This window comes from Neophocaena asiaeorientalis, unplaced genomic scaffold (genome assembly GCF_003031525.2).
Source record: "Neophocaena asiaeorientalis asiaeorientalis breed wild unplaced genomic scaffold, Neophocaena_asiaeorientalis_V1.1 scaffold424, whole genome shotgun sequence".
Lineage (NCBI taxonomy): Eukaryota > Metazoa > Chordata > Mammalia > Artiodactyla > Phocoenidae > Neophocaena > Neophocaena asiaeorientalis.
The window spans coordinates 880,489-1,024,667 of NW_020174430.1; positions in this window are offsets into that span (position 1 = coordinate 880,489).

The window sequence follows — 144,179 nt, forward strand, 5'->3', positions numbered from 1 at the left end:
GTGGTGAAGGACATAGGATAAAATGAATTAAAATATGGAAGGGGAGATGAAGAAAATGACAACCATTTGTGTAAGGGTATATGTTTAAAAAACATTGAAAAGTGAGAGAAAATTCTAAAAGAGAGTTGATTTGAGGTAGCAAACCAGAAGGATATCTCACACACACACACACACACAGACACACACACACCCTCCAGGAGAGGAGTTTGAACCATCATGCAAACAGAACGACTTAGGTGATTTTTGTGTCACAATTGCCAAGAGTGCCTTTCCTGATGGAACTGATGCATTGCATGTGGGGTTGCCTTGTGTCCCCATGGGTCAGTGCCTTTTCATTACTTCCTCTCCACCTCACAGACCACAGTCTATTCCACATCTACTGCCCTTCCAGCTTCCTGGAGAACGGTGCCAGCGAGAAGTGACAGAGGCGTGATAGCTGGATGGGAGGCAGTGGACATGCCCGACAGCTACCTTCAAAGCCTGGGCTGCTAATTCTCAAGAGATCAGTGGATTTATTCATTCAATAGATACTTTTTGAGTCCCAAATCCCAACTATAAGTTGGGTGTGAGGTGCTGGAGAGTGGGACAAATATGGTTTGTGACTACAGTGAAGTTGAAGTTGTGTCTATAATGGAGAGTGAAATTTAGGGAGTTGGGCAGGGAAGGGACCTCATTGTGTCTAAAGTCTATTCATAAGCTCTGTTGGGAATCAGAGGGGCCGCACGGTGGTGGCTACCCTGGAGCAGGAGGAGGGAAGAGAAGCTGAGGAGGGAGAGTAGTGAGCATGTTCCCTGGTAGAAAAATGTTTCAGGTGTCTGCCATTCAGAAGGTTAACATTCCCAGCGATCAAAGACCTCTGCTTCTTCCACCTTGGATGTGTAACACGTGGATTCCTTTTGCTGCTGATCTGAGCTCACCTTATCCCTCTTGAGCAGGGAGGATCATGGTTCCCTCAGTGGACTTGACAGCCGTGTCTTCGAGAAGAATGAGGCTGGTGAAGTGTGGCTGTTTCTGTTTTCAGTTAGAAACATTAGCAAACTCAACTACAAAAGGCCACCTCGCAGAACAAAAAACTTGTAACTGCAAAGTACAATAGAAATCTCCTGGCTGCAAACAGAAGTGTCTTTGGCTGCAAACAGAAGATAGAGCATGAAAGGAATTCTGCGCAAAACAAAAGTCAGAACACAATGGTATACATTTCAGGCCCATGAAAGGATGTGTGGCAGCAATACTAAAGAGACATGATTTTCCTACAGAATGAGGGCAGGGGGAGAGCAGAGACCCAATCCGCCAATGCAACTAACGGTGCAGAGAAACAGATTGGGTCCTGTAAAGGGAGAGAGGAAAAAAGGCTTATTTTTTATGAATTAATCTCTAGTTGGTTTTCATAAGTTGTTCAGAAACCAGCAAGCATATGAATAATACATACTGCACACAGCCCCCGAAACACAGAGCTATATCCAGTGGAGATTGTGAAAATGAAGGCGTTTGGAGAAATATAATTGGGTAAAGGGAACAGAGAGAAGGCATCTGGAGGTGCAGTTGTGAGCAGCAACGGGGAGCAGATACCCTGGGGAGGGGGGAATGTCTGTTTCTTACTTCCCCAGTTAGGTTGCAGATTCTTGGAGAGCTGGGAGAATCTTTTCATCTCTTCCAAATGTGTTTTTCCCCAGGTTGTATAACACAATACTTTGCACATAGCAGATGCTCAAAATATTAAGAGCTAAATTAATTCATTGTTGATGTGGTGATGAATTTGGCTGATTACAAGGCTGGTAATCATTGTATCATTGGGATGGAAACAGAAAGAAGAAATTTACATTCTTGGGACCAACATTAATACAGGTGAGGCACTCTTTAGTTGCCTACATGGATAAATAAACCCGGGGATGGTGTGCCTCGGTGACGTTTTATATGGTGGTGCGATTTATTGATTGGCGAGTCAATCCCGGAGCGGCGTACTTACCTTATCTAAAGCCTGCAGTAGTGAGCTGGAGTTTGAGGTCTTGATCGGTGCTTCTGCAGAGCAATAGCCCCACAAGAAACTCTGCGGAAAAAGGACGCCACGGCCAATTAGGGTTAGGAAGTGCTGCTTTCCATATTCCCCTCATTATCGTTTAAAAGGCTCAGGGAAATCGTACAGTAAATTGTCCCATTGAACCTTGTTTAATCCAATGCTTTCCAGACTAAGTTGACCATGGAAGGTTTTCTTTATTTCCTTCACTTAAAAAAAAAAAAAATACTCATTAGCATCTTTCAGAACTCGTTTTACATGAAGTGAACTTTGAGGAATTCTGGTTTGGGTGAGCATTAAGAAACAGGGCATTTACCAAGTGTCTTCCCTGTTCTGTGAATGGAGGTGAGGCTGGAAAGGGTAACCTACACAGGGATCCTTCTCCTAGGGGGCTTGGGATGTAGTAGGGGAGACAAACGATCAACCATACACACCATGCCCATATAGTTCTTTGACGGGAACCATAGGCTGTGCTCCTTGTAAAGCCGACCGTGGATGTCATCTCATCATCCAGCAGGATCTTCTTACTCCTTCCTTCCCTGAGCCCCCAACATTCCATCCACTGTGCCTCCTTTGCCTGGGTCATGGTCTCCATCCCCAACCCAAGCATCCTGGACCCCCAACCAAAGCCACTATGATGTGTACTGCAGCGACCAGCTGCTATAAGGCATTGCCACTCAGCAGTCTCAAAACAGCTGCTGCAGTCACTCATGGACTTTTCTGATTGGCCCACACCACCGCTGCTCAGAAGAGTGGTACCAAGCATCCTTCACTCTTCAGAGGATGTGAGGGGCTGCTCCAGGCGACTCTGGCTGCTGAAGCTCTCTGTAAACAGGTCATATGGACCCTATTGTACAGCCGTTTCCATAGCAACACCTCACAGGGCATGAGACCCACACTTCCAAGTCTCTACCGGCAACCTGGGTTCTGTTAGACCTTCTGTCATTGTCCTAATGTCACCGCGTTCCTCTCGAGCCCCAGTGACAGAGGGCTGAGCCCAGGGACCCCCTGGAGGACCCCTGTGATGATGAATTTTCAGCCAGTGATGTTATCTGATCCCCATCTTGCACTTTTCCACAGTCCTCAGCCATGTAGTCTTGAGGGACTCGAGTCCTTCCTCCTGTGTGAAACAAGGCTGACCATTCCGTGGAGATGGCAGCTTCTGCTCTTCCCTCGGAGGTGCCTGGTGAGGAAAGGGGGCTGCTGCTTCTACTAAAGTTAGCTATTTGCATTTCTGGCCCAATCCTTCACCATCTGCCCCCTCTGCATCCATATACACCTGCTCTATCTTATCCTTTTGGTCCCATCATAAGACTGTAGCTGAGTTTCAAGGCTAGTCCTAGATTTACCAGCTTTGCCACTAACTAGGGGGACTCCGGGCAGATTAACCTTCTTGAGCCTCCAATTCTTCATCTGGAAAGTGAGGATGACATCGTTTGCTGTAGATTATCTCATAATTTAACAAACTACTGCAGTACAGAGATCCCAGTGTACGGCAGGCACTTAACTATGACTACTTTCCTCACAATGTTCCTCCCAGTCAGTGCTGTCCGGTAGAGTGTTCTTTGATGATGGGCATGTTTTATACCTGTGCTGTCCGGCGTGGAAGCTATGGGCTGCATGGGTAGCAGTTGAAATGTTGCCAGCGCAACTGAGGAACTGAAATTTTAATTTTACTTAGTTTTATTAATTTAAATAGCCCCAGAAGGCTAGCAGCTACCATATTGAATGACAGAGCTCTCTATAAATTAACTAACCAACAGTTTTTAATACCCAGGGTGTCCAGAAGATGAACCAGAATTCAGTCTGGGGATCAGAGGCCAAAGCTCTGGGCTATACACCCTCACTATATTTCCCCGAGGGATTCGATACCATTATGAACACAGAGAGCGTCTAGAAATATGGCCAAGATAGGGGCAGCTGCCATGCCTCTCTGCCCTGAGGCCTGGGGGGAATTCACACGCCCATTTGCCTGGACATGCTCCTCAGAGAAGGAGGCTGGGTCTTGGTGGGATTTCAAATATGCCTGAGTCTGAAGAAGATGTTATACATAGTGGAGAGGCTTTGAAAATCTTGCCACAGAAATGTAGGAGGCCCATCAGATTTCATTCTACTCGATTCCATGCAATTATATCCATCACTGGTCCAGAGATGAAATAATGATACTTGCCAAAGAGATTTTAGAACCTTGCCAGTTAACTCACTGCACCATCTAACCTAATGTGAAGTCACTTCTCCCTTAGACCCACGTGAAACGTATAAATTGTCAAGGTCTTGGAAACCTTAAAACCATCAGAGATAGAGGGTTAGAGAATTTGGTGGTGGGGAATGTAAATTTGGTGAAGAATTAGAATAACATATTTATTTTTGTAGTATAATTTACATATCTAAAATCATTTTGCTAAGAAGAAACATAAAATGTATTATGTATAACTTGATTTGCTCATAAAATTATCATTTAGGTAAAATTAGAGATGTGAAGAACTGGAAAAACAAAATGGAAAAAGTAGGAGAGAACAGATTTTTTTACTGATTCATTTTCTTTGTATATTTATTTAACAAAAAGCATCCTCGGTGGGGGGGTGGAAAGTTCTTTCTGAGATGTTCCTTTCTTTCCCTTCCTCCCTCCCTCCCTCCCTCCCTCCCTCCCTCCCTTCCTTCCTTCCTCCCTTTTTTTTCCCTCTTCTGTCATCACATCTTCATCTAAAACACTCCTTTTTCAGTTTCAGCCTATTTTCTTGTTACAGTTGCAGCAGTGGAAAAGAGTTGCCCATCGTCTCCCTTAAACCATCCTCCCAAGTGACAGTTACTTAGAGACGTCTCAGGTGTCTCCCTGTTACAGTTGAGCATCCCTATTTTTTCCCATCCTTCCCCTCCTCCCACCCTTCTGCTCTCAAGCCCAGGGCCCCAAGGGGAGCAGGTGTTGCCCAGCTGTCTGTTTCCTTGTGGCTTCCGTGTGGATCCATGGGTCTCTCCCATCTGGTCCGTGGGTAGGCTGGTGCTGGCTGGTAGAGGAGGGAGAACGGGGACCCTAATCACAACGACTCCTCTCTCTGAACTGTTCATCATGGGCCAGGTTCTCTCCTAAGCACACTGCATTCATTACTCCCTTCAACCCTCCCCCAACTCTGAAAGTACAAAGCTGTGGTCATTCCATTTCAGAGATGGAGAAAGCACGGCTTAAGGAAGGTTAGGTAGCTTGCTTGAGGTCATGCAGCTGGTAAGCTAGTGAGCCAGCCTGTAAGCCTGGATTCAAACCCAGTTTGTGTGACTCCCACCTATGGCCTATTACCCACTACCCAGCAGTGCCTTAAAACAAGAATCCTATTTACAGAGGCCTTGATGGTTAAAAAAATTTCTACACACGCTAGCTTATGTGATTTTCACTGCAACAACTTTCCTGGGGGAGATACAGGGGAAACTAGAATCCCCATTGTAGAGATATGCAGATAGGGTCAGAGAGGTTAGATGCCCTACCCAAGATCACACAGTAAATGGTGCTGGCATTCAAACAGCATGTTTCCTACCGGAATTTCTCTTCTCTCTGCACAACAGTTGGCCTGAACGGAGGGACATGTCTTTGGAACTAATGTACGCACATACACAGACTTTTCAGACCTGATGCCAATGAATCAAGTGTTGGATAGAGGGGTTCAAAGGCTGGCATAGCTCGGGGGGTTTCTACCACTGTCCTGATACTGAGTTTACAACAAGGATTGAGAGACAACAGGAGGGCAGGCTTCTGGCCTTTCTTGCTGTTTTTGTTTATTTGTTTCTTCTTTCAAAATTCTTTTTATGAGGCTGCCATAAAAACACTCATTAGGCAGTGTTGATTTTCATTAGTGTTGATTCTCCAAGAGCTTAATCAATCTTCTGTGACCAATGACCTCCTTCCCATGGGAGAAGAAAGCTGTTTAACAAATTAGCTTTACAGATTGTAGGTAAGGCGTACAGACGTGAGGTAGCCTGTGTTGCCAAAACAGGACGTGGATTAGTGGTTTAATTTGCACAAAACCAATAGGGCTCACGTGTGTCCTTGCTGTTCCCAAAATGCATCACTGGAAAGCAGCCCTCCCCCTCTCCCCTCCCCGCTCCAGCCCTTCTTGCTCTCCTTCCTGGAGCTCACTTTTGCCTTCTGTGAAATCTCTGCTTTGAATGCACCCAGAGGCAACAGCACGTGTGTGGTCAGTGGGAAGGAAACGCAAGCCCCAGATGCACAGAGGAAAGCAGGCAGAGGGAAATCGCATGGTTGCCTGCGTCGACTTGGAGCCTGGAGGCTTCACTAGGGACTGTGATTGTTCAAGGTCGACAGGTAGAACCTTCCCTCTTGAACGGAACCCCCATCTGGGAGTCCCTTGGCTGAACTTCCACTGGTACAGAGACTAGTGCTGTGGGTGAACTAGGTATCGTGTCCTTTCCAGGTGGCCTTTGCAAAGGCAGGTGTCTCCTGGACGGGTGGCCCCAACCGTCACTGGGAGAAGCCCTGGAGCCTTGGATAGAAGGGGTCATGGGCCTTGGGCTAAAGCCGGGGCAAAGACACCCTTTCCCCACACTGCAGCTCTGCTCATGCTGGGTCTGGTGGCGCTGACCTCCACTCAAGTCTCCAGTTCCTGCCGTCGGTGCTGGTCCAACTGCTGCTCATCTGGACAGGAGCCTCCTCCGAGGACCCCAGAGGAGCTGGGGTCGGAGCAGCACACACACCAGCTTGTGCGTATGCTTCCAGGGTCCCTGCAGGTACCCCCTTGTTTTATCTTCCTGGGATTCCTGTGGGGGTTGAGGAGGGCCAGGGTTACTGTACTCCTGTGATGGAGAAGCCATGGCCCAGAGACGAGGCTCCACCCTACAGACCAGGATCTTCCAGGACCTTCTCGCTGTTTTTTTTGATTTTTTTTTGGTATGTGGGATCTTAGTTACCCAACCAAGGATCGAACCCGCGCCCCCTGCATTGGAAGCACAGGGTCTTAACCACTGGACCGCAAGAGAAGTCCCTTTTTTTTTTTTTTTTAAATCAGGACCGTCTCTTCTGATGGGAGAAGGGAAGCGGGGCAACTCTTCCTCTTCTGAGTCCAGCTGGTGGGGTGAGAAGTTCCCTTCGTTCCATTGGCAAGTGTCCCTGCCCACCTCCCGGTTTCCCTGTCCGCCCCCTTGGGCTCAGGTGCTGAGCTGGCCGCCCTCCTGGAGCAGGAGAGTGAGAACTCTCTGTGCTTCGTTTATAGGTCTCTCAGAATATGACAAACTCTTATTCGGGTTGTCACCTGGGGCCTGCAGGTGCAGTGAGGCCAGGACAGGTTGGGGTGCTAGGGTTGCTCGCAGCCCCCGTCCAGCCCTCTCCTGGCCCGGCCGTGTGCCCAGATGGCCCGGCTTATACAGCAGGGAGACACCTCCCTCAGCCCACCTGCCTCCTGTTCCTGCAGCCTGTAGTGCAGTCACATGTCCAAAATCTGGCCACCGTTGTCAGCTCTGCAGCCACATGCCATAGTGAGTCAGGCCCAGCCTGGCTGAGGATCCTGCAGGACAGGCTACAGGGTCGGGGTGGGGAATTTGCCATGGATCCCCAGAGAACTAGCTCTGGTGGTGCAGGAAGGAGTTTGTAAGACCGCAGACTTTCCTTCTGCCTGCATCCCTTTCGCTCTTCTTTAAATTGGTCAAATATATGTTGAATACCTACTGCACGCGGCAGCCCTGTAACAGGCGGGGAGGGCCAGGCAGAGATGAGTGAACAAGACTTAACTCTCTGCCCTCGGGGACCTTTCCTGTTCGCAAGTGGAGTGCCCTTTGCCTGTGGGTTTTTTTTTTTTTAAAAACATCTTTATTGGAATATAATTGTTTTACAATGGTGTGTTAGTTTCTGTTGAATAACAAAGTGAATCAGCTATACATATACGTATATCCCCATATCCCTCGCCTCTTGTGTCTCCCTCCCACCCTTCATTGTGGCTCTGTTTACAATAGCCAGGACATGGAAGCAACCTAAATGTCCATCGCCTGCGGTTTTTGTGGAGATGTGATTATTTCCTGACTTCTGTAAGAGTGTCCTGAAACAGCGGCCCTTTGGGGCTGAGCCCCCATGGTTTACTCTAGGTGAGCCAGCTGTTTAGTTAGCACCCAGCACTGTGCCCTTTGCTTAGTTGGTCCTCAGTCAGCCGTTGATAAATGATACATCAATGGACCTTTTGGACACATCTTTTTCCTCCTCTTGGGAGGAGGGTCTCTATTGATTAGTTGCTACAATTTCTTGAGCACCTACTGTGCGTGAGACAGTCTGCTGAATGAATTAGATGCAGCAGTTCTAACCTTCACGACAGTGCTGCAAGGCATGTGTTTTTATCTCAGTTTATGGATGAGAAAAGGGAAATGCAAAGAAGTGAACTCATTGGTCCGGGATTACATAACCAGGGAAGTGCAATCCAGGCTGCAAAACCACGTTTTCAGTCTTCAGAGCCCTGGTCTTCCCCCTGCTCTTTATGACCAGGTGGAACAATCCGGCCATTAGGCCAGAGTTTCTACCCATTGGTTGTTCCATGGGAAAAGTCAAAAAGAAAAGGTAAAGTCGTAGCCCGAGTGCCCGCTGGCCCGTGACACCTCCGTGCTTCGGGGGCGCTTCTGAGGAAGAGTCGGGGCTCCTGGGCCTGGCCAGGCCTCCTGTATTCCTCTGTGGCCCTGGGTAGGACTTCCGCCAAGGCCTCACGTTACCCTCTAGGGGATCACGGGTGCAGGACAGTGTGGAAATAGATGCGCAAGCTCTCTCCTTGAAACTGGGCACAGTCTTCAATGGAAACTCAGATTCCGACGTTTCCTGGTGATCTTGGAACTCTTCCCCAAGAGCAGTGACTTTCAGTCACAGCCGTCCCTTGGGCTGGAAGCGAGGCAATGACCTCAAGGTGAAAGTCTCTGTATCCCATTACCAATCCAATTACCCCGGCACTCACAGGTTAGATGGGAACTGCCAGACCGGAACCCAACAATGGATCATTTAGTTCTGTGTCTTGTCTCTGACAGTAGTCAGGCCCGAGAGTTTCACTCAGACACTTCTTATTGTCAGCCTGCAGACGCACCAGCTTGCTCTCCTTTAAATGAAGGAACGGAGCTGGTCGTGGAGATGGTGGGCAGCACAGAAACCCACTGTATGACTGTAGCTACCACCCAGTCCCAGCCCTGATACCCATATTCGTTAAGTCGTTGAACAAATGTTTATTGAGCAGCTACTGTATGCTGGGCTGTGCTTGGCACTGGGCACACAATGGTGGACAAAGTCTGTGCTCGCACGGGCTTGCATTGGGTTGGGAGAATCCAGGCAATAATGATTAAACAGATGGACATATGTTATGACAGTTGTTAGAAGTACTACGGAAGAAACACAGCATGATAAAGACGATGCACAGTGGTGGGGAGTTGGTTCTCTGGCCCGTGGGTGGCCAGGGAAGGCGTCTCTGATAAGGTAACATTTCAAAGGCTTGAAGGCATTGTAAGGGCATGAAAAGGCTGTCTGAAGGCAGACACGGGAGATAGCTGTCCTTGGCCTTGTATATTGGGGGTTGGGGGAGGTCTTCAGGCTAGAAGCAAAAAGCTAAGCGCAATAGAAATATATTTGGGTGCTTGAGGAATAGGAGAATAGCAAGGTGGCCGGTGTAGCCGGAAGGAAGGAGTGAAGAGAGCAGAGATGCTTTCAGGGAGGTTGTATGGCCCAGATCACAGAAGCTTCAGGGACCACGATGTGGACTTCGGCTTTCATTCCGCGTAACATGGAAGACATTTGTAGGGTTTGAGTAGTAAAGATCACATCGCACCTAAGCATTCATTAAACATATCTGCAGGTAAATATTTGTTGAATGAATACATGAAATCCTTGTTGGGTGATTGAAAGAGCAAATATCACTGAATCACACAAGTAACTACACAGAGATGAAGAGTTCCTAGAATAACATCCTGTGTCCATATTTGCTCAGAAGAGAGGGATGTCTTCCCCCTGAAAAAGCAATTAGCTGTCAGGCTATTTTGCTTTTTGTCCTCCAAACGGAGGGTGGATCTTGGTACTAGGAGCAGAAAAGTAAAAGGATACAGGGCAAACGATAGGAAGCATGCAATCCCGTATTCTTTGGGGGAAGGCAGTGATTCTCCTGCCTGGACAGGCAAGGACAGCGCCCCTCTGAATGAGGCTGTTTGTCTGGAGACGCAGAATAGGCACTTCTCACAGGGCTTGGTTTGAGGCAAGGTCCCTGCCCAGGTACCTCTCTGCCTTCCGTTTCAGGGCCTAGAATTCCACATCCGCAGGTCCATCCCCTTCTTGAGCTTTGAAAACAACTTTACTCTTTAGCAGTCTTCTCTGCAACAGGATGGGGGTAAACCCCTTACACTGTCTCCTCTCTTAGTACCAAGTCTCCTGTTCAAACACCACCTTTTTGAAGATGCCTTTTTTACTCCTCTCCCCGACTCCCTTTCTTGCAGGACTTACAGCTTCTCTTTTCCCTTGCTCACGGTTTGGCCGGCGCCCTGGGCCCCATCTCCACTTGTTTTCCTTTCAGACCTGGCTTCCTTGATTCCAGGAACATCGACCTTCATCTCCGCCCTCCGCACCCAACACGGTGTCTGCACACAGTGCTCACGGCATCTTGCATTCTTTTCCTTCTTTCCTTTTCATCTTTCCTCCCTTCCTTCCCCCCTGTTTTCTTGCTTTTGTTTTTAATTAAGCAGGGTGACAGTCGGTAAGAGAGCACACATGCAGTTCGACAAGTCTTTGGGCATATCCCGTGTGTGCCGGATTTCTACCGAGTCATGAGCCAACCAGGTCATTGGATTTTTTTTTTTAAGCTTTTGCTTTTATCATCAAGGCAGCACGAGATCACTATAAAAAATTAGAAAATATAGGTAAGCCTTCTTACCTATAAACATCAGCTCTATGCTACCACCCCAAGAAAATACCTGTTAATACTTTAATGGTTATCCTCCTGAACTCTTCTACAACGCGGGCCTTTGAGAGGCCCCGCTTGCTGGGTTACATGCAAAAACCAGGGAAGGGGTGGAGGTGGGGTTAAGGGCCCCATGCTGGGTAGGGACTGAGGTGGTGAGGTGACGTCGGAGAGGCTGCCGACTGCCTGGCCCTGATCCCACCCTCGGCATTTCTTGCCCTTGTCAGACCGAAGAGCCCAGGCCGACCATCGATCTTGCGGGCTCGAGCTGTCAGAGCCACCAGCAGCGTGACATTCTAATGTCAGACAGTCTGGCGCTTCGGAGCTTGAGCATCACCTCCTTTCCCAGACTCTCCGGGGCCTTCTTTCCTGCCCTGGGAGGTCCCAGGCATCTTGCGCACCTGACAGCCCTCAGTCCTGGAATCCACAGGCATCCCCCTTTACTGAGGACTTCACAGCCTTGACTCCATAACCCGCCTGAACATTACTACTTAATGGACTGAACCTACGAAAAACAAACCCGTGCTGATCGATAGAGAAATAATTTTGCAAATTGTGGGCATACGTCTTTAGAGATCTGTGTGCACTGCCATTTGCTAAAATGCTGAAAAGGTAAACCAATTTTCTTTATTAAAACACAACTGCTTCATCTATTGCTAGTTTAGGCAGAGGCCAGGGAGGCAGTGTGTGGGGAGGGAAGGGGAGGAGTCTTTGAACTGCTTTCTTGCCCTTCATTCAGGGGTCACTTGTTAGTCTAAAGGGGTCAAGTGTTGGGGAGGAGAAGAGAGCTTTCAGGTTGGCAAATGCTTTAACGTTAGAAGAAAAAGCAGTCCTGGGCTAGTATGATGTGTAGGAAAGATCCGCTTGAAACTGTAGAAAAGGGGTGCAAAGGATAAAAAAAAAAACACAAGACATCTCTTATCCTCATAATTCCAGAGTGTGTCAGCCAGGATAAGTTAGATTAAAGCCATGGTAACAAACTCATAACCTCAGTGGCTTGAGATAGCCAAGTTTTATTTCTTATTTACAAAGCCTCTGTAGAGGCATTGTTTGCCATTGGGGACCAGGCTGATGGAAGAGCCATCAACTCACACTTGGTGGCTCACCTTGACCGAGATAAAGAGAGGAGCAATGGATCACACGCTGTGGGAGTCAGTCCCTGCTGCTCTCATGTCTTTGGCTGGGAAATGGGGAGGGGAAGTGGCATCCTGTCACGTGTCCTGATGGAGGAGAGGCAGGGCTCTTGGGGGCAGTTCTGGTGACCACCACACACGGCAACCTGGAGCCTCTCCTTTAGGGCATCTCAATGAATTGGTCAGCAACAGAGAAAGGAAGCTCAGAAGGTAGGGGAATGGTACAGAGTGTGGCTGTGAGAGAACGTCTGTGGAAGCATCTTCTCTTGGGCCTGGCACAGGTGACCTTGTTTTTCCTGCATTTTAACGTGCCCAGCACTGGGCTAAGTTGTTCAAATACACTAGCTCATTCAGTCCTCACGACAGCTCTCGTTATCATCATCGTGAAGATTTGGAGGCTCTTTTCCTTCCACAAGAAAGATCATCATGGCTTTTGATCCATCATGGATCATCCGGTCCCTCCCAGCTCCCATCACCCATCACATCATGAAAAGGTTAAAGGACCAGACACTGCTGGTGGCCTTGGTAGAGTCACTTGCCTTTTCTGGGCCTTGGTTTCCTTATGAGCTAAAAACTGAGATAGATTGGCCCAAACCAGACTCTAAGATCCTCTACCAGTCTCTTGTTCCATGGGATTTTAATGGCTTACACAATTTTAGTGGTTTTGCACCGGGGTTAACTGGACAGTGAAGAACTGTGATTTCTGGTATCAGTGTGTACAGAATGTTCCCTTTAAATCACACCTGAGGAAACTACAACCCAAAGAAGCCGTTTTTTAAAAAATTTATTTTATTGAAGTATAGTTGAGTTACAATTTGTTAATTTCTGCTGTACACCAAAGTCATTCAGCTATACATACATATACATTAGTTTTCATATTCTTTTCCATTATGGTTTATCACAGGATATTGAATATTGTTCCCTGTGCTATACAGTAGACCTTGTTGTTTATCCATTGTATATATAACAGTTTGCATCTGCTAATCCCAAGCTCCCAATCCAACACTCCCCTGCCCCCCTCCCCCTTGGCAACCACAAGTCTGTTCTCTGTGTCTGTGAGTCTGTTTCTGTTTCGTAGATAAGTTCATTTATGTCATATTTTAGATTCCACATATAAGTGGTATCATATGGTATTTGTCTTTCTCTTTCTGACTTATTTCACTTAGTATGATCATCTCTAGGTCCATCCATGTAGCTGCAAATGGCATTATTTCATCCTTTCTTTATGGCTGAGTAGCATTCCATTGTATATATGTGCCACATCTTCTTTATCCATTCCTCTGTTGACGGACACTTAGGTTGCTTCCATGTCTTGGCTCTTGTGAATACTGCGGCTATGAACATTGGGGTGCATGTATCTTTTCAAATTATAGTTTCCTCTGGATATATGCCCAGGAGTGGGATTGCTGGATCATACGGCAACTCTATTTTTAGTTTTTTGAGGAAACTCCATACTGTTCTCCATAATGGCTGTACCAATTTACATTCCCGCCAACAGTGTAGGAGGGTTCCCTTTCAAAGAAGCCAAGTTTTGAATCCACAATGTCATAATAACATTGTTCAGCCAAAGGCTTTCCAATGTTAACAAACTATTATTAATGTTGAATTTCAAGAAGCATTTTGTGTCTCCCATGCAAGAAAATGTGCTCAGGAATCATCTGAGGAGGGAGGCTTCAGGAGCAGAGTGTCAGGATGTGTCTTATGCAGCCTCACTGCCAGGGGCCATATGTGGACGTTTACACTCCCCATCCCACGACAGATCTCAGAACCACCCAGAAGTAGGGCCCTGACGACCACTCTGCTTCTAACCGCTTTGCTTAAAACAGACACTGACTCAAAAATCAAGTGCCCTTGGCCAGACCCGGGGAGGCTGGGGTTGTAGGCAGTGTCCTCTCTGGATTGGGTATGAATGACAGAGGGACGGAGCCGAGAGTGTGGTGGACTGAGGGGCACCAAGCGGTCTGATGCACTGTGGTGGGACAGGGCCAGGGAACGTGTGCAACTCCCCCAGGACGAAGCCCCAGCCCTCCTGGGGGTGCCCGAGACAAGTGGGGACACAGGCTCACCATTCTGGATACTCTGTGTAGAAACTGTTCTCAGCCCTTTGCCAGCTTATTTCCTTTAGTCCTCTTACCATCAACACTTTGCAGAGGGGAAAACTGAGGAACAGAGCATTTAAGGAACTCGTCTAAACACACACAGGCCTGAGTGATGGAGCCAGACTCTGCAGCAAGGCTGTGACTTCATACGCTCAATGGTTCTCTGCAATCTGGGTGGGGCTGGGTCATTTAAAAGTCACAGGAGATCTAGACACCAGATGGAAACCACCAGGAAGGGACTGCCCAACCCCCAGGCCCCAGGAGCCCTGTGGCAGCTACGTCTCCAGCTTCTATGATTGCGGGGCTCACTCCCTGAGGTCCTGGCAGGCAGGAACTGTCTCCATGGTTTCTATTTCCTAGCACTTCACAGCATCCATACACAGGAGGTGCTCATTAACTATTCGCTGAAAGAATAAACATGGTTAGACTGGGCTCTGTACTTTATAAAAGAATTGAAAAATCTGGGGATAGGTCATTGGGTAATTTAAAGATGGTTAGTGGAAACCCAAATATTTGAAGGGTTGGGAAGAAAACGTAGTCTGATTTTTGTTTTTTTTTTTTTTAACCCAGAGAAAAGAAGACTGGGAGGTATAAGGATGGTTTGTCCCCGAGAGGTTTTTATACAGTGTTTTGGACCATTTATCAAAGTGTTTTGAGCACTCACTATGCGTTGGGTGCTGTCCTTTGCCCTGGGACAGCAGTGGCCACAAGACAAAGACCTGCCCTGCCTAGAACTCGGTCCCCAGCACTCTTGCCCTGTACAGGGGTGGATGGAGGCTGCACAGACCCGGGATTTTCCTGCCTTCGCCCTAGAAGGTAATGAATAGTGGAAGACTCACAGGTCCTCAAGATTTTTCAACAGAGGAGAATTCTTGCTGTAGGAACTTCGTTCAGACAGAAAAGAAATCATCTCATGTCTGCATCAGAGGGAAATAGCTGATGGAGTCAAGTTAGCTATTTTAAAATTCTGTGCTAATATTTCAGCAATTTTCATGGAATCCCAGGGTTCAGTGGGGCTGCAGGAGCCAGGCGGAGGGGAGGGGGAGCTTAGCAATGGTCCAAGGTCTCCTGCTGCTCTCTGATTGGAATGGCTGTTTGGTTCTGTGTATTCACGGGTCATAGGTGAGACCTGCACATCTGACTCTGTTGCTTATTGCCTGTGTGTCCTTGGACAACTTCTTTAAGCTCTCCGTTCCTCAGTTTTCTCTTGTAAAAAATAAAAGGATCGTGCTCCTTCAGACAGATGAACACAAATGGCTCCAAAAGTCCCTGTTTAGGATTTGGCCTGGTTTGTCCTTCCGTCATAAGCACTTGTGGGAACCGTGAGGGGAAGGGAGGCTGTAATGAGAAATCAGCTGCTGTATTGACTTCTGAAAACAAAACACTCCCTTATGCCGATGTGCAGAGAACAGCCTCTAGCTGAGCTGAAGGGGGGATGTCGGACTCCCTGGGCAAAGACCTAGAAGCACAAGACACACAGGCTTAGAGAAGGGGGGCAGTCGGGGTTTCCTTGCAGACAGTGGATGGAGCAAAGGGGAAGTGAGTAGGGGAGACACTGTCCACACAGATGGCTGCTCAGGGATGGATGAGGGAGCTCACAGATACGGGCCCACCGGCCTCTTTAGTCTCTGTGTCCTGGGCTGATGATTAGACAGAGAAAGGAGATGGAAACCCTAGGCTCTGAGGCCGAGAAGCTGGGCTCAGATCCTAGTTACACTACTTAATGGCCATGCAGTAGGGGGCATCTTAAAACTTCCCTGTTTATAAACTGGGAAGGCCACGTGGATCTTAGCCGATAGGATCAGTAACGTGTCTATCACAGGCTCAGCACATTTTAGTTGAAATCGTTTCAAAGCCCAACAAACCAACCTGTTGTAGAGAAAGTCACTGTGGGAGGGATGAGTTCCTGCCTTCGGGACTGTCCTCTCTTGGGGGACGACAAAGGACAGATGTGCAAACCCGGCGCGCAGAGAAGGTCGTGCAGTGTGTGGGGAAGGCGGGCAGAAGACATCCTGGAAGAGCTGGCGTGGATGAGGGAACTTTCTTGGATGCGCAGAAGAGGCATGTGTGAGTGATTAAGGTGAGGCGGCAGGAAGGAGAGGCCCGAGTTAGTGGAGTCCAGCGCCTGGTACAGGCCTCACCGATCACCGTCTGTCCACCTGTCAGCCACAGCAGGAGGGTGGCTGGATCTAGAGGATGGGACCAAGTTCTGCAGGGACTTTCTGGAGATGGAGAAGTGGTGGAGGGTTCTGGGGGAGCTGGTGGTTCCAGCTGACAAGGTGATGGAGTTGTGACTAAAAAAATAGAGAGGAAGATGGAAACCCACCATCAATCCACTTTCTCAGGCAGTGGAGACAGATAAACTCTCTTCCTCAATGTCAGAGATTACTTTTCCCCCCTTCACCTTTTCAGGTTCATTGAAGGTGACACCAGGTTACCATTTTTCTTCCCGCCTGGCCCCCTTGACCCTGGACTTCCTGAGTTTTCCTACAGGGGCTCTTCCTCCAGCTCATTTTTGCATCCGTGTTCAGGGATGTGGGGTGTTATGGTGAAGAACAGCTTGTGCTGGTTAGAATCTGAAGATACCAAAGCGGGCTGGTCTCTCCAGGGCCCCGCTCAGCCCTTAACCTGATGCACTCACCCCAGAATGCCATCCCGATGTCCACACAAATCACTAGTCTATCTTTCTTATCCCCTCCCTTGTACTTTCCTTCTTTTCATTTTCTCCGTAAGTACTGATAATTCAACTTCTACTGTAGCAAAGAGTTTACATTTTTAATATTTCCTTTATGTGTCATGTGAATGTGAGTTTTTATCTGCATTGTAGTGATGAGTAACCTAGGATTCAGAGCATTTAGTGAGGATTAGAGTCAGGCTGCAAGTAACACCAAACCTCAAATAATAGCCGTTATACAAAAAACATTTAAGATGAAGTTTGGGAGTAGGCAGCCTGGGGGTGGTATTGTTAGAGATCCAGGCTTCTCCATTCCTGCGTGTGGCCCTTTTCCAAATGGGTCCACGATGGCAGCTAGAAATAGCGCCAGCCATTGTGCATATATTCCAGGCAGCAGAAGGGAGAAATAGGTCAAGAAAGGACAAAATCTCACACACCTGCCCCTTTGGTCTCATTAGCTAGAACTTGGTCACCGGGCCACACTTAGCTTCAAGGGGACTAGACAATATTGTCTTTATTCCAAGTGGCCATGTATAAACTAAAAGCAGGAGTTTTATTATTTAGTGATGAAGTAGATAACAGATATTGTGGGGTGGGTGACTATCAGCGTCATGCACATGTGATGCCCATGTGTCTTGCCCAGGGTCCTAGACCAGCAAGGGAGAGTACTTAAACCTTGGTCTTTGATTTAAGGTCCAGTGCTCTTTTCAGTACATGGGGGTAGCCCAAGGGAGACCCAGCAGGCACTGGCAGGACCCTAACCAAAAGATGAGCTATACTTTCTGCTCTGAAGTATTGTCCGGTCTTTGAGATAGCTAACTTATGAAATATACAGTAAATGTTAAATAGTGTGTATCAAGAGAATATGCATTTACATACTGTAACTGCAACCAGAGAACAAAAGAAAGGACCATTTCCCCATGGGCTGGGGCTGCCAACCATGGTTCCAGGTCTGAGCTTTGGAGGTCTTCTTTGAGGACTGGCTTGTTTTGTATGTAGAGGAAACGGGGGCTCTTTGATGGGGAACTTGTCAGGGAGGTGGCCTTCTTATCTTTGGAGGACAGGGTGCTCCTGATAGAAGAATTGCCGCCCAACTGATGTCTGAGCTAAAATGTAAAATAAAATAAGCCTATCCTTCCGCACACATATACTCTGAAAACTCTTTACTGCGATAACAATATCGATCCACACCTCTCCGCTATAGTAATAGTAATGGCTAACGTTCACTGAGGGCTTATGTGTCCTGAGCCCTCAGTGCTCACTTGTTCTTCTCGCAGTCTTCAGGAGTAGGAATTATTTTGCTTTTATTTTATAGTCAAGTAACTGAAGCACAGAGCGTTTTAGTAACTTGCCCAAGTGAGAGCTAATGTTCAGATTTAGGCACTGATCCCGGCATCTTCGTTCTGCACGTGAGGGTCTACGACTTTTCCTGCAGCAGCCCTGTCTTTGGGAGCAGAAGTAAAGCTGCAGACGGAGAAATGTCCTTGCTGTAAGAGAGGGTGTTCCAGGGAACACAGGGTCACGTTTACAGGGCTGAGGGCAAAGCCCATGTCCCGAGAGCCTGATCGTGGGAGCTCCTTTGCTGCTGGGTTGTTTTTTATTATTATGGGTGAAATTATTGTACCCAGGCCTTCTGGACATGATAAGTCTTCCAGTTCTAAAAACAGAAATGAGAAGGGTGAAGCCCAGAGATTTGGGTAAGTCTTTGGGTTTCCTTGGCCGTAGTCCCCGCACCCGGGTGCTGTCTGCAGTTTCCAGTTCAGTTCTACGAACCTCTGTGGCACTGTGCAGCGTTCATGACCTTCCTCATCCTGTCTTCCCGGTTATGAAACTAAAACATAGACCGAGGCCCAGCTCAGGGTGGCAGCAACAACTCCCCCTTCACAGTTCCAGGTATCACTTCCTATCTCTTTGATCAGTAATGGCTGAGGCCTGCAGCTCCCAGTGGAGCCTACACACCCACCTTCATGAGCCCCGTGCAGACAGTCTGCACCCATTCACCAAGCATTTGTTAAGCTCCTACTGTGTCCCACACGTTGCGTTGTGCCTGGAGACACAAAGGTGAATAAGATACTGGCCTCGGCTCCATCAGAGTAGAGATTCTTTTTTTTTTTTTCGGTGGGGGTAGGAGTTTATTAATTAATTAATTTATTTTTACTGTGTTGGGTCTTCATTTCTGTGTGAGGGCTTTCTCTAGTTGTGGCAAGCGGGGGCCACTCTTCATCGCGGTGCACGGGCCTCTCACTATCGCGGCCCCTCTTGTGGCGGAACACAGGCTCCAGACACGCAGGCTCAGTAGTTGTGGCGCACGGGACTAGCTGCTCCGTGGCATGTGGGATCCTCCCAGACCAGGGCTCGAACCCATGTCCCCTGCGTTAGCAGGCAGATTCTCAACCACTGCGCCAGCAGGGAAGCCCCAGAGTAGAGCTTCTTAACCTGAGTCCCAGGAATGGTTTTGGGGGGATCGGTAGACACCCTAAAACTGTGTGCAACATTTTGTGTATCTGCTAAGGTGCTCACATTCTTCCCTAGGGAGGCATTTCATAGTTTTCATCCAATTCTGTAAGTTTGTAATCCAGAAAAGAGTGTGAATCATTGACCAGGTGGTCAAGACAGACTTCTAAACAAATATTCAGAACATAGTATCATAGCTCTATGTAGAGACATGAGTGAATTGCCGTAGAATTTGGTGGCGGAACAACTCACACTTTCACCTGGGGATGGAGGTGGATCGGGCTCCCTCAGCAGGTGCTGTCATCTGGGGCTTAGGGAATAAGTGGGCACCGGGTTCGTGGGGAGGCACGGGGAGGGCCCTACATGGTGTGAACTCAGCGGCCCAGTAGATCTGAACTGTCCTGTGTGAAGAGAATGCACAACTGGATTTCGATGTTGGGTATACAGGCTGGGAAGGCTTGTGAAGTGGGGATGGAGGAGGAATGTTGATTTTTGAAAGTCAATGCCTTGGGTTTTCTGTTTGGGTAGGGAGGGTGGCAGCTGGGAGCAGGCAGAGGAGAGAGCCCCTGATATGTCGCTGATCTGAGTAGCAGGAATCTGACCTCTGCAGACAGGCGGCCTGAATCTCGGAGAAGGTCAACTTCCCATCTCAGCTTCCCGTTCCTGCAAACCGGGCTTGATTTTTGATAAATAAATCATGCCATCTTCCCTTCACATCCTGCCCTAAAGAAAAATATTCACGTTACCACCACTTCACAACTGGCCACTGTGGGCCCCTGACAATCAATTACCCACCGGAGATGAAATTATTGTTTAATGGCTCCTGGAATGGGCTCCCACTCTGACATTCATCACAATCAATAATGCATCAGCAGGGACAAAAGAAATTACCTGCCTCCTGCTAAGTGAAAGAGTCCATTTCTATGCAGCACAGCCCCTTCACGCTTCCTGAGCAGCCCAGCATAGGTGGGTTTCCACATCACAGAGCTGCTCCCTTGGAGAGGTGAGCAAGTATGTTCTTGGGTGGGAGTATGTCCATTGCTACCCACTCGGGCTGGGCAGAGTCGGTCAGGGCTTGTGGGTGGGCCAGAGATGGGATGGCGAGCGAGTGGTGATGGCTGATCAGATTCACAGTGAGCCAGTCGCCACTCTCCCTTCCCATCCTTTTCAGTGGACATTGCGTCTCCATGATTTTCTATAGAGATGGACAGGAAATAATTTCCTTATAGATATTTTGTAGGCCACTGGGTTTGGCTTCTGGTGAACCCTGGCCCTGCCACTTCCTGCAGGATGACCATAGATGAATTTTTCACCTCTTAGATCTGAGTAATTTTACCCATATAATGTACTTAATAACACTGACTGTACACACTTGTTGTGAGGATTAAATGGAAGATCATATATAATGTGCCCAACAGGCAATCCTTTCCCTTCCCACTCGTATTTGGAAAAATATTCTGTAGATGGTGTGATTCATCCTGGTATTGCCAGTGGGTGAAGTTAATTTGTAAACAAGGACAGATTAAGAGAGAAATCATATTTAGATTTCAAGTCCCCACATCTTAGAGAACTTCCATGTTGTTTCATCAGCAAATAGACTGGAGACAACAATTCTATCATTAGATCAGCTCAGAGTCACTTTAACCAAACCAGAGCCCAAGATACAAAGATTTCCCTCCTTCCTTCCCTCCCTCCCTCATTGATCCACCCATTTACTTGTTCGCCTATTTTTATTGGGTGCCAACTCTGGACCAGGTGTTATATTAGGCCCTGGGGATACACAGATACAGATTCACTGCGTTTCCCTCTGAACCCTCTTGCAAAGAACTTGCAGTAGAGTGTAGATAAAGAGTCCCAGGTAGTTAAGCATAGAGTGTACAGTGGGTACCAAGTCTCCTAGGGTAGGCATGGAAGGCTTCCACGAGGAGGCAATGCCTGAGCTCACTCTCACCAGCGAGGCAGGCGTTTGCTGTTGCACAGGTAGGGGGGACCCGAGGGAGAGGGCGTGTGTCTTACTGCTACTTGGTCATGATTTCCCCCATCAGTTCCTTACTGTTCTTCCCAGTCTCAAGATTTCATGCTGTGCTCATGGGTAGATTAATCCAAGGGGAGCCAAGGGATTTGTCTGACATCATTGAGAGGTTAGAGATAGAACCAGAACTGGGATTCCCTTGTCCAGATTCTCAGCCCAGGCTCTTTAACCTTTGCTGTGCCTGTGAAGAGCCTTGTATGGAAGGAGCAAGTTCATTCAACACACATCAGCCTTCATCAAGGTCCACAGCCTGCTAAGCCATGGTGTGGAAGGAGGTGACATAAAGATGGAAATGATCTCAAAGTGAGACATGCAGATAACTAATAGTGCCATTTAGCAGGTGTTGAGAAGGGGTAAAGCGAGGTACCAGGGATGCACAGAGGAAGAACAATGCACTTTGCTGGTGAGGAAATGGTGTCCTAGACAAGTTGGCATTTAAGGAGTTTGTAACCACCTAGAGGGGTGGGATAGGGAGGGTGGGAGGGAGACGCAAGAGGGAGGAGATATGGGGGTGTATGTATAGCTGATTCACTTTGTTATAAAGCAGAAACTAACACACCATTGTAAAGCAATTATACTCCATAAAGATGTTAAAAAAAAAAAAAAAAGAACAACTATCTTTGCTGGACTGCACATAGCTCGCTGTTGCCTTGAAGTAGCCAGGCATTCTAAGATCCCGTGATTCAGCGTTGCTCCGTTTGTTAGCCAGCTGCCCACCTTCTTGACATGTGGGCTTCCTGACTGATTAAAACTGGAATCTGCTCCTTCAGCTGCACACTGAGTCCTTCTCTGTCTGTGTTTCCTTCTGAGCCCGAGTCCGGATGCTTGGCAATAGTGAAGCAACAAGGCGTGCATGAGACCAGCACTGTCTGTCTGTGGAGGAGTGTTTTATTTTGATTACAAAACGCAATTCCTTACGACAGCAGCCCATATTGGTCATTACGTGCTGAGAGCCATCAACTCTGTGCTCTGAAGGGTGCAACTTTATTGTCAAGAACACTTGATTGCTTGCCTCTGCTTTTATAACCTTGGCTTGCACCTTAGGCTCCATCCTACAGATTAGTGGAGAACCCAAGAATGAGACCTTGGCAAATCCAAAACCTTGGATGAACTTCCTCCCACAGATTCCTATTCCCTGCGGAGATGGACATTGGGATGACTTACCTAAGCGGCTGCAGACACCTGGGCTGGCGAGTGAGGACTGTGAACCCTGGGGCTTCCCAATGGAGAAGTCAGTGCCTGGAGAGGTGGCCGCATGCCCAAGCAGGGACTCCTGCTGTTCATCGTATTTGATGTTTCCCTGACTTCGTTTTTAATTTATTTTCCCATTGGCTAAACATCCTGAAATTCTACCACTGGGCAGCCATTGCTCTGGGTTCATGAGACCTCACTCTTATTATTCACTTTCTTTTCTCCTCTTTCTCTGTCCCACCCTCCTTCCCTCCCTCCCTCCCTTGTTCTTTCTTTCTTTTTTTTCTTTTTTTTGTGGTACGCGGGCCTCTCACTGCTGTGGCCTCTCCCGCTGCAGAGCACAGGCTCCGGACGCGCAGGCTCAGTGGCCATGGCTCACGGGCCCAGCCGCTCCGTGGCATGTGGGATCTTCCCGGCCCGGGGCACGAACCCGTGTCCCCTGCATCGGCAGGCGGACTCTCAACCACTGCACCACGAGGGAAGCCCTCTTGCTGTTTCTTAACACAAATGTAGGGGATTATTTTAGTCCTAGTCTTACAAAACTGAAATCACTTAAGGACATTTCTCTGCAACTTGTTTTTCTCTGAACTATATATCACAGAAATCCCCCCAGGTCAATCGATACAGATTGAACAAGACCACAGTCTTTTCATTAGTTGAAGAAGATTTTATGGTGTGAGTGTTCTTGGGGTGTTAACCGTTTCCTGTATTGAGTGAGTTTCCACTTGTAGTCACTACGGACTCTGGTGCAGTGACCATCCTGTACGCATACTCTGACACTCTACTTTTGTTTCTAGGGGTAGGAGCTCTTACGTGTGATTTAGGGGGCAAAGTAGGTGTATATTTTGAATTTTAATAGATCTTGCCAGGTCATTGTAGCCGTTCACGTTCTCGCCAGCAATGTTTGAGAGGGCCTTACCTCCAGGATTCTTACCAGGTGAAAGTCTCTTTTAAAATGCAAATTCTTCTGGAAAAGTGTCTAACCAGCGGTAGAAAATAACAATGTCTACAATGTGTATAATTTTTTTGCAGTTTACAGAGTGCGTTTATCACATGTATTATCTCATTCACCCCTACAGAAGTCCTTCTGGGTGGTTTCCGTATAGAAGCAGAGACTTAGACTCAGAAAGCAGAGCGATTTGCCCAAGGCCAGGCTCAGAGAGACATCAGATCCAGAACCGATGATCGATGATGCATTCCCTTACACCAGCCCCGTCTTTATATTTAAGTGTCAGTTATTTGGTCCCCAGATCCAGTGAACACAGTGCCTGTCAGTGCTCATGGCCGGGCTCTGCTACTAAGGGCCTGGCTGGCATTGGGCAAGTTTGCTTCACTTCCTGTGACACCAATTCCTTGTCAGTAACATTGTAGCCAAAATTCCGCCTCTGTACCCTGGTACCAAATTGAATCTTGGAGACAGTTTTGGGTGAAGTAGAAAAGAATAACCTTATCGCCTTGCCAGGCAGAGGGGGCCACAGCGGGCTAATGCCCTCAAAACTGTGTGTCGCGCCCTGGAGTGGGTAGTGAGGAGTTTTACAGTAATTGTTCAAAGAGGGCGTGATCAGCTGGTGGACATTCTTCTGACTGGTCGGTGGGGAGGTAAGCGGGAGTCGGCATTATAAACTTTCTGGTTCCAACTGGTCTGGGGTCTACGTGCTCGTGGGTGGCAGACAATTAACTTCTCCCACCTGGTGCGAGTTTCAGTATGTGCAAAACAGCTCAAAGATATTGTGATGTGCATCCCCCTGAGGGGGCGCCGGGACCTGCCTCATGGCTGCACTGTGGTTTCTCCTCTGCTCCTCCCTTGTCTCTGCAGCCCCTCCATTCCCTGATTAGCAACTGTTAGAACCTGCCCTTTGGAACTTAGGGAAGATCAAGGAGGCTGAGTGAAGCCTATTTCCTACAAATAAGAAACAACGGACACAGAAAGGCTTTTGTGCCCAGGAGCCCCACAGGGTCCTGCTGGGTTTCAACATGAGAGGCTGAGCTGGGTGCTCTCCAGTATCCTTCCAGCTCTAACAACAGTGGCTCAGAGGAGGGGGATGATGCTAACAGGGATGTAGAAGCCTAAGGAAAAGGGAATTCTAACGGGGGTGGGGAACACAGTGGGGAAAAGGAGGAAGGGCTTCTTTAAAATCATAGAACACTGTACAAACCACACATTTTGTGTATTGAGGATTGAAGCCATACAGTTCGAATTATGTCCAGCATAACACCCGGCCTGCTGCCCCTGACACTGGTTGTCCGCCACTGGGATGATCGATGTGCAGTGTTGGCAGCAAGAGCGGGTAAGGCCAGGCAGGAACTGGGGAAACTGGGATTCTTCTTTCTGCACCTTGAGGCAAATACCCAAATGATCTTGGAGCATGTGTTCCTGAAGTATTGGGTTGGCTAAAAAGTTCGTATGGAAAAACCCAAACGAACTTTTTGGCCAATTCAATACTTAGAAATTCTGGAGTTTAAAGACTTACTGTGTGCCGGCAGACTGTTAGTAGCTTAATGTCCTTTGAGCTATCTTCCCTGGAGGATGGTCGTATTCTGTACGAGGGTTTTTCTGGCAGATTCTTTAGGTCAGATACAGGCTTGATGTGCTCAACTTACCACTGAGGCGACTTCGGAAGCCTCATGTTGAGGTGGGTCTGCTGCACCCTTGGGTCTTTTTTCATACAATCCGTTGTCAATCCGGTCTTACCTGTCCTATCGATTAATTTTTTTCTGATTATACAAATAACGCACAATCATTATAAAGGTATTAGTAAGCATTAACATGAGTGTAGATAGCCTTCTAGTCCTTAAAAAAGCTTTTAAAACACACACAATGAGGTCCGGCTGTGTGTGTGTGTGTGTGTGTGTGTGTGTCTATAATTTTTATCCACTCCATGTTAGGACATCAGCATTTTCTCTGTCCCTCACCTGGACGAGATGTCCACTCCAGCCTCGTCCAGCAGGGCAGGTGGAGAACTGGGAGAGAGTTTTTCACAGATGCACGTTACTCTTCAAAGCAATGGCTTCACCCACGGTAGAAATGAGTTCCCCTAGGAACTTAGTCTCTCAGCGATCAAATGAGATGTTCCTCCCCCCCTGAGGGAAAGCTGGGAAGAGAACTGAGAGAAGGCGGTGGGGTTTCCTCTCCCTGAGCTGGGGCTGCAGCCTGGAGAGGAGGCCCCAAGAATTCCCTCCCCTGACACGTGTTTCCCTTACCAGCTTCAAGACGGCAATATGAGAAAATAGAGACTGTTGGGTAGAGATGCCTTGACTTGGTGTATTTCCCTATGAAAGACGTCAGGATCTGGGATGGCTGGGTTAAAGATACACGTTTTAGCATTTCTGCAGATTTGTTCAATTTACCTTTAAAACTAACTGTATGTGAGAATACTTTGAAACTGAAAAGTGACATCTAAATAACACTAGGATCATTATTGCTGTTAAATTGAATTTTGTTGTTTGGGGACCCGGTTTTCAGTGTGTATTGAAATATTCAGACACATGTGAATATAGATGAGTTTCATCTGTTTTTTCATCCGTAAAGTATGATAATAATGCCTACTTTGTGTGTTTTTTTTTTTCTTGAGGATCGGATGAAATAATGTGGACAAAAGTGCTTTGTAAACTGTAAAGTACTAATCAGATGTTAATAATAATAATATTTATTATTAAATTAGCCACATCCTTCCTACCTTTCCCGTACCTGAAGCATTTTAAGCAAGTGTTCAGTCCATTTCTGCTGAGGAATGTTGGATATGCCCCGGGGAGAGAAAGCTTGAGGCTGGTCACCTGGTCCACAGTGAGTCCTCCTACTGATGCTGGATGGACAGAGTGGACGTGATGATTCCCCAGCCTGACAGTTCATGACTCCATGGCTGTGATGCTTGGGATAAGTGCCTACAGCTTCCTGAGCCAGATAAAACATATAACCCGGAATCTATATGGCATGTGTGTACATAAGGACCAAATAGCATAATGCTTGGCATATCATCGTGGCTTACTAATAATTACTCTTAGTTGAAGGTTACCCTTAGCTCCATGATGAAAGGACAATTATCACATATTTTGGTTGAGCAAGGAGAGCAGGTTCAGACTGGCCAGTCGGCGGACCTGAGGCTGCTAAAGAACGTTAAAAAACCTCTAAAAAACCCTGATACTGAGTTCTTTTTTTTTTTAAAACACTAATGGATATTATTACCATTATCCATCATGATTCAATGGAGCAATTGCTGATTCTGGGAATTATATTAGGAGAATCTGAGCTTTTTAAAAGTTCAAAGTGGCAGGCAAAGCATCATCGGACACTGAATAGTTTGGGGGAAAACTCAGTCAGGGAACAGGTGTCTGACTCTGGTTTTGTCTTAGCCTCACGTGGGGTGGAGCGGAGTCTTGCCTCTTGACTTGCATGAACCTGGCTCTGAACTTGGAATTCCCCTCACAGCGCGCCCTCCTGGTTTGTTATCGTACTGGGTCTGACTCAGACTTGGGCGGGGTGGGGTTGGGCGGTGGCTGCTGCCCCAGGACTGCAGGGGGCTCCCAGGCGGAGGATTCTGTTAAGTTCAGGGGAGGGGAGTTTCGTCCAAGGTCAGCTTTCTCAGGGACAGAATGTGGAGCTCTGCGAACTGAAGCAGCATTTCTGAGCATCGAGGGCCAGTGAAGCTGGGGTGTAGGGGTGGAGCAGGTCAAACCCGCAAAATGAGGAGAGAGAAAAGGAGGCAGATGGGAATCACGCGGCGCCCGTGTTTAGCTGTAATCTAACATGACCTTCCCCTCTGTCGGCAAAGGGGGCACGTGACGTTAACATTCATTATCATGTCGTATTCGATTGACTGCCAGGATTTATTATACTTTCTGCTGTTACACCCGGAATACTGACGAAACCTATTCTCTCGCCCAAGGAAGGCCTCTGCTTTCTAATCTTCACAGAATAACAGGGAGGTTGAAGGCCATCAATACCAGAGTAATGAATGTCAGAGTGAGGCCAGACCAGCGGCACCTTAATTCCAGCAGCGGCAGGAAAAGGAGGGAAGAGGGGCTAGAGGGATGTGAGCCTGCCTCTGGAGCATGAAGCACAGAGCTGGGCTGGCGGCTCACTGTCCGGGGCCAGCGAGGGGTGGCTCCCCGTGGGCGTGTCGGTGTAGACAGCTAGCGCGTGGCTTCGTACAGTCGTCCAGGAAGAGCTGCGGACCACAGTGCAGGGAGCAGAGAAGCCCTTCCCACCATCAGGACAATCCAGCATTTTGCCTAAGTTACTTAATGACCCCCAGAACTGTTTATTGAGGATCCCAGGCACTGTAGTAAGCTTCTAGGGATCCAGGAACAGACAGATGACCTAAGAGCTGCTGGACAAGGTTGTAAGTTCGTTCATGGAGTGTCACTGGGCCACTCCAATATTTATTAAAGCTATTTGTTTAAGACACTGAGCTAGATGCTAGAAATATGAAGATAAATAAAACAGGATCTGTGTGGTCTGGGACTCCACGGAGAGTGCTAGGGGATTCCAGGGCAGGGAGACCTAGCACCTAGGTCTGTGCTAGACCCTGTCTGAGGGGGGAGGAGAGGCACGGCGCTAGCCAGAGGGCAGCTGGTAGCCAGTAGCCAAGCAGATGTGGGGCAGCAAGGGTTCCTGGAGAGGGACCGTTGTGTGAAAAGGCTCAGAGCCAGGAAGAGACCATCTGGTTGAGGAACTTCCGCAAGCATGGGGTGCGCTGGAGCACAGGGGCTGTGAGGGGAGGTGGCAGGGAAGCCACCAGCCATACCCCGCTAAGTGCCATCAGAGGAGGCTTATGTCCTCGGGGAGGTCACTCTTCCAGGCTGCATTTGCCTCCCAGCAGTCCATTTCCCCCTGTTTAGGGCTCCTTTTCCCATTTCTCCCTCACCTCCTCTCCATCTCGTCATCTGTCTACCTCACTTCTACCTTCTCCACCCTATTCCCTCCCCACCTTATCCTAACTTACATCTCCAGCAGCATTTTTGTCTCAGGTATTAGGTGACAATGGCTGATGAGCCCAAGGGACTTACTTTTCAATGGAGGTTCCTAAACTTTGGACAACTTCACCTTCAGACCCCTGAGGCCTGGGTGGGATGTGTATGGGGGGCTGGGCAGAGGCAGTCAGTTTTCCCTGCACCTCTCAAATGATGCTACCTGTTCCTAACACTCATCGGCTTAGGGGAGGGGAGGATGGGGAAAGTGATTTCGGGGTGCCCTGAATTCAGGTAAAGTTGTGCTTTCTTTAGTCAGACTGTTCAAGGCCAGGGCTATGTCCAGGCCTGAATCCTGAAGGATGGAACTCAAGCATGGGTTCTGTTTTTTTTATTTGGATAGAGAAAATTCCAGAGAGGTTTTGTTTCTCACATTTATCTTAGCCCTGAAGTACATATAAATTCTGAAGAAAGAGCTCTCATGTGGAAAGCTGGGGTTTTATTTATGTTAGAATGATTCTGATTTGCTGGAGCCCTCGGGTGGGTCAACTGAGGTAACGTTATCTTACCAGTTTTCTGTAAACCAGAGGATACATTTGCATCTTTGTTTGCACAGATTAAAATAATCATTTACATACACATTTACATAATGTAAGAACTCTGTGTACATAAGATTAAATTAATTAGTAGGTCTGATAGGGACTTTGTATCTAAAAGCACCAACAGCATGATCTGGCGGAAAAAGCCCAGGTTCTGAAGCCTCTGAGGCAGAATCGGGTCCAAATCCTTCATCTACCACTTACTGGCCATGTGGCTTCTCTTTGAGTCTCAGTTTCTTCGTGTATAAACATAGGTAACATAATGTCACCCTCACCTACCTATTGTTTAAGGCCCGGATAATTGAATGATGGATACAGTAAGTCCCCAGCGCAATGCCTGGTACAAGGAGGGTGTGGGACGTAAGTCTGTTCTTTTGACAGCTCAGGATTGTGGCCCAAACTGAGAAGCTCCTGAGGAGCAGTCTGGCAGGTGCCTCTCTCTGTTTTCTCTAAAGAAAGAGGGGGTGAGCCACTGGACGGTTGTGAGATGAAAACAAGGATGAGCTGAGCTGGGCGCACGGCCGACTGTCCCAGGGTTTAGGGACCATCGTTTCCCGGGTCTCACTGGTCTTCTTAGCCAGCGTGATTCCACGCTCAGAGATGAGTCTGCACGTGTTCGGAACGCCATTCCCCGGCCCCCTGTCCCTCCTTTATGCTCACCCGGAGAAGTCCAGCCCTCTGCTTACTCGTGTGTGGACCGTGATGGGAGCAGGGGCAGGTGGCTGGAGGAAAAGACCCCTCACCACGTCGTGTGAGCTGGAGTCAGTCGCCGAGAAGTAGATGCCAAGCTGGAGCTTGAGGTGGGTGGGCAGGGCTGACCCCTCTGAAGGATGCAGCTGGGGAGGGAGGGGTTGGCAAGGAAAACTTGTAGAACGTGAGGGGGTCTGCCACCTGTGACAGAGTCAGGAGAGCCCGAGATCGTGCTGCAATTCTGAGAAAGTCTTGGCCAACGCAGTGACGAGCCGTGGGGCAAAGGCAGCCAGGGGAGCCGTCCTACGCGGGGAACCCCTCCCTCAGCCACGGGCTGGGCACTGCCAGGAAGAGCATGGCTTTGGCTCAGATGTCCTGTCCGATCCTGAAGGCACTGCCCTGGGGAGCCTGTCGGGTAACTGCCCTCCTCCAGCCACTGCAGGTTCTCTCTTGAAACGGAGTCTGAGTGACACACCTCCCTGGCTGCTGCACAGACCGCTCCAGATGTTCCTTTAAATGAAGACCAAAAACATCAAATGGGTCTTCAGCGCCACCGGCCAGCACTACCACATGGCCTTTGTCAATTCACTCCCCCCAACGGAGCACTTCACATCTTCATTGCTTGCCTCAAAGTTCTGAAGGTCTCCTGCTCTCAGAAAAAGTCTGTCCTTTATTTCCCTGAGGGGCCATCAGGGATAACCCAGCTGTGAGCCCATCACGATTTCTGCGCCTATACCCACACGCTCTGCCTTCTCGCCCGTTAGAGGCTGTGCCCTCCAGTCTACAGCCCACCCCTTGACCTGTGTGCCACGTCCCCTCCACTCGGATGCTCAGGACCCTCAGTCCTCACCTCTTACCCCTCAGCAGAGAGCTGTTCATTTAGCATCTCACCCCTGCACTCCTCTGGGTGACACTCCCAGAGTTGCTTGTCTGTGTCCTTCATTTCCATTTTTCGCTTCCAAATTTTTTGGGATCTCAATCCAATGAAGATTCTGTTCTCTCCACACGCTAGTGAGGTGGTTCTGTCCAGGGTGTCTCACTTCTCACCCACATCTTCTGGTTCTCCCACTCTGCCTTCCTGGAAAGCCATCTTCACCTGGTTTCAGAGACGCTGTGCTCTTGCTTTCCTCGTCCTCACGGTCACCCCTTAGTGTCCATTCCTTGCTTCTCCTAACCTCTACTGTCTCTTAAACCGGAAAGCTGCAGGACTCAGTTTTTACACCTCTGTCCGGTCTAAACAGCCGTCTCGTCTCCTTCATGGCTTTGAACAACAGCTGTTCACAGGCATCTTCCATCTCCGGCCCTGTCCTCCTTGCTTACCTCCAGACTGGTGTGTCCAACCATCTCCACTTGGATATCAAATAGATATTTGAGAGTCAACAAGTACAAAACAGAATTCTTGGTTCCTGCCCCTCCTCCAGACCTCCTCCTCTCCTCTTTATCCAGAAATTCAGGCCAAAATTCTTGCTGTCATCCTCGAGCCCTCTTTCACACCCTACATCCAAGCTATCAACAAACTATCCATGCTGGACCTTTGAAACACATCCTGGATGCAGTTACTTTTCAGTTCCTCCAGCTCCAGCCGCTCCTCCCAGCCCTTAGTGCCTCTCACTGCACAGCTAGGGTGACCACCAACTGACCGCTTGCTGCCACTCACTGCCCTGGGCTCTGGTCTCCACAGAGCTAGCGGTCAGACCATCCCCCAGCTAACAAGCTTCCCGGGGCTTCGGTCCCACTAAGCCCTCAAGCTTCCAACTGCCCTTAAACCTAGTGGCTTAAAGCCGTGTTATGGACTGAACGTGTCTCCCAAAATTCACATGTTGAAACCCTACCCCCCAATGTAATGCATTAGGAGGTGGGGCCTTTGGGAGCTAATTAGGATTAGATGATGTCGTGAGGGTGGAGCCTTATGATGGGATTAGTGCCCTTATAAGAGTCACCAGAGGGCTTCCCTGGTGGCACATGGTTAAGAATCCGCCTGCCAGTGCAGGGGACACAGGATCGATCCCTGGTCCGGGAAGGTTCCACATGCCACGGAGCAACTAAGCCCGTGCGCCACAACTACTGAGCCTGCACTCTAGAGCCTGTGTGCCACAACTACTGAAGCCTGTGTGCCTAGAGCCTGTGCTCCACAACAAGAGAAGCACCGCAGTGAGAAGCCCACACACTGCCATGAAGACTCAATGCAGCCAAAAATAAATAAATAAAATAAATAAATTTAAAAAAAAAGAGAGAGAGTCACCAGAGAGCTTGCTTCCTCTCTCTGCCCTCCACCGTGGGAAGGTCCCAGGGGAAGTCGTCAGCCTGCACTCCAGAAGAGGCTCTCACCAGAGCCAGAGCGTGCTGGCACTCTGATCTTGGACTTGCAGCCTCCAGAACTGTGAGAAATACATTTCTGTTGTTTGTAAACCGCCCAGTTGAGTGGATGAGACAAGCAGCAACGACTTTTATTGTGTCTCATGATCCTGTGGGTCAGGAATCCAGGCAGGCCTGCGTCAGGCGATGCTTCCCTTCTACATGGCATCAACTGGGGCCACTCAGTAGGATTCAGCCTGTGGCTGGTCTGGTGTAGAGAGTCCAAGAGGACTTTTCTCTCATGCCCGGCACTTCGGCAGCAGGGTTGAAAGGCTGAGCTCCACTGGACCCAGTTGGGCCCCGTGTCCTCACCATGTAGCCCAGGGCTTCTCCACATTATCTCTCCAGCAGCACCTCTACATGGTAGCTAAGGGCTCCCGGAGACCAGAATAGGAGATGGAAATTCTCCTACGCCCAGGTCCAGAGCGGACCCAGCATCACTTGTCTGTGGGGCAGAGCCGTCACTGGCCAGCCCAGATCCACGGGGAGGAGAAGCACACCCTCCTCTCAGTGGGAGTGGGAGCAAAGCATTTGCGGCCACTTTGAAAGCAGCACACTAGAAGTACCATTATACAGAGCACAATGCCCTACGTGATCTGTCTCTGGCTACCGTTCCCACTTCATTTTCTCTGCTCATTTTATCACAGTCATCCAGCGTCCTTGCTGTTCCTGGAATATTTTTCTGATTGAACGTTTGCACTTACTGGGATCCCCCAAACATTCATGCCCATCTCCCGTTCTCCATTCAGGCATCTGCTCAAAGGCTACAGCTCAGAGCGACGTTCTCTCAGCTGGCCCAGCCTCTCTCTTCCTGTGACCCACACAGTTACCCTTCATCCCCTGGACCTCTCTCTGTTCCTTGTGGTTTGCTTACTCTTTGTTTTTCCCCCGGAATGGGATATTTCCTGTTTGGCTACCACTGAAGCTCCAGCCCCTAGAAGAGTGAAGTACACTTAGAAGGCCCTCAGAAAACCTTTGTTAAATGTTGGAGAAACCAAGTAACTCCTGTGTCTTCAAGAAGCTTAGCAGTGATGTGGGGAGACCAGGTAGCAGCCCAGTTGTCCTCCCAAGCGCCTCGTTAGAAATCACTGGACTTGACTTGCATTTATTTCCTATAATTGTGTGTGGGAATCGAAGGAAAGGAAAGTCCCAAATGTAGTGATAAGAGAGATTCCCGACCTTCCTTGCAATCACTGAAGCTGGCAGCCTCTGGTGTTTTCTGTTTGGTTCCGGTACATCAGTGTAATCGAAGCCTGTGTGTGATGGGCGGGTGGTCCTGCGTTTGCAGATGCTCTCGTCTTGCAGTGGTGGCGTGTGGGCGGGGGTGGAATGTTCACTAAGAGTGAACGCTTCTTCCTGAGACTTCTAGGATGAAAATGAGTGTAAGGCACCGTGGCTTTGCCATTAGATTGTTTTCTTCGTCCTTAAATTCCCAGTACAGAGCCGAGTACCAGTCACATAATAGGCACTCAGTAAATATTAGTAAAATAATGAATTCTATCGGGGATTATGTAAGTGGCTCCTGTTGGATTAGAATGTGACTTGGTGCTACTGACCAGAACCCTGGCCAACTCTGCGTAGCACTTACAGGGCCGAGGCTGGCGGCAAAAGTGTAACGGGGTGCTGTGGACAAGTCTCCTGGCCTGGCCTACCTGTGCCTCTGTTAGACTCAAGACCACCGTGGCAGAAAGCGACAGAGACCCACCATGAGCTACCTAAGCAAAGTGGCCTCCACGATGGAGGAACCCTGGGGTATCTTGCGGAATCCATGGAGTCTGAGTACCAAGGCAGGGCTGGGAAGGCCAAGGTGGCAGCTGGGTCTCAGGAGGGAACAGAGCTGGTGCTTGAAATGCTGGCAGGACACTCCTTATCCTGCACTCAGTTTTTCCTGCTGTGTGTTGGCAACTTTCTTTCACGCTGGGTACCAGGTTTCCACTTAAGGCAAAAAAAACATGCCCACCTACAACATTCCAGGTGTATGGTTTTGGTGAAAAGAGGGAAGGTCGTAGGAGTCGATCATAGACTGAACCTCAGTAAATGAGTAGGAGGGACCTGTTGGTCCAGCTGTTGTAGGTGTTGTACCCTGAGAAAATCAACTGTGGTCAGAAGGTGGAGTCAGGTAAGAACACAATAGGTCACGTGACCTGTAAGACTTGGGGGGATAAGAAGATTGCTCTCAAAGAAGGGCCAAACCCTGCTGAGCGGACAGTCATGTCGCTGCCACATCCACCTCTGGGCGATGCTGACCCACGTATCACCACTCTGAGGGATGGATGTAGCTGTGGTTTTTTTCCACGTGGTCACATCTTCCATCTACAGGTGATTGTGCCTTGGCCCTGAGGGCAACCCGTCCATATGCTCCATGAGTTATGCACTAGCCCGAATGGAAACACTGGGCTTGAGTAGATTATTTTCTAGGAAATGTGGAGTTGGGAAATGTGGAGATCGAAGGAGTTAGCACAGGAGCAGAAGTCGAAAGGCTGTATTGGGAGATGACGCAGCATAGATTTGGACTCAACAGCCAAAGCCACACGGTGCTCCAAGTTATCAGGAGGAAAAGCCAGTTGTAAGCAAAGGAAGATGCTCAGAGGCACAAGTCTGGAGCTGAGACACAGGCAGAAGCTGATGGCCGTGAGAGAGGTGGAGGTGGGGTGGGGAGAGATGTGACCCCCCAGAGAAGGACTAATAGCTGATTCTTAGTGATTGCTGGACTCCTGTTACCATTCTAGTTTCAGTCTCAGGCTACCTGTAAGGTTGGTGTAAACTCTTTTATATAAGGGAGCTCGAGAAGGTCTCTGTTCCTTGACCGCGAGAGAAGTTTGAAGGAAAACTTTGTCGTTATGGTTTCCTGTCCCCCTGTCCTCGGTTGTGTGCTCTGCCCCCCTGCTCAGGCCAGTTCTGGAGGACAGATTAGTGAATTAAAGGACTGGGTATTCATGGTGAAAGTAAGGAAGTGGAAGAGGACTCTCCCAGGTGAAAGATGAGGAAACTGGGGTCATGTAGTTAGACATCTGGCTGGAGGTTAGACAGTGGGTGACAGATTCCAAACCAGGTCTAACACCTTTCATTCCATCACAGTGACCTCACCTTCCTTTACTTACACCAAAGCTGACATGGTCCCAGGACTATCCAACAGAACAACATTTACAAGAAAAACTCTACAGAGAAAGTGAATTTTACTTTGGCACCGCTAAACAGCATCCTGCGTTATGTTTAAGTTCACCTGTTGTGTCTCTCTCTCTCTCCCTCTCTCTTTCTCTCTCTCTCTCTCACACACACACACACAGCCGAAGAAGAGAAAAAAGCACACAGTTCTACATTAAATCATTGCTGTCCTCTGAAAAACTGTTTTTATGAAGATAGATACTTTTCCACTGTGATTGATTGACTAACTGTAATTAATACTACTGGGAATGTGATTTTTTTAAGTTACCTTAACTAAGTTTTAACATTTAATTTAACTTGAACAATCATTGCTTCATTAATACCTGTAGTGGTTTGAATGGTGGTCCCCCTCAGAGGATATGTCCACATTCTAACCCTTAGAACATGTGAGTGTGAACTTACTGGGAAAAAGGATTTTTGCAATTAATGTAATTAATTTGAGGATTTTGAGACGAGGTCATCTGGATTAGCTGGGAGGAACCTAAATCCGAAGACAAGTTTCTTTATGGGAGACAGAAAAGGACACACAGACACAGAGAGGAGGAGGTCATGTGAACACAGAGGCAGAACTTGCAGTGATGTGACCACAAGCCAAGGAACACCTGGCACCTCCTGGAAGAGGCTGGGAAGTGTTCTCCCTGAGAGCCCTCTTGGGGACCTTGGCCCTGTTGCATCTGAATTTTGGACTTCTGAGCTTCAGAGCTGTGAGAGAATAAATTTCTGGTTTTTAAGCCATTTTGTGCTAATTTGTTACTGCAGCCACAGCGTACTAAAACCATATGCTTCCTTTTTCTTTTAAGAAAATCTTTACTTTCTTTTGCTTCTATTTCCTCAAGCTAATTCATAACACTTGCTTTGTGATCTGGTCATGGTCTTATGAGCATTTATTGAGTATTTACTACATTTCAGGCACAACATCAAGAGTTTTAGAGGAATATCCTCTTTCTTTTTTTTTGGCCGAGCCACGCAGCATCTTAGTTCCCTGACCAGGGGTCGAACCTGTGCCCCCTGCAGTGGAAGCACAGAGTCCTAACCACTGAATCATCAGGGAATTCCTCAGAATATCCTCTTTTCACTTTACTACAAACATATGAGCATATAACATTATTCTCCTCCTTTTATGTGCAGGAAACCTTAGTTGGAGAAGTTAAATTATTTATTAATGAAAAAAAACTGGAAAATGAAAAGATCAGATGTGAACCCAGGCCATCAGAGTCAAGAGCCCACGGGTTGTACCCTGTAGGGTTCAGTTTTGAATCTAAAGACCTGCTCTAGCTGCTTTAAGGCTTTAAAGACTAGACATTTCAGAAAATCAAAGTCTGCCTCTTTGGCTGGTCAACTGCCTGGACAAATCTATATGGTGTTATCTCTTACCTGTCCATTGCATCCAGGTGCCTCCCTTGCTAAAAACGAGCTACCTTCCTCCATGCACCTTCTCTCTGCCACTCAGCTCATTTTCAGCTCACGTCTTTATCTCGTGCCTTCCCTCCAGTCTGAAGTGACATGAGAGGTAAACAGTTCCAATGTGACACGCCCTGATGTCTCTTGCCAGTGAAATTAAGGTTATCCTATAGGGAGCAGTTTTCTAATCTCTCTACAATGTCCCTCCTCGCAACAGACATTCAATTATTATTACTTTTTTGCATATGATCCTAGAAATCATCCTTTAAATTCTTCAGTGAAAGACCACTGGCGATTGTATCAGAGGGTTAGGGCTAAGCTCGTTCTTTCTCTCTGAAACATGTAAACATTAAATCTACTGCACATTTAAAATGGAAATCCATAAAAGAGGGGATATATGTATACGTATAGCTGATTCACTTTGCCGCACCGTATAAACTAACACAATACTGTAAAGCAACTATACTCCAATAAAAATTTTTTTAAAAATGGAATTTGAGTAAAGGGTAACATTTTTCGAGCACACTTACACCGTGGTTTTCATCCTTCAAACTTGGCTGGTTAGGAGGAATCCTTAACTGATTGTTTTCTTGGCATAAGCCAATATTTCTCTGAGTTGATAGGAAACTGAACAGAGCAATGAAATGTTACCAGCCCTTGCCCTTCCCTGGAACTCTACAAGGTTTGTTCATATGCATGTGCTCTCTAGGGGGCCCCTGACTGTCCTTGTCACCAACAGTCCCATTTCTGCCAACGCCCTCACAAGTGATATGAAGGATATTTCAAGACAACCTAACAATCTCCTGAAACACTGAGGAAGCAGGAGAGAAAAGTATGCATCGTGGGTACCATTAGCTTTAAATTAAAACACTACTCCCTCTCCCATCACACACACACACACACACACACACGTGTGCGCATACACATACACACACACCCAGCCACCAGAATCTTTTTAAAAAGTACATGCCTAGTCAGGATTATTTATGTAAACGCTTTAAAGAATGGGCCTAAAGATACTCTTCTCCTTAGCAGCCTTTTGAGCAGTTTCTATCTTTTTCATCTGTTTTCATCTAAGCTGTACTTCAATGCCTTTTAACTGTATAGTTTTATGTGTCACCACTGATGCTAGTCACCAGATAAGTACAGCAGGGAGCTGGCATAGATCTTCTTTATGGGGGATATATATACAAAGTGGCTTTCACATTTGTACACGTGCTCCATATTTTTGGAACCTGAAGCTGTCAGGAGAAATAATAAACCAACTTTGTAAAGTAATATATTCCCAATAGTTTAAGGCGTTGAAGAAATCTTAACAGCCCTCTTGATTATGATGTATTGACAGCATTCATTCAGCAGCAAACATTTATTTTGTGACTCCCAAGTTCTAGGCACTCTGCTAGGCATTGTGGATGCCTCCATGACTAAAATATGGGCCGTGCATGAGACTTTTAAAGTCTTGAAAGGCAGGCCTGGGTATACGTGAACTGAAACAAAACAATGCGATAATTTAGAGTGTCTTGGGAGCGCAGAGGAGAGAGCAAGCGACATTTTCCAGGAGGTCAGCAGAAGCTTCAGAGCACGACCAAATTCAGTGGCTTCCTGGGACCAAAGAGTTAATGGAGGCATATTCAGTGCAGAAAATAGCCTTTACTCTACCTGAAAAAATAGGACAGTAAGTGGGTGACGAATTGCTGCTGTGTTTATTTTTTCCTTAAGAAATAGAAATATTACAGCCACTGTGAACCCTTTTTCCTGCTCGCCGAGGTCTGCCCTTAGCTCATGTGGGAGAAGAAAATAATGAGAAGTAGAGATGATAACTGCCTTCAGATATTTAAGGTGCTGTCTGGTGGAGAAAGAATAACACTTGCTCAGAGTTACTCCAGAGGGTCATGGCTGGGGCCCCAAGACAACAGTTAGAAGGAGGGAGATTTTAGCTTCCTGTGAAAAAGAGCTGCCTCGTGGAACTTGGTTGCCTTGTGGGGCAGTGAGTTCCCCATCACCAGTAGGATGCAAGCAGAGGTAGAGGATCATGTCTGGAGGAATAAGGAGTCTCAGCTTTCTTCTACTCCAGCGGGTTCTTCACTGGGTACATTCATTTGTGTTGAATTAGGGAGCAGAAGGAGGTTTGGGGTAAACAGTGGGGTTTAGGACAAGATCTCTAAGCAGAATAATTCTGCCTGTGATCTAGTCAACCTTCTTCACATCTCTGGAGGGAAAGAGGCCTGGATATTATCATTCCAATTCCATAGAGGAGGAAGCATCCAAAACTCAGCGAGGATAGCATCTACCTTCCGTTAAGGGAGGTGTGGGAGGCTTATTTCATTATGGGATGGTGGGGCTTACAGATGCTCAGAAGAAAGCGGACGGGCAACGTGGTGTTTATTTATAAAGACAGATTTTACATACAGTGCCTGCAGAGGATTTAGTGCCGCGCTGTGAGTGAATAAATCCCTCCAGTGTCAGAGACATAAGACGTTGTCAAGCTGCCTCTGAGACAATGTGATCATAAAGTCTTAGAACCGAAATACCTCCAGTCACCTTGGTAAGAAAGTAATCCTCTCTCAAGTGATGCTTTGAAATTTAATGGAGTCACTCCCTATCCAGTAAGTGAACTGCAGAGGTGTGCCGAGGCCGACATGTGCCCTGGGAACGGGGCTGCTGAGCAGAGCAAGGATGCTTCTTTCCCTCGCACTCCGAGGCCTCCCCAGGCTGACCCCAATCTGCTTTTATAGTCCCATTTCCCATAACCGTCCTCCCCGAAGCATATGCCTCATCTAAGTGGTCTCCTCCACCTGCCCAGCAAGGCCATGGTGAAGAGTTCCAGCCAGTGGAACAGCCAGGGCTGGGGAGGGAGCACCCCATCTCTTGAACGTGGGTTTGGATGAACAGGAGGGATAAAATGAAGGCCAGGCTGCGTTTATTTTGATAGCTAGAGTTGGAGCCGATGATCATAAATGCATCTGGCCAGGTGACCAGGGGGTAGGAGCCTTGTAGGAATGTCCCATCCCTACAGCCCGCTCCCGGCCATGTCACAGTTGAGTCCATGTGGGTATGGAGAATGGGACAGGGGGACCGTGGTGCAGTCTGAAGTCAGGAAAGGAGTCTCGGAGGCAAGAGATGGGGTATCAGCCAGCCTGGGGTCCACAGCAGTCATGCAACTTACCCCAGAGAGAGGAGTTTCCCTGAAAGAGCCTTGCAACCAAATGCCATTTCAACGTGGGATCGACCTAGAGAGAACTCAGTCTCATTAAGACAGCATTCTGTGCGGAAGTGAAGGGCGCATCTGTTCCTGCCGCGGCTGTGGGCCTGGATCTTGACGCCAATCATCAGGAAGGATCTGACCTCACAGACCTGGCAGTTCTATATAACAATAGCCAGAGAGATTCTTTAACGAGGAGCCTTGTGAAGGTGACAAAAGGATTTAAGTGTGACAGAACTCACAACATGTAATGAGAACTACCTACAGTTCATTTTACACTGCAGTAGAGAGCAAGGGAAGAGCAGAGTTTCAGCTTCTGTTCTCTAAGGGATTGATGATAATCCTTACGGTGGTTTAACTCATTTGGTTTTGATATAATCTGGATCCCTCTTGACTATTTCCCATATTGACCTTAACTCACAATATCTATGCTAGTGTAAATACTCCTCGCTAAAGGAGTTTGCCAATGCACTTGTTCCAAAGGGCAGTTTTTAAGGCCTGAGTCATTATTAGCTGAGTTCTATGGAAAGCTAAACTTCCCCCAGTATGTTCCTCAAATAGCTGGTTGTGCTGACGTGTCTCTGAGGTCCTCTAACCTGAGCACCCTTTGGCCGCTACCTGAGATGGATGAGGCTGGGTCGATAGACAAGAACCAGACCAGAAAGAGCCTCTGCCAGACCATGTTGAAGACCTAGCCTTGAGCTTTATACTGTGGGCCGTGGGAGTCATGGAAGGCTATTAAGCAGGGCAGTAGATGAATCTGGAAGCAGAACACTGAGAGTGGATGCAGAGAAATGAAATCCTAGTAACCTGTGGGCTTGTTATCTGATTTATTTCTCTTGAGTCTGGACCCATTTTGTATATGCTCCAATAGGCAGAGCAGGGTGCTGGTAGTGAAATGCCAATTGCTCCCACAGTACATGGACATAAGGAAAAGATTTTCAAGTACTTGAATTTGGAAGTTCAGAGTAGAAATGAATGAGAAAAAGATTTTGAGGATAGAGGGGTACTTGGTGATGGGAATGGAATTAACTTTACCTTTGGAAGGTTGGATTAGAAGGAACCATTACACAGAGAATCAAACTGTTCTCTGTTTGCCTGGGAACTTACGTTTTTTGACTTGAATCCCGTGCAGTTCTTTGGCCTTCTGAAGTTTGTGAGACTTCACATTTCTAGGAAGAGTCTGTCTGTGGCTGGCCCAGTGGTGGAGCCATGGAGGAAATGACTTGAATACCAAACTTGTTCTCCTGTTGTGTGAAGGCCCGATGACCGTAGGAGAGATAAACGTGGTGGTTGGTAGAATGACACTGGAGAGCCCTTCAAGGCCATTAGTCCTTCCTGTCTGTCAGCCTAGGGTGAGGAAGATAGGATGGGTGACTGAAGTTACAAAGTGAAGACAGAAACACATTTCTGTCAAAACTGGAAATCAAACGGAGGCCCTCAGACAAAGGTGATTGGGTGGGGTAGCTAGGAAGGTGGACTCTTTCTTGGATGAACAAGCAGAGTCCCTTACTTAGAAGAAAGAGAGACATTTCATGAGTGTGCCAATGACTATGACACTGACGTTGTTACCTCATATAGGTGGTGTCAGTGATAAACCAAACCAACCAGGGTCAAGTAGAGCTTGGCAATGATCAGTGGAGATTTACAGACTTCTCAATCCTCTTTTGGCACGAACAGGTCCTTCACAGGTATTTGGAAACTTTGGTATCTTCTTGGTAAATGATCACTACATTTCTGGCACTGAAATCCAAAGGATGAGTTGGATCTAATGAGGCGAAGAGTGGGGGGGGGTGATAATGAGTTAATTCTCAAATATTCCTGCAAAGAAAATGCTGTGTCCAAAAGCCTGAGAGCAAGAAATGTGGTATTGCTTTCAGCATGTCGAGCTTATGACGTGGTCAAGGAATCACAAGAAATAGGTTCATGAACATCCTTGTAGGTCCTACTAAAGAAGTTAGGCAACGAAGGTCTTTAATAAATTTTGAAATGGAGAATAAAGTGACAAACTTGGAGTCCAGGCAGCTGAGGTGATGGAAGGTTTGAGATGGGGGGACCTGTGAAGAGATCCTGGGGTGAAGCCTTTAGAGGTGATGAATATCTGAACTCAAGCCTCGGCTGCAGGCATGGAGGAGATGAGAAGGATCCAGAAAATAGAAAGTACAATTGGTCTGACTTGGGGATTGTATTAGTCAGGGTTCTCCAGAGAAACAGAACCAATGGGATACATATGGAGATAATGAGGAGAAGGTTTATGATGGACATTAGGTCACATGATTATGGAGGCCACGAAGTTCTGTGATCTGCTGTCTGTAGGCTGGAGCCCCAGTAAAGCCAGTGGGGTAATTCAGCCTGAATTTGAAGGCCTGATAATCTAGGGCCAATGGTGTGAGCCCTGGTCTGCATCTGAAAGCCCTATTACCCAGTGTCTGAGGGCAGGAGAAGATGATGTCTCAGCTCAAGTGAATTAGCTCTTCCTCTGCATTTTCTGTTCTATTCAGGCCATCAGTGGGTTGGATGATGCAGCCCACATGGGTGAGGATGATCTTCTTTACTCGGTCTGCTGATTCAAATGCTTCTCTTCCAAAGACACCCTCACAGAAATAGTGTGTACCAGCTTTCTGGGCATCTTTTACTCCAATCAAGTTGACACATAAAATTAACCATCACCGTGATGAATTAATATGAAAAGTTAGAGGGAGGAGACAAAGGTGATGGCCAGTTTTGTAATTTGGATGGTGGGCCCCTCAAATAGTAGATGACAATCAATGACAATCAAATTAGGCAGAGGAGAAGGTTTTGGGGAAAGAGGGTCACCGATTTTTAGATATGCTGAGTGTGACGTATTGCGAGACAAGCTAGAAAAAATATCCATCTGCAGCTCTGGTAAGAAGTCCAGACCGGAAACTTGGGTTTAGGAGACATTAACTTATGGGTGGTGATTAAGATAATGAAAGAGGATGTGCTCGCTTGGGGAAAGCCTTAAGCACGTATGGGACAGAACACATTGGGCCTCTGGTAATCAGGTGGTCTGGGCCTTGGAGATTCATTCCCTCCCTGTTTTGACAGCACAGCAAGACGCCAGTGAGACAGGCCTGAGTTAGCTCGAACTCCAGAGCCTTTTCCTCTTTCCAGTAACGTCATTTCTTGGAAAAGGAAGTTTCCACTTACACTGTTGACTCAATGTTCTCTGCCCCCTTCTCAACTCTCCCATAAATGTGGAATGTAATACAAACGTGTACAACATGATAGGGTCTCTTAGACCACGGTGTACCCAACCATGTCTAACCTAAACAGAGGACCGAGGCTGCCTGTGCTCTGCCACTGCTTTCTCGTAGGTTTTTCCTCAATAAGTCTTTTTTATGTTTTCAATGCATGGTACTGGTGGTGGTGGTGGTGGTGTGTGTGTCTGTGCCCCCTTTGCATGGCATCTGTCCTTACCTGACTTGGGGGAAGTGGACTTGGGTCAATGAAATGACCTCAAAACCAAGGTTCTGGCTAATACACCCAGGACTCACCAGGAATTAGCTGGAGAGATTAGGAGCATGTAATTTATTCCATTCAGAGGTCAGTGTAGGATTTTATGCAAGAGAGTGTGATGGTTTTCAATTTTCTTTTGGAGGATTGGCGTGAAATTCCATAATAAAAATAAAACCCAAACCCTTGAAGACTGTCTTTGAAAGGAGAAGGTCATGGTAGGAAGGGTTCCTGGAACTCAGGACTCTGATTTTTCTTCTAGAAACTCCTTTTGTAAATTTCTTTCTGACATCCATCATCTTAGCCAGTTCAGCATGATGGGGACATTTTCACTCTAAGACCCTTCCCTTCACACCCCTTCCTTACAACCCTGCAGCAAGGCCCAATGCTCTCATTCATTGTTTCAAACATTGATAAACAATAATTCAAATGAGACTTTACTAAAATTAAGGAGATTTTAAAATGACAAATATAGCAAGTTGTTATTGAGTGTTTACTTTATGGAGGGGATTATCTGGAGTGCAATAGCTTATTTGCTCTTCACAACAACCCCATGAGGTAAATCCTGTGATTATTCCCATTTTAAAGATAATGAAGGAGGCAGAGGGAGACTAAATAACATTTCCAAGAGGACTCAGCTAATTAGTGGTGGAGTCAGGATGTGAAAGGAAGCACTTTGCCTCCAGGCTCTGGCTCTTAACTATGCTGATGTGTTGTCTCCAAGAAGTAAACAGAAAATAACACACATCTCAGGAATCTTGCCATGGATGGCTTGTCCTCGATTTATGGGTTCATAGAGTCCTCTTCATAAATAGTCAAGGGCAGGTAGGAAGTAAGTCCTCCCTTTTGCCCTAAACTAGTCCCTTGTTCTAGACATCAGCTCAGCACCCATTGCCCAGGGGTACATACCTCCCTCTCTACCACTAGAAGCCCAGGCCCTAGAGATTGAAGACCAGAGAGGGACGTAAAAGGAGTCCTGTCCTCCCTAGAGCCTGCTTTCCATAGTCTGGAGTTCAGCCTGAGGCATCTGCTGTGTCTGGGAGATTGTCAACAGCAATTATTTCCCTTTTTGGTGCTGGCCCTCCCTCCGCAAAAGAGCAGGTCTCAGCTCTGTATTTCCATCGACAGAGCAAACCCCCAGTGCAAATGGGAATTGCCCACTTGTTCCACCATTGTGTAGGTTGCTATCTGGGGTGGTTGGGAATTTCTTGATCCCTCTAGGTAGAACCCCTGTCTCTCTCCCTCTCTCTCTCTTTATTTCTCTTTCTCTCCCTCCCCCTCTCTGACCCCGACTATAACCTGCTTCTGATTCAATCATGGTGCCTGCTGTATTCTCCTCTGGCGTAGTCTGTAGGCACCTTAGGGACAGTGATTTGCCCTCTGCTTCTGTAGCACCTCTTGTTTTACCAGGTGGGTTCATACAAAATATGCGTTCAATGGACGAATGAGTGAACGAGTCACCTTAATGCAGTGCAGTCCTATTTTGAAACATCCAGCCTCCTGCCCTGAGGCCCCTCTCTCAGAAGGTCTCCCAAACGTTTTAATCTGTTGAATATTCTAGAAAACAGATCACACAATTCAGTGGTAACTTAATGTATTCCTGTAGATTCTTCCATTAATCAACTTAGTGATTTAGCCACACTGGACTTCATTGTCATTTTATAGTGCTTTGCTTAATCTGTCATTTTTATTCTCATCCTGTTTCCCTACCCCCTAATCTGTAATAATTTTTACTGTCTTCCGTGTAGCAGTTTTTATCTCTCGTAATCAACATTAATTTCATTCTAAGATCACATTTGGAGATGGAGCTGTTTGCTTGGTTCAGGTTTGGAGCTCAAGAGGTAGTTTGTGGAATCTGTGTTTTCAAAGGAAATTTGTTAAGGTAATTATCTGCCGGGCTAGGAGGACAGTTTCCATTTCATGGTTGCGCAGCTCCTATACTACTAGGTTTCTGCTTCAAGGTGACGGGGTCACTCTTGGAGAGAGGTTGCCACAGCCTGGGTGAAGGGAGCGTGTGGGGTAGGAGGGAACGGAATCCAACTGGCAGGTGGCATTGGCCCCGTTGCCTTGGATCTGTGTACAGCTGGCGCCGGGGGGGCTTGGCGTTGGGAGACCGAAGCGCCGCTCCAAACTCTCAGAAGCATTTGATACTCTGCGTGGAGTGACAGTTCTAGGATCAAAGCCATCAACAAGAAGGGGCCAACGGGAAAAAAGGTGGGGATGCTGATGAACAGATATCAAAGCCAATATTCAGGAGAATTGCAGGCGTCTCAGAACACAATTTAGAAATTAATGGCAAAGTTTTGCCCCATATTCCAAGTACTTTATTAATTCAAGACATCCAGTTTGTCATGAAACCGAAAAGGGTTTTGGTGGAATTATGTTTATTAAGATGAATAATAGGAATGACTTATTCATCATTTAAAAAGCCAGCGTGTTGCTATACAACTGCAGAAGAGGAGCTAAATAAGAAATCACTTCTGTTCTTCTGGAATCGGCATTCTGAAAATTCAGAATGAGCCTTTCTTGGCTTGGCTTGTTTTTTTTTTTGTCAGGAGAACGTTATCAATTGAGTAATTATGTAGAGGTTCCCATGGGCTAAATGCCGAAACTGGACATGGCTCTTTAAAAAGGGAACATAAATAACATCATGGCTTATTCACAAAGGAGTCCCTCTGGTTCATAAATAGATCCAGGAGATGACGGAGCTAGAGGCAAAACTCACATCCTGAGGATGGGAATGTACATCCGTCTCTTTTCTCCATGCTCACACATTAGTCTGTTTCTTTCTCCCATTCTCTGTCTGAACAGCTAAATGAAAGCTGCTCTAGCATCCTGCCTCTTTCTCCCTCCTTCCTTTTCCCATTTTCTCCTCCTCCCTCTCTCCCCTCATCTTCCTCTCTCTCTCTTCTCTCCTGTTCAACATTCTCTCCAAACTTTCCTCTCAGATTCCCCCCAGAGTATATGCTAATTTAAAAAATTACATTATTTTCTTCAGACTTTTTTTGGCGGGGGGTGGGCTCACACACTTCAATGCTCATACCTAGAGCGGGAAGTGCCCACTAATAGCATCTTTTAACTGCGTTTTTGCTGTGAACGTCCAATTGGGGTATATTTTGTCTTCTCATTTTCATTTTTTAATTTGATCTTCAGAAGCACCTTGGAAAGCGGTAGGGAAATGTCTTCCCTAGTTTGGTGGATGAGGAAACCCAAACAAGGCATGTCCCCTGTGCAGGCGGCCTTGTCTGGAAAGCGGCGACCTCAGAAGCAGAGCCGGGTTTCATTCACGGCCTCTTGCCTCTGTGCCCATCCAGCTCCCGGGGCATCACCGCCCGTGTCTCCTGCTGTGTCCACATCACTCTTGCCATTCTGTGATTTAATCTCTAAACAGAAGCTCAAGTGGCCTTTTGAAATTCACATCTGATCGTGCCGCGTCGTGGCGTAAATGGCTTCACTTTGCTGGTGGGATGAAGCCCAATCTATTTCATGCGCCCACAGGCCTGCAGTTCCACCCCATGGCTCCACCTTGGCGGTGCCTGCACGGTTCCCACCCCAAGCATGATACTGTCCTTTCAGCCCCTGGTCTTGCTCTGCTCCCTCCCGTCACAGCTGCTCTGTTCCCTCTGAATGGAGTGATCTCTCCTCATTTCCTGACTCCAGGCATTGGCTCAAGTATTGATTCCATGAGCGATCTTCCCTGACCACCTGCCCCACAGTGGTACCTGGTCAGGTCCTTCTCTCCCTTCTTCTCAGGTACAGTAGAAATTTCACACTCACGTGTATGAAATGTTGCATATACTTTACAAATATTTGATTCATGGGTATCTCCTCCAATAGCCTTTAGGCTCCACGAGGCCAGAGGCTGTCTTTATTTGCTCACTATTGTATCTTACTAGATGCTCAAAGTATATTTATGGAACCATGTCAGTGATGATAGAACTGAACTGTGTAGGGGCTGAGGACATACGATTCCCCTACGTGACTTGTCATGGGACGGTGTGACTTTGGGGCCTGGCCAATTTAACCACTTCCTTGGGGACTGGGTCAAACACAATGGCGCAGTATGGAAATTGAAGGCAGTTCCAGAGAACCTCGAAAGCTAAGAGGAACTATTAACAAAGGTAGTGGAAGATGGCTCTCCAAGAGTAGTATGAGATGCTGGGTCATCGATGAAGACTTTCCTGATCAACTCAGGTCCAGATGGACATTACCTACCCTTTTTCCCCTCCCACCTTTTGCAGTCCTGATCATTAAATGCCTGCATCTCCAACTCCACTCAGCTCTCTCAGGGCAGGGTCGTGTTGTATTTCTGTTTGCCCGTCTACCTTCCCACATGGTTTCTAACATGGAGGAATTTAACTAATATTTGCAGAATGAATGAATTGCACTTATTATTAAGCAAAGCCAGGCCACACCTCCATATAATCGGGAAGAACCCACTGAGCTAGTGTTCCGTGAAGGGTAACAGTGGGTCTCAAGCCAAGGGAGGGTCCTTTGCAGTGTCTTTGGTTCTCTCTCCCAGGCCTACATCTGCTTCACTGAGGGGTGATAAGAAGTTTCATCTCGTCGTTATCATGCCAGATTCATTTCATCTCTTCCACGGGACACTTGGGGTTTGGTGGAAAAGTGGTGGCTTTGGTGCCACACGTACCTGATTTTGTCACTTGTCAGGTCTGTGGCCTTCCACAACTCACCTGGGCTTCGGCTCTCCCACCTTGGAGAAGAGAGGACAATTTCTTCTTCTCAAGGTGGTCATATGACTCCTGAGACGGGGACAGATCTCACCAGCGTGTGAGTGTCCCCAGCCCCCCAGCCCTGGCCACCAAAGAACACGTCATCTTTGTCCACAGCTGCATGACTCTCCTTTCTCTTCCTCCTAATGAGAATTCAGTCTCTGACAGCAAGTTCTGCGGGGTTTTTTGATACAGAATCAAGTGAAAGAACAAAGAGAGATGTGATTAGAGACACGGGTGGTAACAAGAAAGGAACAAAAGACCAGGACCTGTGGCTGGAGCTCGGGTGTTCTCAGGGAGAACGTGGGGTGTCAGAGAGGCTCCCTGATTCCAGGGCAGCTGTAGGGCAGTAGAGAGCTGGAGCTGACAGTCAAGGTGTTTTGTTTGTCTGTTTTTAGGCAATATCGCTCTGTCTTATGAACTGGATTCTCTTTACGTCGTTTAAGAGGGTTGAAATTGCAGTCCCTTTAAACACTTATATTTATAACTTTCAGACTGTGATCCTTTGAATAAATCACTCTTCCAAGATTGGACCACATGGAGGCCCGGACCTTAGTGGACATTTTCTTAGATGACACGGTACATGTGAGGCCCCCCAAGGACAGCCTGGAACATAATAGGCACTTAATAAATTACTCCCATTCTCCCCACATCCTCTGGCCATACTGACACTGTTCTGGATCAGGTAGACAGGGTAATGAGGCAGATGAAAACAGTTATTGAGGTAGGTCACCCCGAAGCCCCCTTTGCTTCAATTATTTGAGTGTTTCTAGGGGAACTGTGTTTGGGGCTTGAATTATTTAGATAATTGATCTGAGTCTCTGGTACACTTGCCCTTGAGTCAGAAAGCACTGCACGGCTTGTTGCAAAGTTGGCTTCTGGGGTTTACTTCTCTTTCCTAGGTTGTTTATTGAAACAACTGATGTTCTCCAGCCAGCTGCCAATTATGGGTGTGATCCTGGGTCCGAATGGCTAGACGTGAGTTGACGTATAGGTCAGCCTCAGGGCCGCAGCGACGTGGTGATGCTCCAGCTGCCAGAGCTGGGCCGACCTTTCCAGTTGACGTTGGCAGGTTCAGGGCTCTGTGGAGAAGACGGCTGCTCTGAATGGCAGTTAAGACAAAAAAAAGGAAAGAAGAAAAAAATCAAAAAACAAATAAATAAAACACAAGTAGAGAAAGAAGATTTTGACATCAAAGGAAATAAATGCTGTGAAAGACGACGGAGAGAAGTTTCTGATGGTTCAGATCTCATCGGTGGCTGGCCGCCCCTGCCTCTCGACTCTCTTGTCTGTGTTTTTGGGAAAAACGGAGGGAAACATTCTCTCTGATTTTTGCCAAGTGAAAGATGCTTCATATGGTAATCAGCTCCCTCTGAGGAGGAGAACAACATTGGTGGAAGTATAGCTCCAGCAGCAATGATTATCCAGTCCCTTCTTGTCTCTGGTGTTGGCTCAGACCAAAAAAGATGAAGGAGAGAGGCAATTTTAATCGTGTACCACGGGGCATTCTGGACTTCTCAAACCGAGGGGAGCAGAGCTGGTGCTGGGGAGCTGGACGGATCCTGGATTTTTACCTTGACACTCACTGAAACTGACTTTGGGTCATTACTTCTGTTTTTAATTTCCATAGCTTGACCCCCCCTGAAGGATGTGGGCACTTGCTTAGGAACTTGTGTTGAATCCTAATCTGCCTGTCTCCTCCCAGGCCCGGTGAAGGTGGCGTTAAACGGTGGGAGGGGCAGCCCTGGAACGGGAGCCCTGCCGCCCCATCCCGCCACGGCTCAGGCGGCCTGCCCATGGCCTGCTGCTGTCCCTCTCATGACTGGTTTAGGGTTTTCTCCAGGCTCATAAAGATAAGCCTTTACTCTCCGAGGCGCGTGGAGGGAAGTCCCTTCAAAAGCAAGCCTCGCTCAGGAGCCCTTCAGTGGCCTCTTGCCATCCGCACCTGCCCATTCAGCCCTGTCCATGGAGGGGACACGACACGGCGAAAGCAACACGTGCTTCCGAGCCATTGGCCTGCTCTCTTACCTGCCAGCTGTGCCACCTTGGGAAAGGGGAGACAGTTCCTACCCATTCAGTGGGACTGTTAAGCGGAATGCATACCTTTGGGGAGGGTAATTAGACCCAGAAATACAGCAAGAGAAAGAGAGAGTGAGGGTGAGTGTGCCTAACGTACTGCCAGGCATACAGTAGGCATCATTACCAGGGAGGAGCGTCCAGCTTCCGCGGACACTGAGAGCCGGCTCCCTCCGGCACACCCATCTGGGTACTGGGGTCACAGGAGGAAAAGCGTGCATCCCATAGGGAACTGCTGGGGAATCTCGGATTATTTTCAGTCTCTTACACATGGAAACCACAGGCTACACTCCTCTTCGGGCAGGCGGTGGCCAGGCCTGGAGATCGGTATGCAGCCCGAGAAGCAGGCAGGCATCTTTGACGTGTTAATGATATTCTACCACCACGGAGCTGCTTCCTCTGGGCTGGTGTACATCTCTGGTGATCAAGGAAACAAACACACGGGCTTATACTAAACGTTGTACGTGAGGGCTGCTGCTGCAGAGCATTCAGAAAGCGCCGTGGGTGAGAGACAGAAGGTCTAAGGGAAGAACCTGACATTATTCTTTGAAGGTCTGCAAAAGTTTGAAGCCTGCAGAAGCGGGACCCTGTTATAATACTCTATATTGCAACCTTTCTCAAAAATCATTCCCAGCCTTAATTGAGAAGTGATTAATGTATAAATTGCAAGCATATCTAGCATAACTTAATGGAAGGAGATATTTGGGGGTAGGAAAGGGGGTGGGGTCTTTATATGTGTCTCACAAATCAGTGCTTCTGAAACTGCATGGTATGGGGTCTCTCGGGACTTCTGTTAAAATGCAGGGTCCGATGCAGTTGGTCTGGGGTAGGGCCCGAGAGTCTGCGTTTCTAAAGCTCCCGGGTACTGCTGGTCTGCGGACCACACTCTGAGTAACAAGGCACAACATTTCCCTGGCGATCTCTGCCCCCGATGCTGAGAGCGTAGAGGCAGGAGGGGCCTGATTCATTCAACTTCCTTCTTGGACCACCTTTTACATTTCACTGGTTCTGCTTCAGCTTGGAATCCCATCAGGGGCGTCCTCCCCAGCGTCCTGGAGACACTTGTAGAAAGACTAACAAACGCCAAATCTGGGGGCTTCTATCCAGAGCTCAGTGGGTGAGAGATGGCACAGCTCCCCGGGATCTCCCCAGCAAGAATTCCGTCTCCAGGCAGCTGCTCTTCCCATGTTTGGACAGTAATGATTAAAGGCCCACACGTTTCCAGCTAAGTGTTGGAGACTGGCTGGCAGACTTGAAAATACCAGCTTTTCCAGAGGTTGACAAGCACCTGGGAAATGTTCATGCTGAGCAGGGCTACGCAAATTACCCGGCATCTGGAACCAGTTGCTGGGCAGGTACCTGGGCTGCGGAGGAGCAGGTGAGAAAAGGCTGCCAGCAGACAAAGGAAGAGCCTCCTGACTGCAGGCAGAGGGGACGCAGCTGCAGCCCTGGGACGCTGCGTGGCCTCCGTCTTCAGTGGTGAGAGCAGCATCTCCCTGGTGGAGCCGAGAGGAGCAGAGGAGTCAGTCCTGCCCGCTGGCAACCCAGAGAGGAGGGTTTTGCAGAGAGTGTGGAAAAATGTAGATTCTCATCACTATAGATTAGAGTGCATGGATCACGCTGAGCTCCAAGTACCAGACACAAGTGATAGCACTAGTCGCGATGGCTAAGCTAACATCCTTCAAGGGCTTCTGTGCGCCAGGGCTGTCCCCTTGTGCCTACATGCGCTACTCTGTGAATCCTCAGAATGGCTCTTTGAAGTAGGTAGGTTCTTTGTTATTCCCATTTTATTGATGAAAAAACTGAGGCCTAGAGTGGTGAAGGGAGTCGCCCAGGAACATGCCCCTGGTGGGTGGAGCTGAGGAAACTCAGAGTATCCAGTGAACATAACAGATGGTGGAGAAACAGGGGAGGGGCCACCAACAGTCTCTTCCCCTCAGCACAGTCCTCCTGCTGGCAATGCCAGTTTCCCTCCCACCCTGCCTTAGGGCTCTCAGGTATCCACTCCCGACCCTCGCCCACCCCTGCCATCCTAGGTCCACACAGGACACATCCTGCCCTCAGTTCTTCTTCCTTGGCGATGCCCAGGGTCCCCTGATCGCTACTGGAAACCTGCACATCCTACTGTCCTTGCCTCTTTGCGGCGTCCTCTGAAATGACCACGATAACTAGCACAGCTAATGGTGCGGGTCCCCTGCTGGGAGCGGGCTGGCTCAGGTTACCCTGACTGTGTGTCCTCGTCCCCTGCAAGGGGGCACTCACAGAATATGATGCTAGTAGAACCCTAGTCCTGAGTTAAGGATACACATGGCTACTCCCACCCTGGGTCAACGGGTGGAGATGACGCGCGTAACCCAGCAACAGCAAAGATTCCTTCTCTCAGAACTTAGCGCTGGTAGCCTAGCCTTTTACTTGCCTTTTTTTTTTTTTTAATAGATCTTGGAATATAATTGCTTCACAATACCGTGTTAGTTTCTGCTGCACAGCAAAGAGAGAATCAGCCATATGCAGACACAGGTCCCCGTATCCCCTCCCTCTTGAGCCTCCCTCCCACCCTCCCTATCCCACCCTCTCCTGAGGCTCCCCACCTCTTAGAATTTCTCTTCAATATTTTAGCCCTTCCCATTTCTAACTATTTCCTTTGATTTCTTCTCCTCTGCCTGGTGGGGAACGGCTCCCCATGTGGTAGGCTAAAAAAATGGCATCGCAAAGATATATTCGCCTCCTAATCCCTGGAGCCTGTGAATATCACCTTATATGGTAAAGAGTGAATCTCACCTTATAGGGCAAAAAATGGAATTAAGTTAAATATTTTGAAAGGGGGATTACTCTGGATTATCAAGTTAGGCCCTAAATCCAATCATAAATGACCTTATAAGACTGTGACAGGGAAAGTTTTGAGACAGATACACAGAGAAAGCAAAAATAGACATCAGTCAGGATTCTCCTGAGAAACATAACTGATAGAAGATGATAGATAGACAGATAGATAAGTTGATAGATAGGCAGATAGATGATAGGTTTATTACGATTACGGAGGCTTAGAAGTCCCATACAGTCTGCTCTCCATAAGCTGGAGACCCAGAGGAGCTGGTGGCGTGGTTCCCATCCAAGTCTGAAGACCTGAAAACCAGGAGAGTCTCAGGGCAGGAGAAGGTTGATGTCCAGCTCAGGTAGTCAGGCAGAGAGAGCCAATCTCCCTTTCCTCTGCCTTTTTGGCCCATTTAAGCCCTCAAGGAGTTGGAAGATGCCCTCCCACACTGTGGGGAGGGGTGATCTGCTTTACTCAATCAATCGATTCAACGCAGACACACCCGGTTTAGGCAAATACCTGGGCACTCTGTGACTCAGTCAAGGTGACACATAAAATTAGCCATCAAGACATAGGAGCAATGCAGCCACAAGGTAAGGAAAGCCAAATGCCCCCAGAGGCCGGAAGAGGCAAGGGTCAGGTTTTCCCTCAGTGCCTTGTCAGAGGGAGGGTAGCCCTGCTGACACCTTGATGTTGGAGTTCCCCAGATTCGTGAGAGAATACACTTGTACTGTTTTAAGCCACCCTCATTGTATAAAATCATTTTCCCCACACGCTGCCTCTCCCCAGAAGCTGCTGCATCTCTCCCATTCTCACTACTGTTTAATCCTCCACAACCTTCTGTCTCTGCACCTCCTGTGCTCCTCCTTGCTGCCCGGCACGGGCTTCCCGGCCCTCACGTAAGGACAGCAGCGTCCTCTTGGTCGCCAGCCTGCATGCCTTCCTCCTCCTCCGGTCACCTCCGCTTCTGTCCATCCTTTCTGTGAGGCTGCTCCTTCCTTCGGGCTTCCCTTCCTCTGCCTGCCTTCGAAACATGGGTTCCCCTCTGGGTTCCGTCCTTAACCCACCTCTCCTCTCAATCCGACGCCCCTCTCCCAGGGTTTGAGCTACAAGGCCCATGGTCATTTGGGAGGGCTCTAACCACGTCCTATTCCAAACCTCGATCACTTCTCCCCTTCTGCTCTCGACTCCCACAAACCAAGCAGACTTTACCTCTTCTGGTTTTGTTAAAAAGGAGCAATCACACATGGCCACTAAAGCAAAGTCTGTTCAGTTGGTCAGAAGAGGCCATTGACACAGCAGGATCTGTATACACAAGCTTTAATTGCAGTCCTGTTGTCCGCTCTCTGTGCTTTCCAAACATTCTTTGTCCTGCGCTGTGATGGCACAGCCAGAGGGGGGACCAGAAATAGCTTCCCTGTAGCTGGGGGTCATGCCGGCCTCCACCCTTTCGCTAGGTAATTCCATCAGTGTCTCAAGCTAATTCACTTGTTCCCGAAAAACAGGAGGATGTCATTGGGCATGAGCCCAGCTCGCTGGCCATTGGCTCATCGGACCATGCGACCCATTCAGTCCTGCAGTTGCTGTCAAACAAGAAAGGCTCAGCAAGGGGACTTTGAGAACCATGAGTAAGGGGGTCAGTCAGCCGCTGTCCAGCTCAGCTGCAGAGGTGGCCCAAGACCCTGGGGAGAACAGTGATGTGTAACAGGCTAGGCTGGTGACTCTTAAAGGTGGGAGTCAGAATCACTTCCCTGATTATAGTTACTTAGGTGGGGTTATTTTCTGCAGTTAAACAGGCTTCTCTGACCATGAGGGGCTACCAGCTCTGCGTGAGTGACTCCCAAGTCCTTTCCTCTACCTGGGGCCGCTCCCCTAAGCTTGTCTTGCCCTCATCTGCCTGGATGTTGTTACTGACCCGTTGCCCCACATACACCTCATGCTCCAGGTTCCAGACTGAATTCATTGTCGTTCTCCTCCTGTATTTTAAATTTCGCCCCTAATTTACTTACATTTGTTAATATCCCTATCCCCTAGTGACTACGCAGGACAGCGGGGAATCACTCTGGATTCCTCCCTGCCTTCCCACCCCTTAGCCTCCCTTCCGGTATTTTGCCTCAGCTGGCCTTCTAAATCTTCCTTGACTCTTCCCCCTCTCCTTTATCCTACACCTTTTTTGATTATATGGGCTTGGACCAGCTCTTGGCCTCCCTGTACTCTGTTTTCTCTTCTGTAAAACAGAAGTATCAATAGTGCTTTCCTAATAGAGTTATTGCAAAAATTAACTACGTAATACTTTGAATTTGAATGATGTCCGGCACATAACAAGCACTTGGTTCAGATCTTCATCATCTTCTCTCTGTAAAACTGTGATACTGACTACCGGGCTTTCTTCCTTATTTTGTCTTGCTCAAAGCTACTCTTTCCAGAACTACCAGCATGACTGGGGGGTCTAACCCACAGACCTAAGCACATTACTCGTCTTTTAAAACTCTTCAGTGGTTCCCCATCACCTACAGGAGAAGACAAGAATTTCTTAAGAAGGTAACGTCTTTTAAAACTCTTCAGTGGTTCCCCATCACCTACAGGAGAAGACAAGAATTTCTTAAGAAGGTAAATGAGCGCCTCCATGTACGGTCTAGCTTTCAGCCCTCAGCATCTTCTGACTCACATTTCACCTTCTGTCTCTACTAATCTGTGTGCACGTCACCGAGTCACTGAAGGTGGGAGAGCAGGTGCTTCTGACCTTCCTTTTCTCGGAGGTGTCCCACCGCCACTTAAACCCACACCTTTGGCCACATGGCTTCCCCTGGTCAATTTAAGACTTAGTTCACGTGTACCCCTGTACCTTTATAGACTTGGCTAGGTGCCCCTAACTCCAGGCGCCTCCGTACACACCTGGATGATCAAACCCCACAGACTGTACATGCGATTCTGCGTTTACCTCGCTACAGCCTTTTCCTCTTTGTATTCACGGCACGAGCCTCCACAGCACACAGTGAGTGTCCAAAGATACTTGCCGTGCCAGACTATTTCCTAGGTTGAGGTGCTCTCCAGATGGGTCCGCGGAAGCCACTGCTTTGCACTTTGAGCTGGGGAAGCGAGAGGAGGGGATGGCATGATTCCAAGGCTGTCTGTTCTGGCAGGATGCAGCGTGGACGGCAGCTCCTGGAGCTGGGCAGGGGGGCGCCGCAGTGGAATGAACTAATCGTTAGGAAGCAGTTGCTCTGACACGATTAACACGTAACATTGAGGCCAGTTAAGGCCACAGGGGCCGGGTGCTGAAATGCAGAAGGCTGGCACCCCTGGCCGACACAGGTCTAGAGGGTGAGACAGCTGTTGGGCGGACATGGGGCACAGCTGGAAGGAACAAGCACGGTTCCTGAGTGACCCCGACTACAGGTAGATGGTGGGGTTTGGAGGGGTTTTCATCACATTGCCTCGCTTCCTGTCCCGGGAAGGCGTATGCTAGCAGTCTCCCAGCCCAGGAAGGCACGTGAACTTGAGTGGAGCAGGGTGGCAGTGCTGCTCAGTTGCTAGGTGAGGTGTGGAGGGCTGAGCTCAGTCATGCCAGGAGGGATAATCGGCCAGAACCAGAGAGAGGTGACCCAGGCAGGCTCTGAGGCATCTGAGCACAGCATGGCAGGGAGAGCGGTCAGGATAGACTGGGGTGGTGGTGCTGAGGATGCCAGGGCCATCCTTGGGCGCTGTCTCCCCGAGGGAGTGGCAGCTGGAAGCCGTCTGGAGCGACAGGGTCATCAGGCAGCTGGGCCCGGGTGCGGGGTCCTCGGTTGAAGAAGGCGGCTAATTCCGAGGTTCACCAGGTGTTGGGGCACTGCTGACCGCCCACAGTTTCTGGTTCTTAGATGCAGTGTCCGTCCTCTCAGTGACGGTGCAGCATCATTTTAAAAGTAGCTTTCAGGGAAAACAAGACACACTTCCACATGGAACGAGCGCATGGATTGTGAGGGGCGTCCTGATCTCAGAAATATTCAAAAGTCTTCCACCGGGAGGAACGCGGCTTTCATTAGCTCTGTGATTGGCGCCTCGGGAAGTGGGGCAAGATGGGTCCCACGGTGGGCACCCCCACGGGAGGCAAAGGCAGGCAGCCCCGGGACGTTCCGCGTGTGCGGGCTCAGGGGTCCTCCGGTTCCCGTGGGGGACAGCGAGGAAGGCAAGCAGCCCCCCTCCCCCGCCTTCGAGACCGCCTCCATCCTGCTTTGCTCACATCTGAAGGCTGCCAGGCCCCAGAATGGTCCTGCTCTCTCTCTTCCCTCCAAGCAGGGCTGGGTTGGGATTCTCCTTGTCCTGTGATGCTTCCAAGATCCCCTGGGAGATGCCGTCGTCCTCATCGCCTGTCCAAGGGCTGTGCGTCCTTCTCTGTCAGGGACGGGCATCCCTGTCACCATGGGCTGCTGTATACGATTGGCTGTCTTTCATGAGGAGCCCCAGAGCAGCTGTCTGTTCCTCTTTTGGGGTGTTTTTATGCTGGTTCTTCATCTTTTCCTGGGTTCGCTGTCCCAGATGATGGATATTCCATAAGAGCCCTCCTCACCTCCTGTACACTGTCAGGGAAGCAATTTATCACTGCATTTAAAAAAGTCCTCATTAAGACAAATTAAGGCAGCCAAGCTGGCAACAGAAGGTTTTTTGAAAAAAATAGTGTTCATGAAATATTTATTAAAACAGCCATTGTAATAAATATTTGAAAACCAGTTATTAACTTTAAATCATATCAGTGTCAAGCATACGTTATATGCCGTCTGTTTCGCTAATTGAGTGTCAGGGTCAGACCCTCCGTCTCCCGGCAGGTCAGCTGGAGCCACGCGTCCACGCGCTCTGGTGGCTTCCCCAAAGTCTCTGCCAAAGAAGCCTCCAGAACCAAGATCGTCTGGAAACAGAGCAGCTCCTGGGATGCATGGGTGTCTAATGGCTCCCTGTCCAGCCGTAGACAGGAGCTTGGAGCGGCAGCAGTGTGGCAACATCAGAATGGGCAGGAGGGGACTTATGGGATCCCCCAAGACGGAGGACTGTGTCTGCCAGCATTTACGATTTGTTTGGAGATGGGATTAGTAGCCTCACAGAAATATTTAATTCTAGGAAATACTAGAGATCGCATGGAGCCAGCGCTGAATCCAGCCAGGTGTGATCTTCGCCGCACCAACCACATCTGTTTTTGTTTCCGTTTGGTTTGCTTTCTTTTCTTGTAAATGTGATGCATCCATTTGTGATCCCAGCCTGTCTCAGCACCTGTGAATCCCACCTCTACCCGCATGATACCCGGGACCCTCGTGGAGACCAGGGCACGAGCCCTGCCTGCACGCCCCCCTGTGTCTGCGCTCACCCTCCCCAGCCACTATCCCCGCCATGTTCTCTTGTCTCCATCTTCACCTCCTGCTTGGCTCTTTATTTGTCTTTTTCATTAATGCAAAGAAATTGTGAAGAGGAAAACAAACAATCCATGAGCCCCTCACCAGGAACGAACCTTGCCATGTGACCCTGCTCTGTGGGCGTTATCGGTGTTGCTATCGGCTCCCTCCATTCTGACCTCTGTCCCATGGGCCCTCCCCGCTGCAGGGACATTGACCCTTCTTGGGTTCCTCGTGCTCTTTGAGCGCCTTCCGGCAGTGGGACTGTTCCCTTGCCTGCTTTTCCCTGCGTCTTAGCAATCAGCTTCCTCTCCTTGTTTCTCAGTCCTCTGCTCAGGTGCTCAAGTACCACCTCCTAGGGTTACAGCTCTGTGACGGGCTTTCAGAGCTCCCCGTACCTGCTCTCGTGGAGCTCATCACAGCTGTCGTTTTATGTTTGTTTATAGGACTGTTCCACCAACGTCTGTGTTTCCAACAACTGTAAGATCCATGAGCAGAAGGATCTTGTTTTACCCCCCTTGGAACTCTAGCACCTTGCGCAGAAGCTGACACATAGCAGGTGCAAAATATTTGTTGAGTGCACCAGTTAAGAGGGAATGACTAGGTGGATGACCCACAGCTATATTCTCTCTAGGCACTTTGCATAAACTCCTACATTTTGACATGGTATGAACCACTATACATGATTATTATTTATTTATTTTATTTTATTATTGATTTATTTATAAACAATAGGCATATTCTTGTGTTATTGTTCCCATTAAGAGAGGACTCAGAGGCTCAGAGAGGTTAGATAATTTGTTTAGGGTCACATAGCTAGTGAAGGATAGGTCCCAGGCTCGTTGACTTCTGATTTCATGCTCTTTCCTTTATGCCTTGCAGCTTCCTCTAAAGTGTAGCCCACCTGTGAAATATTCCAGTGCAAAAGCACATATAGTGAATATACGCGTGTAGTGCAAAAGCCACAGTGAATATACGCATATAGCGCAAAAGCCATAGTGAATATATGCACGTAAAGATTCGTTTTCTTGACGCTATCATTTCCTCCAGTCAACTCCCTTGCTCACTTCTTATGACCACCGCCCCAAGACATCTTGCATCTGGCTTAAGGTATATTCCTTGAATCCTGTCCCTGACAGTTCCAAAGCCTGCAAAGATGCTATCACAAAGTACCAGCAAATATAATAATAATAAAGCTGTTCAGACCTGATGAGGGGGCAAAGCCGATTATTATTTTTCAATACAGCATAAGCTGAATGATTTGCCAGTGGGGCAAGATAATTATCCCATGAGCTTTCCTGAAAGAACAGAATAAATGCTCATTCTGTAAACTACAATCTCATGCAAAGCAAAGGAGGAAAATAAATCTTAATGTCAGGATAATAACAGATACAGTAAAATCAATATTGATTATTTGGAGGAAAAGGCAGTAAAAACGTTAAGTTCTAAGGCTAAAATTATACTTTAAAAAGCTGGAGTTTAAGCACAGAGTAAGGCTCAGGAATGCATAGAAAGCATTTTCTGAGCACGAGTACAAATGTTTTATTTCTGGTGTCAACACGCTGTGCTTTATGGGAAGATGCCGCTGCATGTCTGAGGCCCTCAGAAGCAGAACGCGGGGCGTCATCCCAGCGGCTTCTATTAATTGCGATCTCGAGGGTTCTGTAAATCTCTTACCTTTGTTTTTGGCCCTGTCGTATTTCTCCAGGGCTATGGGGGAACAATGGAGAAATATGTATCCTTCACATTGAGATAAATGCAAAGAAAAAACGAAGAGCAGAAACAGCCAGGAAAAAAGTAAACTCAGCTGCTCCTCACGTGACATCAGGCGGACCACCCGCTCGGCTTTCCTCTTCTGGGAAGCGGAGGTCTCTCTGCATCAGGGTGAAGAACCGGTTCTCCATGGAGGTGCACAGAGGCGCAGAGAGAGGAAATTGAAGACCAAGTGGAAGGAAAATGCCGGATAATTTAGTTTATTTTGAAAGGGAAAGTGGCCTGAAGCAGACAGACTAAGCATATCCAGCTCAGCACGAGAAAACACCCCCAATTCAGTGACACTGAGCCGTGTTTCCTAGGATGTGCCATCTGTGTTTCCCTTCCAGCACAACAAAACGGGAAGAAGAAAGAAAGGCTCACAGAGTGGACTGGCAGGGCAAGGATGAAAGGGGGAGAGGGAGGTGGTCCAGTAGTGGGAGAGACACCGCAGAGAGAAGCATGCTGGCACCCACCAGCCCTACCCCTGCTTTCAGCTGGTCTCGTCACCTGTCACTCAGCCTTCCGGGACACCAGTGTCCTCTTCTCTCAAGCAGGGAAGGAAGGGCAAGGGGATGGCTGAGGCCTCCTCAACGCCATGGCCCTGGAGGCTGTAATGCCCTGGACCACGACCTGCCCGTCACCTGGGCTCTGTGCCTCGGAGATGCTCCCTGTCAACTCAATTTCCATCAAGATGATATATGCATATGGCAATAAATCAAACAGAATAGAAGGCTGATGGTGCAAATAAGTCCTCCTGCCCCCTCCCCCCATTCCCCATCCCACTGAGGTCCTTTCAGGGCAGCGACTGTCAGCCTTGACTACATACTCCAATCATCTGGGGACTGAAAACATCTCAGTGCTCCAGCCTCACCCTGCGGGAATGACAGCAGAGCCTGGGGTGGGACCAGACATCAGTGTTCTTTGCAGCTTCCCCCAGTGATTTTCACGCGGCTCCGAGGCTGAGACCAGGCTCTAATCTAGGGCCTAGCGATGACTAGGAAGTACGTCTAAAACTCGATGTCTTGATTTATCAATTTTAGTCAATATTCATTTACTTCTTATACGAATGGCAAGAATTTAGATTATGAATGCGCTCCTCATACACACACACATCTCTCAGTATTTGAAACTTCTCTTGTTGTTTTAAAAATTACCCTGGACAAGCCAGATACATCATTTACATTTGGGTCTGTGGCACAAACAAGGCTTCTGGTTTTCGTCCACAGGTTTCTTTTAAGAGTTGAAAACTAATCAAGAGCATTTACATTATTGTGACCATGAAGAATATTATTCAATCTCTGGCCAAGGGAAGGGCTGGGATTGCATTTCCTGCTCTCCGGGGGTCCCCTCTAGGGGATTGTTCTAGATTTGGAGTCAAATAGAGTCTTTGCTCAGAGACCCTATCATTTGCTTAAAATCGTGCCTCATTTTACACCGCTTCTTATTTAGAACATGAATTTCTTATGCAGTATTTTCTCATGAAGAATTAGTGACCTTGTCTAGTACCATTGCCTTTGTCACACCCTCAATTATTTTTCAAACTCTCAGTGACACCTGCCCTCCTGAGTCCCCGTGTTCCCTGCTCACCTCCATCCATCCCTCCATCCCCCCCCACTCAGTCTCTATGGGTGATTTTTTGGCTTCACACACAGCAGCTGTCGTGAAACATCCTTTGCTGCTCTCTTAAATGAAGTCCTCTGTTTCTCGGATCACACATTTTTTCTCTTCTGGCGTTATGGAGTACATTCCCAAATAATTTCCCCAAAAAGGGTGGTTTAGAAGTAAAATTTTTTAGTCCTTACATTTTTAAAAGTGACATTATTCTTACAGTTGATTGATTGTCTAGGTGAGCATTAAGTTCTGGATTAAAATTATATTTCCTCTGAATGTAGAAAGCATCACCATACTAGTTTCCTCCATCCAGGTGGCTAATTGGGAATCAGATGAAATGCATGCCTGATTCTCGTAACTCGGTAGGTAACTCTTTTATTGATACTCTGGAAGCTTTTAGAATCTTCTATTTAGAATCTGGTTGGAGTAGTTTTTTGGCTAGTATTTTGTTACTTCGAAGCTTTTAGAATCTCCTCTTTATCCCTGATAATATGTCTAGATGTAGGTCTTTTTGTTTTAATCTAAAACACTCATGTCCTTCGGCTCTGGAAATTCTCATCTATTATTTCATCAATAATTCTTTCCTTCTATTTGTTCTGTTCATTTCTGTCTAGGCCTCACATTAGTTGGACGTTAGATCTTTTGAATTGTTTCCCTTCAGCTCTTAGTTTCCCTCATTTCTTTTCTTTAACTTCTTGCTTTATATCTGGGAGATTTTCTTAAGTTTGTTTTCCGCTTATAGCGCTTAAGATGTGTCAGTTATATGTTTAATATTTATGAGTTCATTCTTCTGCTCCACTTACTCTTCTTCATAAGGAAGAAAATATCTTCTTGCATCTCTCTGAGATGGTGATGATGATGATGGTGGTGGTGGTGATGGTAATGAAAGTTGTCTTCTGTTTTCAAAATCGCATCTTGTTCTTCCAGGGTTCTTTTTTATTTTTCTGTTTGTTTATCTAAGCCTTTCTCTTTTCTGCTCTGGTTCACATATTACAATAGATCTTTGTTTACCTCTTAATACTTAGGAAAGAATTACGGGGGATTCCGACTGTGGGCTCTGGGCATGGTGGGGCAGAACCACAGAGCACCAACCTGCTTAATTTAAAAGCCTTAACTTTCTACAGTCTGTTCAACTTCTCGAGTAAACACTTTTCTCCTTTGTTTTCAGTTTGGCTTTTCATTCCCTCCCTCTGCTGTGCCTGCTCGCTGCCCACCCAGAACCATATTGGCCTCCCTGGGGTGGCTGGACCCCGCCTCACGTGAAGCCCCTTGTAGGCAGTGGCCTTTGGTACTTGCTTCATTACTCACCCCTGCTTTCCATCTCCAAGAAGTGCATGTAAATGTCTATTTATTAGCTACACTCCCATATCCAAGCTCCTCTTCTCATAGCTCATACGTGTGATGTCATTCCTTTTTACGTGTCTGTACTTGCATTTCAATTGTTTCTTAGAAGGAACTGGGGACCTAGTCCACTATTTTAACCCTAGCAGAATTCCTAAAGATGTTAAATTATTGCCAGATAAAAGGTCTTCAATTCCAACTTATAGTTAAGTCTTCTGAATTTCTGTTCTGGATCAGGTAGCTTTCTGAGAAAGAAACATTTTCTGGACTCAATTGTCAGGGATCCTAGCAATATGACCCTGAGCTAGATAAAACCCAGACAAGGACTAGCACCTGCCCATCACAGAACCACAGCCCCAGAACCAGACAGAATCAGACAGAACTGCTCACATTTTCTGGTAATAGCTTCTCATTTTAGGAATCAGAGAAACCAACTGACCTGCCCAAATCACACAGCCAATGGCGCTCAGTCTTCTAACTCTCCTTCCACTGTTCTTTCCACTGCACTACCCTTAATTTTAATTAAATTGGTGGTGTTGATTAAAATAAAATTCAGATCCTTTACCTGGTGGTTAAAAGGCTGTCTTTGAATAGGCCCAGCTCATGAAGCACAAATGAGATATCAGAGAAGCACAAATGGGATCATATCAGAGAACCACAAATTCTAACAGCAACTTTAAAATAAAACTCAAACTTTTTTAGTATGTTTTTGTAGGGACCACATGGTGGACTCAAAATGTAGACACAACTATTTTCCCCGGTGGCAACATGGTATTTTGGGGACCTACTCCTGCAGTCAGGGCCAGCAGTGGCCGCAGCAGAGCAAAGCCCTGTGGTCCAGAGATCCTGGCTGTGGTCAGGTGGGCACAGCACCTGGAAGACGGTCGGTCCAAGGAGGCACCTCCATAAGCAGGTGGCTCGTACCATCAACCAGAGCAGAGACCATGGGTCCCAGGAGTCCCAAGTGGTTTTCTCTAAGGGAAAGTGATTTCGTGTTATTTACAAAGCAGATCATCTGAGTCTGCTGGAGACTACATTTTTTTTTTTAATCCGAAAAAAAAGAAAGAAAGAAAAAAGAGGATAATGAAGGCCAGCCCAGGCCTGGCTCACAGGCTCACATAAAAGCAGATGTAAAACAGATTTACAGCGGCATACTGCTGTGCTTTTATGTGAGGCCGAGGCAAGGCGGGCCCCATCCATCTCTGAGGGAACTGAAGTGAGTGAGATTTAAAAGGTGGCCTTTCTTTCTTGCATAATAGGTTGGACTCTTCAGAGTAAAAAGCATCGAAAGGTGTTAAGCATGATATTTATAACGGCAACATTGCACACCTATTTTGGTAATAGGCTTTAAGTACTTAAGACACAGAATCATCTTATATTTCATGTGCTAGGCTGTGTCTCTTCCTTTGTCCGTTCATCACATAGGAGTTGATGTCAACACAGCCTGCAAGTAAGTGGTTGTTAACCCTGAGAGCTGATGTCCGGGGCCTTCATTAGCTCAGTATTCAAAAGGTCTTCAATTCCCAGGAGGATTCAGAGGGTATGGAATTGGATTGTTTCATGGGATACAGGGGCTGATCTACAACGTGGGAAAACACTGGGTAATAATTACAAAGTTTACTTAATCTTCCAGAAGTTTAGACTTTCTGTCATGAAATACTCATAAATCGGATACATCCCCAAAGTCTCCCCCTTCTGTGTTTTTTGTTAACAATGTAGGCAGAGTTGCAAACCTTTGTGATGGTCTTTGCAGGGAGGTTATTGCTTCGGAGGTGAAGTTAGAAAATTTTCAGGACCTTCACCAGGTCTGGTCATCACCGTCACCAACAAATTTGGACACTTGGATTTTCTTCCAGGTACCTGGGAGAGGAGGGGAGAGGCTGTTGAGTGCAGAAAGGGAAACTGAGAAGTTTTTCCTGGCGTGACCCAGCGGGAGGCGAGGCTCCAATATTGCACTAACATCCCAAAAGAAGCCGAGGAGCTTCCCGATTCATTGCTGCAGAAGCTAAAGGCAGGTTATGCTGGATGAGGTGAGAATGAGTTTCAGAGTCAGATAAGGACACCTGAGCTTTGTAGGGAAAGTTGAAATGAGAACAATATCTTTGTCCATATTGAGTGCAGAGCAATTAGGTGAGACAGCAGAGGAGATAGGAGAAGACGTAGGAAGAGAGGAAAAGTTGATTAATTTCCCCACTTCTGGTGTGAAAAGTTCATCAACTGAAAAGCCAAGAGTGCATGAATAACTAGGTAATAATGCATTTCACTGTCATGATGCCTCACTTAATTCATTCCTCCCCCACCTACTCCTCCCGCCTGTCTTAGGTTTATCATATTAACGTACAGTTTTTGGTATCTCTTTGGATCCCTAAGTTTTTTTTTACAACCTCCCAGCAAGGGTCAGTGACAAGTTCCCACTGTTAGAAAGAGAATAAAAACATTAACACAGATTTTTTTTTTCCTTTTTAATTTTTTTATTAATATTATTTTTTTAACTTTTTATTTTAAGTTGGAGTAGAGTTGATTAACAACGTTGTGATAGTTTCAGGTGTACAGCAAAGTGATTCAGTTATACGTATACATGTATCTATTCTTCAAATTCTTTTCCCATTTAGGTTGTTACATGATATTGAGCAGAGTTCCCTATGCTATACAGTAGGTTCTTGTTGGTTATCCACTCTTTAAAATTTAATTTATTTATTTTTGGCTGCATTGTGTCTTTGTTGCTGTGCGCGGGCGTTCTCTAGTTGTGGTGTGCGGGCTTCTCATTGCGGTGGCTTCTCTTGTTGCGGAGCACGGGCTCTAGGCATGCGGGCTTCAGTAGTTGTGGCACGAGGGTTCAGTAGTTGTGGTTCGCGGGCTCTAGAGCGCAGGCTCAGTAGTTGTGGCGCACGGGCTTTGTTGCTCCACAGCATGTGGGATCTTCCCGGACCAGGGCTTGAACCCGTGTCCCCTGCGTTGGCAGGCGGATTCTTAACCACTGTGCCATCAGTGAAGCCCTGGTTATCCATTTTTTAACACACATTAGTAAAACCAGATCTACCCAATATTCTGTAATAACCTAAAAGGGGAAAGAATTTGAAAAAGTATAGATACATGTGTATGTATAACTGGATCACTGTGCTGTACACCTGGAACTAACACAGCATTGTAAATCAACTATACTCCAATATAAAATAAAATTTTTAAAAAACAAATAAAACCAGTCTTGCCTGGGCCTGTGTTGTCCCTCTGACCAGGCAGAATCATCGAAGAGCCCCAGGTAATCTTGAGGGCCTTGATGATCTCTTCACACCCAAAGAGGAAATACAAGTTAATATTTTCTTCCTTTTACTGGTAAGAATCTTCAGCGCACCAACCTTTTGGTTTTCGATGAGAACCCACAAATGTATATTAATAAATCTATGTATGCTTAAAATTTTGCATAAGTTTAATGCCATCTTCCTTCCTTGTCAGTCACGGATCCAATAATAGCAGCAGTGGGCATAAGAACCACGTATGCATTTATGTAGGTAAAGAGTCACATCCTCTTTTTCTGGATTTCTGAGTCGACAAGAGAGCTATTAGCCTACCAATTTATGTGTATTTCTCTCCAGGGCAAACTAAGACCAGATGTGCGTAACCTTAAACTAAGCATACATTTGGCAATTCAGCAGAAAAACTGGATGTTGTTTGGTGGGGAAAGCTCTGGACATTTTGGCCTAGTCTTGTCCAGTTTCAGTCCTGAATTTCTCGTCGAGGCACCCCCAGGGCTCACCCTCATCAGTTAGTGACTCACGTCTCTCGGGTTCTGTGCCGAGTAGATGCTCCCCTCCTTGGGCTGTACATCCCCCCACTCCCCCGGAATGCTCCACGGACACCCTCTGCAGTGTAAACGACAACGGGAATTTCATTAGCGCAACAGAATTTAATTATCCATTTTTAGAATCAAGCGAGGATGTGGGGCTTACAGCTCAGCACTTGCCAGAAGTGCCCGGGGACCATCTTCTCTGAAGATGAACGCGTGGGGTGTGTTCAGAGGCTGGGTTTTCCTGCTCCTTCTGCAAACCTACAGAGGCTGCTCCATCCCCACCGCCAAGCTCACTTCAAACCCTGCTGAGTACTGAGCCTGAATCCTAGGCAGAGAATCCCAGTCCTTAGATCTCACCAGAGTTTTTTGTTTTGATCATGTTTCCATTTATCTTGTTTTTTTTTTGTCACGTACTCTTTTATCCACAGTCCTGTATATGACCGGGTCAGTTTATGCCTTCTTCAATCACTGAGCTCTGTTTCTCTTTGAGTTATTATTATTTTTTTACTGTTGGATTAGCTAGTTTGAGGGAGGAAAGAGAATCATTTCAGCTTTGCCCCCGTTTGAACTTGCTTTGTGCCTCCGCACCTCCCACCGAAGTAGTGGGCTGATGTGCCACATTTGACACTCAGGGAAAGCTACCTGCCGTCAATGGAGAGCTGCTATTGGCCCCGCCAGATGGGGCTGCCCCGGAAAGGCCTTTCCTCCCAGCTTCCTGGATGATGTTCGTGGGCTCACAGGGACTGAATAGCACGTAACTTGCAGGCACAAGGGCATTTAAATGTGAGGACCCTTGTTCCGATGTTCTTGGTTTATGCGTTTCTCCCTAACAGTCTGAGTGTCCTTTGTGCAATTTCTGTGATGTTCCAGGACAAAGGGAAAAGAAAGGGCCTTGAAGTTTGCCAGAATCCCTTTTAAAAATTCTTTCTTTCCCTCTGACAATTGGGATAACTCTTGACTTCAGAGCTCAAAGCCCTAAACTCTCTCCTGAACCCCAGGTTTGTCTGTCTCAGTTCCTAATTGACCTATTCATGGAAGGGTCTTCAGGCCCCTCAAATTGGATGGCTCCCAGCATCTTCATTCTCCCTACCAAATCTACTTCTTCCCCGGTCATCATCCTAGTAGATTGTACGACCATTGCTTTAGTTGCCCAGGCAACCACATCTAATTATTTAAGTGAGGATGTTTCCTTGCTTCCTCGTCCTTCATTGCATCTCCCCAAACATAAAATCTAACAGCAAGTCCTATCAACTTTGTCTCAGAAATATGTCCCAAATCCATCTCCTTTCATCCCTCCTGCCACCACTCTAGTCCTGGCTACCGTAAATTTTTTTGGGCCTTCTGTGAGAGCCCCTCATCCTTCTCCTTCTCTCTCATCTACCTACCAATCATTTATCTACCTAATTTTAAAATAGGGAATAAAAGAACATTTTCTCATGATTTAATAAAGCACAAAAGGGCATACAGTAAAAACCACCCCACAACACTGTACCACGTCTATTCTCTCTCCTCTAACAAATACTAAATAAAAACCAAAAAATAATTAACAGCTTAGGCCAAACCATATGCAGTTGCTAATGTCTCATAATTTTTGACCTCCAAAAATGGCAATTGAATATGCTTTCATCTATTAGTTTCTCAAAATCCCTTTTAGCTATTTTGCAACGTACAGACATGTAAATACAGCAAAGTATAATTTGTGACGCACTCTCCTGTTTTACACAGAGAAGCAATCTGGTTTGTACCAACTCTTTTTTCATTTAAAAATCTATCTTGGGGATATTTTGCTAACAGTAAGTGGAGTGATTTTATTTTTTTTGAACAACCGCTGAGCAGTTCCGTTATATGGGTAGACCCTTATCAATTGTCTTTCTCTGCTATTGATGGGCATTTAGGCTTTTTCCAATATTTTGCCATTTCACAATGCTGCAATGAATAACCTTGTATGTACACTGCTTCATGAACAGTAAATTCTTATCGAGGTTTTTTTCTATCACTCTTCCCTTCCTCCAATCCATTCTCTAACAACCTGGTTTTAATGTATCTTTTCCACTTACTATAGTTAAATATTCCTACAATACAGTCTTTCTGTATTATATTTATGCTTCTGTCTCATGATTTTTTCAAGCTGTTATATCAGTTGTAACCAATAGTATACACATTGAATCTCACTTTTTATCTCTTGAAAAAAGAAAAAAAATCCACCAAACAATAAACTTGGCTAGACCTTGTTTTGGGAATTTTACAAGATGTCTGTAGCATTTAGATTTTTTTTTCCTACACTGAAAGTGCAAACTGCTTTCTTCCTTCCTTCCCATCAGCTATTGATATCTCAACTGTTATAATCTAAAGTATATTAATATCTATGTAAGCCCTGAATGAACTTTATTCAATAAAATTAAACTTTTTGGCTACCGAGGTGATCTTTTTAAAATGTAATTCAAATTATGCTATCCTTATGCTTAAGATCCTCCAGTGACTTCCCATCACATTCAAAATAAAACCCCCAAAGTCAGGGCTTCCCTGGTGGCGCAGTGGTTGAGAGTCCGCCTGCCGATGCAGGGGACACGGGTTCGTGCCCCGGTCCGGGAGGATCCCACATGCCGCGGGGCGGCTGGGCCCGTGAGCCATGGCCGCTGAGCCTGCGCGTCCGGAGCCTGTGCTCTGCAACGGGAGAGGCCCGCGTACCGCAAAAAAATACAAAACAAACCCCCAAAGTCAAGACGGGCCAACATGGCCCCAAGGGATCCAGCTTCTGCTGATCTCCATCCTTATCCTGTGCCCACCCCCGTCCCCCCGGGTCACCAAACTCCAGCCTTCTCAGTGTTCCTCAAACATGCCAAGTTTATTCTGCATCGTAGGAACTGCGCACGAATTGCCTAGAATACTGTCCCCTGGATGTTCACATCGCTGTCTCCCTGCCACTTAGGTTGTGATGTGCTGGTTGGTGTTCAACATTCAGCTCTCTGGAAAAAAAAAGAAGCCATGATTTGTAGCCCTGGAAGCATAGAATTTGTAGATTTGTAGCATAGAACACGTGATAGATATTCTGCTTTGGCCTACTTAAAGCTGCCAATGGAATTTCAAACAACTCACACAACTGTGGAAATACCTGTTCTTCTGAATCAGTAGCCAGCTCCAGCATAACAGTGCTATAAATATTTCTTTTCCTGGACACCAAATTTAGAGTAGGCTCCAATCGCTATGCAGGGGCTTTCTTTTATATTTCACTTTGACAGTATCACCATCGATCTAATCTTTTCTTCTCCCTTTACTCATTTGACTGTTGAAAGCGTGCACGCACACACACACACACACACACACACACACACACACACACACAAAAGAATCTGAGCTCCAGAAAAGTAGGGACTTCCGTGTTTCTGTTTCCTGTGCTTAGATTGGTATCTGGAAAATAATAGGTACTCGTAGAATGAACACGTGAATAAATGATTTCAATCACTGATCAATTCCCTAGCGTAATTTTGACTCCAAATCTTTAAACATTGTTCTTCCTGATTTCCACCTGAATATGTTCCAAACATCTGATGTGACTCTCGTAGGACCAGTCTCCTTTACATTTTCCTACTGTGTGGTCACTGTTTCTCTGATGGCTTCAGCGGCGGACCTCTTGGTACTCTGCTTCCGCGTGGCTGTCCAGCCTCACTCTCGAGCAGCCGCTACCCCATCGGCCAGGTCTGCTGGGCACCCCTGCCCACGAAGAGCCGCGTTGCTTGTCATTTCTGTGTCTTTGCATACAATATTCACCTACTCCTGTTTGAACATTTCCTCCTCTTCCCTTTTCTACTACAGTTCTTCACAGCCCAGTTCAAATCCTAGTTCCTTCTTGAAGATCTCTCCTTCTATTCAACCCATACAGATATTTTCCTTCTCTGAACTTGTATCCACAGTAGAGAAAATATCAACCCTTGACCTAAAAAAGGGGGTGCACCTTTTTTGGGGTGTGTTTTTGTTTTATTGAAGTATAGTTGATTTACAATATTCTGTTAGTTTCAGGGGTGCAGCAAACGGATTCAGTTAGTCATACATATATGTAGATACCTACATTCTTTTTCTTGATTCTTTTCCATTATAGTTTATTACAAGATATTGAATATAGTTCCCTGTGGAGGGTGCACCTTAAACATGGACTGTTTAATCTGGTGACATTAATGAATTGATATTAATTTTCTTAGGGATTATATAGAATGTCTTTATTTTTGGAAGATACTTGTTCGAAGTATTTAAGAATGGGGGGTCATGATGTCTACAATTTACTTACAAATTATTTTTGATTGAGGGGACAGAGGAAAAGAGGGGATAAAGAGAGAGAGAATGGGGGAAAATGTTAATATTGGTGCACCGAGATGAGGGGTATGTAGTTGCTCATTATTGTATTATTTTTTCATTATTCCTGTAGGTTTGAAAATATTAGTATGGCATGTTGAAAGGTAAAGATGCATCAGAAATCTCTATTAAGCTTTATGACATACAGTTTTCTGGATCCTACCCCTGAAGATCTATAGGTTCTGATTCAGTAGGTCTGGGTGTTTAGGTCCAGGTATAGGTATTTTTATAGAATTCCACAGTTGATTCTGATGTGCAGTGTCTTAGCTTGGGCTTCCTAGAAGGCTGGTGTGAGCCCACGTGCTTCCCTGGGAACAGCTCTCAGGAGGAGGGGAGTGAGGGAAGCCAAGACAGCTATGGTCAAAGCTAAGAAGGACGTGGCCTCAGCTGGAGACTGACAATCAGGTTGATCCCATGGGAAAGCTCTGGAGCACAAGTCACCCTGCAGCTCAGTCCCATTTTAGGTCAAGGGCCTGGCTTTTCGTATCCCCAGCCACTTGGTCACTGCTGAGGTCTGGTCCGGAAGAGGGGCTGGTGGTGGGAGGGAGGTGCCCAGATGAAGATCTGCCCCGGGCACTTCTCTGTAGGAGACATGGGGTGGGGGACACAGGGGCAGCATGCAGTGAAGGGCACCTGGGCAGGACCCGAGTGTTGAGAAGCATCACTACCGTCAAAAAGGCGTGGGTTCGAAATATATGGCTCCTTATTTTCTATGTCCTGTCTCCCCAGCCTGAGGGCAGAGACCATGTCTTCAGCCACAAAAGTCTTCTGCAGAAGTTAGCACGGTGTCGGGCACATGATATACAACCAGTAACTTCTTGCTGGCTACTTGACTTGGCCTAGCTCCGCACTCATAGCAGCCTCTACCCAAGCCATCGGAGAAGTTCCCTTAGGAGACAGGATTGCGTGCGTGGCACGGCAAGAAGTTGAATCGCACAGGGATAAGAGATACAGTTTTCAACTTGCACAAGAATCCCATCTATGGCTGCTGGGTCGTTCTCATCACCTGCCGCCTATGGTGCTCCCTATTCAGAACAATACAGATTATCTCAGCGGGGGGTCTCCTCAGAAACAAACCCCAAGACATAGATTCAAGGACAAGTAGTTTATTGGGGAGGTGATTCCAGGACACACCAGTAGGAAAGTGGGAACTGAGATGGGGGAGGGAAGGCAAGTTAGCACCACGGGTTCATCATCAAGTTACCAGCATGGAATATGCACCTTAGTGTTTTCACACCCAAGAGCCTAGGGAGCTAAGATACTTATCTGCCAGTCGTATCGATCATTGCTGGGGGGCTCCTCTTGTGGGATTGGGAGACCTGAACGCTCGGCCCTTCTTGCCAGCGCTTGGTGGCGGCAGAGCCGTGTCCTGCCACGAGCGAAGGCCCTGAGGCAAAGCGATGCACCAACAGGACACTGGCCGGGAGCACACCTGCAGCTCCCAGCCCACCTCATTTTACCTGCACAGTATCCCTTCGTGGGAGGCAATGATATCCTCTTTTGTGGACTAGGAAAGGGAGACTTCCAGATCTTGCCTGTTTCATACTTGGCAAAGCAGAATCTGAGCTCTGATGCCTATCCCAACAGCCCGTGCTCTTACTTCTAACTGAAATGGCCTCTTGACACATAGCAATGCAGGTGCCAGTAGCAACTTTGTCGACGGTGTTCACGATGATTACTACTGTGGAACTGATGGATGGATGGTCTAGGGTGGCTGGCAGCTCTCTTCAGGCCAGAGCTCAATGGTGAATAAAAATCCCCTGGGTGTTAGTAATTTGGAAATAGGTTTAGAGGCAGCACACCCCCTCCTAAGTAGCAAAGGTCAGCCTGTCTGGAGAACCATTCCTGCAGGAGCCGGTGGCAATGAGTGATTTCTCTGGAACCACCTAAGCCTCTGGGAACACCTGTCATTTCTCTGTCGGTCACAGCTCTAGCCCGTGTGGGGTTCCAGTGGCTGCTGCCCACCTTCACACGAGTCCAGAGTCCAGAGTCCCCCCTTACGTCCTTCTGCATCTCCACCAGCTGTCAGTGCCCGACTGTTCTCTTCCAGAGGCGTCAGCCTTCATCCTGAGCCAATTTCAGTTCAGACTGAATATTCTCTTCAGTCCAGAGAAGACTCTGAAATCCGTGAGCACAAGGAATAGAACTCATGGGGAGGGGCTGAGGCTGGAAGAGCAGAGCTCCAAGTTGACTCACGAGGATGGACAAGCTGTCGCTGTGGCGGGGATTTCTCTGTTCAAAGTGCGCACGAGTCTCTGATATGTCCTGATTACTTTTTCTGGGTTTCCCCAGGTCTGTAAGACCTGCCACTACGTTTACCAGTCCTGGGGCACCTTTCACAGGAAGAGTGTACCCATCAACTGGGCACCATAACGTGTTTGCTCAGTCAGCTGGGTGCACAGCGCTTCGCTGGGCCTAGAGCTGGGGTACCTAGATCCGAGTCAGAGAAAAGAAAGGATTAATGTCTCCATTGCCATGAAACAGTGGCAAAGAAAACCACGTGGAAAGCTGCAGACTCAGAGTGCTTCAGAGGAGGCTGGCGGGTTGATCCTAGAAATCCTCGGGGGTGGGCAGAGGCGGGAAGTTGGATTTGATGGTCACTAAATTTCCTTCCCAATTCTAAGGTCCTACGATTCTATGTCAAAGGCAAAGGATATTTTTATCTCTACCTGTAAAGTAAATTTGAGAACTACTCTGTCTACATATATTTATGTATAAATTGTATATATATTACTGTACTATGAGTACAGTATGCAATGCTTTGAGAGTCAGAGGAATGTCCCGCTTCAGGGACTCAGAGACCTTTCTTCCCAGAGAGTGAAGTTGCTCCTTTCATTATCTTTTTTTTTTTTTTTTGAGCACAACACATTACAATTTTTTCCTGGCCAAGATTAAAAATTAAGAGGTGGGACCAGAATTTGCCATTTACGAGTTGTGTCACACTGGGGAAATTGTTCATCTAGGTATCAGTTTATTCATCTTTAAACTGGGGATATAAATCAGAATAAAAATGGGTGATGTAAGGAAAAGTGCTTTGTATATATTTCCATACATATGTCAGGAATTATTTTTGGTTCTTTCTCTGAGGGGAAATGGTATGATAAAATTGTGAACAACCAAAGATAAACTGTATTTTGATACCCTGTGCCTCTGTGGATGCTCTCGCTGAGAGGGAGAGAGGGAGGGAGAGGGAGAGAGAGAGACTTCTCGGTGTGATTTCAGTAAGCAGGCTTCAGAATTGGAGGGGAACAAAATGAAGGGTGAGGAATTTATCATAATTCTGATCTATTGCACCATCTAAAAAAGACATCTATTTGAACTCCTGTTCAAGCAGCAATTACCTGGAAAATAAATGTAATAAGAATCTCCTAAGTTGGCAGTAAAATTAGCATCACTGAATTTTAATTAATAGTCCAGCTTGGAAGGAATATACTTCTCCTTAGATGAAAAGAATGACCTTAACCATGGCGCGAGCTCACCCAAATCAGTACTCTCAGTAGGTATTTTTTTCCTCTCTGAGTCTCCTGGAGATTTTTTGCACCCCCGATGTCACCGGGAGCTCATCCCGAAGAAATAAGGTTGATCACCAGCCTCCTCTGTGGGCCTCCGTTTCCTCCGTTGTGAAATGGTGGAAACATGTTTGGACGGGGAAGACTTGGGCCCGTGACCTCTTGGGTCCCTTTTAGCTTTAACGCGTTCTGTATTTTGATTGGGATATTGTTGCTTCCAGGTCTCTCTGTTCTAAACCTTGCGGTAATAACGGCAATGAGGCTTATGGTCATGAGGGCAGGGATTTATTGAGAACCCAGGATGTGCCAGACCCTGAGTGAGGAGCTCTGCGAGCATTATTAACTGTGGTTTCCTGGCATCCCTTTGCAGTAGCTGTTATCTGCATGCCCATTGTACAGATGAGGAAGAAGATGCTCAGCTAAGCCTTGCCTGAGGTCATCCAGGTGGGCACCAAGTGGCCATGGGTGGTAACGGGGGTGATAAAAATTAAGTGAAGGTTTTTCACTGCAACTGTTGGGAGTCGCAAGGCTTTGAGAGTCAGAGGAATGTCCCGCTTCAGGGACTCAGGGACTCAGACTTAGCAGGGCCAAGTCTCTCACGACATCCACAAACACCCAACACATCACAGTTCCCCTGCAGAGTCCCTGCTCTTCCCACTTCCATCAAAGGCAGTGTGATTATTTCCTTACTCTAGTACTCTGGGCATTTTGAGATCACCTTTGGTGATTTCTCCTTCTTCATTCTTCATATGCAGGAATTCATCAAATTCTGTTCTTTTATAACTTGATTCAGTGATAGTGTGTCAGAGATGGCAAGAGAGTTATAATAATAACTCCTTAATTTATATAGTGCTGTAGCATTTTTCAGAGGGCATCCATGTGCATTATCTTATTTAATCCTCACAATGGCCCCTGAAATAGATGATCTGTATGTTACAGATGAAAAGATGGAAGCTCAGAGGGGACCACATCGGACAGCCAACACAAGGCAGAGTCGTGATGGAGCCCAGGCCCAGCGCTCCCTGCAACCTGGTTCTCCGCTGTGTCTCCTATATTTGTCTTCTGTTTTTTATTGCCACGGTTTCTACCAAAGTCTAAGTCCACATCAGCTCAACTCTGCTTTCTGTAACAGCCTTGGGGCTGGTATCCTTGATTTCTGTCAGTCTATTGAAATCCAGGTTTAAATCCTAATTCCTGGTTTTAAACCTCCAACAGATCCCTATTACTTGGATCTGAGTTACACTCCCCTCGACTCTCTCAAGGTTCCCATAACCTGTCCTTACGCTACCTTTGCAAGTTCATGTCCCACCTTCCTCTCTTATCATTGGGTCTTCCTACCATCCTCCGTATATATCAGGCCGTTTGCTGTGTGATTTGTTTACAGAAGTGATTCCTAGCAGATCTGGTTCATCTTTGCATCCCCAGCACCTGTCACTCTGCCAGGCACATGGTAAGCTCTCAGCTCCGTGAATACATGGCCATGACCCTTTGCATTCTATTCTTATCACTAAAAGCCTCAATTCTTTTTTTTTTTTTTTGCGGTACTTGGGCCTCTCATTGCTGTGGCCTTTCCCGTTGCGGAGCACAGGCTCTGGACGCACAGGCCCAGCGGCCATGGCTCACGGGCCCAGCCGCTCCGCGGCATGTGGGATCTGCCCGGACTGGGGCACGAACCCGTGTCCCCTGCATCGGCAGGCGGACTCTCAACCACTGCGCCACCAGAGAAGCCCAAAGCCTCAATTCTTAAAGACCCAAGAGCATCACATTGGAATAATCCTAAACTCTGGGTAATACTTGTAGTTTATATCTTTGCTATTTAAAGTCTGGACCAGCAGGTTAAGGACCACCTTGGAGCTTGTAAGAAATGCAGAATCTCAGGGAGCCTCATCCCTAATCAAGGTCTACATTTTAACAGGGTCCTAGGTGACTGGCTATCACATTAAGTCCTAAGACGCATGGAACCGAAGGTTCTAGTCCTAATGTGATGGCCAACAGAGGCTTTAATTCACAAAAGCCTGATTTGAATCCCAGCTCTACCACTTACTAGTTGCGTGGCCTTGAATAAACTTGTAAAATTCTTTGGGCCTCTGTTTCTTTATACATTGACTGAGGATAATAATAACTCGCCAACCATGAGAGAGGTATTCTGTACGCATTATTACTAGCCAGCACAAATACTTACGTCGGGCATATTCTTACCCCATTTTAGAGCTGAGAAAACGGAGGCTGCTTGGTGCTGGCCAAGTAACACAACGCATTAGCTGGCAGAGTTGCAATTCAAACCTAACCTACTTGATGATAAATGTCATTTTCACTCCACCTCGCCATTCTGTTCTCTGCATTGTCAGGTGAGAGCACATATTATTGTGAAGGTTGAATGGGACTCCGGTTGTTATGTGCTTTGTGCCCTGCAAAGCTGCATACAAACGTTATTAGTCCTCAGTTGTATTACTAGCTCAGATTGTTCTCTAATTGCCTTAAATATTTTATTCTGTTTCCTTGCAGTTAATAGGGTTCTTCCTTATCGCCCGGGTATTTGATGAATTTGAGGTACCGCTTCTTGCCGCGAACAAGAAATATCAAATACACGCTGAATGTACATGTGGATGCTTGCATACAATGATGAGCGAAGAGCCAGAGAGGAAATGAAAGGAGGTAGAACATAGGGAAGAAGAAGATAAATTGGCATTTGATTTATCTGGGGGACAGGAAAGTGTGAAAGAAAATATTAGAAGTAGGGCTAGGAAAGTAAAAGAGATGAACCTGGAGTGTTTTTGATTATTCAAAGAGGAAGTTAGGATTCTTGAGAATGTCCCAGGTGGCAAAAGCTAGGCAAGAGCTGGTCATTGGGTTTAGATCTGGATTTCTGTAAGCTGAGTGTGGTATTTTCCCAGGAAGGTGGACTTTCTCGTGCCATGCTGTTTGACCTTTTTGTGTATTAATGTATTATTCACCCATCGGTGTTGCTGTGAGAGTTTTAAGAAGGGAAGAATAATCCGGTGGTCAAAATAAGACCTTAGCAACATCTGGAAACTAGAGAGAGTTGGTGTTGTTCCTGGAAGTACTTGCACAGTTGGTGACATCACCGAATGCATCTACCATCACCCCCGCCCCGTCCTCCTGCCTTGGTGCGCAGAGTGGTCACCACTGTGGTGGGAGCACAGCGCCACCGCGGGACCTGACTTGTGCATTCCTCCGAGGACCCCTCCAGGGAGGCTTTGTTCTCGGTCACAGCAGAGGAACTGAAGCAGCTATCTGGTTTCCAGTAGGGGAGGGACATTTAGAACCGGGGAAGAGAGAAGGCATCAACCAGCTCAGGATGCCTGGAACTACTTTAGATTTAAATTTAAGCTCAAGGATTGTGTATAGAAAACTGTGAAGAATGAATTTCTTAAGGACGGGAAGCTGAGAGAGTTCTAGCTAGTCTAGAAGCTGAAGTCCTTAGGGAGCTAAGGGGAGAATCCAGAGTCTCTTCCAGAGCTGGGTCCAGCTGGACCACGCGTCTGCACTGGGTGCCTATAACGTACAGATTTGCCTTGAGTCAGTATTCTTAGACCCTCACACTGTTCCCAGCTGGGTGAAGGGTAGCCCAATCCCAAGGAAAACGAAGGGAAGGAGCTAAACGTCCAGAGCCCTGTGTAAGGAGCAAAGAAGGCAGGATCACATACTCCGATTTGGGGAATAACTTTGTATTTCATTACACATCCCAGTAAAATGATAATCTGCTTCAGAGCAGGGACCAGGACAACTGAAATGCAATTAGAAAAATACTGACCTCAGAGTCAAGATGCTTTTGTTTAGATGTTCAGCTTTGCGTTTAATTGCCGTATGCTCTGTAAATTTACTAAATCTTCGTCTATAAAATGGAATAATAATACATTTCATGGTTAGTAAAATTAAATATGATGCCTGAGAACATTTTGGTAACTGCTGGTTTATCTGTTTTCATGTTACTCTAATATTTGAAACTTTATTTCACATATGGAAACTTTAAAAATCAGTGATAGTGACTTACTGAATGCTCACTGTGTGCTAGGCACTGCATTGAAGATATTATAGTCATACTGTCTAATCCTTGTGATGCCTTTTTGCATTAGATACTATTATTGGCCACATTTTACAGATGAGTGAATTAACAAGATGAACTAACCAGCACAAGGTGATAGACTTGCTGGATGGCAGAGCCAGGACTGGAAGTTCCAGCTATCTCTCTAAAGCCTGGACCACCTTGGCCTTTCAGTTCCAGCACCATGAGGCACAGCTGGCCGGCAAGCCCAGGGATTTGATCTGTAATAAGATGAGGCAGGAGCAGGGCTGTTGGATGAGTCGATCCTTGTTTGCCCTAAAGTCACAGACCAACATCTTTGGAGGAAAATATGTTTTTGGTGTAGGGGCCCAGTTAAAGTTGGATTTCAGATAAACCATGAATGTATATCCCATACGTAATCTGGAACATACTTATACTAAAAATTATTTGTTATATTTTTATTTGCTAAATCTGGCAACCCTGTTATAGGAAGGCATCAGTCTCAGAATTGATTAGAATCTACCAGAACCTAAACCTATAATTTGGTCTCAGGGCTTGGCTGGGATGTGAGGAGCGTTTCTGGAATTGGGAGGATGAACGTCAGTGCACTGCAGCAGGACAGTCTAGATTGGGCCTCGGGACATCTGCTTCCAGTCCCAGGGACACTTGCCTGAATGGGGTGGCCCTTCCCCCAAGCCCACTGGCTCTACAGTCCCTGCAGGTCTTCCCACAGTTCCTGACAGCAGCCTACCTTTTGTGCCTGGGCTTTGGAGCAGAAGATGTTGGAGTCGTTGCAGTGTAAGTGGGTGTTGTTTCCAGGAGCCAAAATTTTGGGCAGAGAAGCAGGGGATGTCACAGGACTGTGTGTAGGAGCCAGGGGTGAGGAGGGAATTTACATGTAAAATCTGAAAACCAATTCATCCCGAGCCAATTTCAGCTCAGATTAGGGGGAAAATTGCTGTTCAAGTTGGTATTTCCATTGCCAGATTTATTGAAAAAATGAAATTAAAAAAACCTCTTTGTTTTATGAATTTTTTGTAGATTACCAACAAAAGGGGGGAAAAGGGGTTTATGCTTTCTAGTTGGTTGAGAACCAGATTTTGACAGGCCTTTTGTAAGAGCAAAAATGTTCATGGATGAGCCAGGATACATCCTGTTCCATGAAGAGCCCACGACTCGGGGTCTCTGGATGGAATCTTTACTCTGGCATGCGTCGGTGAATTCTGCCCTCCTTCTGAGGCTGGGAGCTGCTTGCCCCCACGTCAAAGCTGGGGAGTTTTGGTAAGGAGAGTGGCTTTCCCAAGGTCACAGGTGGACAAAGCAGGTAGTAGCTGCTGGGCACAGCAGATGAGATTCCCAGCAGCTGGGCCTAGACCCTCTTCCTTCTACAGACGCCCCAGACCTCCTCCCAGGCCTGAGCAGGAAGCCTAGGCTAACGATGCCCCTGGAAACACTTGACCTGTCCCCATCGTTCCCTCAAGTTTACGGCCACCTTAAGGCCTGAAGTCTGCTCCTCTCCCTGGTACCCTGTCACCTCCAGCCCTCCCTCACTGGTGTTCTCACTCCTTCCCGGCTTCTCTCAGTCTGCAGTGTGCAGGGATCATAACTTGTGGGGTCGTACAAGAAGCCAGCAGCCCTTCCATAATTGCCACTGACATGGAAACACAGGAGCAAATGAGTAGCCATTCATATGTCTCTGCATGACAGAACAGAAACCTCTACTGTGGAATTAAAGCCATAAGTATCCTACAGGGCCCCTACCTGCAAACCAGCTCCCGACATCTGGAACGGCAGCTCGATCGAGCCACTCTGCTGTCACCGCGCTGCTGCCTGCCGGCTGCAGCTCAGCTGTCAGAGCAGAAGGGACAGGATGGGAGGTGTGGGAGGAGGAAGAAGGGGGGTGACCAGTCGGAACCTGGTGACAAAAGGCCCCTTCCCCTACAGTGACCACAGCGGCAGAGAGGCCCCACCCACCCCTGCATGGAGGCGCTCAGAAAGCCTGCTTGTGACAAAGGCCCTGTGCTCGCAAGAGGCATTACCCGCTTTGTGGCTGGTCTCCCATCTGGTTGACAGGCACGTGACAGCTCAGAGTTCGTGCTCCTGGAGGGAAAAGCACGGGGGGCCGAGAAGAGGGGAGACGCTGCAGGGTGGGGGCCGCCCACGTGGCCATGTCTGGGTGCCCGAGAGGGACAGCGCGTCACCGCCAGGGATGACTGAACCGCGCAGAGGACCCGGGAGATATCCAACCTGTGATCCTTAGAAGTGGGAGCCTAGCGAAGGGGGCTGTCTTGGGGCAGAGGGGAACTATTTCTGGCGGTGGAAGGGATGTTGGCGGTGGGGATGGCATCCCCTGCTCGAAGCAGCTGGTGAAATGTGATTGGTCTACTGGGGCGGGAATTCCCAGGCCTGGAGCTTTTTGCTGCTTTGCTGAATGAGATGGATCCTTAGCTACTCGCAGCCATTTGCATGGAGTTTGCGGGGCCTTGAGCTGAGGGTCGGCTGGAGATGCCTCCCCTTTCCTTCCCTTTATCTCCTTTGCCCCAGGCTCAGCCTTGTGCTCCAGCAGTGGCCCCTGCATGCGGCCCAGCTCTCGGGAGCCAGTCTCAGAAGGAGGGCCTGGGTAACTTGCCCCTGGAAACTCTTTCTTAGGTCCTTTGTGCCTTACTTTTCCTGTTTGCGAAATGGGAAGAGAAGTATTGGCTGGTCACCTAAGTGAGTGAGTCAGGGTCTGAGATTTGAGACCTAAAGTCTTCATCCCCTAGTTTACCCAGATGAGAGCTGCCGCAGCTGATATCCTCCTGTTTCTAGGGAAATTGAGAAGGGTGAAAGTGAGAAAAACAGAAAGGAGTCCTTCCCCACAATAATTTAGGGGTGAAATAGAAAATACAGTTTTTTTCTGTATAAACGAATTTTGAGATTTCATGGAATGGTGTTAAAAATAAACAGCAGGTTATCCTATTTTACACCAAGGCAAAATGAGTAGGTGTTACTTCTAGGTGTAATCCTGTTGCTGGTTGTCATGTGGCTTTAGTTTCCAGGAGAACATGGGCTGACCAGCAGGAGAGAAAAATAGGGCTTCTAAGCTGACCTTCTCTCCAGCCAGCATACCAGGTGTGAGCATTGCTCTCTGCTTACCTGTGACACCTCACTGAGGCCTTGGCATCAGTCAGTCTCCATATTTTTTTATCTTAACATTCACACACATTGCTCTAAAATTCCTGGATTTTTCAGGACTTTTAAGACACTGCGGGGTGGGTTGGTAAAAGGGAGGAGTGTGGGCTCAGAGAACAGTTTCCACTCCAAATCCTGTTTCCCCACCCATGACCCATAGGCAGGACCATAGGCAAACTTTGCTCCCCAAGCCTGCCATCTTACCTGCCAGTGGGAATAGGAATCTCACCCACTAGTGCGGTGGGGAGGTGGAGGGGCCACTGCAAGTACTTGATCAGCACACACCTGGCGATGAAGAAGTTATTTCCTGTGCTTCCTGGGCCGGCCTCAACAGTAATCATCAGATGTCACTTTTCCGCTAAGGGATAGAGTGAAACAAAACAGCAACATACGCTATTATTTTGAGTTCATTTTTATGAGGGGAGATGGCTGGTTTTAGTCCTACCACCTCCAAGTTGGAACCCAAGATAGAGTGCTGAAAAAGCGAAGAGAGTGTGTTTGACCTACACAGCAACCTGGGAGTGGGTGGATAGTCGTGCAAATGCAAAATCAAAGAACTGAAAAAATCTTCTAGGAGTCATCTGATCTGGGATCCAGTCTTTTGGATGTAAAAAACATATAAACTAGAAATTGATGTTTGGCTCATGTAAAAATATTTTGAAGATTCCCATTAAAAGACTTTACCTGGAGGATTATATAGCATATCTTACCATCTATGCAAACTAAGGGGCAGAAAAAGCATATAAATTTGCCTGTATACGATAGACTATTTCTGGAATGATTCAATGAAATCAGTAATTGGTCCCGGGAACTCTTTCTTAGGTCCTTTGTGCCTTAGTTTTCCTATCTGCAAAATGGGAAGAAGAATACTGGTTGTACACCATCTTCAAATACTAAAAGGATGAGTCAGGGTCTGAGGTTTGACACCTAAAGTCTTCATCCCCTAGTTTACCCAGATGAAATGCTAGTGAGAGGAATCTGATGGTGTTGATCAGGAATCCGAGGAAACGATTTCACGGGTTGCCCTCGATATCTTTAAAATTCTGAACTACGTGAATGTATTGATTAGCTATTCAAAGTAAAAATAAATAAATAAAATTCAAACTTAGAATAGAGACTATACCTAGTGAAAATCAAAGCAATTGCTGTTCATTTCTAAGTTACTTTAGTATTTGTAAAGCACGCTATGGCAGATGTACTTCAAAGATAAAATGTCGATTTTAGTTAATGCCCAGAGAAAACCACCTTCTTTGTGTCTGTGCCTGGGCTGTCTCATCAAGGATTAGCCCCCAGAAGCAGTATTGGTGCCCGTATGGACTCGGCGTGTGGGTAGCGAGCTGGCCTCGTTAGGGCTCAGACCCCTGTGAAGCTGAGGCCTTAGGTTTGAGCCCTCACTGGCCCTTTAAGTCCCCTCCGTTCTGGAGACACAGATTGTGCCCCTCACTGTGATTAGCTGACTGTGGATGTGGCCGCTGGCCTCGCAGTGACAACCCTGGAAAGTCTAGCGATCAAGTTCATTACTGAGTAGAAAGACAGCTGAGGGGGTCGGCGGGTGGGGGGGGTGAATGTCGCGGTGGCGGTGTCAGAGGTGAGAGGATCGGGGGATACACGGGGCCCGGCACCCAGGCATTGCGTGTGGCAGCAGTGGGCCCACAGAGGACAACGTGGCAGGTTTTATCCTAGGCACCTTCAGTGTTCCTCACATGGTTCCCCACCTGCCACTTCTATTCCTGTCCCGGATGCTTAGACGTTATGGCCGGGATTGGGGCAAGTGCTTAAGTTGGGATGGGGTTGGAGCTGTGGCTAAAACGCCTAAAAAGCTTCACTGGACGTTCCAACTAAATACCTGATCATATCTGGGGAGTCTTCAGACCTGGCATCAATTCCTCCTCTGCATTCTTGCTGGAATCAGTACTCCTGATATCTTTTGCATGAGAAAGTTTTGCAAGAGTGGCATGCCGTGTGTGTGTGTGTGTGTGTGTGTGTGTGTGTGTGGATTGGGGGGCATATGGTGGGCGAGATGCAGTATGAACAGCCTTTACTCCCCTTCTTAGTGCTGAAGGTTTTCTAGATCCCCCTGGGGCTGGGAGCAGTGGGAGTGGGCTGGGCTCTAGTCCTTGTCTAACCATGTCTGTCTCTCCTACAATTTCCCGTATAAGGTTCACAGGCCTCCACAGCGTCAGCCAGGTTGGAATAATAATTTTAATAACATCCACTTGTAAAAATGTTTTCTGTTTCTAGCCCTGCTCCCATGTTAATTGTCCCGTTCACTAGACAGAACAAGCCCACGAAATGGGCTTATCTCCATTTTCCAGATAAAGAGATTGGGGCCGGCCTCAAGTGTCTGGTTCAGCAGAGGGATGGAGACTCACAGAGCTCTCCTGGCCCCTAAATGTAGCTGTTCCTCCCAACACGACGTCCTGGGACGCTTGGTGTTTGTGCTTCAAGGTCTGACTAAAAAGCCAGAAGGGCACACCATTGGCGGGGAGCTTGCTCACAAAGTAAATGATATTCTTCCAAGAAAGTTTTCATTAGAGCCTAGATTTAAGCCAAAGTCCAGACTAGTTCTCATTTCACCTGAACTTAGTTTGAATGGCTACCTGTTATTGTTCACTGGTGCTTACCTAGCAGGAAGTTATTGGTAAATATCATGCATTTACCCATAATTACACAGCCATGCAGATTACTCACTAATTACGCTCAGCACGTGCAAAAGTCACTAGCACAACATATCCCCGGTACGGGGGGCAAAGGAGGCATGCTATTCTGTATTAATTTGGTAATTGCATATTATTTACCATATCAAGGGTTATTTTGACACAGAACAGTAACGGAGAGCTGTGGGCTTCACCCGCTGAAGCCATTTGCCGGCGCAGGTCACGGGCAGTGTGACTGCTCCCTCACATCCTCCTCGTGTGAACTAGGGGATGGCCAGCCCACGAGGGACTCTTGGAGGTCTCGGGCCAGCCCTGCGGCCGAACAGCCGACTTGCCGTTACCCACGTGTGTCTATTCCAAACAAATGAAAAATCCTAGCCCAGCGTGTTCCTGAGCTGCTGTGTGCTCAGGGAATTAACACTAATTTTAACATTAGCCCTAAGCAAAGCATAATTAGAAAGGTAAATCTTCAGCAACTCTCTCCTACCCAGACCTCTCCGCCACCACCTCCCATGCACATCCCAGCCCCCTGCCATAATGCAGTATGAAGCCAAATAAATATAAGTGGCTCTGAGATGATCTGTAAGACCACAAAACACATTTGTTCAGCTAGTTGAACGCTGGTTCCGACGTCAGGCAGAAACCAGTGGTGTGACACCTGTGAGGGTGAGACAGCCCTGCCTTCGACCCTTGGAGGAGGGTACTGCTGGGCGTGGACCTTCCCCTGCTGGTGCCATCGGCTCAAACACCGTACATCATTTGTTCCTGGAGCAGCTGCTCGCTTATCGTCCCCACAAGAACCTATAAAGCCAATGGTGAGATATTTCTTGCGTGAAATGATGCTGCCTTGGACTTCAAATGCCCATCTTCATCTCCAGAAGTAACTGTTCATCTTTCATAGCTTTTTATCACTGCAAAAGGACTCTCCTTGTTTCTCCTTGAGAAGCACACGCAGATAAGCAGACAAAGGCCTGGTGACTTAAGGAAGGAGGGACCATGATACCAATCGGATCAGCCTGACCCCCAGAGGCAGGGAACATGGTCTGACATTGTGGTCGGTAGGCTGCTCTCCATCCCTGAGGTTGGGGAGAACTGGGCCCGTGCAGACATGAGTACAGCTGGACTCTCAATTATTGAGAGAAAAGAAGTATAGGATTTAGGGAGAACTTGGTATGTGGATTGGGTACCTTTGACCTTTCTGCTTCACTCTGTTGCAAACGGGCTTGGCTGGTGAGAACAGGCCATCTTGGTTCAGAAGACAAAACTCTGTTTCTCGTTCTTATTTATCTTTCTTCAAAGAGTCACTAAACAGCCTGCACAGTTTGCCTGCACACCTGCCTTCACTCAGGGAACATGTCCTCCTTTGGAAAGTGCTAAGTACCTTGCTGACAGCCTCACCATCAGCCTGCAAAGTGGCTACTAAAGGGAAGAGTGAAGCAGGCAACTCGGGCACAGAGCCTGGCAGCCAGGACCCTGGAGTCGGCCTCTGCCCGCGGTGGGGCATGAAAGACTACGTCCAAAATCACCCCAGGCTCTGGCCATTTCAGGTCCTTTCTGCCGCTCCGGTCCCAGGTGCAGCTACTGTGGTTTTCCTGCAGACACCTGGTGAGCTACTGACAGCAGAGCAGAATTCTGTTCTGTTCCTCGCGTATTTCCCTCACTTTTTTACCCTACAACTGTCATCTTTGGCTTTCTTTGTAAATTTCTGCTCTTTATGTTTATTACAAGGTGTTAAATATGGGAGGTGGGTGGACAGTGGGGACGGTGGATCACAGCTCATTCGAGAACCGTGCAGCAGGCCTGCTCCCTGCTGCTGGCACCCCCCGATTTCTAACCTGCCCCAAGGTAAAGTTCTAAACCTGGAGGGTCCGCCCACCCACCTACAAGCGTCCTCCGTGGTGCATACCCCCAGCCTTTCCTCCTAGGTCCCCAGTTACCCCACATCTCAAGGTGTGTGGTTAGAAGGCAGGCCTGTGAAGGGGCTGGGGTGGAAGGGGTGCACACACCCCACTTCACCCCTGCTCCCCGGGCTTTGTTTGAGGTGCTTCCAAGGGATTTGCAAATCTACAACGTGCGTGTCCTCCGGGCCATTTCTCATGCTCTTTCCTCCTCTTGGAATTTCCATTTTTTCCCATGTTTTCTCCATCTTTTTTTTTGAGATTTTTAAACAATTGAAGTCCAGCTGATGTACACTATTATATGTTACAGGTGTACAGTATGATGAGACATGATTTTTAAAGGTTATATTCCATTTATAGTTATTATAAAATATTGGCTATATTCCCCTTGTGGTACCATATGTCTTGAAGCTTACTTCATACCTAATAGTTTGTGCCTCTTACTCCCCTACCCCTATATTGCCCCTCCCCACTGTAACCACTACCGTTGTTCTCTGTATCTGTGAGTCTGCTTCTTTTTTGTTATATTCACTAGTTAGTTGTATTTTTTGGATTCCACATATAAGTGGTACCTTACAGTATTTGTCTTTGGGAATTTCTGGGGTTTTTTGTGGGGACTCATTCATGGACCAGCCGTAGTTCTCCCTTTGTCACAGTTTCCCCAGTGACCTCTAGCTGATTTCATCCCTCCCTCCTCTGATTCCCTATTGGCCGCAGACACAGACAGAACAAGCAGTTGGGCATGGGGCGGGGGGTGTGTGTGTGTGTGCTTTTTCTATTAGTTTGCAGGCTTCTTTTTTTTATTGAAGTAGAGTTGACTTACAGTGTTGTGTTAGTTTCTGGTATGCAGCAAAGTGATACCGTTTTTTATATATATATTCTTTTTCATATTCTTTTCCATTATGATTTATTACAGGATACTGAGTATAGTTCCCTGTGCTCTACAGGAGGTCCTTGTTGGTCATCTATTTTATATATAGTAGTGTGTATCTGTTAATCCCAAACTCCTAATTTATCCTTTCCCTTGCTTTCCCCTTTGGGAAGCATAAGTTTGTTTTCTATGTCTGTGGGTCTGTTTCTGTTTTGTAAATAAGTTCATTTGTATCATTATTTTAGATTCCACATTTAAGTGATATTATATGATATTTGTCTTTCTCTGACATACTTCACTTACTATGATAATCTCTAGCTGCATCCATGTTGCTGCAAATGGCATTATTTCATCCTTTTTTATGTCTGAGTGGCATTCCATTGAACATAGAGACCGCATCTTGCAGGCTTCTGTTTTGAGATCTGGATTCTATCTTATTAACATCCTTGGTGCCAAGAGCGATACCAAGACACAGAGCAAGCCCCATGTGAGGCCAGAGGGAGCCTAACTCTCAAGGTGAGCGAGACTCTCCAGTGACGGAGGGTCACCTTGACCTTTCTAAATACTAGGGAATCTATGGGAAAGGGCCTGACGTCTCTTAGTACCTACTATGTGCTAAATGCTGGGTAAGCCCGTCACATCTGTTTCTCCGTTTAATTCTCAGGATAAATGAGATAGGTATTCCCACGCCCTTAACAGGTGGGGGAAGGCTAGCAGGGCTTCAGGTGCCTCAGGCTAGTAAACGGCAGATTCCTCTGCAGTTCGTGTTGCTCTGGCTCGAAAGCATGTGTGTTTTCCCGCCCAGTGCTGCCTCCCCGGCGGGGAGGAGTGGGCGGTGAGGGCAGAGAGGGGTCTCCCTCTCCACCAGGAGCACCGTCTCCTGGGAGCTCGGCTCTCTTCCAGTCCTATGGGGATGTGCTTCTCTTCTTTCCCAGGGTCGCAGACCCTGCCTGAGGGAAACCAGGTAACACCCACCTTCTCCACGTGTCATGCTTTCTGATGAAGTGTCGGACTCCACCCGACAATTTCTAACCAAATTTCAGGCTCCGCCACGTGCACCGTTGTCTGTGTTCCAACAGCCTCTGCGATTGTCGCTCAGGGCAAGTCGTTCTGGCTCCTGCCGGGTAGAACCAGAAACTCACTCTGAATGTGGGCTATTCACCATGGCTGCCTGAAAACAGTGTAGTTTCCCAAACACACTCCCTCTGAGCCCAGCGCCCCGCACTTCTCTTGTTAAAATGCCACCCACTGGATCTTTCAGCCGTATGAAGGTTTTATGTGATCTGTTGTATGCTGCTTTCATTGCTGCTGCTTATTTATTATGATTGCACCTGAATTGCCATGGAGAGCCAGTGCTGAGTCGGCGAAGGTGCCCAAAGACGGCGTCACAGCCTTGCTGTCAGCGAGGCGGCGGGTCTGGGTTACAGAGTGGAGGGCTACGAGGAACGGGCGGACGGGACGGGACAGTCCCGCCGACCTGTGGGGCTGGTGTGTAATTGCGAGTCTGCGTGGAGCCGCGTCGGAGGAGAGGGGTCTCTGTTTAGACAAGCAGCTGAGCATCTTCCTGAGCCTTGCACAGCCCTTGTAGGATTGACTGAAGTCAAACATGCTGTAGTTCCCTTATCAGAATAACTCTCGCAGTCCGGTCTCGTGTCTCCTCCTGCAGCAATGATGGTGCTGTCAGGGTCCAGCCAAGAGTCCTCTCACCCAGCCCTCGCCCACCCCAAGGACTGAGTGACATAAAAATGTCCCATGTGGCATCATCACTCCTCACCGGTCAGCCTCACATTCGAAGTGGCCATCGCCACACAGGGTTCACATACGCTAAAGCCCATCCCTCTGTGAAAGGGCTCTGCTCAGAGTGTACAGGCCGGGCCACTGCAGGCCATTCATCCACCAGTGACTTACTGAGCCTTTAATCCGGCCAGGCCTGTGCTAGGTACTCCCTCCCCACCACCATCCTTGGTGATGGGGGGTAAGGAGGGGCTGGTAGGAGCTGCAGAGAACGAGAAGATCTGGTTCCCATCTCCCTGGAGCTAGGGCTGGTGGGCGGGTGGAGGTGGGAGGGGGTAGATACACAGAGCTACCAGCAGTAGCATCGCGCGGCAGGTGAACTGTGTCACCTACTCCCTTCTCTGCGCTCCAGCACTACTGCGCTACTGAACAGTTCACGTCAGTGTGCTTAGGTGCAGAACCAAGATGTCCCTACAGTCCATAACCTCAGAGTCCTTGTGTCTGTTAGGAGGAAGGGTGAACAGCAGTCAGCTCCTCGAGGAAGCAGTGTCTCCCTTTGTTCATTGCTTCAGTCGGAGAAAGCATCTCCGTTCTTCCCTTGGTACTTTAGGCTTATTGGTGGGAAAAGTATTGTAGGAAAAAAGTAGATCTCCCTCCGTGGGATGAAACTGTGGGCAGAGAGGCCAGGGGGAGGGAGGAGGGGGGGCAGCCCTAGCAGGAAGGCAGTGGCCTCGGGGGTGATGGGCATTGGGGAACCCCAGGGTAGGATCCGCTCTGAGAAGAAAGTGAGGAAGCGGCCATCTGTGTGCAGAGTGGCTGGGAGCCAGGCCGGCACGGAGAATCTTCAAGGGGATAAATACTAAGAGATTTCCATCCCTTTTGGGATGAGTGCCAGGGAACACAGCCAGCACACGGTTATTGTAATCCCTGGGAGGATTCGTTTGCCAGCTACTAAAGCAAAAGCAAGCAGCACCCTGAAATGGAGACTAGCTATTTCAGAGCAATTAGCCACTGGTGCCTGCTGCTGTCTTTGGAGAAACTCCAGAAGCCATCAGGGTGAGAGGAAGGCAGGAAGCTGTGGTCGGCTGCGGGGAGATGACTCCATCCTGGGTACCTCTTCCCACCTGACAGCTCCCTGTGGATGCAGCTCAGGGGCTCCTGTTCCCACGGGGGGGGGGGCAGTCTACCCCTGCCCTCAGGATGGCACTGAATCATCTGTCACAGTCTCAGTCCACAGGACACTCCCCACAGCCAAGAACACACAGTCCAGGTTAGAAAAGGTCAGGTTCTCTGCTCACATCAGCTGCTCTCAGCCTGGGACCCAGGGACCCTTTGGGGAATTTGCCCACACCTGACCCTCAGAGGAAGCAGTAACTGTGCAGGTGACCCTAAGGCAGGAGATGGATGGGTCCCAGCGTGAGCAGCTGGAGTTCGTTCCCTGTGGATAGAAACTCCAAAATACCAATAGCAGGACAATCGAGAGAGGAGGCTGGGCCCTGCCCAGATAAGAAATAGAAGACCACATATCCCTCGTTCTCGGACTCAAGGAGACCCTCCTGACTACACATGCACAGAAAGGCTCCCTGGAGGTCAAAAAGGGAGGGGGCACCACCCCATAGTAAGTGATGTCAACTACCCATAGGCCTCTTTGCTAGAATCCATCTTGGCTAAAAGATGCGTGCACACATGGGAGGACCTTGAGATAAACCAAATACAGACTCAGAACCAGGCAAAGCAAGATGATTGGCCAAAGGAAATCTGGAAGAAATGCCCATATAAGTGATTTAGACTGCCACGAGGGAATGACTCTCTCTTGCTGAACCCGCCCCTGTGTCTATCCACACGTGCTGTACTCTTTTCCTCCTAATAAACACTTTACTTGTTTCACTGTTTTCCATCTCTATGTGGAAATTCATTTCTACATAGCTGACAGGCCAGGACCTTGTCACTGGCCACTAGTCCCTGGTGATCTAGTGGCTAGGATTCGGCTCTCTCACTGCCGTGGCCCGACCTCAGCCTCCGGCCAGGAACCAAAATCCTGCTTCAAGCCGCTGCAGGCCGAGGCCACCTGAGATCAACCCCACCTCCCAGTCATGGATGGGTGTGTGTGTTTTTTATTTTACCTTGTCTGGGGAACAGTGAATCGCCAGAAATTGTTTATAAAAACAGAGAAAGGCTAGAGAAGTCCTTACTACTCCCATGCTGTCATTAATGTGCTATAAAAACGTAGCTCCCCACCATGACCGTTTCAAGAAGAACCAGTAAAACGTGGATGTACCGGGGTGAAGGCAGGATGGGGGCACAGGGTGGACGTACAATCATTAACTCACTGCTCAGTACAGGAAGAGCTGCTGCCTTTTCTCTCTTTACTGCCTCCTGAAAGTATTTTAGACTCTGGTCTTACTGACTTGGGTGCCTGTGGGTCCTTCCTGGCTTCCCGGGGCTTGGAGCTCCTGGGAGCACCTCCAGCTCGTTTGCCGGGGTCGGGAACCCTGCATAGTCCTGGGTGTGTCCTGTGTCCACTTCCCTGCCTGTCCCCCCAGGCCTTCCTGTGAGCTGTGGCCACTTTCTGGAAATAAATCCATTGGCGTAGAAAGGGATTAGGGTCATTACAGTTGAATAATTAGCAACAAGCTTCCAACTTTATGAAGCAAAAGAAGTGGTACATGTTTCATTCAGCCTGCATCACTGCATTGAACACAGGGAGATCTGATTGCAAGATAAGTGTTCCACCTGCCCGGGTAGATGAACACTGGGGAGGGAAGAGAAGGGATGAATGAACACGAGCTACCATTACAACGTCAAGTATAAATGCAGGTGTCCCAACAGCTCTTTAAGCAGGGGTCTCCTTTGTGCAATGAAAAATAACTTTCCACCTCTTTCCTGTGGACCATTCTAGGTCCTGGTCCTTTCCCCACCCCACTGCCAGCCACCGCCCCCAAACTACTCAGGCACTGCCCATAGGCAGGGCTGGCGCTAGGATGGCCCTTGCTCCAGGCTGAGAAGAGATGCCCTCTTCCCGGTGTTTTGTGATAGGGTTATTGCGTTAGCATCTTACTAGCCTGAAGGTGAACTTGGATTGCCTTTTGAGAGATCACGTCTCCGTGGACGTGTGCCGGGAGGTCACAGAGGTAACAGAGAGGACAGACCGTGATCCCAGCTGCAGTCCCAGGAAGCTCTGTGCTGGATGCTGAAGTGGGGAAGAGAGGAGACAACAGAATGTCACAGAGGGGTGTGGACAGCTAATCCCCAAAGGGCTTCCCCATAGGATGCCCCACTCCAACTACTAAAGAAGAACCAGGTCCCCGAGACTCTCCCCTTCACTGGGAGGCCAGGAGGTACCCAGTGACGCCCGGCAGAGGGAGCCTTCCAGGCCCCAAAACACAGCCCAGTGTGGATGCCGGGTGCTTCTGTGTGCTGTCCAGTCTCTCTGAGGTTGGATGAGAAGAGAGACCTGGGAGAAGGGAGAGGAAAGACTTTGCTTCAGGTCATTGTGACCCTCGAAGGAGGCAGCAACTGTGAGGATGGCCCCGTCTCCCAGTCATGGATGGGTGTCTGTTTTCTGATCTCTCAATCCTGTTTCCCAAGGACTTACATGAAAGAAGTTAGTATTTCCAAAGCACCCCTCATTTGGAAGGCGACCCCAGGGGAAGGCAGTTTGGAATTAAACGTGTTATTTTTCGAGGCCTAACAGAGGTAAGGCCTCTGTCCATGATGGTCGTCCTTCTCTGAAACCCGTTGGCCTTAGGACCAGTCTTCCCCCACTGCATCTAGATGCATCCCCGCTGCGCTGGTACTCTTTCCTGTGCATGAGCCTCCCCTCCCCTGCTGGAGCCTAGCCTCCTGGGTGCAGAGGCCTTGCCGTGCCTTGCCTCCCACCCCCGTCCCCGCAGTGTGGCCTAGAGCAGGGCCCTGGCGCGGGGGTCAACGGGCTAGGTAGTATGGGGACAGGGGTGAGTCATTCCTTGGCCCTTCTCTCCCGCCTCCTGTGCTCCCCTTCCCTCACAATCCCTAGCGCTCATGCGAGGCTGAAGGATGATAAAGGGCTACCACAGGCTGTGTGGACTGGAAGGAGAGCAACCCTCGTCTTTCCTTGAAAGATGGAAGAGCTTCTTGCACACACGTGACCAGCAGTCTCCCTGCGTCCACGGTACATCTGTTAGCTGGCTGGAGGATGGCTCACCAGGGACACTGACAATTCACCTGCAGGGCCTGCTCTGCCAGAGTCATAATCGGAAGACAACTCTGGGCTCAAGTCATACCCAAGACAGTGTGTTACCTCTGCACACTCACCAGGGGAAGCACAGCCGTCAAAGCCCCCTGGGAACCCTGGGTGAGCGCAGGCTGGGCAGGGGAGAGGGGGGGTCCTAGGACATAGCCCCAGGCCAGAGAGGCCGCGGCTGGGGGCCTGGGGGCAGGACCCGAGTTCTGGTGGGACCACTGCCACCCACCAGCAGGGCCCCTGCTAATGGGAGGGAGCCTGTGGGCAGGCCCAGCTGAGCCCCAGCTCGGGGACGGGTGCTGACAGCCCGCAGGACCGCTGGCAGAGGGTGAGCGGGACTTGGAGAATTCAGAGGAGAGCCTGGCGTTCGACAAAGGGGCTGCAAGGCTGTCAGGGAGCTGGAAGCCAGCACAGACCGAGCTGCCGGCCTCAGCGGGGAGGTGGGAGCCCCGTGTGCAGCGGCACCATCGGAACATCTTGATATGCTGCTAATTGAGCAGCCAACACAGCAGAACCGCATGGCCCCATGCAGCTGAGACCTGAGACTCAAGTTCCCCTGGCTCTCGGGGAGCAGGAGGACCACCTGCCAGGGCTGCCAGCCGGTGCGCCGGGGCCTGGCCCTGGTCCCGAGGAAGGCCTGGCTCCAAGGCTCCGCTTCCCGCAACGCCCTCCTTCCAGCTGGCAGGACGGGCATCTTCTGAGCCATGATGGTGATTCTAGCCCAGGCCCCATCCGTGTGGCTTACGTGCAGCCTCACACGCTGTCCTTCTTCATCCTGCCACCCCTCACCCCATCTTAGGGGTGACGCAGCTCAGGGTTCAGGGAGGCTAGGTGACCAGGTGACAGCTAACAAGCGGAAAGGCTGGGACGTCACCCCCGTGGTTCTTGGCTTTAGAAATGTTGCTTGACAGCCTCGGTGTAATCCGGGGGAAGAAAGGATCTGTCCTTCTGTGAGTGGCTTATTTCACTCAGCCTAACATCCTCCAGGGTCATCCATGCTGTCCCGTATGGCAGTACGTCAGTATGTTTTCTTTTTTAAGGCTGAATAATATTCCATTGTGTGTGTGAGTGTGTGTGTGTGTGTGTGTGTGTGTGTGTGTGTGTGTGTGTGTGTATGATTTTCTTTATTCAGTTAATGGGCACTTAGGTTGTTTCCACATCTTGGCTATTGTGAATAACACTGCAGTGAACATGGGGGTGCAGGTATTTCTTCAAGATCCTGACTTCAATTCTTTTGGATAAATACCCAGAGGTGAGGTTTTTGGATCATATAATAGTTCTACAATTCCACTTATGTGAGTTATCTGAAATAGCCCAACTCTTACACTGTTGGTGGGAGTGTAAATTGGTAGAGCCACTATGGAAAACAGTACAGAGGTTCCTCAAAAAAGCTAAAAATAGAGTTACCATATGATCCTGCAATCCCACTCCTGGGCATATATCTGGAGAAAACTGTAATTCAAAAAGATACGTGCACCCCAGTGTTCATAGCAGTACCATTCACAATAGCCAAGACATGGAAACAACCTAAGTGTCTATCGACAGATGAATGGATAAAGCAGACATGGTACATATATACAATGGAATACTTCTCAGCCATAAAAAAGAATGAAATAATGCCATTTGCAGCAACATGGATGGACCTAGAGATGATCATACTAAGTGAAATAAGTCAGAAAGAGAAAGACAGATACCACACGATATCACTTACATGTGAAATCTAAAATATGACAAAAATGAACTTACCTATGGAACAGAAACAGACTCTCAGACATAGAGAACAGACTTGTGGTTGCCAGTGGGGACGGGGTGGGGAAGGGATGGATTGGGAGTTTGGGATTACCAGATGCAAACTATCACATATAGGATGGATAAACAAAGAGGTCCTACTATGTTCAGTATCCTGTGATAAACTATAATGGAAAAGAAAATGAAAAAGAATGTAGGCATATATGTACACCTGAAACACTTTGCTGTACAGCAGGAATTAACACAACATTGTAAATCAACTATACATCAATAAAATAAATTAAAAATAAAATAAATAGTCCATCTCCTAGAAGCACAGACTAGAAGGGCAAGGGCGGTGGCCTGGGGCTGGGGGGAGGGGAAAAAGGAGTTGTTCAACAGGTATAACGTTTCAGTTGTGCAGAGCGAGTAAATTCGAGAGATCTGCCTGTAGATGACATTGTGCCTGGAGGTTAACAATACTGTATCATGCACTTAAGCATCTGTGAGAAGGGAGGTCTCATGTTAAGTGCTCTTACCACGATCAAATAAAATTTTTTAAAAGGAAGAAAGAACGAAGGGATCCACGGTGACCCCATCAGTCATAACATTCATGAATTTCTTTAAAACTTTTTGATTCTAAACATAAGTGGGGAGGACTTGGGGCACTGGACTATCTCATACTCATCTGATACTTTGCAGTCTAAACAATGCTTTTACAGTAACGTCATATTTGGTCTTCACCACTTCACAAGGTAGATATTTACTCCATTTCTTCAGATGTGGGTAAACAGGTTCAGGTGATGAGGACGCTCCCTTGGTAACGGGGCTGGTACCCACCTTTGGACACTAGCTAAGGCGCCCGCCCCACTCACCACGTGGTGTCCTCGGCTGAGTCATCCTGGGGGCGGGGCACTGATCTGAGCCCCGCCTTCACTCTGAAATCAAGCCCGGCTGCCCCTCCCACCTCCCGTCCCCACTGCCCAGCTCCGATTTGTCCAATGCTGATGCGTCGGTTCCAAACACGCTTCCATTTTGGGGGTGTCATCCTTCAAATGCATTTGTCCAGTCATTTGACTAATCCAGGAGATTAGGCCACTGCGAGGAGGCTTTGATGTAGCGGGAGGAGTGTTTAAGTATGTGTGCCCCTCTCTCCCCGTATCTGGGTGCTTCTCCCTCCTGGCGGCCCTGAGCGGGGGAAGGCCGGGCTCACACAGGTGAGGGAGGGCCCGTGTGCAGCCCCGTGTGTCCCCTGTAGATGAGAAAGCCAGCACAAATGAAGAGAAAGGTCTGAAGTCTCACATTTTTTTTTACCAAAAGTGAAAAATCAATTCGTGACCTTAAAGAAGTTTATGAATTCCTAGCTTAGGAATCAATGTGCATTGATTTCTGTGCCTCTGCATGGCTGTACATGTACACCATCAAATGATGAAAGCTGTGTTTTGTCAGGCTTGGAGCGGGGACAAGCAGGCACCATTTCTAACAGATTGCCAAGAGTGAAAAAGGAAAAAAAAAAAAAAGTCCACTGTGCAGCATCTCAGCCTGGAGCCTGCGGCCTCTGGCTGTGACTGCGGGGTCCCGGCTCCGGCTGAGATCAGGGGGTCAGCAGCAGGGATCCCTGACCTGCCCCCTCACTCCTCTTCCTCACGCCCCTTCAGCTCCACGCCTTCCCACACACACCTACCTTCCCGGAGGTGGTTTTCTCAGTTTAGATTTACAGGGTGAGGGATTGCTAAGGAGGAGAAAGATGGGGGCCGGACAGACAAGCACAGAAGGTGTCACGTAGGGTGACTTGATAATTTACATTTGAACACCATATCCCGTTTAAAGAATGCTTTTCCATGCGTTATGCCATCTGATCACCTGGCACCCCTGGTTTTTGGTCAGAGTAGCCCTCATTTTACAAACAAGGGAGAGGATACTAAGACAGCTTGTGATATAGATGGTATGTAACACAGCCGGCACTGACGCGAGGACCCTGCACCCCGTCTCACGCACTGGGGCGCCTTCTCCGGTGCCCAGCGGACAGGGCAGCTCTGCCGTGTTGGGACCTGTAGGCTAAAGGAGAATAACCTGTATGTAGAGGGAAAACCTGCAGATGGGCATGAAACACTGACAGAAGGTAATGCAGTTGAATGGGTAGGAGAATAAACACAGATGTTTGGGGGACACGGAGATGGGAGAATCTGGGCCAGAGAAAGAGGCAAGTGAAGGTGGACTTGGAGTCCTGCTGGGCAGAGGGGGCAAAGCCATGGGCCACCAGCTTCAAGACCGCCGGCCTGAGCTGCAGCCTAGCGGCTGGGATGGCCCCTGGTGACCTCTGTCCCCCACTCCCGCTCTCCTGTGTCTGCTGTGACTTCTAGCTCAGTGGGGCCATTTGTCATCGTTTGGTCCAGGGGCCCAGAGCCCCCTCCCTTACCCTCTACCACCCATCGGTCACCAGCTCTTACTGATTTTGCTTCTTCCATTTTCTTGAATCCCCTTCTTTTATTCCTCCTCTGTCTCTCTTAGTTCAGGTTCCCATAACTTCTTACGTAAAGCATTGGTGTCCCCTCCACAGATACGTATATCTATATGATTTTTTAAAACCCATTGTGAGGGAATAAGCCGCTTCTGGTCTTAGCTGTGATTTCTCCCTTTTATCTCTCCTCTCCCTTTCCTCCCTAAATAGACAGGTCACGAGCACTGGCCAGGACCACAGGATCCAGAAGTAACTGGCATGGAGAGATGGCCTGGAACTGCTGAAGGACTCCCCAAACGTCCCCAAGTCTGTGGGAGGGAGTCTCTCAAAAAGATTGTGGTGGAAGCTTTTTTTTAGAACCTGGTCACATAGGGAGCTTGAAAGAGAAATTAAGGTGACTTATAAAAAGATGTATTTCTTATATACACCTAAATTTCTGGACCGTGATTCACACACACTAGCCCCATGTATTGCCAATAAATTTCAGAGACTTTCAAATTTCAGTTTAAAACAAAGCAATGTTTCATGTCTCTCCCTACAGCTCCCCCCGAGGCCTCAGTAGCCGCCTGCGTGACCCAACTTAAATGTGCATCTGATCATTTCATTCCCAACTTGAAAACCCTCGGGGCCTCTGCATGCCCACGGGATCAAGTCTAAAGGTCTTCATGGGGTCGTCTGCGATCTCCACCCCTCCCCCATCTCTCCGGGTTTCTTCCTCTCTACCTTCTCTCTCCTGTGTTCTAGTGTGGATCTCAGCCCCTCCCACGCTGTTTCAGGCCCCATCACCTTTACTCACGCTGTTCCCTCAGATGACATCCTTCTCCCCCAGTTCCTTGTCACCTGGACGATTTCCACTCAACCTTAGAACTTGTCTCCTCAGAGATCACTTCTTCCAGAAGCCTCCCCTGGCCCCAGGCTGACCCCGCGGTGCTTTCTCCGAGGACCCCTCTCACACCGCCACACCCATCTTGAGCCCAGCTCTGCGGGAGGGCTTGGTGTGCCTAGGTAAGGTCGAGGTCAAGGTCACAGTTGCTGGAGGGGCAATGGCAGGTGAGAGAATAGCCTTCAGGAGAAATCTGTCTGCTCCCTCCACTTTCTGTCTCATTTGAGGCCCTTCATGGGTTGACTTCCACGAGGCTTTCAGCTCTGGAAAAAATAAATACTGGGGGCTTAAATGAGTGTGTGAAATGAAAGGTCAAGGAGTAATAGCCAACCAAAGTGACTTCCGGCACAAACGGTCAGCACTTTGGGAATAAAATTCCCTCTATTTCTTAGGGGCTTCTAGGCCCTTCTGTTCGCTGAAGGCTGGTTAGACATGGCTCAGAGAGGGACAGAGAGAAGAGAGAAGTCCCCCCACCTCTGCGCCCCCAAAGGGGTAATGGGCTCCAGAGAAAGGGGAGGGGGGCGGTCCACAGGCTTCCGTCTGTGACCCCGTCCCCTGTTCTCTCCCTTAAGCTCTTCTGCATCGTCGGCACTGGGACAAAGGCATGGGGGCATCTCGAGCTGGAAAATGTTGAGCTGATAATAACTAGGGATCCTGGTCAGTGCCCAACACTACATTCGCCTGACTTCGAGGGCTAGAGTACAACGAATGGCTGGAGATGGCGGCCGTGCAGCACACAGCACGGAGGAGAGCTGGGATGGAGGGAGGTGGGACCGGCCTTTGAGCCCCAGTCCTGAGTCCTGCAGCAGAACCAGCAAATAATCAGCCCTGGGGACCCCACAGCCAGAAGCCAGGCTTCCTCTGGCACCTGCTAGGATGCCTCTTGTTTCCTTTTGTCCGTGTGTGTGTCACTGTGTCTGTGGATCATGTGTGCTGCATACATATGCATACATTCATACGTGTGGGTGAAGAATCGCGAAAAGAGGGGCCGGTTGTTTGGGTCCTTCTCTCTCACAGGTTTGCATTTATTTGGTCTGGAAGGGAGCGTCAGTTGGAGGATGCCTGCTCAGAACGGTGCAGAGCCTTCTGCTACCCACTGTGCACGCAGAGAGGGACAAGAGACAGGGGGGGTTTCAACCCAACCTGTGAAGCCGGCCGACTCTCTTTTTTTTTTTTTTTTAACATCTTTATTGGGATTTAATTGCTTTACAGTGGTGTGTTAGTTTCTGCTTTATAACAAAGTGAATCAGTTATACATATACATATGTTCCCATATCTCTTCCCTCTTGCGTCTCCCTCCCTCCCACCCTCCCTATCCCACCCCGCCAGGCGGTCACTTAATCAGAGCAGCCCGTTATAGAGGCTGGTTTGTAGAGGTGAGAAAACCTCCCTTAAAGATCCCTGGAAATGCTTGTGGGGAGACACACCTGCTGTGGGGTCAGGAAACAGTCATCCTTGGGCTTTCAGGGCTGAGGCAGGTAAGGAAGGGGGAGGAGATGATGGGGATTGTTGTCTGAGGCAGGACAAAAAGGTGCAGTTGGAGAAGGGGCGGGCCCAGCAAGATGGCCGGCGTCCTGCTTTATTTCGTGGAAAAGAAAATTCACTCAGAAACATCATAAGGAGGAAAATAAACAGCCTGGAGTCAGGATGCGCCAACTCCTCACAAACCAGTCATTTTAATCGTGATGGGGAAGGCAGCTGGGAGAAGGATTGGGGCTTGATCTCTCCAGTTGGCAGCCAGAGGCCATCCGGTGGGGTGGATATCTCTGCTTGGAGGTATTGCTTTTCATGTGTATGTCAGCGGGCGGGGATCATAGGAGAATGGGGGAGAGGAGCTACAAGGAACATGTATTGAGAGACAAGAGTTTCTCAGCCTCGGCAACCTTGGCATTTGGGGCAGGATAATTCTTGGTTGCAGGAGCTGTCCTGTGCATTGTAGGATGTTTAGCAGCATCTCTGGTCCCTACCTACCAGATGCCAGTTGTATCTGCTTCCCCCCACCCAGTTGTGACAACCCAAAATGTTTCCAGATATCACCAAATGTCCTCAGGGGGCAGAATCAGCCCTGGTTGAGAAACCCTGAGTCTGTGCTGGGCACTTCTACCTCATTCTCTCCTGTAATTCTCACTACACACAGGCCTTTCTCCCTCATTCGAGACAAGAAGCCAGGCTGGAACTAGACACCAGATCTGTCTGATTCCAAGGTCTGGTCTCTGTGTTCCACCAGCTTCCACGGGAGTGGAGTCCATGCCAAGTCCCCTGACTGAGGACAGTCTCTGTTCAGGGAAAACATGCAGAGACCTGATAGGAATGCCCTTCCACGGTCCAATGACCTTGGATGTGACTCTTTGAACATCTGGAAGACCTCCTGTCCCTCTCCTCTCTTCTTAACTCCAGCCACACCAGAGATTCCAAGATGGGAGAGTCCATCCATCCTTCAGCTCAAGTGAAATCTTGGTCTGCAGCGGGGAGAGGAGAGAGCGGAAGAGGAAGCACAGAGAAGGAACAATACGTGAAGCCAGTTCACATCTCAGTACGAAGAAACCCACCAGGCTCAAATTCACTGGAAAGTACGTGCCTTTCTCTACCAGCTCCTATTTAAATTAGAAGTAGGAGACTTTGTAGGTGAAATCAAAGCAGCATCCTTTCCTGTTGATATTGGGAACCTAAGAAAAAAATACCGTGTCCATTGGTTAGGTTTCCAGATGAGTTTACTATTTTAGTACGTGTAATAATACTTTTATTATGGTGAAATTAGCGCCACTGGTGGTGCGCTGTGTGGTTCATTATCACTGAAGAAACCACGCGTAAGAATCAAACACTTCTAAATGTTCATCATTGATATTTGTGGCTATTTTTCAATTTAGGGCCTTACCTGTTCTTACCTGAAATTTTTGAACAGTCCCTAAACAGGGTTCCCCAACTCCAGTCTCCACCTTATCTATTTCGCCAGTGTCTCCTCTATATTTATGTGAGACTGATATTTCCATAGTATAAATTTGCCCATCCCTCTCCTCTTTCAGTGCTGCAAAGGCTCCTTCTCAAACCTCAGGATAAAATTTAAATTACTTGGCATGACTCACAGGATTTTCTGAATATGAGTTAGAATTATTGTTTGCCACTCCTATACCGAGCTTATATTTCAGTCACACGGAACCAGTGGAAATTCTCCAAATGCTCTTGCTTTCTTCGTTTCTTTATAAACTTTTGTAACTGTTGTACACTTTGCCTGGAATATCCTTCCCATTTTTCTCTAGCTGGTTAATTTCTTCTTGTTTTTGAAGACTCAGCTCAAGGGTCTCTTCTTTCTAGAACTCTTCCTTAACGCTCTCCTCCTTTGTCTACTCTGTTTGCCTTCTGCAGTAACCCAAGCAGGCCACGGTGACATCCTAAGTCAGAAAGTTACTTGCTAATTTCTCTGTCTCCTTCACTAGCCTGTGAGTGTCTCAAGGGCAGGGAATATATCTCAGTCATCACTTTACCCTCAGTGCCTAGCACAATGCCTGACGTAGAACAGATGGAAGAAATACTCCATAAATGTTTGTCAGATACTTGGCTGGCTGTACCCATCAGTCATTGATGGTTCAGCCCAATCATTTACCTTCTCCTTTTGGACACCCCAACTTAGATCATATTCAAACCTTAAAATTGATCAGAAACACTCTCGTCCAGATCTTAAGAAACTAGTAAGCCATTTTGGGAGGGATCAGTTAATTTTTATTATTCCTCTGTGAAGTATTGTATTGGGTGACTGAGCTCTCAACGTTCAATCTCTTCCACCACCCGAATGCTTGAACACCAGAGGGAGTGAGGCTGGAAAACACAGTAGATGTCAGGGTTAAAGCAAAGGGAGTGTCTTCTGCCTTTGCTGGATTTGAAGTCCCCCTCTGACACATGCTCGCTGTTTATTATTCATGGTGCCTTTTACTTGTTCACAAGGTTTAAGAATCGTTGCTGTTGGGTTCGGGGCATCCCAAGTGGTCTCTGTCTTCCCAGTTAATTACTTATCTCTTCACCAATACCAAGATGACCCTTTGCACACCGTAGGTGCTCTATCACTGGATCTACTAACTGACTGACTTAGCACTTTGTTCTGCCTGAGGGCAGGAAAGAAAAAGAAACCTCCTTAGGATGCTTTATTCCTGGTCATGGTAAGGACTCAAGCTGTGCTGAGCTGAGCTGAGCAATTTTCGTAAACTCTTTATTTATTCATTTATTTAGCCTGCCCGCCCACCCTCCTTCACAGCTGCAAATGCCTTTTAACACAACTGTGGGTTAGGAAGGGTGTCAGAAATGTGTCGGGAGCAGAAGGTTTAGAGTCTGGAGTCTGGTTAATAACTTGTGAGGAGTGTCAGTGGTGCCCCTGGATTAGCCAGTGCCGGATGGAGCCCAGCTCAGCAGCCCTGCCCGGGACCCTTTCCCCCTCGGGCTCTGCTTTCTCTTGGGAAATCCTGTGCCTCGTGTTATCCGAGGGAAGAAGAAAGTTTTCCTCTTCCTTGGCTACGGCAGATTTATTTGTGAGCCAAATATAGTGCCAACTTGACAGTCCAAAGGGTCAGACTGTGAACGGATTGATGAAAACTTTGTAACAGCACATGCATCTAATACACCGACTATCGGTAATGGGTGGAATTGATTTTTTAAAAGTAACTGGGCTTAGTATTTCCTTTCCCCCCTAACTCCAGGAAGAGACAGGAACGACGATGTTTGCAGAGTTTTGTTGGGGAGGATGGTGTGGGCTTGTCCCCAGAGAGGAAGGCCTGGATGGTTCATGAGCACTGCAGAGGTGGGAGCTGTGAGTTCAGAGCTAGAGTTGGAACCCTCCAGAGACAGGTGAGAGGAGAGACCCGTTCCTTGACATGTCCCAGGTGTGAGGCCTGGATTCTACAAGGCAGACCGTAGGGGAGGGACATCTTCAAAGCCCAAGAGATGGATGGCAGATGACAAGGACAAGGGCTGGTGCTGGGCGGTGACCTTCGTAGGTGGCCGTAGCAATAGGAAAAGTTAAGACCGGGACCATCATAAGAGTCCATGGAGGGAAAAAGAGAGGAGGCCCCAAATTACTGAGCCTGGTAGCTGGGAGCTCACAGCAGATCAAGTCTGATTTTGAGAAATCAAGTGACGTTCCTTGGATGCTGCTAGCATACCAGCTACTATTTTTGGAGAAGCTGGGAACCTCCTAGAAACATGGGAATAAAAATAAACAGATTGTTGATTAGGCTCCATGCTATATGAGCCACTGTACAGAGAGCTGCCTGTTCTGTCTGCCTAAACTGGGCTAACGTAGTTTCTGTCCTCGAAGAACTTGGATTCTGAGAAATTCTGGTAGTCTGTGTTTTTACAGGAGTTTAGAATTAGTTTATTCTTTAGCATGTCTCCCTAGGAGAGAAGAGAGTAAGGAAGGTAGGTTGGGAGCAAGTAGATTTTCAAGCCCTTGTAGTTTTGACACTGAAGCCACATTCAAGCCTGACTCCCGTTGGATATAAGTGTATAACCTAGAATCCATTGCCCGCTGCCTGGAGGCTCTGGCTGGGAGCACTGGCTCTGGAGTCAAAGGCAGACCTGGGTTGCAGTTTCTGCTCTGTAATTCATGGTTGCACCACCTTGGTGAAGCCCCTTGCCCCATAACCTTAATAGTGTCTCCATCTGGAAAATGCAGTTCTTTTTTTCTTTTGGCCACGCGGCTCGCCTTGAGGGATCTTAGTTCAGCGATCGAACCCACACCCCCTGCAGTGGAAGCTCAGAGTCCTAACCACTGGACCGCCAGGGAAGTCCCTGGAAAATGTAGTTCTTAATAGTTCCTACCTCACGGCGCTGCTGAGGATTCCAAATGTGATGGAACTTGCATCTTAACAGAGCACATAGGCTGTCTACAAAGAAATAAATATTTATTCTGATGTCAAAAAGTGAAACGTGCTGTGAAATTGAAACAGAGCCAGGGTAGGTGGATATTTTCAGTCCTGGTGGTTGGGAAGGGCCGGCTCCCAGGAGACGGCGAGGTGAGGGTGTGAGCTGATATATATAAAGAACATACTTTCTTTCAGACCCCAAGCTGAATGTTCCAGAACTGCTTGTTACTCTCTTATTGAAACACACAACAACTGATTCAGGACTAAGGCCCCGCTCATGAGAACAGGGGTTAAGGAGACATGGCGACTCTCTTTCTTGTATTGAGTCTGAGTCTGCAAGGCTCTGGCAATGACAAAGCGTACGTAATTTGCTACCTTGGAAGATGTCCTAACTATCGAGACAATACCCTTGAAAGATTGCCAAAGAGATGTAAAGAATGAAATGTAAAAGGAGCAAAAAGGGGGATATATGCAGGGCAGAGAAAAAGAAAGCATATAGGAGTGTGTGTGTGTGTGTGTGTGTGTGTGTGTGTGTGTATGAGAGAGAGAGAGAGAGAGAAAGAGAGGAAAAGCTACCAGAAATGAGAAGAGGTGTAGAAACTAAGAGATGCTTTTTATAATTTTTTAATAAAGGATATATTCTGAGTCAATGGATTTCACTGGGTCTCAGTGGGTTGCTGAGCCCCAAGTTTCTTGCGATGCATTAGCCGGACTGTATAAAGGATTGGCTCCCAGAAAGGCATGGTCATTTGTTCTCAGTTCTGTGTGCTCCCCAATCCCCCACCGCTTGATGTCAACTTCTGACATTTTCCATCCGGCAATTTATACACTGTCACCTGCCAGCCCTCCCATAGTACTCGTGTTTGTTTGATCTCATACAAACTCCCCTCTCCGATCTGTTGATGCAATAATAAATCTGGGGACCTTTGAAGATAGTGTGCTGTGGGAGATCACAAATGGAAGTCTTTTCTTGACACTTAAGCATCCTGAATGCTGAGTCCCCAGTGCTGATGGGGCTACATTGTGCATCTCCTTTTAGACACATTTAGACAAATCCATCAAGCAGGAGTCCCTAAAAGCCTGTAATTTTCCAGGCAATATGGGAGATACCACATTGGTAATGGAAGATTCCTATAGAGCAGCGTGATCCTGAGCTAAGCTATCTATTTGAATTCAATTGTTTTAAGCACTTCTGAGCTCCTGGTGTGATAGCAGGAGCCTCACAAGATTTAACTTAAAGACATGGGCATGACCCTCAAGAAACTTAAAGTCCCAAATAGCATGTTCCTTTGGGATATTACTATTTTGCAAACACTTTTTGGTATCTCATAGCCCTGTGTGAACATCTTCAGGGACTCGGTTGCTAAATACATTTTAGGCTCTTTAACCTGGAATTCAGTCTTCCCCAAGTGCTTTGCTGCCTGTCTCCCAATTTTCTCCCTTAAAAACCCTCTTCTTTGATCCCCTGCCCCACTCCCAGCCCCTGATCACTGCCAGACACTGCTGTCCATGCCCTACCCGTTCCTGAGAACTCACTTCAGATCCTACTTCTTCCATGCCTTTCCTCATCCCTCTTCTTTTATTTTTTTTTAGTGGCTTTCCTTTTTAGAGCAGTTTTAGGTTGACAGCAAAACTGAGCAGAAAATACAGAGTTTTCCCATATGCCCGTCTCCCCACACCCAAGCCTCCCCTACTATCCACTTCCCCCACTACAGAGGTGCATTGTTACAGCTGATGGACCTACACTGACACGTCATCGTCACCCCAAATTCACAGTTTGCACACGAGGGTTCACTCTGGTGTCCCTCATTCTGTGGGTTTTGACGAATGTATAATGACAGGCATCCTCACCATAGCATCTTGCGAAGTAGTTCCACTGCCCTAAAAACCCACTGGACTTTGCTTGTTCATCCTCCCCGCCCCCGACCCTGACAACCACTGATTTTTTATTGTCCCCGTAGTTTTGCCTTTTTCAGAAAGTCATGCAGTTGGAGTCATGCGGTATGCAGGCTTCTTTCCCTCAGTAACGACATGCACTTACGGTTCCCCCATGTCTCCTCATGGCTTGATCGGTCATTTCTTTTTCGTGTTAATAATACTCCATCGTCCGGATGTGCCACGCCCTGCCGCTCCTTCAGAAATCCTGGTAGTTCTTAAGGTCTAGACCTGCTCTGTCTGATGCACGGGCTGCTAGCTACATAACATTTAAATAAAATGGCTGTTTAGATTGAAAATAATTAACATTAAGTAAAATAAAAAATTCAGTGTCTCCGTCACATTAGCTGCACTGAGACTGCTCGGTAGCCCCATGTGGCTGGCGGCTACTGTTTTAGCCCAGATACAGGGCAGCTCTGATCATTCAGAAGGTTCTACTGCATACATAGCCCTGCTCTATTGATGTGGTCACTAGGCATGTTATTTTTGGTTTTAATTTTTAAATTTTTTGCCTGCACCACGCGGCTTGGGGGATCTTAGTTCCCAAACCAGGGATTGAACCCGGTCCCTCAGCAGTGAAAGCCTGGAGTCCTAACCACTGGACAGCCAGGGAATTCCCACTTCCCGCTAGGCATGTTAATGTATTGAGGTTCTACGGTAGTTCGATGCCTCGTCTAATTAATGTACGTTAACTAATTTAATCCCATTCACAGCCCTGTGGGTGTGGTGCTATTGCTATTCCCATTTCACACAGGAAAATCTGAAGGTCAGAAAGGTTAAGTGATACATCCAATGTCGCACGGTTAGTGGCGGCGGGGCCGGGACTGGAGCCAGGTGTCCCCGATGCCAGGACACCGTTCTCAGATGCTAAACATCCTGCCGGTCATCTGCTCCGTGACAGCTGCTCCTTCACTTCCGATCCTAAAATCCTCCATCAGCAGGGGTTGCACATAATCCATCGTTTACAGATGAGAAAACTGAGATTTCAAAATGTGAGTGAATGTCCGCGGTCCCAGAGGTGAAGTCATCGGCAGGACAGTGGCTGGACGCCCGGCCCCTCCCGGCCAGACCGGCAGCCTTTGTTCCGCCCTGTTTTCCGGGATGCAGGGGCTGTCGCGTACTTCGGCAGCACCGAAGCAGTCAGCACAAAGCCTTTGGCAGAGCCAGATCTCTACTTGCCGAGGGACGCGGAGAGGAGAGACCACAGTCTAGCTTCCTCCCCGCCGGGAGCTGTGAGGGGTTTGTGAGACTAGAATGTCTTTCACGTGCCTTCCTGGGCTATGGTTTGCCTTCTTCTGAGAAGGACAGGAGGCAGACGTGAGGTGGTGAAGAAGCACACGGCACTGGCCGTCGGGAGCAATGACTCGTTCATTCGGCAGCATTCGACATTTATTGGGCACCCACTGCATGCCAGACCCTGAGACAAGATGGGTCCAGATGTGAGCAAGGAAGCTGGGAAGGCGATGTGCAAATTCAAAGCTGGAGCCAGAGACAGAGGACGCCCTGGGAGCAGCAGGCAAGCAGTGGCGGGATGGGAGGGGCGAGGCCGGGCCAGATGCTGTCTTTTGCAGACACAAAACTTGTGGAGGATGAAGTGGCCTCCTTGGAGGATGCCTGGTAAATGCTAAAAGCGTGATCAATTTCTGACTTTTTCTCTATATAGGAGAAGCCTCCTGACCCTGGTGGAGGTGCCTGTAGCTACAGAACCAACTGTGATTTCATATTTACGGCTGGAATTTACAGCTCTGCCCTCCCAACCCCCTAAGACAGCCAAGGTCCCTTCAAATGGACATTTGAGCTTGGGCTGATTTTCGGTACTTCCTGGGGAGAAGAAAGAAAAGAAAAGAGTTGGGGGGATGATGGTGGAGGGAGGAAGTGTCTGCCTTCAGGCCTTGGGAGAGACAGTCACTGGGTGGTGACTATTGAGTGGACGTGCACGGCCCCCCCGGACCACAAGGCCAAGGCAGGTGGGGAGCAGGGCAGTTTTCTAGAATTCTTGTACAATCCCTGTGCAGACTTCCACCCACCCCCTGGAGCCTCCCCCAGGCAGCTCAGGAACAGCTGGAGGACACGGCAGCCGCTGGCCTTAGCTGAGTGCGTGGCTGGCGTGGCCGCCCCCATCGCTCAGGTCCTGGCCCCACCTGCCGCTGCAGCTTCGTGCCCTTCCTGCCCTGGAGACGTGACCACAGCTGCTCCTTGTGCGCCCCTCCCCCCGGGGCCGGACCTGAGCCCCCAGCCCTTTCTCCTGCCCGCCTGCTCCTCTGTGGCCGCCCTGCTCAGCATACCCTCCATCACTTCTGTAGCCCCTGTCCTCCTTCAGTACTTTTTCCTGCTTGCCCGGTGCCGAGTCTGGAGACGGAATCTCAGATCCCGCTGGCTGAGCAGATGGGGTGCTGCTGTCCAGCTCTGCTGTTTGCCTCCCGCCCCTGCCCTCTCCTCAGACACAGGTGACCAGAGCGACCCTTTTAAGCGTCAGTTGCCTCTTGCCATTCCTTGACTCGGGGCTCTAATGGCTGCCATTCATCCTGAGAGCAGAGGCCAGGTTCCCTTCATCAAGGGACAGCAAAGCTTTACACGACCTGACCCCGGGCCATCACTCCCCCGCCCACTCGGCTCCAGCCACACTGGCCCCCTGGCCGCTCCTCACATGTGCCAGCTCACCCTGGACAAGGGCTGCCCGCTTCTCCTGTCCCTGGGGGGCTCTTCCCCTGGACGCCCACGTCGCTCACTTCTCTGCTGCCTTCAGTGTAGACCAGCCAGGCTAGAAAGAGAGCTTTGCAAAAGGATAAGATGAGAAAGACATCCAAATTCACCTCCCCACCCTTCCCTTCCCTTCTGGCAGTCTCTAGCCTCTTCACTCCGGTTTTCTTTTTCTCCGGAGCATGTACCAGACATGGCTGAATCCAGGGCTCAGCCACCCCTGAAATCTCTCCCATCTCACGGCTCTCCTTTCCTCTGGTTCAGTTTCACTCCCTTCTCCACAGCGTTGGCAAAATAGCCTCCAGCCTCTCTGGGCTTTAGCCTTCAGTTTGCAAACCCAGTACAAAAAGCAGGCTCCATTTCCAATGGTTCCTGAAAGAGGACAAGGGCTGATTCTCCCTGGACCAACTTGAGACTTGGCTTATTTTTGAACCACACTGTGTGGCCAGGGGAGGGGACCCTTCTGCTTGGTGAGGCCCGGGTCACATATCTGTCCCTGGAAATGGAGTGGGGGTGGGATAAGCCCTGCCCAAAGCACCGAGCTTGAAACTGATGAGCAATGGTTCCCAAAGGGAGATTCGGGCACAGCTCCCAGGAGAAGGGGAGATGGATCCAGGGCAGATGAGAAGACTCCATGTTCACTGGGTTCCCCCCAGCCACTTCCCCGTTTGCTTCCCAGCTCTTCCCCCTGGGCCCATCCTGTCTGCACCCTGCAGTCATTTTGAGCTCACAAAATATACTGTATCATCTGTTACTCTCCTGTTAGTAAGTCTTTGGTGCCTAGAGGTTAAAGTCCAAGCACCTTAGACCAGCATTAAAAGCCACCGCAGATCAGCCTCACCTCATCTTTCCCATCTTGTCTCCTTGAAAGCTCTCAGCCTGGCCTGGTGGGGCTGCTCGCTGCCGAATCCCCGTCCCATGCTTTCTGTGCGTGAGCCCCCCCTCCCAAAATACAGCGGCGTCACCTCCAACCCGACCACTTCCTTCAATACCTGGCCGTGCCTTTCTGAAGCCCTAGAATATTGACCACTTCTGGCCTTTCCTATACATTGTCCTACATTGTTAGCTATCCACTCAAGACCTCTCCCTCCATTCCTCCAAGCCCGTTGTAGGTCACTTGAGGGTAGAGACCATCTTGCATGTCCCCCGTAGCCCCAACTGTGAGAACCCGATAAATCATGACTGCTTGTTTAGGTGCCACTCTTCTACATATCAGCCTTATTCCAGAGAGCTTGCCTCTGCCTCCTCAGGCCCCGCAGATGGATGCTGGGACTGTGGGTTGTGTGTGACATTAAGGACAAGTCAGTGGGTCACTGAAGGAGTTAGAAACGTGAAGAGTCTTCACACACTCTGTCCCCCCCTTCTCTCTTCCTGTCTCCTTCCTCAGAAGGAGGGATTTCCTCACCAGGGATCAGTGTCATCCCTCAGATTGTTCCTAGTGGCCTCTTGTCCTCTGGAGATGGGCTCCGTGCTCTCATGTAACTGGTCAATCCCTGCTTTCTTTTCTTCACCCCTCCCCCACTGCTTGCCCCACTGCTTCGCTCCCCCACTTCACACTCTCCCTCGGACACTGCCGTGCCGTGGTGGGCACTGCCCTCTAGCCAGGAGAGCTGGCCGTGTGACCTTGAGCTCTCTCAGTCTCAGTACTCAGATTGTAAGGTAGAGATGCAGGATGTACTTCACAGTTACCACACAGACCAAATGAATAAGGCGTGAAAACGCTTTTGATGGTGCTAGATGCATAGCGAGCGCTCAGCTTCTGGTGATGGAGCAGTCTGTCTCTCTCAGCTGCTGCCTCTTTGGTCACGGCTGACATGAGGCTGCCATCTAGTAGGCTTGCAGCTGACCACTGTGAGGGGCTGGTGGGGATGGGGGCCAAGTCAGGCCCCACGTCCTCCTGGGGCAGGGAGCGTGGATGTCTGCTCTGGCTCTGAGGTGTGAGCGTGCAGCCGTTGTGCTTCTGTGGGTCCATAGCCCAGTCCCCAGGCGTGGGTCTGCCAGCATCTCCAGTGGTCTCCCTGCTAACCAGAGGGTGGAGCAGAAATCCTAATCTGACCCACACGTGGCTCTGGGTCACTTTTCCTACCAATTCCTGCTTCACGCTGTAGGTGGCACACAGGGCAGGGGGCTACGCTGAGTTCAGGTTTTCATTTTTATGAAGCTCAGGCCCACCCTCCCTCCACTTTTTAGCAGTTTTCCAGATCATCAGGTAGAATGAGCGTGTTGATGGGGACATATCCAGTGCTCCTATGGTACAGAGACCTTCAAGTGAACGGGAATAAAATAAACCAAGAGTGGCTCTGTGAGGATAAAGTCCTACCGTGAGAACAAGCTTTAGAGTCGGACCCCCGTTCTGAATCATAAAGAAGTCGAGAACTTGAGCCCAGAAAGGAAGAAGGAACAGGGAGAAGAAGCAGAACTCAGTAACACGGCACAGCATTTCCAAGAGTGTGTGCACCTGTGCCTCCAGAGCTGACTAGGTGGGCAAACTGCTCGGAGAACGACGCATGTGACACCACCCACTGGAGCTCTGCGGTGCATATCGATGTAAGCTCAGAAGTCCTAAAGGGAAAAAAATGTGTTTGACTTCATGTAGCTGAGTTTTTGCCAGATTAGATGGGTAGAGCTACACTTTTTTTCTGCGTAACGACTATGGACACTTCACAGAGCTGTTGTTTCTCAGAGTATGTCATCAACCACACAAAGTTATACACAGCTCCATATTGGACTCTGTGTACATTGTAGGAGTTCATTCACTCATTCAAAAATATTTTTGATCCCCTACTGTTCACCAGACCCTTAGGCCCAATGACGAGAAAGACAAATCCTCTACCTCATGGAGCTTACCTTCTCCTGGGCAGAGACCGACAAAAAGCACAGCAGATGGTGACAAGTAGGGTAAACAAGGGTCTCTGTCTGCAGAGAAGGTGGGAGGGATGGACTAGAATTTCAGGTGTGTATATGTGGCGGGTAGGTAAGTCACCCAGACATCATCCCAGGAGAGGAAGCATCAGGGCCTGGCCCCAGAGGTGGGATGTGCCATCTGGGTCTGAAGAGCTTCAAGGAAGCCAGTGAGTTTGTGAGGGGCGGGGGTGGGGTTTAAGGGACAGGAGGAAGGAGGTGTCAGAGTGGGTGCTGGAATGATTCTGTGAGAGGCTCAGAGAAGGGGAGGCCTGGGGAAGGGGCAGGAGTGAAGGAAGGGTAGTAAAAAGACCTCATGGCGTTCCACACGTGGGGAACGATCACAAGGGAAGGTGGGAGGTGGAGAGCACAGCACATGCTCTGGGCTCAAGGTCACAGGGTGTGGACTCAAGTCCCCCCCACCCCCACCCCGATCTCCGTCCCACGGTTACCAGGCAGGAGAGCGGCAGCCCTCCCCAGGATGCTGGGTGGTTATGTGTGTGCCAAGCGCCACAGAAAGGGACGGGATGGTTTCCACAGAAACAGGTACTCGGGCACCTTTGCCAGCAGTGATGTGTGAACTGCTCTGTTCCATCACGTTCAGGTAGAGGCAGGAGGCTGATCTCTAGGATGCATTGGACATCTTTCTTGCTCTTAATGCCCTCTCCCCATCCTCACGCCTCAATGAGATAAGAAATAGGTACTATTGCCCATCACGTTTTAGAAACAGGGAGACAGTAAGAGCAGTTAGGAGTTTTGTTTGAGTTCTTCCTGGAACTCAACACTTGGAAGTGGAGCCAAGATAGGGCTCCACAGTTGTGTCTGTTCTGCTGACCATGACTCATTTCCAGAAGCTAGCCACGCATTCTATAAAAACTTTTAATTGTGGTAAAATACACATAACATAGAATAACATCTTAACCGTTTTTAAGTGTACAGTTGAGTGTCAAGTGCGTTCACATTGTTGTGTAACCCATCCCCAGACGTCCTTTCATCTTACAAAATAGAAACTCTGCCCATTAAACAAGAATTCCCCCATTACCCCTCCCCCCAGCCCCTGGCAACCACCATTCTACTTTCTGTCTCTATGAATTTGATGGCTCTGGGGATCTCTGATAAGTGGAATCATACAATATTTATCTTTTTGTGACAGGTTTTCTTCACTTAGCATAATGTCCCCAAGGTCTGTCCATGTTATATGTGCCAGAATTTCTTTCTTCTGTAACACTGGATAATGTTCCATTATATATATTTATCCATGCATCCATCAGTGGACACCTGGGTTGCTTCCCTCTTTTGGCTATGGTGAATAACACTGCTTTGAACACAGGTGTATGAATATCTGTTTGAGACCCCATCTTCAATTCTTGCCCAGAAGTAGAATTGCTGAATGGAAAATATGGTGATTATATTTTCAATTTCTTGAGAAACCTTCACATTGTTTTTCATAGTAACTACACCACTTTACATTCCCACATATAAGGCACAAGAGTTCCAATTCCTCCACATCTTTACCAACACTTCTATTTTATGTTTTTGTTTCTTTGTTTGTTTGGTTTGACTTTCTTTTATTGTAGTCATCCCATTGGGTGTGTATGTCTCATTGTGGTTTCAATTTGCATGTTTTTAATGATTAGTGATGTTGACTACATTTTCATGTGATTTTTGGCCATCTGTGTATCTTCTATGCATGTCCTTTGGCCATTTTTAAGAGGGTTGTTTGCTAGTCAAGAAATTTTAATGATCACTGGGATAAGATAATAAATATAAAGGAATAGGGCAAGCTGGGCTAAGAGTTTATCAGCCCTGACTCCAATATCCCAGCTGGCCGAACCTCTCAACCTCCCCATGGACATGGCGAAGCCTCCTATTCAGGGTGGCTGTTGACACTAGTGGTGAGAAATTCTGGCCCCCGAGAAATGACTGGGGAGAATCAGGGCTGGCTTTAGGGCCCTACCTTTCATCCAAACTGAGGTTGAAGAAGAAATTATTTCTGTGTAAACAAAAATTTTTGTCCCTTCCCTTTTCCCTTTTTCAGCCCAATCTGAAGTATTACTATATCCACAGCAACTATAACCACCACCATCCCGACCACCGCCTCTGCTACCAGCATGGATCACGAGCTCACCGTGGACCACATCTGGTGCCCCCAGATGGAATCCGTCGGTGTTCAAATCCCCCGGTGAGAAATCGCCAGCCGTTAAGTCATCTGATTGGCTAAACATCCAAAGCATCTGAAAATGAGAAGACAATGTGCGTCTTCTTTTTTTGTTTTTCATCCGTACCAGAAAGTAATGAAGCGGTGGTTGGGAATTTTAAGCAGCAGCTTCAGTCAGGCTGGGTGGTTTACAGAGATTAACTTACCCCCTTGGAGCGCTCAGCAACCAACCAGAAGGCTTTCCCCAACCAAGCAATTTTATAATTAAGTGATAATTGTTTTTTGGAGGTTTCTTTTTCCCCCTGGGTAGCCTAGAGAAAGATAAACAGCTGCAGGAATCAATAAGCATCAAGGTCATAGGCTGAATTATTTACCAGTTCTCTGCTATTTATCTCAAACTTCCCTCTCTACAAGGAAAAAATTGTGTCTACTTCTCACGAGATTTGGAACGTACCTGGTTTAGTTTCACAGTTGTTATTACTGTCTTTACCTTTTTATGACTGAGCAAAATTGCTGTTTCGCTAACAAAGTCTGGAGAGTGGGAGCCTGGAAGGATGTGATGCCAGGGTTCATTCACTGGGCTGGGCCCTAAGCTGTAGGAGGACTGGGGTTGGGGGATGGGCAGCAAAAGATGCGGGCTGTCTGCACCTAGCCCCATACACTGCTTATTTTCATGATTACTACAATGTCTCCCTAACAGCCCTCCTAACCTTCTGGTTCTTGTCCCACCCACTGTGGATGCCGCAATCTTCGGTCAGAATGATCTTTCCTAAACACAGATCTGTCAGTTCTCTATGAAGACATCTCTAGGATGATCTAAATCCACGTAAGGACCCAGCCATACATCCCTTATGGATTTTGCAGTATCGTTCCCCTCTGTGCACACCTGGCCTCATGTCCTACTGCTCCCTGACTTCCGCACTAAATTCCTGCCGTACTTCTTTGAGTTCTTCAAACCTACCACGCTCTATCCCCTCAGGGTCACCTCAGCTGTTGGTCCTGCTGGAATAATATCCTTCTCTTTCCCAGGGTAAGCCCAACTCATCTACATTCTATTAGCCCCCCCACCCTCCCCTTTTAAGTCTGGGTGATTGCCACTTCCTGGGTCCCCCCAGAGCACACGTCCCAACCCCCATGACATGTCTTGGGTCATTTGAGATGAAGGACCATCCTTATATGAGCATGTATAATATCACTAATAATAGTTCAATGTCTAGTCTATAATAGAGGGTCAATACCTATTTGTGCAGTTGATGAAGGAATCTCATAAGTTACCTTGGGCCACGGAGAAGGAAATGGGGCTCAGGGAAAGTGTTGCCTGGTGGAAGGTTGCTGTGAAATTGTAACTAAGCCTCTCTGCAAAGCACCTTGCTTGCCTTTGGCTGAACCACACACTAACAGAAAATAGCTGTGAAGGTTTAAAGAAATCACGATACGCTATAAAAATTAATAGTAAAACTCAATATATTGAGAGTTGGTTATTTTTTTATAAGATTGTTATTCCTCTAAGCAAACCTGCCCATTTCCATGTATTTTACTATCGAATCAATTCGTATACAACCTTCAATAACCTGTTCTATAAAACAACAAGATATCTGCACCAAAAATATGTACTTTTTGGTGAGTCCTTCACTTTTTCAGACCATTAGCATATTCAATAACAGGTACAGGAATAAAGAGAGATTCAGGGGACCATCTAGGCAAGATAGATATGCTTGACCTCTACCAATTCCGAGTTGAGTTAGAAGCACCAACACCCCAAATCAAGTTGACTTAATGTTATTTCATGTTCTTTGCAGGCACATTACCAGTTTTTCTTCTTTGGCTGGTAGGTAACTTTGAGTCACCTCTATATGTTTATATGGTGCCAAATATTTGGATGGAAGGCTATGTGATAAACATGAACAGAATAGCTGGGTAGATAACTCAGATTTTCTTTATTTGGAGTTTTGAGTGCTTTGTAGACAAATCTAAGACACGTGGTCTCCTATCTGAGGTCCTTCATCTTCCTTGTGGTCTTGGATGTTGATCCTGGCTCCAGGCCAGGGACCAGGCGCTCTGGCTCAGTGTACTTACAGGGCTGTGAGCAGCTTTGAAAGAGCTCCTTGATCTCTATTAAGGGTGTAGATACCGATGATGCACTCATTTTCCCACTTTCTTTCTCACTCCTCCATTAATGACCAGGAACTATTAATGAATGACCAGAATCAGTCTGGCTCCTTGGTGAGATTAGAGGACTTTTACTTGTCTTGCAACTGCTTGTAGGAAGCCAGGTGCAGCATCAGAAAGTGAACTCACTTTCTCTCTCTGCATCTCTGCTATTAAGTAACGCCACCCCGGGGCTTGTTCCTGATAAAGCAGCTTTATAGAATGCAAAGTGATGGGTCTCCACACAACCCTGGTTATTATTCTCCATCCAGGGATGGCTTAAGTTAAGTAAGGCAACATGTTGGAGCTAAACACTCTCTCCTGAGAATCTTGGTTTTAATTCTGAGACAGTGTTTATCTTGAGAAGAGATTTTTCAGAGGTTAGATAGGGCCAGGCCTACATAGGGGCTGAGAGGCTGGATAGGACGCACCACTGGCTATTTGGAAGGATTCAAATAACTCTACAGCAGGAACTCGAACCAGCTTTGCGGAATATTCTGAAACCCAGTTCTTCACATTAATCATTCTAATCCTAACATCCAGAGACTGGAGGGGAGCAGTGTCCCCATGAGGACCACTGAAAGGAAAATCCTGAGAACACATGGAAAGTGCTGGAAATAGGAGCAGCTGAAACTGAGAGCCCAGAAAGCCTGCAGCCCAGAAGAAGCTGGTTTAGGATCAGGCAAATGATTAGGTGATTAGGAAATCCTACGTGGTACAGTGAGCAGGCATGCTTATTATTCTTTCACTGATTAGATACCAGCAGAGGTTTGGAAGGGTGAGGGCATATCCCATGCCACACAGGTTGACACTTGAATCTATATATGTGTATTGTTTTCCCTTACTGAAAAACTGCATTTACTGTTTATCCATAGAACCTCTCTACTTTCTTAAAGACTATCAATCAACTGCCCTGTTTTTTAAGAAATACGTTGATTCTATCATAGACAAAGTTAGCAAGCTTTAAAGTAGGGATTGGATACTCTTTTCAAAGTCCCTGTCCCCAGTTAAAAAGTGATAGCACTTTCTAATTGTGTGCTTTAAATCGGGGTAACACAGGGCTTGCATAAGAAATTTGAGATACCATGCAAAGTTACCAAATTTTCTTAGGCAAAGAAAATTAAAGAGGTACTATATGAGTTGGGACTTATTCTAAGCTGCTATTACAGAGACCCACTCAGTGCAATGCTTAAATGAGAATTAAAAATCTCAGACTTTTTATTAAAAGTGCTTCTCAGCCAGTAGACAGGTGGACAGAAACTTAGGACACACACACACACACACACACACACACACACACACACACACACACACCCCTTTCCTTTTAAGGAACAACTAGGAAGTAGCAGCCCTCAGTCACATGGCCACACAGCCAAGCAAGGCTGGGAAACCAGCCTTCAGCTGGGTACCAGTGTTCCCAGGTAAGAACCAGGAATTCTGTTATTGAAGGAAGAAGGGTCAGATGATATTGGTGGGCAATTTGCAGGTTCTTCCACAGGTGCACACATAGAAGGAATGCAGGACAACATGGAACTCAAGATATTAAACTACTACTTGGACTGAGGTTGTAATTGAAATAAAAAAGAGGAGAAAAAGGAACTTGAGGTAGGTAAATGGCAGTCCTCCCAGACTTAGATAAAGAGGATCAAACATAGATATGTATGTTGCAATTAGAAGAGGAAAGGAGTATGTAGTCCACTTTCAAGTCCTTTAAATTTGGTCCAAACTAGCCTAAATGGGGCTCAAATCTATTCAGTTGTGTTGCTTGATAGTGGCAGTCCCGTAAGGCAGTTCTCTTTAATTGGGCTGGATTTGAAAATTTGTAATTCTTTAGCTCTTTATTTTGAAATGTCCCTCTTTATTCCCGGTGATATCACATGTTCTGGAGTCTACATTGTCTGAAATTAACAGTCTCTCCGGCTTTCTTAATGTTTGCTTAACATATTTTTTTTTTGAGTCTTACTTTTTTTTTTCTTTTTAACATCTTTATTGGGGTATAATTGCTTTACAATGGTGTGTTAGTTTCTGCTTTATAACAAAGTGAATCAGTTATACATATACATATGTTCCCATATCGCTTCCCTCTTGCGTCTCCCTCCCTGCCACCCTCCCTATCCCACCCCTCCAGGCGGTCACAAAGCACCGAGCCGATATCCCTGTGCCATGTGGCTGCTAACATATTTTTTTATACATACCTGTGTCTTCATATTTAAAGAGGTTTCTTGTAGACAAGACATAGTTGAGTCTTGCGCATGTATTCAGTCTGACAATTTCTGCCTTTTTTTGGACGCATTTAGACCATTTATATTTAATGTGATTATTGATATGGTTGGATTTGAGTCTACCATGTTGCTACTGGTTTTCCTTTTGTTTCATGTGCTCTCTGATCTTATGTCATCATTTTCTGTGGCTTTTTTGGATTAATTAAGGATTTTCTATGATTCCATTTTATGTCCACTACTGGCTAATTAGTTACATTTTTTGTTTTATTTAATTTAATTTAATTTTTAATTTTTAGTGCTTGTTCTAGGGTTTATAATATGCCCTTAACTTATCATAGACTGTTTTGAAACAATATTACATCATTTCTTATATAATGTAAGATCCTTACAACAGAACACTTACATTCTCCTGTTCATCCTTTGTGCTATTTGGATTGTACATTTTACATATACATATATTATAAAATTCCATAATATGTTACTATTTTTTTGCTTTGAACATTCATTTATCTTTTGAGAAATTAAAAGATGAGGAAAAAAGGAAATATTAATATTTTAAAATACTTTTTATTTCTTTGTGTAGATCTATAGTTCCATCTGTTATAATTTTTCTTCTACCCAAATAACTTCTTTCAACATTCCTTGTAGGACTGATATACCAGTAGTAAATTCTTTCAGCTTTTGTTTGCCTGAAATAGGTTTTATTTTGTCTTCAGTTTTAAAGGCTATTTTCACTGAATATTATGAAATTGTACAGAAATAGTAGTTATAATTTGAGGGTCTTTTTAATGAGGAATTGTTAATATTCACTAAAATGAGTTGGCCAAAATGTTTGTCTGTATACCACTGGCCAGTTTTATTACATGGCGGGAATGTTGAACAAAATAATTTTTTTTAATTGGGGTATAGATTTTTTTTAATTGGTATATAGTTGCTTTACAATGTTATGTTAGTTTCTGCTGTACAGTGAAGTGAATCAGCTGTATGTTTACATATATCCCCTCTTTTTTTGATTTCCTTCTCATTTAGGTCACCAAAAAGCACTGAGTAAAGTTCCCTGTGCTATACAGCAGGTTCTCATTAGTTATATGTTTTACACATATTAGTGTATATATGTGTAAAACATATATATGTCAATTCCAATCTCCCAATTCATCTGACCCCCACCCTCCCCGCTTGGTGTCCATATGTTTGTTCTCTACATCTGTGTCTCCATTTCTGCTTTGCAAGCAGTTTCTTCTGTACCATTTTTGTAGATTCCACATATGTGCGTTAATATACGATATTTGTTTTTCTCTTTCTGATATATTTCACTCTGTATGAGTCCATCCACGTCTCTACAAATGATCCAATTTAATTCCTTTTTATGGCTGAGTAATATTCCATTGTATATATGTACCACATCTTCTTTATCCATTCATCTGTCGATGGACATTTAGGTTGCTTCCATGTCCTGGGTATTGAAAATAATGCTGCAGTGAACATTGGGGTGCATGTGTCTTTTTGAATTATGGTTTTCTCAGGGTATATGCCCAGTAGGGGGATTGCTGGGTCAAATAGTAATTCTATTTTTAGTTTTTTAAGGGACCTTCATACTGTTCTCCATAGTGGCTGTATCAATTTACATTCCCATCAACAGTGTAAGAGGGTTCCCTGTTCTCCACACCCTCTCCAGCATTTAACAAAATCATTTTTAATAAAAACTTAAAATGATTGTAGTAAGTATGAATTCAACATGTACTCATTTTTCTCTACATTAACAGTGGTTTTTGTTGTTTTAGTTTCTTTTTTTTTTTTAAACAGTGGTTTACAAACATTGATGGTATATATCCTGGAGGGCTTGCAGCTATGAGGAACAGAGGAGGGATATTCCTGGGTGAGGATGTGGTCTGTGTGTGTGCAGGAGTTCTAACTGAAGCCCAGTAATTGAAGCTTGAAGCATGACTATAGGGATTCCTCTATTGACAAAGACATTGAATAGTCACTCAAGTTGTAGATGAAAGAATAAATATCTCTGTTCCACTTTGTCTTTCGTCTCTCAACACTGTAAAGCAGATAGGACTGAAAATTATCAGGATGTGAAATTAATACTCATGGACTTAATAGTGAAGGAATGGACAAAACATCAGAAGCATTTTAGAAAGTATCTTTTTGGACAGCCAATCAGGGTACTTTGTTGGGCTGTCTCTAAAAGGAGCCACACACTGGATAAACAGTCATTTTATTTTATTTATTTATTTTTTAATATCTTTATTGGAGTATAATTGCTTTACAATGTTGGGTTAGTTTCTGCTGTACAACAAAGCAAATCAGCTATATGTACACATATATCCCCCCTCCCCTACCTCTTGAGCCTCCCTCCCATCCTCCCTATCCCACCCCTCCTAGGTTGTCACAAAGCATCAAGCTGATCTCCCTGTGCTATGCAGCAGCTTTCCACTAGCTACCTATTTTACATTTGGTAGTGTATGTATGTCAATGCTACGCTCTCACTTCCTCCCAGCTTCCCCTTCACCCCTGCATTCTCAAGTCCGTTCTCTGTGTCTTTATTCCTGCCCTGCCCCTAGGTTCATCTGCACGATTTTTTGAAAGATACATATAGCACAATGTTCGTTGCAGCACTGTTTAACAATAGCCAGGACATGGAAGCAACCTAAGTGTCCATCGATAGATGAATGGATAAAGAAAATGTGGCACGTGTATACAATGGAATATCACTCAGCCATTAAAAGAAATGAAATTGAGTTATTTGTAATGAGGTGGATGGACCTAGAGTCTGTCATACAGAGTGAAGTACGTCAGAAAGAGAAAAATACAGAATGCTAACGCACATATATAGAATCTAAAAAACAGTCATTTTAGAGCTTCCCTGTAAGGCATATTTCAGATGTTTTCCAGATGGGCACACTATTGACAAATAGTTTATCAAGAGTTTTATTAAAAAGTCAAGGCCAGGGTTGTCAAGCAGAGAAGCCGAATAGCACAGGGAGATCAGCAGGGTGCTTTGTGACCACCTAGAGGGGTGGGACAGGGAGGGTGGGAAGCAGACGCAAGAGGGAGGGGATATAGGGATCTATGTATCCGTATGGCTGATTCACTTTGTTATACAGCAGCAACTAACACAACAATGTAAAGCAATTATACTCCAATAAAGATGTTAAAAAAATAAAAAAGATGACTTTCTTCTGGCCTCAGCTAATGGTTGCCAATGCGATTGCCAATAGCGGCTTCTTTCGAGGAAAAGAGAGCCTCTTACGCTGGTTGAGTGGGAAGGCATAGGAGTATATATGTGCCAGGCCATATATACTTCTAGGATTACGTTCAGATAAAGTCGTATTCAACTCTCAAATACTCTGTCTTCAATACCAAGGGTTACCCAATTTCTAGGTAGTCCAAGATATCCCCCAAAAGCATGATAATAATCTTTTTTTATCTGATCTGTGCAATATTAGCTACCAATTACATAGGTCCCTCAATAATCCCCAAGGATAACTTGGAAACCATCTCGCCCAGCTGTGCACCTTGCTTTGGCTATTCGGGGTCTTTTGTGTTTCCATACAAACTGTGAACTTTTTTGTTCTAGTTCTGTGAAAAACGCCATTGGTATTTTGATAAGGATTGCCTTGAATCTGTTTGATTTGGGTAGTACAGTCATTTTCACAATGTTGATTCTTCCAATCCAAGAACATGGTATAGCTCTCCATCTGCTTGTATCATCCTTAGTTTCTTTCATCAGTGTCCTGTAGTTTTCTGAATACAGGTCTTTTGTCTGCTTAGGTAGTGTTATTCCTAGGTATTTTATTCCTTTTGTTGCAGTGGTAAATGGGAGTGTTTCCTTAATTTCTCTTTCAGATTTTTCATTATTAGTGTATAGGAATGCAAGAGATATCTGTGCATTAATTTTGTATCCTGCTACTTTACCAAATTCATTGATTAGCTCTAGTAGTTTTCTGGTAGCATCTTTGGGATTCCCTATGTATAGTATCATGTCATCTGTAAACAGTGACAGTTTTCTTCTTTTCCAGTTTGGATTCCTTTTATTTCTTTTTCTTCTCTGATTGCTGGGGCTAAAACTTCCAAAACTATATTGACTAATAGTGACCAACCTTGTTTTGTTCCTGATCTTAGTGGAAATGGTTTCAGTTTTTCACCATTGAGAATGATGTTGGCTGTGGGTTTGTCATATATGGCCTTTATTATGTTGAGGTAGCTTCCCTCTATGCCTACTTTCTGGCGAGTTTTTTTTACCATAAATTGGTGTTGAATTTTGTCAAAAGCTTTCTCTGCATCTATTGAGATGATCATATGGTTTTTCTCCTTCAATTTGTTAATATGGTGTATCACATTGATTGATTTGCGTATGTTGAAGAATCCTTGCATTCCTGGGATAAACCCCTCTGGATCATGGTGTATAACCCATTTAATGCGCCACTGGATTCTGTTTGCTAGTATTTTGTTGAGGATTTTTGCATCTATGTTCATCAGTGATATTGGCCTGTAGTTTTCTTTCTTTGTGACATCTTTGTCTGGTTTTGGTATCAGGGTGATGGTGGCCTCGTAGAATGAGTTTGGGAGTGTTCCTCCCTCTGCTATATTTTGGAAGAGTTTGAGAAGGATAGGTGTTAGCTCTTCTCTAAATGTTTGATAAAATTTGCCTGTGAATCCATCTGGTCCTGAGCTTTTGTTTGTTGGAAGATTTTTTTTTTTTTTTGTAGTACGTGGGCCTCTCACTGTTGTGGCCTCTCCCATTGCGGGATGCACAGTCAGCGGCCATGGCTCATGGGCCTAGTCGCTCCCCGGCATGTGGGATCTTCTCGGACTGGGGCACGAACCCGCATCCCCTGCATCGGCAGACGGACTCTCAACCACTGCGCCACCAGGGAAGCCCCTCTTTGTTGGAAGATTTTTAATCACAGTTTCAATTTCAGTGCTTGTGATTGGTCTGTTCATATTTTCTATTTCTTCCTGGTTCAGTCTCGGAAGGTTGTGCTTTCTAGGAATCTGTCCATTTTTTTCAGGCTGTCCATTTTATTTGTATATTTGCTTGTAGTAATCTCTCATGAGCCTTCGTATTTCTGCAGTGTCAGTTGTTACTTCTCCTTTTTCATTTCTAATTCTGTTTATTTGAGTCTTCTCCCTGTTTTTCTTGATGAGTCTGGCTAATGGCTTATCAATTTTGTTTACCATCTCAAAGAACCAGCTTTTAGTTTTATTGATCTTTGCTATCGTTCCCGTCATTTCTTTCTGATCTGATATTTATGATTTCTTTCCTTCTGCTAACTTTGGGAGTTTTTTTGTTCTTCTTTCTTGAATTGCTTTAGGTGTAAGGTTAGGTTTTTTATTTGAGTTGTTTCTAGTTTCTTGAGGTAGGATTGTATTGCTATAAACTTCCCTCTTAGAACTGCTTTTGCTGCATCCCATAGGTTTTTGGGTCATCATGTTTTCATTGTCATTTGTTTCTAGGTATTTTTTGATTTCCTCTTTGATTTCTTCAGTGATCTCTTGGTTATTTAGTCATGTATTGTTTACCCTCCATATGTTTGTAATTTTTACCGTTTTCCTGTAATTGATATCTAGTCTCATAGCATTGTGGTCAGAAAAGATACTTGATATGATTTCAATTTTCTTAAATTTACCAAGGCTTGATTTGTGACCCAAGATATGATCTATCCTGGAGAATGTTCCATGAGCACTTGAGAAGAAAGTGTATTCTGTTGTTTTTGGATGGAGTGTCCTATAAATATCAATGAAGCCCATCTTGTTTAATGTGTCCTTTAAAGCCTGTGTTTCCTTATTTATTTTCGTTTTGGTTGACCTGTCCATTGGTGAAGGTGGGGTGTTAAAATCCCCTACTATGATTGTGCTACTGTCGATTTCCCCTCTTATGGCTGTTAGCATTTGCCTTATGTATTGAGGTGCTCCTATGTTGGGTGCATAAATATTTACAGTTGTTATATGTTCTTCTTGGATTGATCCCTTGATCATTATGTAGTGTCCTTCTTTGTCTCTTGTAATAGTCTTTATTTTAAAGTCTATTTCGTTTGATATGAGAATTGCCATTCCAGCTCTCTTTTGATTTCCATTTGCATGGAATATCTTTTTCTATCCCCTCACCTTCAGTCTGTCTGTGTCCATAGGTCTGAAGTGGGCTTCTTGTGGACAACATATATATGGGTCTTGTTTTTGTATCCATTCAGCCAGTCTATGTCTTTTGGTTGGAGCATTTAATCCATTACATTTAAGGTAACTATCAATATGTATGTTCCTATTACCATTTTCTTAACTGTTTTGGGTCTGTTATTGTAGGTCTTTTCCTTCTTTTGTGTTCCCTGCCTAGAGAAGTTCCTTTAGTATTTGTTGTAAAGCTGGTATGGTGGTGCTGAATTCTCTTAGCCTTTGCTTGTCTCTGAAGGTTTTAATTTCTCTGTCAAACCTGAATGAGATCCTTGCTGGGTAGAGTAATCTTGGTTGGTTTTTTTCTTTTCATCACTTTATATATGTTCTGCCACTCCCTCCTGGCTTGCAGAGTTTTGCTGAAAGATCAACTGTTAACCTTATGGGGATTCCTTTGTTTGTTATTTGTTGCTCTTCCCTTGCTGCTTTAAATATTTTTTCTTTGTATTTAATTTTTGTTAGTTTGATTAACTTGTGCCTTGCCGTGTTTCTCCTTGGATTTATCCTGTATGGGACTCTCTGCGCTTTCTGGACTTGGTTGACTATTTCCTCTTCCATATTAGGAAAGTTTTCAACTATAATCTTTTCAAATATTTTCTTAGTCCCTTTCTTTTTCTCTTCTTCTTGTGAGAACCCTATAATTTGAATGTTGGTGTGTTTAATGTTGTCCCAGAGATCTCTGAGATTGTCCTCAATTCTTTTCATTCTTTTTTCTTTATTCTGCTGTGCAGTAGTTATTTCCACTATTTTATCTTCCAGGTCACTTCTCCATTCTTTTGCCTCAGTTATTCTGCTATTGATTCGTTCTAGAGAATTTTAAATTTCATTTACTGGGTTGTTCATCATTGTTTGTTTGCTCTTTAGTTCTTCTAGTTCCTTGTTGAACGTTTCTTGTATTTTCTGCCTTCTGTTTCCAGGATTTGGGATCATCTTTACTATCATTACTCTGACTTCTTTTTCAGGTAGACTGCCTATTTCCTCTTCATTTGTTTGGTCTGGTGGGTTTTTACTTTGCTCCTTCATCTGCTGCGTATTTCTCTGGCTTCTCATTTTGCTTAACTTACTCTGTTTGGGGTCTCTTTTTCACAAGCTGCAGGTTTGTGGTTCCTGTTGTTTTTGGTGTCTGTCACCAGTGGGTAAGGTTTGTTCAGTGGCTTGTGTAGGCCTCCTGGTGGAGGGGGCTGGTGCCTGTGTTCTGGTGGATGAGGCTGGATCTTGTCATTCTGGTGGGCAGGACTGTGTCTGGTGGTGTGTTTTGGGGTATCTGTGAGCGTATTATGATTTTAGGCAGCCTCTCTGCTAGTGGGTGGGGTTGTGTTCCTGTCTTGCTGCTTGTTTGGAATGGGGTGTCCAGCACTGGAACTTGCTGATCGTTGAGTGGATCTCGGTCTTAGCCTTGAGACAGAGATCTCTGCGAGAGCTCTCGCCGATTGATATTATGTGCGGCTGGGAGGACTCTGGTGGACCAATGTCCTGAACTCGGCTCTCCCATCTCAGAGGCTCAGGCCTGACACCTGGCTAAGGCACCAAGACCCTGTCAGCCACACGGCTGCAGCATCAGTCTGCCATTATTTTTGCTTTCTTTCTCTCTCAACAACTGAGCACGATAGCATACACTCTCTTTCCCCTGAACCGGGAGATGGCGAAGGAGAGCTGGTGGGAGCAGGAGTAGCCAAAGTCACAGTTGAGGCTTGAGTCCAGTGGAGTCAAAACAGCGCGAACCATCTTTCTCCTGTGCCCTGCACCAACTTTCCTAAAGTCATCTTAATTAGTTTATCCACAGCCACAGGGAGACCACCCCGATTCTGGAATTGGAGAAAAACTCCCATAATGTATTGCCATTACCGCTCTTAACATATAGGAGTCTATCAAGAACCTATAGGGTTCAAGTTCATCTGTTCAATGTTAAAGCATGCCTTTATCTAGCCATGCTTTCCAAGAAAACTTGTTTTTCATTTACAATTTTTTTCTTGTCCTAGAAAAAATATGTACTCCTGTTTGAGTTCATCTGAATTCAAATTCTAGAGGAAAATAGTCTTGTCCCACTTTTCCTCTCATTAGAATGCAGAATGTGACAGTGTGTAGGCTGTGGGCTTCCACAACTGGGAGTAGAAGTGGCAGTGAACTGGCTTTGCATTCATCCCGGAAATACATTGAATGACCAGTGCTACTGCTGGTGATGAAGACTCAGAGATGGTCAAGGTGTACATGGTCCCTGCCTCCATGGAGCTCCAATCCAGCGGTAGAGAAAGGTACTAAAGAGGAGTCATACACATAATTATCTGAGTAGTGTCTGGGTTGGGGGAGCCTAAAGTGCTCAGAACTAATGTTTTGGGGGTGTTTAATTTATTCTGGGAGTTGAAGGCTGAGAAATGAAAGATGAGAAGTTAAGAGGAAAAAGGGCCAGGGTGGGAGTGCATGTGGTGGTCCAGAAGTGGGGAGGAGCTTGATTACATTTGAGTAAAGAGAAAAGGCCAGTGTCCAGGGGCCAGAGTGAGGGAGAGGGTGGTTATATGGCAATGAGGTGCTGATTTGGGGCTCAATCATGCTGGACCATGGAGACCATTCTAAGGACTTGGAACTTCATTCTAAGATCACTGGGAAATCATTGAATCCTTTTAAAACATGATCGTGATTTAAGGCAAAACGTGATTTGCCTTTTCAGAGGAAAATGGGCTGGGAAGAGGTAGGAATGTATGCAGAAAGGTGTTGCCGAAGGGTGAAACTGAGCTAAGATTTTAATACTTTACAGATGGTCTTGGCCATTCTCTCATCCCTCTGCATGCTCCAGCCAAATTAAATACTCTTTTGTAACACTTAGGGAATAGAAGTCCATTTATTAGGCAAGTACACAAGGAAGAAAAGAGAAAAAAATGGCACAAATTACCTGCTCGTCCGCTGCCATTATGCCAGACTCTCCCTCACCGGGGACGTGACTTGTGGTGCTGGTGGAGCTAGTTTATCATCCTGGAGAGAGCCAGGGGAGTAGATGTGGATGTCAGGATATTAACTTAATGAATTCGGATACAATACAAACTGCAGTAGCCCTCGTCTGCAGACAAAACTTTCATAATTCCTCTCCTATTTCTGCCTTTTGAACAAATCTAGTTTTTCACTGTATCTCCATCTTGAGTTATCTCAGGAACAGGGGACTTGTCTGTCAGGATGTACCACACTCCCAAGATCCAGGAAAGGGGCTGGGGGAAACTAGAGTCTAACTGTCGTTGGGTCAACATGTCTCTCTTACTTAGACAAGTTTACTGAATTAAAAAACAACAACAACAAAACAATCCAAAAAACCAGTCTTCTATTGGGACAGATTAACCAGTAATAAATTCTTTTTGATTCACATTGTTTGGAACCAGTCCTATGGAATGTTTGCCCTTCAGTACCAATATGGCCTTGGTTTTGTTTGTGCTTTTTGCTTATTTGTTTCAGTGGTGGTGATAATCAGGAGAGGAAAATTCCTGTAGAGAGGCGGAAACATGCTTTATGATTTTTCTTCCCATCATCCAGGGTTAGCAAACCACAAAAATACTCTTTTATAGCACTTAGGGTAAAAGATATTTTTAAAATATTCTCTACAGGAGACTGTCTCTGTGATAGGATCATCGAGACCAAAATTATCCCTGCTACACTCAAGCGTAGTTTTCATTTCTCATCTCAGAAGATCTCCAGAAGGGCTTAAAGTGATGCTACTTAGGTGTGGTCCATGGACTGGTGCCAGGCCACGAAATGCTTGTCACTGAACTGCGATGAGATGCATATACAAACTGAAAATAAGCAATAGAAATTTTCATAAACATTTCTATAACTTTTTACCTGTTCTGTGGAATCGAATAAAGAATTCAAGCTAGTATTTTATATGTCTTAATTTTTTTTTCCTTTTCCTTGTAATTCATTTCTGTTGTATTTTATAAAATCATTTAATCCAGAAAGGATTGGAAAAAGAACCAGAGCCTCAAAACGTGGTCCTCCCTGTACTATTTGATTTTTTGCAACTTCTTATTAATCTATAAAGAGTTTAAATAAAAAACTAAAAACTATGAAAGAATATGTTAGAAAAAATAGCTGCTCCCTCCCCACAGGTAGTTAGAGAAGCACTATAGCACTAGCCTTGGACTGAATCAGCTAGACAAACAGGGGGAAGAGCAACTTTTTAAAAAAATTGTAAGTTCATGGTCAGTAGTTATGGCAGCACGCATGAGGATGTAATCTATTGCTCCCTTTTTTATCCATTATCTATAATAGTGCTGTGTAAGGAAATCAAGCAAACACACACAAAGACCAGTGGCATAAAGCAATGAACACTGGGCCAGCTGTGGCCCACGGGGATCTCTCAGTCTCCAGCAGACTAGCCTGGGCTTGTTCCAAGAGGGCACAGGAGAGGTGGCAAGGCCCCTCCAGGCCTGGGCTCAGAACTGACATTCTCACTGTGTTCCATGGGCAAGTTATGAGGCCAGAACGGATTCCAGGGGTGGAGGAATGGATCCCACTCGATAGGATGCTGGATAAAGAAAGGGGAAGAATCGGGGCCATTTTACAATCAACTTACCAGGTCCTGGTCATCGTATGAGCTTCCACATTCTCCAAAGAATCAGGGCGAGGTCAGATTTCAGATGTTAGTGCCTGACTTCCCGGCCCTCAGGGCTGTTGATGAAATACTGCCCCTCTCCGTCAAGTGACCAAAATAGACACCATTAATTGATCACTATACTCTCCTGATGAACTTGGAAGTGAGTTTAGAATCTTTAAAATTGGATTTACGAATTGAAATCTATCACTTAATGCTGCAATTATGGACAGTCACAAGCAGCTCGGGAGCCACGGCCCCTCGGAGGGCAGCACGTGTGTGCTGCATGGTTAGTGAGAGGTGAATCTACCTTCTTGGCTACTAATCTTGACCCCTCACGGTTACTGTAGTCCAATGATAAGGCCCATGGATATCTGTCTACAACCTGAAAAGCAGAAGAACAGCCAGGCCTTTGTCAAGGCAAGCTATGTTCTCCTACCTGTGGCAGGTAGCAGCAGACTGCACGTGGAGGTCCGTGGAGCTTCTCTGGGTTAACCCACAGTGTAGTTTTGTTAGTCTCGGGATTATCAAGGGTAACGGATGTGGTTAGAATACTAGAAATTCTCAGGAACGGCACAAATGAAGCCTGAACACCTTACGTAACATACTGGGTCTGAATTCAGGGCATGGATGAAATCATATTTTGGATCCTCTCCTATAATCTTGGAAGACTGAAGGAGAAGGCGGAGGGAACTAGGAGCTGCATGAAATGATGAGGATTTCCCCGCTGCGGGAATGCCGTTCCTTGCCCAGTGGGCCGTAGGAGTTGCCATGGCTGAACCCAGCACAGGTGAGCCCTGGAGATGGGCTGGAAGCCTGGGCAGAATTCTTGACAAAGCAGAAGTTCTCCTGAGCTTGGCATTTGTTGAAATCTGTCTCTGTTACAATGATAAAGCTTCCAAAGAACAATTGAAGAGACCTGGGGATGTAAGAGAGGCAGAAACAATCCATCAGCCTTTCTTCAACAGCATCTCTGCATTGGACCTTGTGATAAAAACATCACCTAATTGTATTGAACCTTCACACCAATTCAGGAAGATTGTAGGCCCACTTTACAGGGAGTCAAGGATGGTTAAGTGAGTTGCCCAGGGCTCCATGGGGGATCAGTTATAGAGTCAATATTTAACTCAGATATGTGACATTAGAGCCTGTCTATATACTACACCCTATGACTTCTCAGGATTTGAGAGCTTTGAAAAGGCAGTGGTTGGCCTGGTTTGTTCCAGGGATAAGGGTGCGTGAGACTCGATGGTGGAGAAGCAGTGTGGTTTGGATCCAGGGAAGACTGAGGCAGCTGTAGCTAGACCAGGGGCACAACGTGGATCTTACCGCTTCCCGTGGAGTCCTTGAAAGACACAGAGACCCCAGTAAACTTCCCTGTGTGCTTTGGTTGGCCAAGTAGGACCTAGCCCACCAAGAGGCAGGCCCCAATAGCAGGTGGAGTGGGAAGGGTATGAATTTGGGGGCTTAGATGCATGAGAAACCTTCAGGGGTGAAGAGCCGCTCATCGCACTAGTCCAGTAAGAGGGAGTGGGGTTGGGAGGAATAAACGACTGCGGAGGTGTCAACAGGTAATAGAAGTCCACCTGGGCTGTCAGTCTAGAGTGGTCTGACAGACGTGGGCAGGCCCTGCCATGGAGGGGGACACAGTGACAGGGCCTAGGTCTCAGGGGCTGGGTGAGTCCCCCAAGGATAAGGCAGATAACACAGAGACAAGAGCACAAGAGGGGCCTGACTGCAAGATGCACCCTCTCCTCAGCCCCAGCATCCCCAGTTACCAGACCCAAGACAGAGCACAGAAAGGGGCAGCCTGGGAGCGAGTCAGCTCGAGGATGTGGCGTGAGGATTCTTCAGCTGCCCTGTCAAGGACTGTATTGGTCCCACCCCGCGCTCAGGCCTGAACGGATGGACAGAGGCAGAAGGAGCAGAGTTACTTGCAGCAGAAGGCTTGGGGCAGGGAGACAGGAAATCCCGATGGTTTCATAGTTAGCAGAGGGGAGAGATTTATCAGTTTCTCCTCTGCCCTGTCGTCTCAGGCCCTGCTTCAGACAGACCCAAGACTTCACAAACAAGGCCTGGGGAGCTCTATTTAATTTTTTTCTTTTATTTTGTAGCGTTCTGAACCAGTAAATTGTCACAGTCTCGTATTGGGCTGGTTCCAAAAAAGAGTTAAATTGGCTGGAATTACAGGAGAGATTTGAGTTAGACGTGTCAGAGAACTTCCTGATCTGAAGGGCACCGACGGGAGACAGTAGAGTTGTCTCCTCTGCTTTCACGCTTGCTCTGTTTCTCCGCCCAGTCCCTTCACTCTTTGGAGTATTTTCCCCCTCTTTCCTCTTGCGTTTCACCTATTGATTTTAGCCGGAGCCGGGAGAGAGCTCGTTACCGCGGCCTTGTTCCTGAGGGGGGAATTGACATGGAGATGCTGTATCCTGTGTGCTGGGAGAGGAGGGATGACAACCTCATGTTAAATTTATGTGTTCTCATTTTTGTTGAGGATGACTATTTCTGTGCATTTTATTTCGCCCTTTAAACATTTATGTTCCTGTGTTATGATTAATTAAGTGTAGTAAAATGAAGTGTTTGCAAAGGTAAAAATACCCTGACTTCTCTGGAGTCTTTGTACTTCACCTTCTTTTTACTATTGTCGGTTCTTATTTCTCTTTGTTCTTTTCTCCTGTTTGTCACCTTTCTTTATTTTTCCCTTTTGCTCCTCAGGGCCAGTCTTTCGGTCCCCACACCAGCAAAGTGTCTGCTGATGCCGGATGCTTTCATGACAGCAGGGGGGATGTAAATTGATACAGCCGCTATGGAGAACAGTAGGGAGGTTCCTTAAAAAACTAAAAATAGAACTACCATATGACCCAGCAATCCCACTACTGGGCGTATACCCTGAGAAAACCATAATTCAAAAAGAGTCATGTACCACAATGTTCACTGCAGCTCTATTTACAATAGCCAGGACATGGAAGCAACCTAAGTGTCCATCGACAGATGAATGGATAAAGAAGATGTGGCACATATACACAATGGAATATTACTCAGCCATAAAAAGAAACGAAATTGAGTTATTTTTAGTGAGGTGGATGGACCTAGAGTCTGTCATACAGAGTGAAGTAAGTCAGAAAGAGAAAAACAAATACCGTATGCTAACACATAAATATGGAATCTAAAAAAAAAAAAAAGATTCTGAAGAACCTAGGGGCAGGACAGGAATAAAGATGCAGACGTAGAGAATGGACTTGACACGGGCAGGGGGAAGGCTAAGCTGGGATGCAGTGAGAGAGTGGCATGGACATATATACACTACCAAATGTAAAATAGATAGCTAGTGGGAAGCAGCTGCATAGCACAGGGAGATCAGCTCAGTGCTCTGTGACCACCTAGAGGGGAGGGATAGGGAGGGTGGGAGGGAGACGCAAGAGGGAGGAGACGTGGGGATATGTGTATATGTATGGCTGATTCACTTTGTTATAAAGCAGAAACTAACACAACATTGTAAAGCAATTATACTCCAATAAAGATGTTTTAAAAAAAGAATTAAAAAAAAAAAGAAAACGGGGTTATTCTAACCAGAGAACCAGCCCTCTTTCCTCTCCCTCCTACCCCTGCCTCCTCTTCCCTTCCTTCCTCTTCTCTTTTTTTCATCCATCTTCTCCCATTTTCCCATCCCAATGGATCCTTCCCAAAATAAGTTCTATCCAGAAAAGGGCAGTGACCGGTAGAGTCAGCCCACAATGTCACAAGCCGAGGGAATTTCAACAGCATTGGTGAGCGGGCATCTCTTGGGCCTCTGTGCCCAAGTCAGATAGGATGATGAGTTATGGACACCAGAAGAACATTCTGGGGTCACCATCTCTAACTTGCAGGTCGATAGTCTTAAGTGACTAGAAGTACAAATAAAAGTTACCTTCAAAGTTAATTTGTTTAAACCTTCTGATACTCGATTCTAAATCTGTCAGAAGGGCTTTGTCGAGCGTTGGTTTAGAGATGCCTCCATCCAAGGTTGAAATGATTTACTAAAGGCTTTGGGAGCAGACTTAAAGGTGATGATGGACAAATATTCATTTGACTAAGTCAGTGGTTCTCAGACATCCAGGCCACTTGGTGGGCTCATTAAAATGCAGGTTCTTGGGCCTCCTCTCAAAAGATCCTGGTTCAGTGTGTCTGGGCAGGGGCCCAAGAAGCTGCATTTTCAACAAGGTCTTTGGTGATTCTAAAGCAGGCCATTCCTGGACTGCACTCTGAGTGCTTAAATGAATAAAGGCTGTCATTATTCTTGAGATGAGGGTGAGGAAAAAACTGTAAGTGATCTGTGAGGTTACTCAGGTATTTGTGCCCTCAGTGTAGGTAAAGTTCTGTGTGGGGCCCTGAGTGGGAAGCAAGGAAATAAAAGGCCAGGTCCGTATCAGCCATTATTCACCTGTCTTTTTTTAACTGAAGTATAGTTGATTTACAGTGTTGTGCAAATCTCTGCTGTACAGCAAAGTGACTCAGTTTTATACAAATATACAATATTTTTAAAATATTCTTTTCCATTATGGTTTACCCCAGAAGATTGGATATAGTTCCCTGTGCTATACAGTAGGACCTTGTTGTTTATCCATTCTACATGCAATAGTTGATCTGCTAACCCCAAACTCCCAGTCTATCCCTCTCCTTTCCCTCCTCCCCTTGGCAACCACAAGTCTGATCTTTGTGTCTGCATTCTTCACCTGTCTTTAATTGCTCCTCCAAGGTTTGAACCTTGGTTAATTTATCCACATCACAGTGTGGTCAGGTACGCCCTTTTCTTGCATTCGCTTCCCTAGGTCTTATACTAGGCATTTACTGTATAAACACACAAACAATTCAGGAAATAAAATAAAAAATATCGTAGTGCTTGTAGTAGCAGTAGTGATACCTGAACGAAGGTCTAGGGCTACTCCAACCAAGGGCGTCCTGCGGTCTGCATGGAAATGACGCTGAACACACCTCATAGCATGGCCTTTCCTCTAAAGTGGGGCAGCCAAGGCACCTGAACATGTTCAGATCAAGGTTTGTGTGTTGCCTCATTGCTTCTGACAGAGCTGGGGTCTCAGGGCCTCGCCCCAGATGCTTGGGTGCAAACCCCAGTGTCCTGGCAAAGCTCCCACTGGGAGGGTCAGCTTCGTATGCTTTAAACCCCTCAGCCCCTTGTTTACATCCTGCTTCTTACCCTCCTCCCTTAGTTATGGTCTCGTAGTCAGGATTGGTGGAACCGTCCTTGCTGCCCTTCTCAGGACAAGATATTTTCCTGCCCTTTGCTTCACCTACCAACTGTGAACAACCAGCCTAGGGCAGTACCAGGGCCCGGGAGACGCCTTGAAAGACTTGCAGGTTCCTGAGAGGCAGGAGACTGCAGACACAAACTCTGTGCTTTGCAGCTGCCATGGCCGGGGTGGGGACATTGAGCCGGCGGCAGTGCAACTGTGTGTGTGTGTGTGTGTGTGTGTGTGTCTGTCTGTCTGTCTGTCTGTGTGTGCCCGCATGCTCATGTTTATGAGAGAGATCTGAGTGTAGGTAGATGGAGTCGTCCTCTACTTTTTTTTTTTTTTGCGGTACGCGGGCCTCTCACTGTTGTGGCCTCTCCCATTGCGGAGCACAGGCTCCGGACGCGCAGGCTCAGCGGCCATGGCTCACGGGCCCAGCCGCTCCGCGGCATGTGGGATCCCGGAGGACCGGGACATGAACCTGCGTCCCCTGCATCGGCAGGCGGACTCTCAACCACTGCGCCACCAGGGAAGCCTCCGTCCTCTACTTTAAGAAGAGTGATTTCTTAAAGGGTTTCTTCAAAGTAGCCTTTTAAAATTATATAAAGAGAGTATCAAAAGATTATCTGTGTAAAAATCGACTTTGGAATTTTACATATTTTAAATTGGTTTGCCATCAATATTCTGTGTGGTATAAGTCAGTTTGGCTTCATTTCTTCGGGGAGGATACAAATCGCTCTCATCCCTGCCCTTGTGAAAGCTATCGATGGGATGCTCACATGAACTTAATGTACTATTTTGTTTGTTTCACAGGATTATGATTCCTGAAAAGTCCATCCACGTGCTCCCGGTTAAGAAACACTGGCTGGGGTGGATAAGAAACACCCTTGTATTTCTTGAGTATAAGCTGGGGTCAACACCCAGAAAAGGTAGGTATCAAAAAGGTGTAAACCCGGTGTGGATTACACAACTAACCTGAGCATCTTAAACCGAAAGGGACTCAGAAACTGGCTGTTGTTTTACCTCGTATTTTAGGGGTTTCATTCTGGTCTGACTGGGATCAAATTGCTCATGAGAAGAAAAGAAAGAATGAAAGTCATTAAGAATACATACACATTTTTTAAAACATCTTTATTGGAGTATAATTGCTTTACATTGTTGTGTTAGTTGCTGCTGTATAACAAAGTGAATCAACTATGCATATATCCCCATATACCCTCCCACTTGCGTCTCCCTCCCACCCTCCCTATCCCACCCCTCTAGGTGGTCACAAAGCACCAAGCTGATCTCCCAGAAGATGGGGAGCCTGATTCCTCCAGCCCTGTTTTTCTTTCTCAAGATTGCTTTGCTATTGGGGTCTTCTGTGTTTCCATACAAATTGTGAAAATTTTTGTTCTAGTTCTGTGAAAAATGCCATTGGTAGTTTGATAGGGATTGCATTGAATCTGTAGATTGCTTTGGGTAGTAGATTCATTTTCACAATGTTGATTCTTAAAATCCAAGAACATGGTATATCTCTCCATCTGTTTCTATCATGTTTAATTTCTTTCATCAGTGTCTTATAGTTTTTGGCATACAGGTCTTTTATCTTCTCTGGTAGGTTTATTCCTAGGTATTTTATTCTTTGTGTTGCAATGGTAAATGGGAGTGCTTCCTTAATTTCTCTTTCAGATTTTTCATCATTAGTGTATAGGAATGCAAGAGATTTCTGTGCATTAATTTTGTATCCTGCTACTTTACCAAATTCATTGATTAGCTCCAGTAGTTTTCTGGTAGCATCTTTAGGATTCTTTATGTATAGTATCATGTCATCTGCAAACAGTGAAAGTTTTACTTCTTTTCCGATTTGGATTCCTATCATTTCTTTTTCATGTCTGATTGCTGGGGCTAAAACTTCCAAAACTATGTTGAATCATAATGGCGACAATGGGCAACTTTGTTTTGTTCCTGATCTTAGTGGAAATGATTTCCGGTTTTCACCATTGAGAAGGATGTTTGCTGTGGGTTTGTCATATATGGCCTTTATTATGTTGAGGTAAGTTCCCTCTATGCCTACTTTCTGCAGGGTTTTTATCATAAATGGGTGTTGAATTTTGTCGAAAGCTTTCTCTGCATCTATTGAGATGATCATATGGTTTTTCTCCTTCAATTTGTTAATATGGTTTATCACATTGATAGATTTGCGTATATTGAAGAATCCTTGCATTCCTGGAATAAACCCCACTTGATCATGGTGTATGATCCTTTTAATGTGCTGTTGGATTCTGTTTGCTAGTATTTTGTTGAGGATTTTTGCATCTATGTTCATCAGTGATATTGGCCTGTAGTTTTCTTTCTTTGTGACATCCTTGTCTGGTTTTGGTATCAGGGTGATGGTGGCCTCGTAGAATGAGTTTGGGAGTGTTCCTCCCTCTGCTATATTTTGGAAGAGTTTGAGAAGGATAGGTGTTAGCTCTTCTCTAAATGTTTGATAGAATTCGCCTGTGAATCCATCTGGTCCTGGGCTTTAGTTTGTTGGAAGATTTTAAATCACAGTGTCAATTTCAGTGCTTGTGATTGGTCTGTTCATATTTTCTATTTCTTCCTGGTTCAGTCTCAGAAGGTTGTGCTTTTCTAAGAATTTGTCCGTTTCTTGCAGGTTGTCCATTTTATAGGCATATAGTTTCTTGTAGTAATCTCCCATGATCCTTTGTATTTCTGCAGTGTCAGTTGTTCCTTCTCTTTTAAAATTTCTAATTCTATTGATTTGAGTCTTCTCCCTTTTTTTCTTGATGAGTCTGGCTAATGGTTTATCAATTTTGTTTATCTTCTCAGAGAACCAGCTTTTAGTTTTATTCATCTTAGCTATTGTTTCCTTCATTTCTTTTTCATTTATTTCTGATCTGATCTTTACGATTTCTTTCCTTCTGCTAACTTTGAGATTTTTTTGTTTTTCTTTGTCTAACTGCTTTAGGTGTAAGGTTAGGTTGTTTATTTGAGATGTTTCCTGTTTCTTAAGGTAGGATTGTATTGCTATAAACTTCCCTCTTAGAACTGCTTTTGCTGCATCCCATAGGTTTTGGGTCGTCATGTTTTCATTGTCATTTGTTTCTAGGTATTTTTTGATTTCCTCTTTGATTTCTTCAGTGATCTCTTGGTTATTTAGTAGTGTATTGTTTAGCCTCCATGTGTTTGTATTTTTTATGGTTTCTTTCCTGTAATTGATATCTAGTCTCATAGTGTGTGGTTGGAAAAGATACTTGATACAATTTCAATTTTCTTAAATTTACCAAGGCTTGGTTTGTGACCCAAGATATGATCTATCCTGGAGAATGTTCCATGAGCACCTGAGAACACAGTGTATTCTGTTGTTTTTAGATGGAATGTCCTATAAATATCAATGAAGTCCATCTTGTTTAATGTGTCATTTAAAGCTGTGTTTCCTTATGTATTTTCATTTTGGTTTATCTGTCCATTGGTGAAAGTGCAGTGTTAAAGTCCCCTACTATGATTATGTTACTGTCAATTTCCTTTTTTATGGCTGCTAGCATTTGCCTTACGTATTGAAATGCTCCTGTGTTGGGTGCATAAATATTTACAACTGTTATATCTTCTTCTTGGATTCATCCCTTGATCATTATGTTGTGTCCTTCTTTGTCTCTTGTAATAGTCTTTATTTTAAAGTCTATTTTGTCTGATATGAGAATTGCTACTCCAGCTCTCCTTTGATTTCCAGCTGCATGGAATATCTTTTTCCATCCCCTCACTTTCAGTCTATATGTGTCCCTAGGTCTGATGTGGGTCTCTTGTAGACAACATATATATGGGTCTTGTTTTTTTATCCATTCAGCCAGTCTATGTCTTCTGGTTGGAACATTTAATCCATTTACATTTAAGGTAATTATCGATATGTATATTCCTTTACCATTTTCTTAACTGTTTTGGGTTTGTTATTGTAGATCTTTTCCTTCTCTTGTGTTTCCTGCCTAGAGAAGTTCCTTTAGCATTTGTTGTAAAGCTGGTTTGGTGATGCTGAATTCTCTTAGCTTTTGCTTGTCTGTAGAGTTTTTAATTTCTCTGTCAAATCTGAATGAGATCCTTACTGGGTAGAGTAATCTTGGTTGTAGGTGTTTTCCTTTTATCACTTTAAATATGTTCTGCCACTCCCTCCTGGCTTGCAGTGTTTCTGCTGAAAGGTCAGCTGTTAACCTTATGGGGATTCCCTTGTATGTTATTTGTTGCTTTTCCCTTGCTGCTTTCAATATTTTTTCTTTGTATTTAATTTTTATAGTTTAATTAATATGTACCTTGCCGTGTTTCTCCTTGGATTTCTCCTGTATGGGACTCTGTGCTTCCTGGATTTGATTGAGTGTTTCCTTTTCCATATTAGGAAATTTTTCAACTATAATCTCTTCAAATATTTTCTCAGTCCCTTTCTTTTTCTCTTCTTCTTGTGGGACCCCTATAATTTGAATGTGGTGTGTTTAGTGTCCCAGTGGTCTCTGAGACTGTCCTCAATTCTTTTCATTCCTTTTTCTTTATTTGGCTCTGCAGTAAGTATTTTCACTATTTTATCTTCCAGGTCACCTATCCGTTCTTCTGCCTCAGTTATTCTGCTATGGATTCCCTTTAGAGACTTTTACATTTCATTTATTGTGTTGTTCATCATTGATTGTTTCCTCTTTACTTCTTCTAGATCCTTGTTAAATGTTTCTTGTATTTTCTCCATTTTATTTCCAAGATTTTGTGTCATCCTTACTATCATTATTCTGAATTCTTTTTCAGGTAGACTGCCTATTTCTGCTTCATTTGTTTGGTCTGGTGGGTTTTACCTTGCTCCTTCATCTGGTATGTATTTCTCTGTCTTCTCATTTTGCTTAACTTACTGTTTTGGGGTCTCTTTTTCACAAGCTGCAGGTTTGTGGCTCCTGTTGTTTTTGGTGTCTGCTCCCAGTGGGTCAGGTTGGTTCAGTGTGTTGTGTAGGCTTCCTGGTGGAGGGGGCTGGTGCCTGTGTTCTGGTGGATGAGGCTGGATCTTGTCATTCTGGTGGGCAGGACTGTGTCTGGTGGTGTGTTTTGGGGTGTCTGTGAACTTATTATGATTTTAGGCAGCCTCTCTGCTGATGGGTGGGGTTGTGTTCCTGTCTTCATAGTTGTTTGGCATGGGTTGTCCAGCACTGGAGCTTGCTGGTTGTTGAGTGGAGCTGCGTTTAGCATTGAGACGGAGATCTCTGCGAGAGCTCTCGCCAATTGATATTACATGGTGTCAGGAGGTCTCTGTTTGTCCAATGTCCTGAACTTGGCTCTCCCACCTCAGAGTCTCAGTACTGATAGCTGGTTGGAGCACCAAGAGCCTGTCAGTCACACGGCCAGGTACATGGTTAGTGTCTTGCTTTTTGGGAGGTCTGAGGTCTTCTCCCAGCATTCCATAGGTGTTCTGTAGGAGTTGTTCTCATGTTGATGTATTTCTGATGTATTTGTGGGGAGGAAGGGTGATCTCCACGTCTTACTCCTTTGCCATCTTGAAGGTCCTCTTGGGTTCCTAATAGTTGTATTTTTTTTTCACAATGATACTGTGATGTGATTATTTTTATCCCCATTTTGCAATGAGGAACTAAAGGCTCAGAGAAGTTGAATTACTGACCCTAGATCCCCCAGCTAGTGACAGAGGTACCAGCCTTGATCAGCTGGGTTTTCCACCCTCTGGCCTCTGCTGTAACCTGGACCACCCTTCTTCTTGGTGCTGCCCAGGAATCACAGAGCTGAACACACAGGTCTTCACCAGATCCTCGTGAAAACCAACCCTCTTATCCCCTCGTATAAATGAAGGAAGGGATGCTTAGAGAAACAAGTGGAATTTCCCAGGCCAGAGCGTGCCCACCTTTGTGTGCATGTTTTATGTTCCCACGTGGGTTTTTCCTCCTCCCACCACCCACTTCAACACCCACCACTGCCTCCAAACCCATCCTGCCCCCCGTCTGAGCAGCATCTTCAACAGAACAAGCCGGCCCTCTGCACAGCCCCAGGCTGCACCTCTCTCCGGCGTCTCCTTGGATCTGCCTTGCCGAGGCCTCCCTGACTCAGGTGGTGTCCAAGGAGGTAACACTCTCCTCACCTCTTATCATACAACGAAAACTCTTGGGGAAAAATAAATTAAGTCCAGACCAAAAATATATATATAAATAAATAAAGCAATCCTTTCCTCCAAGTTAATTAATTTGAGCACTATTTTCAGGAAAAGCATTTCTTAAATTCGTATCGCTGAAGGCAATTTTCCTGCCACGATCACTCAGTGTTCCTGACAGAAAGAAGCATAATCACTCCTTGAGAGAAGGTGACTGGCAGAAGAAGGCTGAGGGGAAAGCAGATTTCTACAGCCACTGAAGGGGCCACAGAGGCCTTGGAGGACTCACTCCCCAACCCCAGGGAAGCTCTGGTGCCTGGTAAACATGGGTCTCTCTGCAGGGAATAGTGACTCCTGTGGGTGCATACGTGTGTACACATGACTGTATGTGTGTGATGCGTGTGTGTACGTGTATGCGAGCACACATGTGCACATAGGTGTGCATGTCTGTGTCTATGCATGTGTGTGTGTATGTGTGCTGTGGATGGAGGGAGTAGCAGGAGTTTTGCATCCACAGAGACCCTGGGCGTGGGGACCAGCCCGTGTGTACAGGCAGGGCCGCCTTCCACAGCCCTGGAGGCCAGCTGTCTCAGCGTATCTCTGTTCCTACTTCTGTGTCTTGGCATCCTTTCAAGCCCAGATCCAGTCAGGCTCTCTCCAGGGCATGGAGTTGACCATTACTGCTGGGGAAACTATGATGGAGCTTTTTCTGCTCTTGGAAATAGGGGCAAAATACAGGGTCAGGGCCCTGGTTCCCTCAGCCAGGAAGGTTGATAACAGCTTCCATTCATCAAGCAGCCAGGTTCTGGGCAGAGCACTTTCTGCACTGGCACACGTTTCTTCTTAGTACCCTTCCCACACCCCTGACAAGTTGCCATTTGGATCACTGGTTTACGGGGGAGGAAACTGAGCCTCAGGGGCAGTATGAGTCCCCCGCTTCACACAATACAGCCAGGCTTTGAGCTCCAGTCAGCTCAACTGTCAGGGCTCCGCGCTGAACCACTGCACTGTCCTGCAGCCCATTACCAAGTCCTGGGCTCCCCTCTGGCTGGGCCTCCTGCCAAAGGAACCATGGACCTGGGACAAGCTCGACCAGGAAGAATGTCAGAACAGAACTAGGGCTTCTTCTCTCTGGAACGGAAAATCTCTCCATGGACTTCCCTAGCTGGAGGACAGAACCCACTTCTGCTCTGAGGGGTAAGGGTGATTCCGAGGAGGGGTAGCCCTGAGAGAGGCAGAGACGTGGCCTGAGCTGCTTGCGCACAAAGGGCCCGGGGCAGGGCGGCAGCCTCAGGGCCCAGCGGGTCAGCGCTTCCCCTGGCGCCTTTGCTCCTTACGGCTGTGGCTCGCTGACATCATCCCGGAGCCGGTAATTACGCAGGAGAAACTTGAGGATAAGATATGATTTCCTCCTCCAAGTGGCAGGTAGCAAGCCTGCATTTCCTGCTGCAGGTCTGCACCTGTGAGCATCAGGGTCTGAGCAGGCGTGGCCTGGATCCCACCTGCGTCTGATGCCGCCAGTTCTGTGACACTAGGCACAATGTATTTTTCTCACCCGGAGATGAGTGTGTCCAAACAATTCATAGCTCATTAGAGGAGGCTGTGTCCTGCTAAACAAGGCCCCTGGGAGTTGAGGACATGTCTCACAAGCATTTTAAGTAAACCTGTGGAGTCTGAAGCTGGGACGGAGAACGTCTTTTCCTCAGGCCTGTTTGTGCTCCCTTTGGACCAGCATACCCTGCATCTGAGCCGACAGCTCTTTCTTCTTTCCTAAATCACAAGGGCTGGAAGCACCACTGCAGGGTACTGGCATGTCCCCTGAGAAAGCATCAGGCTTTCTCAGGGAACATGAGGAATATGGGATGTGCTCGCCTTGCACACGACTTTGGGACTTTATCTGTGTCCCTCAGCCCTTGTCTGTCAGACCAGACCAGATTTAAGGGTTCTCATGCTTTTAGTCTTTTTCTCTTCTGCCTTACATTTATTCATTGCCGTTTTAGCTCCTCTCCAGGTCTGACGTGTTTCCCTTCTATCAATTCACCCACAGATGTTTGTCTAACTTGGTGGCTCTCTACCTGGTTATAGGTTAGAATCACTTGGGGGAAATTTTTAAAATCCTGGCACCTAGAGACTGGATGGGGGGAAGATGGGCTATTGATCAAGGGGACAGAATTTTAGGACAGCATGGGGACTTCCATGTATACTTGGAATTTGCTAAAAGAATAAAGAATAGATCTCAAGCGCTCTCATCACACACAAAAAAGGTAATATGCGAGGTGAAGGATGTGTTAATTAACGAGTGTGAGGATCATTTCACAATGTATGCACGTATCACAGCACACACTGTACACTTTAAAAATATATACAATTTTTATTTGTCCACAAAAAGGAAAAGAAAAAAATGAGCAGGGAAGGTCTATGTAGGGAATGGGAAAGGAGGGCGTGAAGGTTGGCACATCAGAGTGTGGGGTACTTGGGGCAGGACAGTCCTTCACGGGAGGCTGTAGAGGGGGTTTAGAGCCAGATGGGGTACAGGGCACATGACGGGGGTGGGGATGGGAGGCAGGAAGGGACTTTAGCAAGTTGAAGGGAAACACGGTTTCTTTTAAAGCAAGGTTAGCCAACTATGGCCCATGAGCCGAATCCAACCTTCTGTCTGTTTGGTACAGCCCAGCTAAATGTCTGGGAAAAAAAAAAAACTGTGACACAAGAAAATTATATAAAATTGAGATTTCAGTATCCATCGGTAAAGTTTCCTTGCAACAAACGTACAAAAAAAAAGGTACTGGCACCCATGTCCCATCTCAGATCAACTAAAAAGGGTTAGGTGTGGGGAGGAGGGGTCTTGGGTTTCCGTTCTTTCAAAGCTTCTCAGGTGGCTAAGGAACCCAAGCTGAGAATTAGTAATCCAGTTCTCACTCTATGTTGGTAAGAATCCCCGCCTTGCAAGGTGGATGCCAAAACTCAAAATGCGATGGTGTCTGTAATTCTTTGTAAACTAGACAGAAACATGCATACAGATGTTTCCTGCTGCCCTGGGCTCTTAGACAGAAGCTCTCGGCTGGATTCCAGGTGTGGGTGCGCCGTGAACACCGCTCTCACCTGCAGTCCTAACCCCCCACCTGCCCGCTGTTTGCAGCCTCCTTTCCTCCACAGCTCACCCCAGGCAGCCCGCATTGACCTGCACCTGCCTCGGGGTGTCCCTAGGCCTGGCTGATGTCACAGGTAGCTTGCAGCCAGAGATCCATCCCTGCAGCCGGACAGAGTCCTCAAATTCATGTCACTTGTAAACCGATCTGACTGCTGTCGGTCGGGAGATGAAATGGTCCCTGACAGGCACTAAGGTGATCCTCTGAGCTATACCTTGTCCACCCAGGGCACTGCTTCCTGGAAATGGGCCCCTTGGCCGGGTCCACCGAGCAATTACCGCTGCACAGAGAACCCCTGCCTTGCAACTGTGTTCATCAAGTCAGACAGAGCCTGTGTCAAATCCATTGTTACACGGTGTTACCCCATCCCCAATTCCATATGTGAAATAAATTACCACACATTAGGGCATGTTCCACACCTTAATGGAGCATTTGTCTGTACTATTGTTTGCATAGAGGGGGCAGGAAGAATCATTATCAAGTGATTGGAAATAGATTTTATATCTGCACCAAGGGAGGAGGGGCTGGAGCTAAGGTAACTGGATTTAGAGTCTTGGAGGGAACCCCATGGAGTCCCTGTGCCCTGCCCCCAGGGCTGGAGGGCTCGGAGAGGATGCTGCGTGAGGCTCCTCCAGTCAATGAAGAAAATATTTATTCACACCTGGAGGGTAAGAATAATAACTTCCTTTGCATCTTTTAGGTTCTATTAGGTTCTTTGACTCCAGAGAGCTGGCTTTTGTCCATCGTA